This window comes from Chlorocebus sabaeus, chromosome 12, assembly GCF_047675955.1.
Source record: "Chlorocebus sabaeus isolate Y175 chromosome 12, mChlSab1.0.hap1, whole genome shotgun sequence".
NCBI classification, from domain to species: Eukaryota; Metazoa; Chordata; class Mammalia; order Primates; family Cercopithecidae; genus Chlorocebus; species Chlorocebus sabaeus.
In genome coordinates, this window is record NC_132915.1 from 27717593 (window position 1) to 27861771 (window position 144179).

The window sequence follows — 144179 nt, forward strand, 5'->3', positions numbered from 1 at the left end:
GTTTAGATTAATGTTTTCCCTAATGTTTTCCATGAAATGCTAATATCTTGGGATATATTTATAGATATCTCCTGCAAGAAGAAATGATTCTTTGATGAAATAAACCTGAGAAATGCTGGATTAAATAGAGTTTAACTGCTTTCTGTTCTACAGAATTTCTCAGGGTCTTTAGTATTTGAATATGCAGGGTTTGTTCTGATAGGTGCTCTGGTTGGCCAGCAATCATTATTTTAAGGAGGATTTTAGTCAGTTCCATGGATACTCTGACAAACTCAGGTTTTCCATACAGAACATAACACTTTCTTAGGCCAATTTTGCCAACTCCTCCAACTTCACAAGATTACCATTGAAGCCCTTAGTAGGACACACATGCTAAATATCAGAATATTTTTAAACAAGGTCATTCTGATCATACAGATTGAAATTTTGTCAATTACCCAAGCATTCACTCATATTAATATATGATTATGACAAACATATTGATACCAACTCTTCAGCATTTCTGAGTGCTCACTGTGTATTAGACATTGGTAACCCCCAGATGAGCAGATATAGTCTCCACTCTTCAAGAACTCATGTTTTGTGAAACTGCCATTTGACAAACTGGTTTCAATCGAAACAATGAAAAATAATAAATATTGGCAAGGATATGGAAAAATTGTAACCTTCATACATTGCTGGTAGAAATGTAAAATGGTGCAACTACTTTAGAAAATAGTTTGGTAGTTCCTCAAAAGGTTAAACATAGAGTTACCATATGACACAGCAATTCTACTCCTATGTCTGTATTAGTCAGGGTTCCCTGGACTGATGGAACTAATAGGACAGATGTACGATAGATGTATATATAAAAGGGAGTTTATTAAGGAGAATTGACTCACACAATCACAAGGTGACAAGGTGAAGTCCCATAATAGGCGGTCTGCAAGCTGAGGAGCAAGGAAGTCAGTCTGAATCCCAAGCCCTCAAAAGTAGGGAAGCCAACAGTGCAGCCTTCAGTCTGTGATCAAAGGTCCAAGAATCCCAAAGCTGAAGGACTTGGAGTCTGATGTTTGAGGACAGGAAACATCCAGTATGGGAGAAAGATGTAGACCAGAAGACTAAGCCAGCCAAGTCTTTCCACGTTCCTCTCCCTTCTGCCCTGGCTGCGATGATAGCTGATGAGATGGTGCCCACCCAGATTGAGGGTGAGTATGGCTCTCCCAGTCCACTGACTCGAATGTTAATCTCCTTTGGCAACACCTTCACAGACACACCCAGGAACAATACTTTGCATCCTTCAATCCAATCAAGTTGACACTCAGTATTAGCCATCACAACGTCCAAGAGAGATGCATGCAAAAACTCATACATGGATGTTCATAGGTGGAAAAAGCCCAAATGTCCATCAACTAATGAATGGATAAATTGTGGTATATCTAGACAATGGAATATTATTCATCCAAAAAGGAATGAAGTGCTGATACATGTTATAACATGGATGAACCTTGAAAACCCTATAGAAAGTGAAAGAAACCAGTCACAAAAGACCACATATTATAAGATTCTACTTACAGAAAAAATCTAAAATAGGTAAATCTGCAGAGGCAGAAAGTAGTTTCTTGGTTGCTTAGGACTGTGGGAATTGGGAGGGAATGCGGAATGACCGCCAATGGATATGGGTTTCTTTCAGGAGTGATAAAAATGTTCTAAAATTGATTGTGGTGATAATAGCAGAATTCTGTGAATATACTAAGAACCATTGAATTACATGCTTTAATGGAGTGAATTGTATAGTATGTGAATCATATCCCAATAAAGCTGTTAAACATTTTTTTAAAGTTATGATCTTAATATTTGGAACAATAATTTACTGTGTTAGATTTTGTTTGGATTTTCTGCTTTGGTTTACAATGGCTGCCTCATGCTTGTTCTCTGCTATTTGGAGTGAGCTTTCAGCTATCTGCAAACTTCCCTGCTGCTCTCTCTGAAATATAGTTAGCTTCTGATCCATACATCTTTAAGAAAGAATTTTCCTGCTGCTCTGTTCTTGGCAGTGGCTGTGCCAGGCACTTCCATGGCTTCTCCCAGCCTGCCACCTACATTCTATGTCCCACAAAAAGACTTCACCATTTTTTCTTGGCGTTTTCACAAATGTGGACTTTTTCTGTACCTCTGGAGCACTGGTGTCCATGGAGTGACTTTCCTTTATAAACAAACCACTGAGCTGGCTTGGCTCTACCTCTTGTCTTGATCTGCCAGTGTCATATCCTAGGGGTTGGGCCTGGTACCCTCACTTCTTACCTCATCTCAAATGCATTCTTAACATAAACCAGTCGAGCTGAGGTTTCTCTATTCTATATTTATAAAGCAAAGTCCTTGACCCAGTCCCCAGCTCTATGTTCATGGGGAAAACTCCTACAGTAACCTTTATTTCAGTGCATCATTTTCCTTGGCTAGTTTAAATACAATATCTCTTATTTCATTCTCCTTCTAACCCAAACCCAAACTGATTTCTAAGGTGATCCCTGATAGCAGACCTAGTCGTTTATACAAAATGTCATGTTAGTCATCATTGACAGTATAACATTTCTGCTAAAGTAAGTGAATCTTATTTTATGTTCTAGGTACTAGGCAGTGTTCAAAGGTAATGATGTGGCCATTAAAACTTTTTCTCCACAAAAAGAAATTATTAAATGATGAATGGCTTGACATCCAGATTTGCCTACTTCAAATAGCTCTTTACCCCAGATATGTTAGTGTTAGGAATGATTAAACTTGGATGTATAGTATGTGGAAGGAAAGGTAATCCTAGGTAGATATCTACTAGAATAAGTACTAGTAATGTGACCAATGTGAGGGTAAGTCAAAACAATGGCTAAGATTTCTTCCAAATCTAACACTAGATGACTAGATTTCCCATCAAACCCCTAGAGTTTCACAAAGATTCTATCTGCACCTCTGCTATCCATATATTCTAAAGGTTTTAACTTGAATAAGGAAAAATGTCATGCAAAATAAATAATCCACAATGAAACTAGCTACCACAGATAAATAAAAATTCATAGATACTGATTTCCCCCTCAAAAAATATCACATACATACTCAACATTATTATAGGGCCAGTGTTGCCTAAACTTTGACCATTTAAGTTTTATGTCAACCTATATATTTATTCACTTAAAATTTTGTCTTCAGTGGAATTTAAGTTGGGCTACTTTTTTATAATTAGCCATACCCTAAGCAATCATAAGCTTGATTGTGCTAGTTTTATGTGTTTTTTCTAATAATTATTAAAAGAAATCCATAATCCATAAAATAATGTTTCACTAAATACCGTCTAGAAATGTGCAGTATACTCTCAGCAAGAAACACACTGAAATTTGGAAAATACCAGAGTAGCTTATGAAAATAAGGATATAAACACTGGTCCAGAAAATAAGACTTTGTGCTTAAAGGAATCTACTATACTAATACTTCCACTGCATTTATTAAGATAGAAAATCATCAACTGCTACATCCATTTTTCATTAGAGATGCTGATTCTATACATTATTTTTAAATGGGTGTGATAGGACTGCCAGTCAAGGGATAGAGTTTCCGTTTTACATCTGAATTAGCATAAATCCCACTCTCATCATGCCAAGTGTTGATGCCAAATCTTTTAGAACCATTTAGATCCGTGAACTGAGAACGGCATTTTCTGTGGACTATGGAATAATCATCTCGACAGGGATAAGCCTATGGGGGGAAAAAAGAGAAATAGTATTTAATAACCGAAATATGTAAAAAGAAGTAATCTTCAAAAGTTTATCTTTTATATATTATTCTTATGATCGAAGGTTAATTTTTAACAATTGATTAATTTGTTCTCTTGAATAGCAGATATTTCAATTTTAAAAATGGCTATTGCATTCATAATTACTTCAAATCCCAAAAAAAGAACATAGTTCATGGTTGTTTATAAAACGAAAAAGTCACTACACATGTAAAATTTTTCTAAACCACAAATACACAGTATAAAGAACAATTTAAGTTTTATGATCATATATATAAGACCAAAACAATTATAATTTAATACAATTCAACACCTTTTAAAAAATATGTTATAACTATTGCAAAGAATATCATCTTGGGTTGTATCTTTAATAATTGTTACCAAGTCTTACTTCCCATGGCAATGATAAATGCCAAGCTCTGATACATTCCTGTAAGAATTTACCTCAACATAAGCCAGTGTAGTGTTTAAGATGTTTATACTTAGGCCACTTCAGAAAAGCTTCATTGCAATAAAACAAGATATTATCATTGACTATTTCCCAAAGGAAATACTGATCCTTTCCGATTACACCAAGGGTAATGGCAGACATGGAACATAAAGCCTTTTAACTGATTATCTAATTTCTGCTTTAAATTGGCTCTAATTTTAAAGCACTAGGACATTATTGAAATTAAATCACCAAAGCTATAAAACAACGAAAGAACACCAAAAGTTAAAATCTTAGATTGGTTTTGTCAAAAATAATTGAAAAATGTTATCATATGTTCAACCTTAATAGTGTCCATGTATTTATTGAGTGCCTTTTATGGGTTAGGCACAAGTATTTGAGTGTTTTTATTTTTTAATCCGTAACTGGGCTCTAAGGTATGAATTATTACACCCACTTTACACACAGAAATGATGATTTGCTTAAAATTTCAGGAGAGAATTTAAAGAAAGTCAGTAATAAGCAACTAAGCCAGGACTACAAATTAGATCTATCTGACTATAAAACTCATTATCCCTCCAGAACCCTAACAAAACCTTTATCAATTAAGAGATGAAAATATAAACTATAAAATTGTAGAGCTATATAATATCTGTGTCACTGTTCTATGTAGTTTGGGCTTTTGCTTTTGTCATTCGGGCTATTTCTTCAGGTGTTATGGTTGGTTGCTTGGTGGGTAGGTCAAATAGAGGTCCTTTAAATGAGATTTGAGCATCACTGGCCCAAAATGTCCCCTCGAAGGCAGGTGAGATCTCTCATCCCCATCCCTGTTGCAGTCAAACTGAAGAGAGCTTCAAATGCAGCGTCTATGTGCTCCTTTAGTATTTCATAGGCAGAGAGAAGGATTTTTATGAGGTGAGTGACAAGCTGAAATGTGCTGTTCTAGGAAAGTGATTCTGGTAGCAGAAGCACTAAAGACTAGAGGAGAAAAAAACTGGATTCTGGAACTGTGATTAGAATTGGATCTCAATCATTCAAATGTCATCAATTACATGAATAAACAAATGTAGTCTAGACATACAATGAAATATTATTTGTCAACAAAAGGAATAAAATACTGATACATGCTACAGAATTGAAAGACCCTGAAAACATTATGCTAAGAAGTGAAACCACATATTGTACAATCTCTTGTATTAAGTGTACAGAGCAGGCAAATTCACACAGACAGAAAAGTAGACTGGTGATTGCCAGGGAGTGGGATGATGGGAAGGAATGGGGAGTGACTGTTAATAGGTATTGAGTTTCCTGCAGTACAAAAATGTGAAATTGATTGTGGTGATTGTACAATCCCATAAATATACTAAAAAATCACTGAATTATACACTTTAAAAGGGTGAGTGTTATAGTATGTGAAATTATATCTCAGTGAAGCCGTTATTAAAAAAAGAATGGACCAGGCACAGTGGCTCACTCCTGTAATCCCAACACTTTGGAAGGCCAAGGTGTGAGGATCACTTGAGGCCAGGGGTTTGAGATCAGCCTGAGCAACACAGTGAGACCATGTCTCTATAAAATATAAAATTAGCTGGGCATAATGACATGTTCTTGTAGTCCCAGCTACTCGGAATGCTGAGGTGTGAGGATCACTTAAGCCTAGGAAGCTGAGACTGCAGTGAGCTATGATCGTGCCACTGTTCTCCAACCTGGGCAACAGAGCAAGACCCTGTCTCAAAAGAAAAAAAAAAAAAGAAGAATGCATCGGAAGTAGCAATTCTGACATTAGAAAAACTAGTTAAGAGACTCTTGCCTGTTAATCCATGTTAGTTATATTGGGTTCCTCTTATTCTCAGTGCTGTGTTGGTAAACCAGCTCTAAAAAATTAAAATTGTAATATTTGCCAATTTCTGTGGCATAAATACTCCCACTAAGGCTAACTTCAAGTCACCAGAGTGAGGTCAGTGAACACCGATGAAGAGGTGAGCATAGTTAGCTCATGCCAACTGTTAAGAGCTGGCTCCAGCTCGCCCCTGAGTCCACTTCTCCCATTTCCCAGGGTGTATCAGGGATGCGCTTTGAGTAGGATTGATCCCAGTCCCAGGTCTAGCAGCAGAATCTAATTGGCTAAAGACAATCAGAACAGTGGCATCTCATTCTCAATGACAGTGATAGGTTCAGTGTTAGGCATGTGACTTAAATTGGTCCAAACAGATTTAAGCCCAGGACTTCTGTTCAATGGTTTATGTGAAGGAAGTTCTTTTCCACAACTGGACATAAATGAAGAAGCATCTATCCCAGGGTGCTGTTTGCAGCTGTCCTAGAACCAATCTAGCATGAAACCAACACCATAAAACTTACATCTGAGAGTCAGTAAGAAACACAATAGCATTACTACATCAATCCTTTCCTGAAGTCTGACTTTTTAGAACATGGAAGCCACTAAGTTGCTTTTATAGTCTGACCCCAGTTTGAGCTGGATTTTGTACATCTTATTAAAAGCATCCTAACATACACCTGAATAATCTACAATATTGGAACACCAAGATATTTGGAATCAGAGCAAATAAATGGGTCAAAACCAAGGGAGCAGGGCATATATGAAAAGTAGGAGTGAAGGAAAACAGGAAATTTGTGACAAAACATACAACTAGGAATCAGAAACATGCAAACATGAAATAGGAAAACAAGGCAGGCATTCAAAAATTAGAACAACTTGCTAGAAACCTAGAGGGTATAATTATTCTAAGAAAGCAGAGCAAGTATGCTTTTCAAAGTTTAATACAAAAAGCATGGAACAGAATAGAAAAAAAAAAAGGTACACCAAGAACAACCTCAAAAAACTTTAATATTGATTGCAGCTCAGAACCAAGGCAAAACTGATATCATGGGAACCCTGGACAATAAAGTTGTTTGGTATACCACTCAAGCCAATAAAGGGGGTAATAAGTGGAAAATTATTCATGTGTTTTCCTCTTTCCATGTATATAACCACTCATTTGTACTTTGTTTCAGAAAAACACCAACCAAAGAGCAAAATCATACCAGCTTCTAACATACCTAGTAGGATTTTTCAGCAAGACAATATCCTTGTAATCCAACTCACAGTTTTGAGGACTTTAGAATGTCAATGATCAAACCTGGGAGATTATAGAGGTCTCCAAATGGGTAGAGAAAATATCCTTTGCTACGAAAGCTTAGAGAAGAGCTGAAATGAAGAGATGGAAGATAGCGAAGAACCTATCTAGTGAATTGTGAGAATTAAAAAACAAAGGGGAAAGGAGAGCAGAACGAGCCCACATTATGTCCCAATTTTCCCATCCCTGGGCTTTAATCAGGCAAAGTCCCTTTGACCTGAATAGTGAATGGTACACTAGACAAATGAGAATGATGGCAAAAAACACACAGGAGCTTCCTTGTCCCCATTTCTGTTGGAAACTCTTGAAATAGATCAACTCTCAGATGGCCCTTTCCTTTCACTAGCATGGTCAGGTAGAGGGAACCACTAAGATTCATCAATCCTGAGCCACTTTTGTTTTCCTGTGGCATGGATGAGATCCTAAGGTAGCTACAAGTCTGCAGAGGAGGATACTAACAGGGGCTACAGAGCCGACCACTGGAGCTGGGGCTGCGTAAGAGTCACAGAAGGTGTCTGTGGGGTGTACAGTGTCTATGGGAATGGAAATGAGGCTGAGTCATCCCAACCAAGCCCAGAGATAGAGAGAAAAAGACTGCCAGTTACAATGTCCATAAAGTTTGGTCACTAATGCCAGCAAAGAAAAGAGCAACCAGGTAGACTAGGGATATCACCTCAGAGAACAGAACAGGCAGAAAATACCACATGTAAAACCCTACTCCTCCCTTCTGGCATCAGGATGCTAAGTCACATCCTTCTCTCCATATATCTGGATGCCATTGTAGGGAAAGCTGCATTCTTGTTGCTGCAAACAACCCACTCTGTTCATACTAGTGTAAAACAATAGGCATTTCACTATGCCTCCAGATTCTTTGGGTCAGGAATTTGGACAGGATATGGCAAAGGCAGCCCTCTGCTCTGCAATGTTCAGGGTCTCAGCTGATTCATAGAAAGAAGACAGATTCATAGAAGACATGAAAGTTGGAAGTGAGTTGAGGGTAGGGGTTGTACACATCTCATTCCTTTTGGTCACCGATGCTGGCTGGCTGCTGGGACCTTGGCTGGGGCTATTGGTTGGAACAGCTGCATGGGTCCTCTGCCTGGCTTCCTCACAGCACAGTGACTGGCTCCTGAGAATGAGCATCCCACAAAGTGAAACAAGAGGAAGGTGTATTGCTCTTTATCACCTAGCCTTGAAAGTCACATAGCATCCATGCCACCATAGTCACAGTTCACCACAATTCTCTGAGGGGGTAATTTAGACTCTGCTTCTCAGTTGGAGGAATGTCAAAATCACATTGTAAGAGCATGTGGGAGAGGAGCACATGTTGTGACCAATTTTGGAAAATACATTTTTCTCCTCTTTTCAGGGAGAAAAGAGTATGGTGTATTGGGGTCTCCAAGACCACCTCAGGTATGATGATCTAGGAGTACTCAGAGTTGTGTGTGTATATGCACACACACCTATATACAGACACTCCTAAACTTGCAATGCAGTTACATCTTAATAAACCCATCTAAGTAAAAAAAATCATAAGGTGAAATGCATTTAATACCAATAAACGCATCATAAAGTCAAAAAAGTGTAAGTTGAACGATTGTAAGTCAGGGACCACCTGTATAGTTGTACTCATGGTTATGATTTATTACATAAAAATGATACAAAGCAAAATCAGCAAAGGCTATGGGCTGACATCCACAGGAAACCAGGTGCAAATTTCCAAGAGTCCTCTCCCAGTGGAATCACACAGGATGAGTGTAAATCCCCCAACAGTGAGTTGTGCCATGCTGTCTGCTGGGAAAGCTAATTGCAGACTCAGTGCCCAAAGTTTTTACTGGGAGCTGGGTCATGTAGGCAGCCTCTGCCTAGCATGTCCCAAAATTTCAGACTCCCAGAAGGAAACAGGTGTTCAGCATAAACCATATTTTTGCACAAACATTCTAGCCACAATGGGTCATTCTAATCAGGGAATTCTTTTCCTGAAAGCCAAGTTTCTAGATGCCAATCAAGGGCCAACATTCTAAGTAGGCTTTGAAAGGATAGTAGTCTCAGTTCTGCTGCGTTAGCTCTTCTCTGCACACACAGGATGGGAGAGAGAGGATCTCTGAGAAGGTGAGCATTTTCTTCAGGAGGGATTAAACACTTTCTATAGAAAGCAGAACTATTTAAATTATGGAATCAGACTAAGCATTAAATGGATTGAAGAGTTTATGTTTTCCCACTGGTGGTGGGCTCCAGAAGAAGGTCAATTATCAGTTAGATAAATTTCCTCTGCATATGTGAGTTACAGACAGTTATGTTTTCCACACCCTAACATAATTGGTAAATCTCTCTTCAACATTTATTTAGTGGGAATGGGAAGAAAGTGTGTATTGAAATAGATTTGTGAATTACTATATGTTGCTGTTGGCTAGGTCACTATTTGGTGCTACACACACAGAGTTGTGACAGAGTTTACTTAAGGAAGGACAAGCATTGCAAGCTTTTTCTGAGTTCTTCAGGTAGATGAGGGTAACTAGAAGAATTTGTCTAATGTGTGGAATGGGTGGGCATTAGTGCACAAAGGCTGATGCAGAATGAGAATGAAAGAGTCATTTCACAGGAAGAACATAAAGGATTTACACAACTAACTGGGGATAAAGAACCAAAGATGATTCATAGCTTCAAGCCTAGAAGGCTGGGAGAGTTGTAATAACACTGAAAAGAATTAGAAAGACATGGGGGTGGGGATGATTTGTTTTAGGGGGAAATGATGAGTCACATTTTAGACATTTTTAATTTAAGATGACATCAGTAAAAAATGTTTCTTTGGAAGGTAGTGCTGTGGGACAGACGGCCTGGAGAGAAGTCAGTGCCCTATGCACAGCAGTGATCACTGGCAGGGAAAAAATAGCTATAAAGAACATTATCGGGACCATGGATGGTATTTAACATGGACTGTGGGTTATATAATGGCACTGTATCAATTTTCCTGAAATTGAAAACTGTACCACAGCTACTCGTCCTTATTTTTAGGAGATGCACATTGAACTGTTTAGGAGCAAAAGGGCACGATGTCTCCAGCCTACCTTCATATGGTAAACAGCTATCAACTCTGCAAAGAATATATGGAAGCTCCTTGTGCAATTTTTGAAACTTTCCTGTAAGTTTGAAATTATACAACAATTAAAAGTTACCCCCCATCCCCCACCCAATGATGACTGGTACAGAGACATGGCAACGGATGAATTCGCTGAGATTGCGTAAAATGAGAGGTGCAGGGATCTGGGGCCCAAATGATTGGATGCCCATGATTGGGTCCGTAAAGAAGCCATGAAGGACAGACAAGGAGAGATAAGGAGAGAGTGTTGCAATATCATAGGCTCTGAAGAGGGAGGGAGGCTGAAGAATGTGGTGGTAACCAGCAATTGCTAAGCTCCAAAGAAGCCTAACCCAGAGTAGCACCTGACAAAACACAACAATATCAATTAACCTCTAGCCACCCTTGAGGGTGCATTTTCAGTGAAGGGTTGAGGGAGTCCCATAAAACATGCTGGTAGAAGGAGGAAAAGAAAGAGCATCAGCGAAAGGAATGCTGTAGGCAAAACAGGTCCTGCTAAAACAGGAAGCACTGGAGTTGCAGCAAAAGAATCACCATAGGGGAAAACTGGCCTTCAGAAAATTGGTTAAGAAAGCATTCTTCTTTCTTTTCTTCTTGTTCTCTTCCTTCTCTTTTTTCTTTCACAGATCATGGCAAGGCAGGTTAGGATGTTAAAGGAGGGTCCTCTTAGTGAGTGGTTCCCCCCACCCACCTTCCCTCATGGTTTTACCACTTACATCAGTAAAATGCATTAATGGATCATTTTTTTTTTCTTTGTTTTTGAGACAGAGTTCTTGTTGCCCAGGCTGGAGTGCAATGGCACCATCTTGGCTCATCGCAACCTCCGCCTCCCAGGTTCAAGCAATACTCCTGCCTCAGTCTCCCAAGTAGCTGGGATTACAGGCATGCACCACCACGCCCGGCTAATTTTGTATTTTTAGTAGAGATAGGGTTTCTCCCTGTTGAGGCTGGTCTTGAACTCCTGACTTAGGTGGTCCACCCGCCTCAGCCTCCCAAAGTGTTGGGATTACAGGCGTGAGCCACCACGCCCGGCCTAATTTATCTTAAACAATGGGCTGTCCGGGTATCTACTCCACCTCCACCCCCATTGCCTCTTGTGTGCTCTATCCTTACTCTAAGCACCATTATCTCCTGCACCTTTTTTCAGAATAAAATGATACTGCTACTTCTTGGTCAACTGTACAGCCAGTCCTTAGCCAATTTTTTCCAATCTTCTGGTAGGTTATTCCTTGGTTCTACTCATTCATATAGGATTTCATCCTTTTTCTTTAGGACCTTTCATTTCTGATAGTTTTATTTTTCAAGGTCATTTTCAGTTTTAGGACTGCCTTCTGGAACATAGTAACTCTGCCTAATATAATATTACAAGATAATTTGGAAGCATAGTCTCAACTCCTTCATCCAGATAGTTCATAAAAATGCATAATGAGTTATGTTTCCTGGCCAAATTAGTCAGTGCAAACTAACCTTGCGTCCGCCATTAAAGATAGCTATTAGCCACCTGGCACTGGTACAGCAAAGACCATTCTTCTCTAGTATGCCTATAAGGATGCTCATTTTGAGTATTCCATTTACCCTTAAAATGATATTTGAGTTAGTAAGCTTATTTATGTGAATGTCACATGGGATGGAATGAAAATAGATATAAAAGTAAATTGTTGTGATATTTTGTTTCATTATTTCCATCACACATCATGTATAAAAGTCTTTACCAATTACACGCACTTGACTGAAGACCTGCCTTTCTCTAATAAGGTTGTCTTGTAAGCACACGTGCAGAATGGTGGGAGGAAAAAAAGAATTACACTACAGTCAAACCTACCTCATCTACCCTGGGGACCAATGGGGGATGGGTATCTCAGGCGGATTCCCTCATTCATTTCCTTCACTAAATTTCAAACATTTTATTTCTCTTATTTTTTCAAAATTTTGTTTCAGAGACACAGTCTCGCTTTGTCACCCAACCTGGAGTGCAGTGGTGCGATGATAGCTCATTGCGGGTTTGAACTCTTGGCCTCAAACCATTTTCCCATCTCAAGCCTCCCAAAGCATTGGGATGACAGGTGTGAGTCACCACACCTGACCAAATTTTATTTCTATTGGATATTTTTTCCTCCAATGATTGTATCACGAACATAAGAATAATTGGTAAATGTAGCTAAATAAATATGTAACTAGTGGGATATATTCTTATGTATTTAAGAAATATTAGGCCGGGCGCGGTGGCTCAAGCCTGTAATCCCAGCACTTTGGGAGGCCGAGACGGGCGGATCACGAGGTCAGGAGATCCAGACCATCCTGGCTAACACAGTGAAACCCCGTCTCTACTAAAAAATACAAATAACTAGCCGGGCGTGGTGGTGGGCGCCTGTAGTCCCAGCTACTCGGGAGGCTGAGGCAGGAGAATGGCGGGAACCCGGGGGGCGGAGCTTGCAGTGAGCTGAGATCCGGCCACTGCACTCCAGCCTGGGCGACAGAGCGAGACTCCGTCTCAAAAAAAAAAAAAAAAGAAATATTTACTACCATTTATGTGATAAAGTTTTAGGAGGGAGAAGCATTTGTAACAAACACAAGTATTAATAGAGCATGAGACTCTTAGCTACAGGGAAATAGTCATGGAAAGTACAAAGAAATTTAGGCTGTGGATAGAAATACAAATTTCTTTACCACTAATGAATCCAGTCAACATAGTAAGGTTTCACTACAAAAAAAAAATGAAGATCTATGTAAACGAACACCTCACAAATAAATTGACTTTTAAAGATTAATATCACATAAATTTTAGTTATGGCCAGCATCAAAAACTAAGCAACACACAATTAAACATTAGTTATTGATATATTTGTTTCTTTCTAGTGTACAAAATTGATTGGTGCTATCACTTCAATCATATAAAACACAAATATGATTTTTCTTATTCTTCTGTCTATATTATGTGAGGACATTTACCTCTGCCACTGTTTTATAATGGAATGAATTAATGGGCTATATATCAATTTGAGGCCTAGGCTTCTCAACCTTTAAAACTTTATTTCTCCATACATATATGAACAAAAGTCATATATGTTCACTGTAGAAATTGAAGATAATCAAAAAGAAGAAAATAAAATATCTCATAATTCCAAGTTCTCTGAAGCAGAACTTAGCTTTATGGCCTAACTTAGAAATAAATGTTAGACCAGGCCAGGCACAGTAGCTCATGCCTGTAATCCCAGCACTTTCAGAGGCTGAGGCAAGAGGATCACTTGAGCCTGGGACGTAGAGGTTGCAGTGAGCTGAGATCATGCCACTGCACTCCAGCCTGCGTGACAGAGCAAGACTCTGTCTCAAAAAAATTAATAAATAACTTCAGAAGGCAATATAAGGCCAAAGTTAAGTTTCTGGAGAAATAGGGTATCTCTCTACTAAAAGAACTGAGAATTAAGACCCCACAATTTCTCTACTGTTGGTGATACACAAGATGAGCAGGAAGTAAAAATACTTAATTAATTTATAGTTAAGTATAATTAACACTTAATTTTCAACCAAGTTTGAAATAAATGTCTACCAAAAGGATACTTGGTCATAAATAAATGACTATTTCCATGGGATAAGATCATTGAAATAGAATCAAATCAAATCAAATAATAGAATGTGAGAGCCAGAGAGTTTGGAAAGATCATTGTGTCTGTATCAGTCAAGGATCTCCAGAGAAACAGAATCAATAGAATACTCACACACACACACACACACACACAGATAGAGAGAGAGAGAGAGAGAGAGAGAGAGAGAGAGATTGATTTTAAGGAATTGGCTCACATGATTGTGGGGGCAAGTAACTCAGGCAAGATTTCTGTGTTACAATCTTGAGACTGAATTCCTTTTTCTCAGAAAACCTTAGTGTTTTGCACTTAAGGCTATAAACTGATTCAGTGAGGCCCACTTACATTATTTGGAATAATCTTTACTAAAAGTTAACTGATTGTAAATGTTAATCACATTTACAAAAGACCTCCAGGATAAAATCTAGACAAGTATTTGACTAAACAACAGGGAAAATAACCTAGTTAACACAGAAAATTAACCATCATACTGTCTAACCCTAGTCTTTTTTTTTTTTTTTTTTTTTGAGGCAGAGTCTCACTCTGTCACCCAGGTTGGAATGCAGTGGTGCAATCTAGGCTCACTGCCACCATACCCGGCTAATCTTTTGTATATTTAGTAGAGATGGGGTTTCACCGTATTGGCCAGGCTGGCCTGGAACTCCTGAGCTCAAATGATCCACCCACCTCATCCTCCCAAAGTACTGGGAATACAGGTGTGATCCACCATTCCTGGTCATCTAACCCTAGTCTTAAAGTAAGGAGACCAAGGCCTACAAAGGTTGGCATATATAAATTTTGAGTCGTGTTTTGCAAAGCAGCTACAAATATGGCACTTGGAATCAGACCCGAGTTCACTTTGAACACTTATACGGTGTGTTATTACTCATACTTAACCTCTGTGGGGCACAGATTCCTCAATACATAATTCTAATAGGTTGATATTCTGGGGCAATTGTGAGGATTAAGTGAGCTAATACATGTAAGTTTGCTAATACTAAGCCAGTGCCTGGAACATGGTAGACAATAAGTGTTACTTCATTCCTTTCTTCCTCCCTTTATTTCTTTTGTCCTCCCTCCTTTCCTTGTTTCCTGGCTTCCTTGCTTCATTCCTTCCTTCCTTCTACTCATCTACCAGCAACTGTATATTTTATTCAATAAGGCAAATTCTATTGTATCCCAATCAACTCAGGAATCTATGGAAGTTCTATGGAGTTATACAAGCAACAACCAGCAGATCCTAAGGTTGAAGCTGGGGCCTAGGAAATGTGGTTCTTAGAGCTGGCAGAATGATATAAGGCTCAGGACCAGAACTGTTTGTTTATAAAACTATATAAAACCAATCCTTCAAGTATAAATATAAGGTCAACACACATATGTATGACATACATTGAGATCTTTCAGGCAAGATATTTAGGTTAGAAAGGCAACCATATCCTTCTGAACCCAAGTCAAAGAAGCCTGTTTCCATGGTTAACTAGAAGCAGCATTATGGAACACTCTGGCATGGATTATAAGACCCTTCCCTCTTCTCCAATTCTACCCCCTACCACTACCTCATTTGCAGAGGATTCTAAAACTCTCACTTATTTCATTTCAGTCAATAGCACATGATAAGATAAATAAGTAAATGGCAATTATTCATTTGTTAGTCAATATTGAGTCGGAAAATTAACAAGACAAAGAAAATTAAATCGTGGATATAGTCAGATGAAGTACAAATAACATAGCACTAAAATGAAAGTACTGAAGATATATTATAAGCCTGGAACTTAGTTAAATTTCAGCCTTAATTTTCCAGGTACAAATTTGGAAAAACCACACTTTAGAATACAAGGCTTTTATACTTGATTTTTCTATGTAGCCAGATTAACTTGAACAATTTTCCATGATACTATTTTTTAAAATAACAGAAGAAAAAGAGGAGAATGGAGAGGAGGAGGAGAAAGAAAAAGAAAGAGACTGTCTATGCTGAAATGAAAATGGGGAAGACAATAGGGACATGGAATGAAGCAAAGATACAGAGAGAGGGCCTTAAAATAACTGGGATTTGAAAGCTAATGTAATTTAGACAAGTGAGGCTTTCTATAGAATCTTCACCCTGTTCTGGATTCTCTTTCTGTCCCAGCTCTTTCTGTCTTTCAGCAAGCCGTTCTTTCTCTTGTCTTGTTTTTAAGGCACCTGGTGGGCAACCCTTCCTAGTAAAATGGGATAGCTCCCTTGACCCTTTCGTGGGACTCATGAGGGGGTGGCTTGCTTACTCAGCCCACAGCTCTCAACTCCTTGCAGGTAGGGGAGCACACAGGTAAGTGAGTGCAGAGGCTGGGATGAGTGCTTCTGGGAAACCAGGAGGAGCAGAAATCTGTGCGAGCCCATGGAAGCGCCTAGGGGTTGCCAACGACCCACAGTGCCCCTGAGGGTGTGTGTTAAAGTGTACTGTCTTACTTTTGCCATCTACGGATGGCTAAGTGTTTAACAGCTCTGTGTGACAGTCCTCTGTATCCTGAGCTCTTGTTCAGTGTCCAGGAAGAATCAGATCACACAAACGAATTGAAGATGGTGTCCAGGAAGAATCAGATCACACAAACAAATTGAAGATGGTGAATGTGGAGCATTTTACTGAGCAGTGGAAGTGGCTCTCAGTGGGATGGAGAGCTGGAAAGGGGATGGATTGGGAAGATAAGCTTCCCCTGGAGTTCGGCTGTCCCTGGTTGAACTCTTCTTTGAGGTCCTCCCAACAAAGTGTCCCTCTGAAATCAAGCTGCTTCTCTCCAATGTCCAACTGCTTCTTTTCTCTCCTCTGCTGCTCTGCTGGTGAGGCCTAGGATTTTTATACGTACAGGACGGGGAATGGGGCAGGCCAGAGTGGCTTTGGAAAAGGCAACATTCAGGCAGGAAAACAGAAATGCGTATTCTCACTTTGGGCCATAGGTCCAAGCTTGAGGATGTGACCCTCACTGAGGACCTCCCTCTTCTACCCAGTATTTCCCTACCTCCTGTTTGTATCATTAGGAAATAGAAAACTGAAGGTAATTCCTCTTTGGGGAGTATCTTTGAGGTAAAAAGTCCTAATTAAACAATAAAGGGCTCCTAATGGTAATTCTCCTCCATGCCAACTCTTGATTTTTAGTGAAGATGCATCTTTATCTGGGATGGTAAGTATTTCTCAGCCAAGCCAACTGAGTAAGTTCTAGAGGCCCCCAGTCAGCCAGGTACTGATCTGGCTTCTAGGAAGTCCAGGGTGAAACAACTTAGCCGTCAGACGCAGAAAGCACAGTGCCTAGGGCTCACAATACTTTTAGGGGCCCATGAACATATTTTAATTTATTCTAAAATCTGAATCTCTAAAAATGAATATAACAACAGGAACTACTTAATGCCATTGAATTATATGCTAAAAAGATTAAAATAGTAAATTTTATGTCATGTATATTTTATGTTGTGCATATTTTACCACAATAAAAAAATGCAGATGCCATTTTGGAAAAAAAAACTTTGTAGAAACTCAAAGCTAAGCCCGGAAATGATGCTGATAATATAATATCCATAAACACCTCAGAGCAAAGAAACTGATGACAGCTATTATATAGAAAATGTGTCTTAAAATAGGGCATAGAAGTCCAAGAGTAATTCCCAGTGGGGAAGAAAAAAAAGAACACTGTGTGATAACAATAGTCATTGGTATGTTAGAAATAATTTCAGGAGGGTTAAGAATAACGTGGTCACATCACATGGCCATAAAATACAGTAACGCAGTCAAAAATAGGCAAGGATTCAAACTGCATAAAAGAGGGGAGAAAAGATGGGTATTTTTTATGAAACAAAAATGAGAAATATAGCCTAAAAAGATATTTCTTTTTTAAAAACTTTTATTTTAGGTTCAGAGGCATATGTGCAGGTTTGTTTATTTAGGTAAATTTCATGTCATGGAGGTTTGGTGTACAGAATATTTTGTCACCCAGGTAATAAGCATAGTACCCAATAGGTAGTTTAGATATTTCTTTAATAAGCTTTAAATCCAAAAAAAAAAAAAAGGAGAATATAGTCTACTCGGATTACTTTTGTCTTTGTATCAACTCAGTTGTAAACTATGTTTGTTTGTTTGTTTGTTTATTTGTTTGTTTTAATGGAAGAAGGAGCCCATGAAGGCAAAAGTGCTTGGGACCCAGGAAAGTCGTAATGCAACCAGAAGTCCAGAGGCTAAGACATCAGGGTCCGGGGGACTCGAGGCCACAGTTCATTTCCAAGCAGCACAGAAATCTCAATATTTTAGCAATGCCACATCCATACCAGAGCATAGAGTCCCAGTAGTAGGACAGGCAATCCTGCCATTTCAGGGAATAACTGCTGTTAAAGGGATATAGTTTCTTCTTTACCACGAAAAAATACATAGACGCCTTGTCCACATATTGTTAAACAATTCTCTGTTAAAAACTTTCTCAGTTTCTAACAGCCAACTTTGAACCAGTTCTCTAATGTGCCTTCTTTCCAACGTTTCCTCTGTTCTGGTTCTTTGGGAGATGATGGAGGAGCTTTCAAGAGAACATATCTTTAATTGAAATTGAGATGAGCTGTAATAAACATCTAGTTTAAGAGGAGAAGTTCAAAAGAAACAACTTGCAATTTTCTTCCATTTCCCTCCTTGGAAATGACCTCATGGCTTCCTAATCCTCTGTATTTCCTTACCAATGCTTAGAGCTATGGAATGATAACCTTCATTCCCTTAACTTTCTATAGTGCTGTCCCACTTTATACAAATGTGGATTAAGCAAATGTAAGAGACCATAATATAAAAATTAATCAAGTCTCAATTTATGTACAACATTTGAGGTAATATAAATCCAAGTATTTTCAGATTTCTTCAAAACTTGCATAAAGCGGAAGTAGTAGACTGAGTGAATGGTGAACTGTGTTCATGGCAAGGCCACGTGGTGAAGTCTCTAGCAAGAAAATATTCCCTCCTTTTACAGTATGTGTGAATTATACACTTGTTTATGTGCATGACAACATCTGTTAGAGTTCAATAACCATTTTCTGTTATTTGACCATCCACTATTATTATAATTAAAAATTATTTGTATCCAACAACAATGTCATGCAAGCATTCATTAAATGTGGGTGTCAGAAGCAGTGCTAAAAACATGCCTCAAAATCAATTACTTTGGAAAACACATTAGAAGTAAATGAACAAAATTGCAAATAAAGGCAAACAACTGTCATGGTATGCTGTGCTGTTAATGTGGAAACAAATAACATGAGAAATGTTAAAAATAACGCTGAAAAAATTAAAAGCATAAATGTATAATGCAACGGTTAATGATTTATGTGCCCTGAGAATACATCCCACATTATTTATATTTATAATATTTAGTCCTTTGAAATTTGTGAATTTTTAATTAGATGTCTTTTATTTAAAGATATAGCCAGATCCCATGTAAATAAGAAAACGGACCTGAAATGCATTTTAAAATAATATGTTTCTTTCCTTGCGGTTTTTCTGATGATAAACAATCACACTTGTTACATTGGAAAATTCTAAAAACTGTAAAGATGAAGAAAGTCACCTAGAATCTCAACATTCATTGGCCAACTGTGCTAGCATTTTGGCAGTTTCCCCAGTTTTTAAAACGTTCTCCATATTTGTATGTAGTTTGGATAAAATATACATGCAACTTTGTACCTTAATTTTTTTACCCTTAAATGAAGATTTATCAAGACACTAAGAACTATCTATGGAGAATATAAAGGCTGCACAATATCTCATCATACGCTTATAACATACTTGATTAATAGTACTCCTAATGTTACAGCCCAGTGGATTCTTCTTGCCTACTGGCCCTCGAAAAACAATACATTAAGAACAGCAGGTGTTGCAGCAAAGGAATTTAATTATCAAGGACCAGCCAAGCAGAAGGACAGGAGAAATTTCTCAAATCTACCTTCCCAATAATTCAGAGGCTAGATATTTTAAGAATAATTTGGTGGACTGGGACCTGGGGAACTGAAAAGATTGGCTGAGAATGAAATCACAGGAGTGTCTAAACTGTCTTTGCATAGCTGAGTCAGTTCCCAGGAGAGGATCTCAGGACCAGGCAACATTTCTCTGTCTGCTGAAAAGCTAAATCTGAAAAATAGCTCAAAGACCTGTTCTTTAGGTTTCACAATAATGAAGTTATCTGAGTAGTTGGGGAAGTTATAAATCTTGTGACCCCTGTTACTTGGCTCTGGAGCAGTAAGCAATGTGTAAAAAAGCAAGTTAAGCAATGCCAGGTAATTATTTAACCATGCCTATTCTTTAGCAAAGTTCAAGCCCTCACCGTAAGTCTAACCTTGTGACCTTTTGTTAGTATTTACAAATATGGTTTCCATTTACGAACGAGGATATCAGTTCAGAAAAAGAACTATTATGGCCTCCACATAAGAAGGAGCAAAAGCAGCTCAGCCTGGTAGAAGCAAGACGGACTCAGTTATGTCACATTTCCCTTCTTACTGTAACTTTTGCAAAGGCAGTTTCGGTAATACTAAATATTTAGGTACTTTCCAAGTTTTGTCATCATAAATAATTCAGTGATGAATATATTTGCATATGAATTTCATTACTAGTTCAAATTACTTTTCTTTGGGGAAGTTTCCTAGAAAAAGAATTATTAGGTCAAACTGTTTTTTTGGTTCGTTTTTTCCTTTTTGAGACCGAGTCTCACTCCATCACCCAGGCTGGAGTGCAGTGGCACAATCTCTGCTCACTGCAACCTCCGCCTCCCGGGTTCAAGAGATTCTCTTGCCTCAGCCTCCCAAATAGCTGGAATCACAGACAACGTACCACCACGTGTGCCTAATGTTTGTATTTTTTTAGTAGAGACAAGGTTTCATCACATTGGCCAGGCTGGTTGCAAATGCCTGACCTCAAGTGATCCACCTGCCTTGGCCACCCAAAGTGCTGGGATTACAAGCCTGAGCCACCACGCCCAGCCTCAAACGGTATTTTTTTAAAATATTGCCAATTTTATTCTCAAAAAGAAAAATCTTTTTGTCTTAATTCATATTGTTTATTTTTTGTAAATGGAGCATATTCCCTATATTTACTAGTTAGTTGATTTTATTTCCTACTTTGTAAACAGCCCATATATTTCCTTTGCTCGTTTCTCTAGGGTCATTTACATTTCTCCTGCCAATAAGTATGAGTTATATATATAAAGCATATTAAACCATAAACTACCACATTTGTTGTTTCTATGTCTTAAATATTATTTTTTTAAATAAGAAAAAAAAATCAGAATGTAGCATATAATGAAGGTGGCGTCCTAAATCCCTTACTTCCCTAAATCGGTTATGCTATCTTTTCAAAACATTTTTGATTATTCTCATCTGTTTGTCCTTTCAAATAATTCCTGGAATCTTAAAATTCAGAAAGAAAACAAAATCCATTGGGATTTTATTAAACTTATAAATTTAGTTTATAATTACTTTAGTTTTCCAGTTCCCTAAAATGGTAGCTATTCCTTTTTATTTGAGATATCCGCCTCAGTCATGTTTTGGTTCATATTTTAAAACAAACAGATAATGGCTTCAGTTTCTTCTTGTGATTCCTCATGGGTTGCAGTCATATGGAAGCCAGAGCTGGAGTCCAGGCTCTGCTAAACTGATTATCCATGATGGCTTCCTCACTCGTAAGTCAAGCTTGCCAGTGTTCCTCCCACAGCCTCTCCCTCCAACAGAGTAGCCTGGATTTCTTCTCTGGTGGCTCAGGGCTTAAAAGGTGGAGGCAATCTTAAAGCTAAGCTCATAACTGGCACACAGTCACTTTTGCCATGTTCTACTGATCACCTCAACTCGAGATGGAGGAATCCTCACCCTAAATGGGGAGTGGCTTGTGCCAACAGGAACGTCTGCCATCTTTGGAGATAAACTGCCACGTTATCTTTTATTGATCTTGGTGAAACTTTCCTCATGAAAGAATTTTGAATTTGTATCGCTAATAATAATTTGTATGATTTTTCTTTTATGATTTATTAACTGGTTAGTGCTGATGTGAAGGAAAGCTATTGTCTTATTTATTCTAATTACTTCTCAGTTTAATATCTTGGTTCTCCTCAATAGATAATTACACTATTGGAAAATAAGATGTGCTTTTCTCTTCTTTATCAATAGCTAAATATCTTATTTCTATCTCATGTCTGCTGCCCTGGTTAAGACTTCCAGAACAAGGCTAATTGGAAGCAGCCTTGTTTTGTTTCTGTTGCATAATTTGTAAAGTACAAATACATTCAAGTTATAAACTGGACATTCTTAAATTAACATACATATTTCCCAGAGCTATATTAAGCCACTTACTTTTATGTGTTGATGCAATACAAATGAATAGAAAGTGGGTTCTTATTCCAGATAAATTGAATTCAGGGAGGGGACAAGTAAACAAGATGAGGAAGAAAGTGTCTAATATATTTTAGATACTGCAGTATTTTTCCCTGAAATCTATAAACACCCATAAATCATAACCATAAAACATTCTCATGACTCCAATAAACAGCTAACATCTCAAAATAAACGTAAAATATTCTCCTTCCTTCCCAAGTTTGACTATACTAGGTGCAAAGAATCACTTCAAGTACACAAATAGGTAGAAGACTATGGCTCTTGTACTCACATGTGGCTGATAATCATATGGTGGAACATAATCTTCTGAGTATGTTGTCAGTGCACACCTAAGAGGGATAAGTCAATGTTTGAGGAAAGAATCACTTCGAAAAGAAAAATATTTTAAATGGTTATTGATATACACTTTACATGAAATAAAAACATTTCAGGAAGGATTGGCCCTAATCAAAATTTAAAATCCCTCAACTGCCCCAGCCGCTGTATATAGTATTATCCACCACCAGCAGGGTACCCCCAACTTCAATTTCAGCAGTCTCCCTTATTCTTAGGGAATATGTTCCAAGACCCCTAAGTGGATGTCTGAAGCCTCGGATAGTACTGAATCCAATTGCTGTCAGTTAGAACACATTTCCGTTCATGTTTTCTACCCATAAATGTAGTGCCTTTTTTTATCTTAGCTAAGGACTTATCAAACATTATGGCCTTCGCTTTTGCAGTCTGAGGTACAACAGCAAAACTAACATGAATTTTTCTTTTCTTCTTTATAATTGCAAGGATAGAAGATTTGTTCTTACCATGGGTCTTAGATACTTCAGCATACGATTTTTTTTTTGCTCTCCTTAAGTTGAGAACTTTCATCTTGAAGCACCTAAAGTGCTTAAAGGAAGCACTTGACAGCTTCTCTTTAGCATATCTGAATGCCTGCACCACCACTCTTGCACTCTAGAGCCATCATCAAGTAAAATAAGGGTTACTTGAACACAAGCACTGCAATACCGTGACAATCTAATAATGAAGAAGGCTACTAAGTGACTAACAGCCAGGGACAGTAGACAGTGTGGAGACACTGGACAAAGGGAGGATTCATGTCCTGAACTGGATGAAGCCAGATGGCACAAGATTTTGTGGCACTGCTCAGAGCTACATGCAATTTAAAACTTACAAATTGTTCATTTCCAAAATTTTCTGTTTAATATTTTCAGACTGCAGTTGACCTCATGTAACTGAAACTGTGGAAAACAAAACTATGAATAAGGGGAGACTACTGTACCTCCAATTTAGCACCACCTACTACTCTCCTGTACTAATGATATTTGTGGCAACCCAGGCTCAAGTCCCTGAGCTCAGGAGTTCTGCATTCCAAGGATTCTCTTTATCACCAGCTTCCTGCCTCTATGAGTTTTTGGACCCACATTCTTTGCCAGGTGACTGCTGAAGAATAATGGAGGACAGCCAGATAGACTGAGATTACATAGCATCCCCAACCTCCGCCCCATTAAACACACAGAAATGCTGGATGAAATACATCCATGCTTATCCCCCAAGGTCTATAAGTATATATGTATACCCAAGCCCAAAAAGGAAACCCTGAGGTGCTAGAACTGAAGAGGATAGTCACTACAATGGGAAACCATAAACTGATGTGGAGTTTGAACTACACATCTAGAGTAAGAGACTTGGCCTTAGATTCACAGGAGGCAGAGAACTAAACTCCAATGATAACCAAGAATCTGTAAAGGCTATACCTCCATATAAAATAAACCAGAGAAACCTCAGCTACTAGTCCAGAGAAACTTGCAAGAAAGTTTCTCTCTGCTTGAGTTCACGGTGGGGGAAAAATTATTCTCCTATGAGAAATTAAAACCCCACCTCCATTCTTGGCAATATTATGGGACTGGATGGCCAAAGAAACTCCTCTGAGTATTGCATACTGAAAAACCAGGGTAAAAGGAAATTTTAAGACGTTTTAATGCATGGCTGAGCTGGTGAGAAAGTCACAGAACCCAACAAGAATCCCAAAATAACAAGTTCAACTTAGACAGGCTATTGGATACCCGGGTGGTAACCACCAATTCTTGCTGGGTTCTCAGGGTGTGATTTCCTGAGTAGTAGCAGCAGCACCTGGGAATAGAAATGTGAATACTTGGGTCCCACCACAAAACAACTAAATTAGAAACTCTAGGGGTGGGACCCAGCAATATATATCTTAGCAAACCCTTTAGGTGATTCTGATGTACGCTAGAGTTTGAATACTAATGATTAAAACAACACAAATTAGAAATGTAACTTTCAAACCATCAAATGGTTTTTTTTAAAAGATAAATCTAATAGGAGTCAGGAAAGGAGAATAAAAGGAACAGTGGACATTATTTCTGCTCATAAAACAAATTAAAATCATAAAAATAAAATTAAATATCTTAGCAATTATAATAAAAATAAAGGGGTTAAACCTATCAGTGAAAATATTTTCTCAGACTTAAATTGAACATCAAACTGTATTTTTTTTTTTAAAAAAAAACTCCTACTTGTCATGTTCGGTGGCGTGTGTCTATGGTCCCAGCTACTCAGGAGACTGAGGCAGGAGGGTCAATTGAGCCCAGGGGTTCTGAGCTATAGTGCTGTATGCCTATGGGGTGTCCACACTAAGTTCAACATCAGTATGGTGACCTCCCAGGAGCAGGACCACCAGATTGCCTAAGGAGGGGTGAACCAGCCCAGGTCAAAAAGGGAGCAGGTCAAAACTCCTATGCTGACTGGCTTAGTAGCTTGCACCTGTACTCCCAGCTACTCAGGAAGCTGAGGCAGGAGCATCCCTTAAGGCCAGGAGTTTGAGGCTGCCGTGAGCTATAGCAGTACCAGCCCAGGTGACAGAGAGAGACCCTGTCTCTAAAACAAAAATAATTTTTAATTACCAACTACCTGCTTTTATACATAAAATAAAATTACTTTCAAAGAAGCTTGAAAGTAAAAGTATATAAAAATACATACCAATGCATGGAAATTAAAAAATATACTTCTCAGTGACCAGTGGTTTAATGAAAAAATTAAGAAGGAAATTGAAAAATTTCTTAAAACAAATGACAATGAAAATACAACATACCAAAACTTAAGGAATACAGTGAAAGCAGTACTAGGAGGAAAATTTATAGCTAAGTGCCTACATCAAAAAAGAAGAAAAACCTCAAATAAATAACCTATTGATGCATCTTAAAGAACTAGAAAAGCAAGAGCAAACTGAATCCAAAACTAATAGAAGAAACGAAATAATAATCAGAGTAGAAATAAATGAATTTGAAATGAAGAAAGCAATACAAAAGAATGATTTTTTTAAAATTGTTTTTTAAAAGATAAACAAAATTGACAAACCTTTAGCCAGACTAAGAAAAAAAGAGAGAAGACCCAAATAAATAAAGTCAGAGATGAAAAAGGAGACATTACAACTGATAGGGCAGAAATTCAAAGGATCATTAGTGGCTACTACAGGAAACTATATGCCAATAAATTAGAAAATCTAGAAGAAATGGGTAAATTTCTAGACACATACAACCTACCAAGACTGAACCATGAAGAAATCCAAAACCTGAACAGACTAGTTGACAGAGCAGGAGCTTCGCCATCTGGGACAAACACCGCCATTTTAAAGTTCACTTTGATCAAAAACTGCCTAAAACCAAAGGGCATCAGCCTAATGGCTAAGGTCAGCATGATCATAAACCACAAATGACATCTCCAACCAGAAACTTTCCAACCTTAAGATAAACCCCTCCCCAACCAGAGAGATGTCAGCCCCAAGATAACCTCCCCTCCGACCAGAGAACATTCCAACCCCGCAATAAACTTCTCCCCAACACAGAAACATTCCAAGCCTATGATAAGTTTTCTAGCCCTGAACCTTCAAATACTCTTAGTCTGTAAGAGAGGAATGCTCCTAACTGAAATAGTCTAGAAGCCCCTCTCAGCTTTATTCTCCAAAATAAACCTGTCTTTGACTGTTGAGCCACTTTTTGTGTTTCTTTCCTCTTTAACTCTTACACCAATAACAAGTAATGAGATCAAAGATAAAAAATTCTCCCAGTAAGGAAAAGTCCAGGACATGAGGGCTTCACTGCTGAATTCTACCAAACATTTAAAGAACTAATACCAATCCTACTCAAACTATTCTGAAAAATAGAGGCAGAGGGAATACTTCCAAACTCATTCTAAGAGGCCAGTATTACCCTGATTCCAAAACAAGACAAAGACACATCAAAAAAAGAAAACTACAGGCCAGTATCTCTAATGAATATTGATGCAAAAATCCTTGATAAAATACTAGCAAACCAAATTCAACAACATGTTAAAAAAATCATTCATCATGATCAAGTGGGATTTATCCCAGAGACACAAGGATGGTTCAACATATGCAAATCTATCAGTGTGATACATCATATCAACAGAATGAAGGATACAAATTATACAGTCATTTCAATTGATACGGAAAAAGTATTTGATAAAAGTTCAACATCCCTTTATGATAAACATCCTCAAAAAATTGATTAAAGAAAGAATATACTTCAACATAATGAAAGCTATATATGACAGACCCACAGCTAGTGTCACACTGAATGGGGAAAAATTGAAAGCCTTTCCTCTAAAATCTGAAATACAACAAGGATGCCCACTTTCACCACTGTTATTCAACATAGTACTGGAAATCTTAGCTAGAGCAATTAGACAAGAAAAAGAAATAAAGGGCATCCAAATTGGAAAGGGAGAAGTCGAATTATCCTTGTTTGTACATGACATGATTTTATATTTAGAAAATCCTAAAGACCACCAAAAAAGTATACTGATAAACAAATTCAGTAAATTTAGAACTGATAAATTCAGTAAAGTTGCAGGATACAAAATTAACATACAAAAATCAGTGGCAGATCAAGCACAGTGGCTCAAGCCCCCCAGCATTTTAGGAGGCCAGGTGGGTAGATCACTTGAGGCCAGGAGTTCAAGACCAACCTGGGCAACATGGTGAAACCCAGCCTCTACAAAAATGTAAAAATTAGCCAGGTGTAATCCCAGCTATTCAGGTGGCTGAGGCAGGAGAATTGCTTGAACTTGGGAGGCAGAGGTTGCAGTGAGCCATTATCACACTGTTGCACTCCAGCCTGGGTGACAAAGAAAGACTGTCTCAAAAAAAAAAAAAAAAAAAAAAAATTCAGTGACATTTGTATTTGTTAACAGTGAACAATCTGAAAAAAAAATTCAAAAAACTTAATCCTATTTACAATAGTCACAAATAAAATTAGATACCTAGGAATTAACAAAAGAAGTGAAAGATCTATACAATGAAAACTATAAAACATAGATGAGAGAAATTGAAGAAAACACCACAAAATGGAAAAATATTTTATGTTCATGGCTTGGAAAACTCCATATTGTTAAAATGTCCATATTACCCAGAGCAATCTACAGATTAAATGCAACCCCTATCAAAATACCAATGACATCTTCTATGGAAATAGAAGAAACAATTCTAAAATTTATATGGAATAATGAAAGACACAGAACAGCTAAAGCTATCCTGAGCCAAAAAAAACAAAACTGGAAGAGTCACATTATTTGACTTCAAATTATGCTACAGAGCTATAGTAACCAAAACAGCACAGTACTGGCATAAAAACAGACACATAGACCAATGGAACAGAATACAGAACCCAGAAACAAATCCACACACCTACAGTGAATTCATTTTTGAGAAAGGTGCCAATAACATACACTGGAGAAAAGACAGTCTCTTTAACAAATGGTGCTGGGGAAACTGGATTTCCATATGTAGAAAATGAAACTAGACCCCTATCTCTCATCATATACAGAAATCAAATCAAAATGGATTAAAGACTTGAATTGATGACCTCAAACTATGAAACTACTACAAGAAAACTTTGGGAAAGATCTCTAGGACATTGATCTGGGCAAAGATTTCTTGAGCAATACTCCACAAGCACAGGCAATGAAAGCAAAAGCAGACAAATGGTATCACATCAAGTTAAAAAGCTTCTACATAGCAAAGGATACAATCAACAAAGTGAAGGGATCACCCACAGAATTGGAGAAAATATTTACAAACTACCCATCTGACGAGGGATTAGTAACAAGAATATATAAAGAGCTCAAACAACTCTACAGGAAAAAAATCTAATAATCCCATCAAAAAATGGACCAATGATTCAAATAGACATTTCTCAAAAGAAGACATACACGTGGCAAACAGGCATATGAAAAGGTACTCAACATCATTGATCATTAGAGAAATGCAAATCAAAACTATAATGAGATATTATTTCATGCCAGTTAAAATGGCTTATATCCACAAGACAGGCAATAACAAATGCTGGTGAGGATGTGGAGAAAAGGGAACCCTTATATATTGTTGTAAGAATGTAAATTAGTACAACCACTATGAAGAACAGTTTGGAGGTTACTCAAAAAGCTAACAATTGAGCTATCATATGATTCAGCAATCCCACTGCTGGGTATATATGCAAAAGAAAGGAAATCAGTATATCAAAGAAATATCTGCACTCCCAAGTTTGTTGCAGCACTGTTCACAATGACCAAGATTTGGAAGCAACCTAAGAATTCATCAACAGGTGAATCGATAGAGAAAACGTGGTACTTCTAGACAATGAAGTACTATTCAGCCATTAAAAAGAATGAGATTCTGTCTTTTGCAACAACATTGATAGAACAGGAGATCACTATGTTAAGTGAAATAGGCCAGGCACAAAAAGACAAATATCACATGTTCTCATGTATTTGTGGGATCTACAAACCAAAACAACTGAACTCATGGACATAGGGAGTAGAATGATGGTTACCAGAGGATGGGAAGGGTAGTTGGGGCAGGGAGGGGGTGGCACGTTGGGGAGGTGGGGATGGTGAATGGGTACAAAAAATAATAGAATGAGTAAGACTTAGTATTTAATAGCACAATGTGGGGACTATAGTCAATAATAATTTAATTGTACATTTTAAAATAACTAAAAGAGTATAATTGGATTGTTTGTAACACAAAGGATAAATGCTTGAGAGGATATCCAGTTTTTCATGATGTGATTATTATGCATTGCATGCCTATACCAAAATATCTCATGTATTCTATAAATACATACACCTACTATGTACCCAAAACAATTAAACATAAAATAATAAAAAACAAAACAAAAATATATAAAAGTATACACAGTGCGATCTGAGAGACCAAAATAGACACCCCTTTATCAACTAAGACAGAACCTAAGGTTAAAAAAAACCAAAAAGTTACCTATGGTTAGGGGATTCAGGGACGGTTTGGCATTGCAAATTTCTAAATTCTCACTAAATACCCTAACAATAGGAGATGTCAGGCCAGTTGTCCTAATTCTGATTTACAATCCAAACCACTGTGACTCTAATTGGATAGAGGACTGGCCTTACAAACTTTCTTCGCTGATAAGCGATTGCAGACCTTTAACCAGTTCCTGCCAACCGATTGAGGCTGTGCATAAACTGTCTTTGTGTCCTAAAGCTCACCTTTTGATAGGAAGAGCCAAATTCCACCTCATTTTAATGTTAAAACCCAGTCCCAAAGTGAACATAGGATGTATGTCATATACATATTTATCCATTACATACGCACACAGCTCCCTCATAAATATGTATAGCTTTTCCCCTCAAGTCTCCTGAATATGCATGATTCAGGCCCTGTGAAGCATAAAACCCAACCTGTGCTTCCCCTTGTCCATGCTGGAGACTTCCTCCTCCCAGCTTCCAAACCAATATCTCCAATAAAGCTCTCCTTTCTACTATTTAGCCATCCTGGTGGTCTTTTGGTCAACAACAGCAAATATTAACCAAAGGAAATTGAATTCTTAAATTAATACCCTATGTAAGAGACTTTGAACAAAAATTACTAGTTATAAAGATCATAATCTACTGATTAAAACAGCAAGTCATCAAGAAAGCATATAACAATCTTATGTCAACAAACCTAACAACATATAGAATATTGACACTGTTTGGATATTTGTCCCTGCCCAAATCTCATGTTGAATTGTAATTCCCAATACTGGAGGTGAGGCCTGGTGGGAGGTGGTTGGGTCATGGAGGAAGATCCCTTGTGGCCTGGTGCCATCTTCATAATAGTGAGTGAGTTCTCACACTATCTGGTCATATAAAAGTGTGTAGCTCCTGCCCCCCAACTCTCTTGTTTGCTCCTGCTTCTGCCATGTGATGTGCCTGCTCCCCTTCACCTTCTGCCATGAGTAAAAGCTCCCTGAGGACTCCCTAGAAGCTAAGCAGATGCCAGCACCATGTTTCCTGTAAAGCCTGTAGAACTGTGAGCCAGTTAAACCTCTTTTCTTTTTAAATTACCCAGTCTCAGGGATTTCTTTATTTCAATGCAAAAACAGCCTAATACAAATATGTAAGGCAAAAAAAGACCAGAATCACAGAAATAAAATGGCAAATCCACAGTTATGCAGGAAGGTTGCAACACACATTTCTCAACCCTTTGGTTCCTTAAATCCACATATCTACATACATCCTCCAAAACCATAAGGGTCAACAGTAAAGCAAATAAAACTACACAATTGCCCACAGGTAGAGCATAGTGAAGGATAGGGAATACCACAAACTTCAATTTACATGTAGGTAGAACACTCCAGAATCAGTAGAGTCAAATCAGAGCCCACGCTGAAACAGAATCAGGCAGGGATTACATGGAAGACAGGAGAGGTGACAAGTCTCTAGCAGAGGTGGAACACAGAGGACAGCACCCACAGAAAGAGAATGCCCTTTTCTGATGAGGAAATCATGAGAACAGGTCTGAGACCAGAAGATCTGAAGCATGACTTTTCAAGGAAGTATCCAGGACCACAGTTATAGTCTTGGGAAGACACTGCTTCTAGAAAGGAGGGGGGCAACTAGAAGGTAAAGAAAAATAAGAAATAAAACACAAGAAAATAAGGATCCTAGGGCTATAAGAGAGTATCACGATATCAGTAAACATCACTCCCTCCTACATTTTACCACCCTGGAAACGTGTCATTAATTAAACAAGTCTCACTTCACTGTTAGAACTGAAGAGGGCACTCTTGAACTAAGATATTGAGCAAACTGCCCAAAGTTTTCATTCCTCTGGGATAGAATGATCTATGATTGCTGCTAGTCCAGGAAAATCCATCATACTTTAAATGAACAGAACAAGGCAACATTACTAAGAGAAGAACACAATAAATAAGAATAAAAACTAAGCTCATGAAAATTCTCCCCTGAAATATTCCTAGTCACAGAAGTCCTCCATTAGCACTTCTATTCAATAATGCACTAGAGAGCCTAGAAAACACAGTAAAACAAGAAAAAACAGCAAAATCAACATCAGCAAATAGCATAATCGGAATAAAAAAAAAAATCATCATCCTCCATGGATGACAAAGTTGTTTACATTTTACAAAATGCTAGAGAATCTACAAATTATAACAATAGGCAAGTTTCAGCAAGGTTGTCGGATAAAAGATCAATATACAAAAATAGCATAGCCATATACCTGCAACAAGAAATTAGAAAGCATAATCAAAGTAGGAAAATCCCATTTATACTTGGCAACAAAATATCTAAGTTTCCTATAAGAATACATAAAACAGAAGATATATATGATTTACGGGGAAAATACAAAATGTTGTTGAAAAATGTAAAATAATTTATGTATGTGTGGAATGGTGGATATAATGATAGCAATTATTCCATCCAGAAAATTTAAAGCACTTCCAATCTAAACACCAATAAGGTGTTTTGTAGAACTTGACAAACAAATCCTAATAGTCATATGACTCCATAAAGTGCCAAAGAGAGTCAATATAAAAATAGACCAATTGAGAAAATGTAAAGAAAGCCTGGAAGCAGATCTGCTTAAATGTAGGAATTTGGTGTATGACAGAAATGACCTTACAAATCAGTAGGGAAAGTGTGAGTTACATAATAATCTTTAGTCTTATAAAAATATTATATATATGCATCTATATTACATGTATGTTACATATACATTTCTGTATGGGAATACATATGTAATTTCTAAAATTTTAGAGTTTGACATTTCATATATAGGTCTTGACTAAACTGTAATTTAAAACTTCTGTTGATCAAAAGATACTATAAACAAAGTTTTCAGAAAAGTCAAAGACTAGAAGAACATATTTATTATGAATCTAACCAAAAGGCCAGGTGCAGTAGCTCACGCCTGTAATCCCAACACTTTGGGAGGCCGAGGCAGGTGGATCACTTGAGGTCAGGAGTTTGAGACCAGCCTGGCCAACATGGTGAAACCCCGTCTTTACTAAAAATACAAAAATTAGCCAGGCGTGGTGGCGGGTGCCTGTAGTCTCAGCTACTCAGGAGGCTGAGGTGGGGGAATCACTTGAACCCAGGAGGTGGAGGTTGCAGTGAGCCGAGACCGTGCCATTACACTCCAGCCTGGGAGACAGTGCAAGACTCCATCTCAAAAAAATAGTAAAATAAAATGAAATAAATCTAACCAAAAGAGGATTAATAACATAAATCTAATCAAAAGAGGATTAATAACACAATTAATTTTTTAAAACCCTTTTTTTTCTTTTTAGACAAAATCTCACTGTGTCATCCCCAGACTGGAGTGCAGTGGCACAATCATAGCTCATTGCAACCTCCTCCTCCCAGGTTTAAGCAATTCTCCTGCCTTAACCTCCCAAGTAGCTGGAACTACAGGCATGCACCACCAAGCCCGGGTAATTTTTGTATGTTTAGTAGAGATGGGGCTTTGTCATGTTGGCCAGGCTGGTCTTGAACTCCTGGCCTCAAGAGATCCACTTGCCTTGGTCTCCCAAAGTGCTGGGATTACAGGCGTAAGCCACTGTGCCCAGCCTTTAAAACTCTTGCAAATCAAATTTAGTAATTAGTGAAATGCAAAGTAAAACAACAATGAAATGCCATGTAATATCTATTAGATTGATAAAAATTAAAAATCCCTATTTATGAGAATATGAAACAATAAATATGTACAAACAAAACTAGTGGCAATATCTTGCAAAATTGAAGGTGCATATGTCTTATTACCCAGCAATTCTGAATATAAAGAAAACTCTTTTATAAAAAATGTTATTGTGAATTGATGATTTATAATTGTAATATTTATGGGGTATAAAGAAACTTTTACATATATATTCAAGGAAGTGTGTATAATGATAGTTACTGTGGCCTTATTTGTAATAGTGAAAATTTGGAAGCTAATGTCGTACAAGAAAATAGATATATTGAATGGCTATATAAATCATGATAAACCATTTCTTTAAAAACATTGAAACATGTATAGTAAAAATATTAACTTACATTATAACTGGGTAATGAGTAGATGGGTGTTTGAAAAATATTTTAGTTAATGAAAATATTCCATAATCTTAAAATATGTTTGTGTTAATAGATAACAGTGAACTTGCTTCCCTACGCTCTTCTCACTCAAAGTTGTGACTCAAATGATATGCTTATCAGGAACCCCAGTAGAACACTGGAGAGTTGCTTTGGGCTGAACTATCCTGCAGGTCAGTATTTGGGTATCTCTCTACTCATGTAAAGCAGACAGAAACCTATCCCTCCTAATTGAGCCCTTCTCCCTCTCCTTATTATCACCTCTCAGCACAGAGTCTGATACAAAGTAGGCAATGAGAAACATTCATTGAATAACTAAATCATTAAAAATAAAATCAGAATATAAAGAGATATAGATTAACTACAACGAGTATGCAAAGTAAATACAGGTGAAAGATTAAAATATTCAGTTATCTTTCTAAAAAGGGATTGCGGAACAAAATAGAAACTTTTATAATATTGAACGATGACTTTCAGCCAATTACTCATCAACTCTTTGTGATTGCCTCCTCCCTCCCTTGCCCCCTTAAAAAAAAATCCGAAGAACAGGACAACAATCAATCTTCAAGTGATAGAGAGTACATTACGTGCTCCCCAAATTTGAAATAAGGAGGTCTTTTGAGAATAAAAATATGAGAAATCAACATGGATCTTCCTCTAGATATTAGCTGTAGCAGAAAGAACAGGTCCATTAAAAAGAGAAATGCCTTTCAGAGAAACTCCGGGAAGCAAGAGGTCAGAAAGACAAGTGAGGCATTATTTCTAGGCATTGTCTTGGGGAAGAGGTATCCTGGTTCACAAACAGATCCCCCTGGTTCTGGAAGCAGAGCTGGACTACATCAATGTCAATCCACCAAACTGGACTTACTGACAGCCAACAGTGACTTTAAGTCATTATCTGGACCCAGCAGAAACAAGCATGTGCCAGGTGGCTCTGCTTTACCGCTCCCATCCCTACTCGTGGCTGTTAGGTCAGCGCCCTTTTTGGGATTTCCTTTTCTTAATAGTAACCAATGGAAAAGGGCCACTCACACTCCCATGACAGTAACTGAGGGATGTAACATCCTCCAGTCAGTGGAAGAAGTTGATCCTCAGAGGGAGGGAATGAAGCCAACAGGAAGAGAATCCCAAGTTTCTTCTAGTCCCGATTCCAGTAATCTCTGAAGCCAGGTTCTTCAAAGGACTTTCCCAAAGTTCCATGAGGCATTCCAGTATTCTTTTAATAAACTGTCCTTTTTGCCCAAGAAAATTTTAATTGTGTTTTTGTTCCTTACCACCAAAAGAATCCTATTACAATCAGGTCACCGAAGTCTAAGGCCATTAATCATTGTAATCATGTAACCAACTCCCCTTGCTCTGATTTTAAAGAGTGAACAACATTCTGATTATTGTTTGGCTTCCCCTATGGTTTTTCACAGAGAGAGAATGCCTTTTATTAGGCTGACATGACCTTCTGGTGTGCTTGAAATTTTTATTTCTCATAAATTAACTAATTAGAATTCTGATGTTTCTCGTGAATTTAATGAGCACAAGTTGATCTCCATGTGTCAGATAAATTCTGAAGTACTGATAAAAACAGGCTTTCCGGAAATGTAAAACTGAAGACCAGAAACCAGTATATTCACTAGGATATGCCACACTGTAAGGATGCCGGGAAGTTAGGTGGCCGGCTTTCACCCTGCACCACCCACAATTTGCTATGCTTGCCCTCTTTTGTGTTTAACGGTTGTAGTTATTATATACTTTGTAAGGTAGAGTACAACGAAAGATGTTTTGTAAGATAGGAAAGGAAACGGTGTCTGATACTGGAGTTATCATAAAATTCATGGTATGAGTTAAAACATCGACAGCTGCCCTAACACCAGTCGTAACATGTGCAACTCGATGACAAGATGATGTACCCAAGCCCACAGAATCACAGCTTCTTAAGCTCAAAGGAACCTTAAAGATCAACTGTTTCTGTTTCTTTTCTGTTTTGTCTAGATGGGTGGCAGATATTTTATCACCCAGCTTCCTGGCAGCCAGAACAAGGGCATGTGACATGTATTCACCAAATCAGACAGGTCCCATCTAGGAGTCTGAATGTGAGTATGTGACTTAAAGAAGCAGGGAATTAATTTGGAGTTAATCTCATCACTGGCAGCAGTAGAAGCAGTATTAATTACTTAAGACAAACGTAGCCACAGCCGGTCATGGAGTCTACCTGACCCTGTGTTAAGGTGAGGGGTGCATTGTGCAAGTGAGACTGCAACTTACAACCACTCTGGAAATCTCTGTCTCATTCTTAACAGCAACCATCATTCAAAAAAAAAAAAAAAAAACTTACATTGAGCTGATACAGACATCCCTGTCATTTCCTCCTACTTCTACCTGCTGAATTAGCCACAGAACAAATCCACAGCTGCTGAATTCCAGGCCTATTTTAAAAATTTTATTTCTTTATTTTTGAGACAAGGTCTCACTCCATCACCCTAGCTGGAGTGCAGTGGCCACAAGGAGAGAAGAGTGACTTTATTTTAAATGCCAATCCACCATGTAACTTCTAACTAACCCCAAGTTCAAGAATGCCTCCCAAATGTCCGACTGATGTATTACTCTTTATGTAGGAAGACCTACTCATTGTAAGTTTCCTCCAAAACGACCCTTGTTCTGGAATCATAGGCTTTGACATCCATAGCCACCTACACATTCCTTCCAGAGCAGTGATATTTTCCCTAAGATTTAAGCCCTGGATCTGGGGATTTGCGATGTGGAGATCTACCTGTATTGTGGCCTCCCAAGACCATTCTTCTGTAAGTCTCCCTGCTTTTAAGTTCCCTTAAACTACCCGAAACCTATGACCTGGATTTGTCTGCCTCTTTCTTATTCCTTCAGCATTTGGGGGTCGCTTTGTATATACAGTCCTTTCACAGAACAGGTGATTCAAACTCACTGCAGACTTGAACTTCTAGGCTCAACTGATCCTCTCACCTCAACCTCTCAACATGTTGGGACCACAGGTATGAGCCATGTGCCCAGGCCCCAGGCCTACTTTTTAGAGATCAACCTCTAAGAAGCTAGTGGGTAAGAGGTGGAGAGGAAAGATGAAATGGAGGACAATTTGAATCTGATTTTAATCCTGATCCAAGCCCAGCATTTGCTAAGATCCCTAGAAGCTTTGTAAGATGTTCTCCCCTCCCATCAAGAGCGTAGAACTGTGACCCAAAGCTTCCAGTTTCTGCTATGCCATTAAGCAGTCATGGAGCCTTAAGAAAGTCACGTAACCACTCTGCATTTAAACTCTTCCCATTAGTATCGGCCTCATAAATATCTATAGAATAGATGGATTAATTACTTAATGAGGAATTGAATTCTTTGGTTATTTTTGTGCTTTGATTTTCTCCTCTATACAATTAAAATACTCACCCAAATGACCTTGTGTGATTGTTAAGCAGAATGGAATAATGGATAATGGGTGTGAAAATACTCTGAAAGATATGGAGCACTATACACATGTAAGCAGCAAAGATGATGCAATGTAGTATTTAGGTTGGTGCAAAAGTAATTGCAGTTTTTCCCATTAAAAGTTAATGACACAGGCTCTGCAGTCAGTCAGACCAGATAGCAGTTTAAAGCCCAGCTCTGGTGCTTACTGGATAAAAAACTTTTGGAAAGTTACTTTACCCCTCTGAGTCCTTTCTAATGGGGATTGTTGCAGGATCTATCTTAAAGAATGAGCATTAAACAAAATATGGCATGTAAAGCCCTTATCTCAGTGCCAGACACATAGTAAATGCTCATTAAGGTAGAAGAGAAAACTATACTGTAATGATATTAAACGGTGGGAGGGTTACGTTTTAAACGGATTATTCAAGCTGCAGGTTGGAGAATAGATTGAAAGGAAAAGATGAGGCAAAGGAATCAGCTAGGATACCTATATTAGCAGTTGGGACTGGATCAGTAATCTCTCTTGTGCCCCAGTCTCAAATATCCACATGCTATCTGATACTTGCTCTTCCTCCTGACTTCACTGCCTCAGTGAATGGCCCCACCACCCTCCAGTTGCCTAAGCCAGAAGCCTAGGAATCAATCTCAAGTCTGCTTTACCCCCATAATTAATCAATCTTCAAGTAGATGTCAATGCCTCTTTTTTCTCTTTTCTTTTTTTTTTTTTTTTTAAGCTGGATCTAAAATCTGCACCCTTCTCCGCCTCCACACCACCATCGCTTAAGGTCAGGCTTTTTTTACGTCTTGCCTTGGTACATTCGAAACTGCAATCTCAGTTGCCTACCAATCTGTTCTCTGTTTTCTAAATACAAATCTGATTATTCCCACTCTATGCTCAAAAACCTTTAATACCACCTACATGATAAAGTCCGAGCTCAGCATGGCTTTCAGGTCCTGCTTTCTTAGCCCCAGCATTTCTCTCCAACTTTACCTGTCATCACTGCAAATTCTTGCTCTACGAGCCAAGCATGCCTCCCATAGGTCCTGCTCCTCCCTGCTTTTTATTATTATTATTATTTTATTTTTATTTGAGACGGAGTCTCACTCTGTCTCCCAGGCTAGAATGCAGTGTTGGCAATCTCAGCTCACTGCAACCTCTACCTCCCTGGTTCAAGCGATTCTCATGCCTCAGCCTCCCGAGTAGCTGGGATTACAGGTGCATGCCACCTTGCTGGCTAACTTTTGTATTTTTAGTAGAGACGGGGTTTTCACCATGTTGGCCAGGCTGGTCTTGAACTCCTGGCCTCAGGTGATCCTCCTGCCTCAGCCTCCCAAAGTGCTGGGATTACAAGTGCGAGCCACCACGCCCGGCCTCCCTGCCTTTTTTGTACATCCTTCATCTTCTGCCTAGGGTGCCCTTCTCTCCTGTTGATCTGGCTGACTCCAACTCAGACTTTGTGACTCAGCTCAGGTGTTGCTTCTACCTAGAAGCCTTTCCTGACCTCCCAAATCTGCTCCCTTGCATCATGTTCACCCCCAGTGTGTTGTGGCAAGTAGTCTGGCCCAATCAACACTTATTCCAAATTCCCTTCTCCCTTGTCTTTCTCTACTTAGAAGCTGAAAACAATCATGTAGCCATGGGTGGCCAAGCCACAGTTCGTGAAATAGATGTAGGATGAAGATCCTGGGGAGGGTTTCCCTTTACCTCTTTACTTTTTCACTTCTTTCTTTCTGGAACAGAATGGGGATTGGAGGCATAGCAACCATCTTGAGATTGCAAGGACAAAAGCTACTTAATAAGACTTATAAAGAAGAAAGACAAAAAGATCCAAATTCTTGATGACATTGTTTAAGTGCCATACCAGTTTTGGACTCCTTGCCTTTATATTTCATGCCAGGTGATGAAATAAATGTCTTAATTATTCAAGCTGCTATTAGTTAGGTTTCCTGTTACTTTCAGCCAAGCATATTCCTTGGCTGATACATAAGTATTAATTGGTTGTTTTTCCGTCTCATACATTGGACAAATGAGTTGATGTCTTTTTCTATATTCCCAGCGCCTAACTCTTCTTAGTAAATAGTATGCACTCATTAAATGGTTATATTGAAAGAAATAACTCAGATATGTGGGACAAATGTAATTTCCTCAGGTCTAATACTTTTTAAATGCCATTTGAAAGAACAGTATAAGATTTAAATGTTTGGGTAATAATTTAACTCTGTAACTGTCAAATACAGAATCAAATTAAATACAGATAGCAGCAAAGATTTCTGAAATTCTGGAAAACTCTCATTCCTGTGAAACCACCTCTGTAGCTCAAAGATGCATAGTACACTACTATTCACTGACATCAACTGAAGTCTTCATTTTAAGTAATTATAACTAATGATTTTCTATGACAGCTACATAAACTTTAAATATTATGAAGAGTAATACTAGTTATACTGGCTCTTGATTAATACACACGGGATTAAAGGAAATGTGAGGTTTAAATATAAATTCCACAGCCCTGATGTTTAAAAAATCTTTGCCACTCACTTTGGGCTTTTTAAATTATTTTAAATCAAAACTGTACGTGTATAAAGTGCATCATATGATGTTTTGATACATATTTACATATCAAACTGTTTTTACTACAGTCAAGTTAATTAACATATCCATCTCCTCACATAGTTACCTTTCTTTGCGATGAGAACACTTCAGATCTACTTTCTTAGCAAATTTCAAGTATATGACACATGATTGTCAACTATAATCCTCCTGCTGTACATTGGATCTCTAGCACTTATTCATCTTGCGTGACGGAAGCTTTGCACCCTTGGACCAACATCTCTCTATTTCTCCCACCCCTCAGGTCCTGGCAACCACCATTCTACTCTCAGCTTCTATACATTCAACATTTTAGATTCCATGTAAAAGTGAGATTATGCAGCATTTTTCTTTCTGGGTCTGTATTCACTTAGCATCATATCCTCTAGGTTCATCCATGTTGTCACAAATTGCAGGGTTTCCTTCTTTTTTAAGGTGAAATAATATCCATCAACGGATACTTTGGTTGAGTCTGTATCTTGGCAATTATGAATAATGCTGCAATGAAGATGGGGGTACAGATATCTTTACAAGATACTGGTTTCATTTCCTCTGGATGTGTACCTGGAAGCGTGACTGATAAATCATATTGTAGTTCTACTTTTTATTTTTAAGGAACTTCTATACTTTCTTCCATAACGGCTGTACCGTTTTACACACCCACTAACAGTTTTCAAAGTTTCCAATTTCTCCTCATGCTTGCCCACACTTATCTTTTGTCTTTTTGATAATAGTCATCCCGACAGGCATGAGGTGATATCTCATTGTGGTTATGATTTATATTTGCCTGGTAATTAGTGATGTTGAACACCTTTTAAAATACCTATTGGCCATGTATGTCTTCTTTGGAAAAATGCCTATTTAAGTCCTTTGCTCATTTTATCAGGCTATTTTTTTTTTTTTTTTTAACTAATAAGTTGTATGAGCTCCTTGTAAATTTTGGATATGAAGCTCTTTTCAGATATATGCTTACAAATATTTTCTCCTCATCCATAGGTTGCCTTTTCATTGTTTGTTTCTTTTTCTTTTTTTCTTTTTTTTTGACGGAGTCTCACTCACTCTGTCGCTAAGGCTGGAGTGCAATGGCATGATCTCGGCTCACTCCAACCTCCGCCTCCCAGGTTCAAGTTATTCTCCTGCCTTAGCCTCCCGAGCAGCTGGGATTACAGGCATGTGCCACCATGCCCAGCTAATTTTTGTATTTTTAGTGGAGATGGGGTTTCACCGTGTTTGCCAGGCTGATCTCAAACTCTTGGCCTCAAGTGATCCACTGCCCTTGGCCTCCCAAAGTGCTGGGGACGCCACGCCCAGCCTCATTTTTGTTTCTTTTGCAGTGAAGAAGCTTTTTGTTTGTTTGTTTGATGTAGTCTCATTTTTGTTTTTGTTTGTTTGCTTTGCTTTTGCTGCCTGTACCTTTGATGTCTGTCCAAAAATCATTTCATTTCCAAGACCAATGTCAAGAAGGTTTCTCTCTATGTTTTATTCTAGGAGATTTATGGTTTCAGGTCTTACACTGAAATCTTTAGTCCATTTTGAGTTGATTATTGTGCACATTGTTTTATTAGCTCATCAGTCCCCACAATTTGAACTTCTTGCATCTCTGATAGATTAAAAATGGCAAAAACTATACCTATAGGCTTAATATCAGAAGAAATGACCATATAAGATGGTATTAAGAGATATGAAGGTTGTTTCAATTACCTATTGTTATGACTTAAAAGTAACTTAAAATAACAACTATTTTATTATCTCTGATTATTCTGTGGAATGATTAGCTCAGCTGGGTGGTTTATCTGTTCCATGTGATGTTAGTTAGAGCTACAGTTGTCCAGAGGTTTGATTGGGCTGGATGATCCAAGACAGTTCATTCACATGGCTCCAGTTTGTTTTGTCTATTGTCTGGGAACTTCACTGGAGCTGTCAAACACAAGCCTTGATTCTCCTCCATGTGGCTTCTCCATGTGTCTTGGGCTTCTCACAGCATTTCAGCTAGGATCTGAGAATCAGAAAGTAGAAACTACTATTTTTTTTTAATGTCTGTACTCAGAAATTCAGGATATCATTTCTGCCACATTCTATTAATCAAAACCAGTCACCAGGCCAGCCCGGGTGCAGAGGGCAGGCAAATAACCTCAGCCTCTTCCTGGGAGCAGCAGCATGCATGTTCAGGGAGGGAACAAAGTGCTGTGGCCATCTCTGCAAACTAGTGGCCACAAGATAAATCATATAAGCCTATCTTCATAATGCTAGTTTTAGGGCCTCACTGAGCACACTCAAAACTACAAAGAAACTTGACTTTCCACTTGGCAGATATAACTTGAATGGCTACTGTAATAAAGTTAGACTCAATAAAGACTTACAGGAAACAAAGGATGGTCTGAGTCAGCCATCAGCCCATCGGGATGCCAAAACTTCAGATCTAACAGGTACTATAGGATGTGCTTTCACATATATTTTCTTATCAAATTATTTGAATTATAATGCAAGGATAGCGATAGAATAGTTTATTGTTACCTGCCATTAAAATATCCTTTGCCAAGGCACACAATCCAAATTCCAAACCAAACTCATCAGGACCTGAGTCACAACCCCAAATACTAACACCAATATCCCACACCTCCTCAGTCATTTGACTTCAACATACATCAGCTAAGGAGAGATATCCTCTATGCAAGGATAACGCAAAGAAAAATTGCATTTAGGTTGACTCTGAAATTAATTCAGCAAACTTGCCAACTAGTAAACCGTCACCACTCAGTACCAGTCAAGTCATCCATTCCAGGAAATTCAAGTTGGTGATATGCATTCAGGTAGCATTGCTGCCTCACAGGGCAAAAATGTCAAACCGGGACCTAGGCATGTCTAAGGAACCAAGAGCCCAGGTAGTTTAAGAAATGGAACATTTGATTTGAGAAATTTCGAAATGGATAAATAACTTTTCACCAATATTTCCTTTATAAGTTTAGCGCTTGTCATGGCTAATTTTATGTGTCAACATGACTGGGCCAAAGAATGCCCAGATAGCAGGTAAGACATTATTTCTGTCTGTCTCTGTCTATCTATTTTGCTAATCCAAAATAGAGTAGCTTTTGAATCAGTGGACTGAATAAAGATTTGCCCTCACCAATGTAGGTAAACGTCATCTAATTCATGAAGGGCCTAAACAGAACAAAAAGAGGAAGGGTACATTTTCTCTCTTCTTGAGCTAGGATATCCACTTTCTCTTGACCTTGGACATCTGAGCTCCTAGTTATCTAGCATTTGAACTCTGGGATTTACATCAGCAGTCCCTCTAGTTCTCAGGCTTTCAGAGTTGAACCAGGAGTTACACCATCATCTCCCCTGGCTCTCCAGCCTTCAGACTCTAAGTGAATTGAGCCACTGGCTTTCTCAGCCCTGCAGCTTACAGAAGACAGATGGTAGGACTTCTTGGCTTCCATAACCACGTAAGCACATAATAAATCTCCTCATATATATCATATTGGTTTTGTTTCTCGGAGAATACTGACTAATCCAATGCTCAAGGCCTGGCCTGCCTAAATATAGCAATTATTCTCTCCATGTTTACAGAGGTAAGTCATATTCAGGAAACTTAAGTGTGTGCCAGAGGTCTCTTAGTTGGCCTGTTAATCAGAGAAGCAGCACAGAAGAGGCTGTGAGCTTTGGCATTAAACTATCCCAGCTCAAATACTGGCCGTTATCCCTGGCCAGCTGTGAGAGTTTGGACATGTTATTTTCTTCTCTGTGCTTCTGTATTTCCCATCACAGAATGCGGATAATGATGAAACCAATTCACGGAGTTTTTGTAGGGAGTACTGAGTTAACATATATAAAACACTTAGAATACTGCCTGGTACATAATAAGCATCATGTAAGTGTTTGCTTTTATCAGTATTAGTATAAGTTATAGAAACCCAACTCAAACTTAATAGGTAAAAATTAAAGGAAAATATCAGCTCATATAAGAAGAATATCATCAGAACTGTCTTTTCCCATACCTCTGCTTAACTTTATTTTTACACAGATACTCCCACAGAAGCGGGATGTCCTCTGTAACTTGCAACTGGAGAAGAAGAGGGCATCTTCTTTAGAACTCCAATAATTATCCTCTGAACAGCCTGGTCTGGATCTTGTGCCCAATACTTAGGCTTGTGGGGAGGTAGAGGGAACAGAGTCAGCCATCCATAATATGGCCTAGTCAAATTACACTGAATAGGTGAGAAGATGTTGTCCAAAAGAAGAAAGCTGGCCAGACAAAAATGAAAGGTCCTACAATGAATAAGTTGGAGAATTAATAACTGAATTCAAGCCTATCTCACCCTCATGGCCTTTCATCACCCAACTCTCCTCTTTGCTTATTTTTGTTGTTACCCTCCTCCTCATCTGTATTAGTTCATTCTCTCAGTGCTATAAAGAACTGTCCAAGACTGGGTAATTTATAAAGAAAAGAGGTTTAATTGACTCACAGTTCAACATGGCTGGGGAGGCCTCAGGAAACTTACAATGATGGTGGAAGGCACCTCTTTACAGGGCAGCAGGAGAGAGAAGAGTCAGCGAAGGGGGAAAAGGCCCTTATAAAACCATCGGATCTGGTGAGAACTCACTCACTATCAAGAGAACAGCATGGAGGAAACTGCCCCCATGATCCAGTTGTCTCCACCCAGTCTCTGCCTGGACATGTGGGGATTATGGGGATGAGATTTGGGTGGGGACACAAATCATACCATATCATCATCACCATACGGTAACTTTTTAAACTTTTTTCATCTGGCAAAATGTTCAACAACTCGGTAATATTTTACCAGGAGACAAGCCACAGCACAAATGCATAAGTAGAAAAGAAAATAAATTTCCTGTACTATACTTTGAGAAAAGAAAAAATCCTTCTTACTATTTATATGTAGTCCCTTTCCTCTGAAGAGTGCCAAAGATTTTATGGATGCTAATGTCTCAGAGAGAGGAATAAAAGGGAAGAATTTAAACTGTGGCCCAGGCTTGCTACTGCTACTGTGAAGTGACCACTCCACACACATATGGATAAGTGCTCTATCCCAACAATGAACACTTAACTGCCTGAACTACTTTTGGGCCTCATTTAACTTGCCCATTTATGCAACTATAGAAACTATAGATGCCTTTCTCCTAGAGTCATAAAATTTTAGAGTGGGAAAGGACTTTACAGATCATTTGGTTCAATCCCCTCATTTTGCAAATGGAAACAACTGGAGTCCAGGGAGGGCTATTAGGCAGCACACGGTCACGTAGCAGGTTTATTGCAGGCCCAGAAGTAGAACCCAAGTTTTCTATCCTATTTTTCTATACCATGTTCTTTCTGAAAAAAGCAAACACCCTCCCCGCCCGGCCCCAACCACACACAATTTCCAAAAGCTACTCAGTGATCCCAAACACTATTAATTTCTTTCTTCTCCCATTATGTAGATTACATAAATGTTTGGATGAATTATGGAATCATTTATTATGAAATTTCAACAATATGCACTAATTACTACCACCAGGAGGCAATCAGATTTGGTGAAAACGACAAGGTACAGTAGTTAGGGCTGACTTTGTGTGAGTTCTACCTCGGGTGCTTCTCCAGCCTCCAGTAGGAACTCAGTACTCCTGAGGAGCCCTCAAACTCAGGACCCCACGGACCTACTTCTCACACAGCAAATACGCTACCTGAACTGATTTTTCCCTATCAAAAAAAAAAAAAAAAAAAAACCAAAAAATCTGACTTCTTCTGTGGACCATTATCCTGGGACCACACATGTTTATATGTGTATATATATTTTTTCCTTTCTTTTTTTTAAAGAGAAAAAAAAAAGTGAAGTCAAGTGAAACAGTGGGAATAGAGAAGGAACTCTATGTGTATATTTAAATGAGGACTTCTGAGAAATAAGATCGTAACACAAAATTATATCTATTACTACATCTCCCTTTCAAAATTGGATCTGCTTGATACAGTTCTGTTTGTTGTTTGTTTTGCTGGTTTGGTGTCTGACTGCTTGTTTAATGGTCGTAGACGCAGCCCAGATATTTGTACATGGAAAACCTTACTTCCTAGAATGAATTAGCTACAATCATCTGGTTCTGTGAACAAATCATAAAATGATTTTATATTAAATAATCAGATATACGGGGCCTTTTGATAATTAGTGAATTTGTTTTCCATGCCTCGTAAAGCGTACTTTCTTTTTTTTTTCTTTTTTTTTTATTATTATACTTTAAGATCTAGGGTACATGTGCATAACGTGCAGGTTTGTTACATATGTATACTTGTGCCATGTTGGCGTGCTGCATCCATCAACTTGTCAGTTATACCTGATGTAAAGTGTACTTTCTTTTTTTTTTTTTTTTTTTTTTTTTTTTGAGACGGAGTCTCGCTCTGTCGCCCAGGCTGGAGTGCAGTGGCCAGATCTCAGCTCACTGCAAGCTCCGCCTCCCAGGTTTACGCCATTCTCCTGCCTCAGCCTCCCGAGTAGCTGGGATTACAGGCGCCCGCCACCTCTCCCGGCTAGTTTTTTGTATTTTTTAGTAGAGACGGGGTTTCACCGTGTTAGCCAGGATGATCTCGATCTCCTGACCTCGTGATCCGCCTGTCTCGGCCTCCCAAAGTGCTAGGATTACAGGCTTGAGCCACCGCGCCCGGCCAAAGTGTACTTTCAAATTAAGTAAAAGTTACTTGAGAATGCCCAAGAATCAGGTAGGAAGGCAAATAAAAACTCTTAAATTGACTTGCTTACTATATTCACGTTCCCATCCACTTTTCCTATATGCCATAAAGGAAACGTGCCTCTTGTTACGTTTCTATTCCTCTACTGTCTCTATCCATGTCGCGTAAGTTATCCATGTTAGAGACTCCCTACACATGCATTTGTATTATTAATAGTTTGAGACCAAACAGGCATTGTTGATGTCTGAGAGGTCTTTGAACCTCCTTGACTCTCACTCTGCCCATCACAGGCCACTGTCAGTTCCTTGGAGACTCACTGATGGGACTGAGACCATCTCTCAAGGAAACCAATAGCTTTAGTTCTAGGTAAGCTCTATCCAGACTCAAAGTCTATAAATTTCATTTTTAAAGTTTAAGTCTCTGATAATCACTTTAGTATCATTCTAACTGTTCCCTATATTGAAATTTATTTTTCATCCATCTCCTCCATCTGTGATGCACGTGGAAGGAATTATTCACCGAGCCCTTTTCTTTAGTTAAGGTCAGGAGTGACAAGTTCTGGTGGTGTCAAACATTCTAGCTGTTCTGATTTTCAATTAGTGTCATTGAGATGTTTGCTACCCACTGATGGGGGAAAGGTGTTATGTCTTCTTCACACTGGTCCAAAATAAAGTAGGTGGGACATAGGTTGAGTTATGAGAAAGAGAGTCAGTCAAATGCCATTTCAGCATAATGGACATTATCTAAAAATTAAGATAAGTCCATTAATCTAATGTCCCCTTAATAACAAAGCTATACCTTATTCTAATTTTTCTCCCTTAAGAGGTAACCTAAACCTTAAATTTACCTTATGATTACAGTCTTTCTTTTATAAGTTGAAGCATATTTTGGTCCATTGAGCAAACTCATTCTTATTCATTGCCTTTTAAAGTTGACATTTAACTTGCAGAGCTGTAGAGTTGGCAAGAAGCAAAAGATTATTTAATATTCAAGAGAGCAGATTCTAAAACACCACAGCATTCTACTGTATGTAACATTCTATAATTAGTGTATATTAACTGAAAGAAAGAATTACATATGGAATTAGTAGGGGCTGTTTGAAGGTGTCCATGTATTTATCTCCTTGTTAATACTCATGAATCACATAAAACAAATGAGTAATTCTAGCAATTCAAACTAATAAGGGCTGATTTTCTAAAAGAAACTATGTCTTCAAATGCATTTACCAAAAAGAATTGAGAACAACTTTTGGCTCTAAAGGCCTTGAACCCCTAAATCAAATAAAATAGGAATTAGTCAAACCCCCTTCTATTATAATTTGCTGTTCAACGTCAGAAATAATTAATCTATTAACTCAGGAGATAATGGTGGTGTATTTGCCGCAGGTTAGGCTCTCTTTAGGCACTGGGGACAGAGTCGTGATAGTCTTTCCCTTCAGAGCATTGAATTGAGCAAGAACGAGAAGAATGCAAACAATTGCAACAAATATTAATAGTGTTTGCTTAAAAGAAGCATACAGTGCTATGGGCACCCACAGTGAGGGACCTAACCAAGTTATTGGGGTTGGGGCAGCATTAGGTATGGGAAGGTCCTCTGGAGGAGGTGGCAAATCAGGTGAGACTTGATAACATCAGAGTTAAGATGAGCATCGAATCTTGCTTCCTCAAAAAGCTCCACTAAAACCACAGTAAAGAGACTTAAGAAATTGTTTTTTTTTTAAAACCCGTAATATGGAGAATAGGAAAAAGGACAAGAGAAACAAATTTTGGAAACTCAAGAGAAGATGGACAAGTGGTTCCTGACTTAGCAGAAAGCTGAATGAATCCTAAGTCAGCAAAGGCCTGTGGGGAGAGCTATCTGAAAAGCAGGTGATGCTCCCAAGCTCTTCCCCCACTGCCAGGTAACTGCCCCTCCCCTTCCTTAGCAGAAAGCTAGAAATTTATTCATCTGTAGGGTAAGAAAGTCCTTAATCAAAAACACAATTCAATTCAGTGACCATACATTATGCAGTATTCATATTGATGTCCCTGTCCAATTGTCTTGCTCACTCTAAGAACACAGGCACCAGCCCACTCTTCACCCTTCAGAAGGGAGATTGAAGTGGCTTATCTGGGAATATGACCAGCCCAAAAGGAGAGGCTAAAATAGAGTCATGCCAAATAATGCTATTTCAGTCAACAACAGGCTGGACAGCAGGTACTATGAAGACTCCATAAGATTATAATGGATCTGAAAAATTTCTATTGACGTTGTTACCTTTGTAATATCCTAGCACAATGCATTACTCTCATATTTGTGGAGATGCTAGTGTAAACAAGCCTACGTGCTGTTAGCTATATAAAAGTGGAGCACAAACAATTATGTACAGTATATAATGATACTTGATAACAATAATAAACAACTGTTACTGGTTTATGCACTTACTATACTATGGTTTTTATCACTATTTTAGAGTATATTTCTTCTACTTATTAAAAAAAAATGTGAACTGTAAAACAGCCTCAGGCAGGTCCTTCAGGAGGTATTCCAGAAGAAGGCATTGTTATCACAAGAGATGACAATTCCACGCATGGTATTGCCCCTGAAGGCTTATCAGTAGCTCAAGATGTGGAGGTGGACACAGTGATATTGATGATCTGGACCCTGTGTAGGCCTAGGCTAAGGTGTGTGTTTGTGTCTTCATTTTTAAGAAAAAAGTTGTAAAAGTTAAAAAAAAATTGTTTAATAATAAAAAGCTTACAGAATAGGGATATAAAGAAAGAAAATATTTTATACAGTTATACAATGTGTTTGCATTTTAAGCTAAGTGTTGCTAAAAGAGTCCAAAAGTTAAAAAAAAAAAAGTTATAAAGTAAAAAAGGTGCAATAAGCTAAAGTAAACGTCTTTTTGAAGAAAGGCAAATATTGTTGATGTATTTTTGATGTTTGACCTATCCAAATCTCATACTGAAATGTGATCCCCAGTGTTGGAGGTGAGGGTCTGATGAGAGGTGTCTGGGTCATGAGGGTAGATACCTCATGAGTGGGTTGGTGCCCTCCTTGCAGTAAGGAGAGTTCACATGAGATCTGGTAGTTAAAAAGACCCTGGCATCCTCTCCCCTCTCTCTTGCTCCCTCTGTTGCCATGTGACATTCCTGCCTCCCCTTCACCTTCTGCCATGAGTAAAAGCTTCCTGAGGCCTCACTAGAAGCCAAGCAGATGATGGTGCCATGCTTATACAGCCTGTGGAACTGTGAGCCAAATAAACCTCTTTTCTTTATAAACTACCCAGTCTCAGGTATTCCTTTATAACAATGCAAAATAGACAAACAAAATTGTTTTATACATTTAGTGTAGCCTAAGTATACAGTGTTTATAAAGTCTACAGTAGTATTTAGTAATGTCCTAGGCCTTCACATTCATAGACTCACTGCTCACTCATGGACTCACCCAGAGCAACTTCCAGTCTTGCAGGGTACATGCATGGCATGTGCCCTATACAGTTGTACCATTTTTTATCTTTCATTCTATATTTTTACTGTACCTTTTTTATGTTTAGATATGTTTAGATACATAAATACTTAATGCTGTGTTATAATTGCCTACACTGTTCAGTACAGTAACATGCTATACAGGTTGATAGTCTAGGAGCAATGGATTTTACCATCTAGCCTCAGTGTGTAGTAGGCTAGACCATCTGGTTTGTGTAAGTACACTCTATGATGTTCACACAACGATGAAATCACCTAACAACACATTTCTTGGAACATATCCCTGACATTACACAATGCATGACTGTACTGGTACTAGCGTTTCTTTGAAATAATGACCCACCTAGATTCCTCCAGGGAATCTCCAAGGCAGTAAGCCTCACTCACAGGCTCGGAGCCCCATGTCTTAATCATGAGCAGAGGACTGATTAGCAGGTGCCTAAGGAAAATGCCTCTAGCGTGAAAGATGGATACCATACCAACAAATAAAAAACAGAAAAAACAACATCTTGGAGAAAACAGAGAGTATGCATGGGGAAGAAAAAAATTTTTTAAGCTATCATTAAAACTTTCATTAACATCTTCAGATAGAAAAGAGAAGATACTGAAGTCACGAAACCAAAAAAAAAAAAAAAAAAAAAAAGATTCTACAAAAACAAAAGGATTCAGAAACAAAAAGATAATTCAAGGGTAAAGTTGAAGAAACAGAGAGGAAAGTAGATCGTAAAGACCAAAAAGAAAGGGTGAAAAAAGACTGGAAAAGTTTTAGGATCAGGAAAAGAAATCCAACATTCAAATAAAGGATTTCCAAAAGAGAGAACAGAGAAAACACAGTAGGTCAAGAATAAAATAAATCAAGAAAATTTCTCTGAACTGATACGAGTTTATAAACTGAAAGGTTCACCATGTCCAGCAAAGAATTACTGCTCTAATTGTTTGATGTATATTAACTTGCTTAATCTTCACAACAACCCCATAATGCACAATGCAATCCTTAGAATTTTGTCATACTTATAAATGTATTTCCACATCACTTACTGTACATAATGAAAGTTTATGTTTAGAAAGATGAGTGGATAAGATTTTTTTTCTTTTGTAGTAAGAATTCATGCTTCCCTGCCGAAACAGACTTATCTCTTATATCAGTAAAAATAGTCTCTTGCTGTAAAGTCAGTTCTCTTTGTTCATAGTAATGTTCTACAAAGTTGCTGAAACACTGCATTAGCAAATATTGAACCATTGATCTCAGGGGAAATGTAGGGTTAGGTTCCTGCAAGCCTCTGGTCACATTTTCACCACTCGATCAATATAAAACTTTGTTTAATGTCTGTTTCTGCTTAAAGACATTTTATTTTTTTATTTATCACCTTTGAACTTATGACCAACAACACTGCAGCTCATGCCTGAATCAAGCTTGTCTAACACATGTGTTTTCTCTGAAAGGCACATCACAGCCTTCTTGCTCTAAGGAACATGGCAGCACTTCAGCACCATGCTTGAGGGATGTCTTAAACGAGATCACCAACAAAAAGCATAAGAGTTTGAAAAATGTGTCACTGAATAGACTCTGAAAAGAACACGTTTATAGAATGAGAGCTGAAACAAGAAGGCAGGGCATCACCCTGTTCGACCTCAGCTGGGATTGTACATATCTGGTGCCTTCCCTTTTTTACCACTCTGCATATGTCCACAAATGACCATGACAGAACCACGAGTATTGACTTGGGGGATGCAAATAGGTAAATTTTACAGAGAAAAAATATTTACAAATACAGAATCTGCAAATAGTGAGGATTTACTGTTGCATTATTATTATTATTAATGCTAGGCATGTGAATGGAGAAAATATTTGGTTAAAGGCAAGTCGAAGATACCATGTAAAGGGCATTTTGTTGACCTTGGCTCACCCTCTCACACCTTCTTCACCCCTGCAAACAAACCTTCTGAATCAGGAAACATTGTGTACAATTGTAGCAGTTTAGGGACTACTAACATTTTGCTCCGATCTGCTGGATGTCTAGGAAAGACAGCTCCAAAACCTGTGGCAGGCAATCCGGTGACCCTAAAACAAGATAACATTTTTTAGAAAACTTATTAGAGTGTAATGTGTAAACTTTCAAAGTCATGTAAAACTAATTTAGGGGCTGGGCGCAGTGGCTCATGCCTGTAATCTCAGCACTTTGGGAGGCCAAGACAGGCAGATTGCCTGAGCTCAGGAGTTCAAGACCAGCCTGGGCAATATGGTGAAGCCCCGTCTCTACTAAAAATAAAAAAAAAAATTAGCTGGACGTGGCGGCATGCGCCTATAGTCCTAGCTACTCAGGAGGCTGAGGCAGGAGAATTGCTCGAACCCAGGAGGCGGAGGTTGCAGTGAGCCGAGATCATGCCACTGCACTCCAGCCTGGGTGGCAGAGCAAGGCTCCATGTCAAAAAAAAAAAAAACAAAACAAAAACTAATTTAGGGTTGGATTTTAATGGTGATTACTTTTTAAAGAGTTTTCATGTTTGCAACTTTCATGAACTTTATAAAACAAAATGTCTCAACAAGTCAATGGAAATTTTGGCATTTTTGTCATGATTTTGACTGCCTTTTTCAACAATTACCGTATAAGACAAAGGCTATGTGTCATACCCTTCCATGGGGAGGCACTGTGCCAGGATGCAGGATGACAGCTATGATGAAGAAAGAGCTTCTATCCTCAAAGAACTCTCTATTCCTAAGGAAATGCCTCCATATAAATAACTAGCATGCAAGTCCAACTGTCATGTAGGACATAAAATACTCAGAGGACAAAAATAGAAAAGCAATTAATTCTGATTAATGACAGCTTACCTAATTCTTACTGCATGTCAGGCAACACTTCTATGCACACTTCATATTTTATTTCATCTAAATTTCATAACAACCCTATGAAGTAGATGCTTTTGTAATTCTCATTTTACAGGTGAACAAGCTGGGTTATAAACACCAAAAAACTTTTACAGTAAATTGTAGAGCGGGGGTTCAAACCTGGATAGTCAGAACCCTGGGCCAAAAAAAAAAAAAAAAAAAAAAAAAAAAAACCACGTATAAAGAGGAAACGGCATTTTAGCTGGACCCAGAATAAGTAGAGAGTTGATTGGTAAACAATTGAGGAAAAGAAACTCCCAGACAGAGAGATTGGCATGAGCAGAAAGCATGGAAGCTTGAGAAAAATGTGCTTGATGTGTTCCTTTAGTGTGGAACCGGGGTCACTATACCTTTTTGCTACTTATACAAGTGCTTTCTGTATGTCCATATTCTATAAGTAAAGAAAAGTATTAAGAATACCTTTCAATAATCCCAGAGCTCACTGTTTCCTCATTCAATAAGGCCTTGCTTTTCATTTCAGCCCATTCTGTGTTTAAACACACTTGTGACAACTTTTCATGTGTTTCTGATACCCACATCTGGAAACATAGAAGCCACATATAAGAAAAATGAATTCTCACTAAAATGGTCAGTTACTAAAACATGTGTTCATTGAAGTACATTCTGATTTTAATTGTTGACTCTAGTTGACATTAAAAATAAGTGATAGCTCATAGCTGTCAACTGTTTCATCATAAATATGTAAAAATAGCAATTACTGTATGCTATTGGGAAATAAAAAGCCAATTGGTATTTCTATGAAACAGAAAGAACTGCATTCAATTAAATATACTAACTCTACCTACTTTCTATTTCCTTCTTTATCCTTCTCAGGGTTGGTATATTTTAAAAACCTTAAGAGGGAAAATGTTTGTAGCAATCCCTTTGTAAATTACAAGGACTTCAGATATCATCATCATCATCATCATTATTATTCATTCTCTATCATAGAGCATAATTCAATTAATTACTAAGCAATTATTGCTATGTGGAAAATCTGCCACCTGTAAGATGTACTCAAACCAATTGCAGAAACATCAAGGGTAGCATCTCAGGGATCTTAGGAACAAAATTGGATGTCAGGGATTCAATATTTTCTCCATACAAAACTCTAGAAGATCATGAAGCTGGAGGTTCAGAGCCAAGAACCAGAACTCATCACCAAGAAAATCCATTACTTTATCTGAAAGACTAGATTCCCCAAGATATTCATGAAGTCTCAGAACACATTGCTACTACTAGATTTTCTGTTTCTTGTTTGTTTGTTTGCTTGCTTGCTTGTTTGTTTTTAAAGAGAGACCACTCTTTAGAAAACCAGAGCCTTCAACTGCAAGAGTATCATGGCTATAGTCTGACGCTTTGGGTCCATTTTGCTTTAGTAAAAAGGCTTTGCTGTAACTGGGAGTCCAGCCTAGTCAAAATCATTTTGATTAAGTCTCTGGTGCTGGTTCCCTGGTCTACTCCATGGCTCTCTAGATCCTTGGCTTCTCAGAGCACTGCTCTCTAAGACCTCAACCTCCTGAATTACTATCCTCCCAGCCAAATTTCCCAGCTTTGATCCATATACCCTTAGCTCAACTACTCTTTTTCTTAGATGTTCAGGCTCCAAAGTCAATGGTAGATTACACTACATTGGGTCTTATTTATTTTAGCAGCAAAAAAAAATCTTTTGAGAAAAAATTAGTAGCCACCACTTTGTTTGAAGGTATAAGATAAACCAAAAAATTAAGCTTAGATTGCTTCTCAGCCTTTTGGCTAAGATCAAGTGTAAAAATTAAGCTTAGATATGCTCTGATGATTTTTAACAGTAAAATATTTCAGTAAATCAACCAACTCTTTGAAAATCATATGAAACAAAGATATTACCAAACATAAAATAGAGGAGTAAAAGGAAACAGATAATCATAGCATTAGTGGAGCAGAATAAGTGCTTATTCTGTGCCAGACAATGTACTAAGCACTTTAAAAGCATTATTTTAATACCTTCTCAAAGCAACCCTCTGAGTGTTATGTATTAATATCAGTCATGGTCTCAGAAGGGAAAAACAATCAAATTGGGAACTGAGGAGAACTCTTTATAAACGTGTGGGAACCATTAAGCAAATCAACACTATTGAAGCACCCCGAGGATAGCAATAGTGGAGAACCTTGGGGGTGGAACAGTTACTGTAACTCAGAACAACCTACAGCTATAATGTGAGGGTCACCTGATAGTTGTATCTTTCAGAACAGAAACCCAGCCACTGCCAAACCATGGTCCTACAGGGAGGATTTCACAGAAATAAGTGTCCAAGCTCCCTCTCCTCCCACCTCTGGTCACCTGCCAGTGCCTCCCATGGACCCATCCCAGTGAAAAGCCAGAAGGCAAGGAGCTCATTGCAACCAACCCTAGAGGTCAGTCTCCTTGGCACAAAGCAAGGTGAGAAGAGTGGAGAGTGGATCTGGAGGTGCAAATGAAGAACAGTTGGTATAATTTATTTCTGTTTTAAAAAAGGGAAAACTAAGGCTGGAAGGGATTAAGTAATGCCCAGGCAAATCAGCCAAAAAGTAGAAGCTCCACAATTTAAGACTCATGCAGTCTGCCTCATTCATTCATCCATCTATCCACATCTCTTAAGTGCCAGGCATCATACTAGGTTCTACGACTAGATTTGCAAACAAACACCAGAGGCTATACTAGCTATAGCATAGTAGGTTATAGTAAATCATGGGATAATGCTAATAACAGCACATGGCCGGAAACCATTCTAAATGTCTTCACATTAAATGCTGTGACAACTCTAAATTCTCACTTTACACATAAGGAAATAAAGACATGAAAAGTTTGAGACTCTGGACTTAAGTTACAATCCTGTAAGTGGTAGAACCAAGAATTAAAGAGAAGCCATCCGACTCCAAAGACAACTCTTAACTTCTGTCTCCTGTATCAGTGGCAAATGTTATCTCCCAATATTAGACATTCCTTCTTCATCATCAATAGAATCCCCAAACTTTAGCTGGGTGCCTGGTGTTGCAGACCACATTTTTTAGATTATTTTACTCTTAGATATGATCAGTGACTAGTTCTGGACAATTGAGCATAAGTGGAAATAGTTGTTTCCTAGAAAGAACTTCCAGGAAAAGTCCTTCTTTTCTTTTCCTTCTTGCTGCCTGGAATGCGGACACAATGACTGGTTTCCAGCAGCCATCTTGAGTCCTACCCAAGGATGACAGAGCAGAAAACTGGAAGGAATTGGTCTCTGACAATACATAGAACTTTCATACCAGTCCTGCTATCCTCCAGACCCTTTACATGAAATAATACAACCCTATATGAACAGCCTCTGTTGATTTTCAGTGTCTGTTGCATGTAGGCAAACCTAATCCTACACCATCTCAATGTGAAAAAATCACTTTGGTGCAGAAATGTTCATAACCTGACATAAGGATGGTACTTCATAAAAGCACTTCCATATGTTTAAAAGTCTTTTGGGCTTTGTATATATGTATATCACAGACTGGAGATTGGCAATTTGGTATGTGAGATAGCTAAATTAGCACAGCACAAACTCGTAGGATAATCACTAAAATTTCCATTTAATTTACATAATAAAATCTAGCTTGAGACAAATGATAATATAGAAAATATCTAATGTATAGAGGAAGCTCATTTCATAATGTCATTCATATTCCCTGTTTTCCTGAGTATGAGTTATTTTTAAATCCCAATTTCTATTCTTCTAGAATGAACTCTTCCCATATGTGCTGCACTTACGGGAAGAAAATTCAGTAGACACATAACCTGGGTGACTGGTACAGGGAATGAGGAGAACACTTATGACTTCTCCTCAGGTTGTATATTTCAGGTTGACCAGACTGTTCTGCTGGCAAGATTCATTTTAGATAATCCCCAACTGACAATTCTTTCCTGGGTTCTTTACAGGTACCCAGAAAGTATATTCCTCTGACCCACAGTGAAGGAAGCTGTGTTGGTCCGTTTTCATGCTGCTGATAAAGACATACCCAAGACTGGGCAATTTACAAAAGAAAGAGATTTAATGGATTTACAGTTCCACTAGGCTGGGGAGGCCTCATAATCATGGCAGAAGGCAATGAGGAGCAAGTCACATCTTACACGGATGGCAGCAGGCAAAGAGAGAGAGCGCGCGCACTTGTGCAGGGGAACTCCAGTTTTTAAAACCATTAGATCTCATGAGACTTATGCACTATCACGAGAACAGCATGGGAAAGACCTGCCACCATGATTCAATTATCTCCCACTGGGTCCTTCCCACAACACGTGGGAATTATAGGAGCTACAATATGAGATTTGGGTGGGGACACAGAGCCAAACCATATGAGAAGTTCAGGTACTTCTCACACCAAGCTTTTCCCTCTGATGCCACAGGCTGCTTCTGGAACCCTCCAGTCTGTAGCCTTTTGTCAAGCATGAGTGAGACCCCAGTGCATCAAGTTCCATGGGTGGTATCATTGAGGCCCCACTCTCAGGGTAGAAATTAAGGGGATACACTTCCCACCCCTACCCCTTAGAAGATTAGAGGGGTTGGATTCACAGCATGTACTCTTTCTCCAGACAACTCCTCCAACTTCTAAATTCTTTTGACCAGATCTCTTCGATTTCAACCTTTTTTGTTTGTTTTTAAATCATCAAGGTGAATGAGACACCAAGAAGCTCAAAACTCAGTTACTGCCCAAATAATTTGCATGTTTGGCATGAGTGGGTTGGCATCTCACTTACTTAGAATAAAGGAGGAGTTGGCATCTATTATCTTAGATCTTCAGTCATAACTAAGGAACAGTCTTATTTTAGCCTGTTAAGCAGCATTCCCCCTACCAACTGTAGCTTTTCTGCACCATTGCCAAAAAAAAAAAAAAAAGTTTGATTATCTTTTAAAATAATCACAAAGACCATACTTATTTCTCAGAAGTTTTGTCCTTGGAAACCCTCACTGTTTCACACCTAGGTTAACTCAGCAGTGTCATGTAAAGATCCTAAAGGATCCAAGAGAGGCCTCTGAAAATGTAACCGCTATTATTTTGAACAACTGAGACTCATAGGGTGCAATCAGAAAAATAATTGTATTGTTTTCCACAACTACCTCTTCAAGAAAGCTTTTGTGAACTTATTCCTTCTTCTTCTTTTTATTTTTATTTTTATTTTTTAGAAATAGGGTCTCACTGTTATCCATGCTGAAGTGTAGTGGCACATTCATAGCTTACTGCAGCCTCAAACTCATGAGCTCAAGCAATCCTGCCTCAGCCTCCCAAGTAGCTAGGACTACAAGTGTGCACCACCACACCTGGCTTAGGGGATGCTCCTTTTCCTGTCTCTAGCAGAAATAAATTTATAACAAGTCTCATTTTTTCCTGATCACTCTGAGATAACAAAACCACTTCTTGTCACAAAATAGTCTTAATTAAATATTTAATATTAGTAAATTAAGCACAAAAGACTCTTCTAATTGTCTGGGGGAAAGGAAAAGCAGAGCAGGTGGAGAAATAATAAATTATCCAACCCAGCCTACCCCTCACACCCACTTCCCTCTGCCTACTTACCAGCCTAGAGCAGGCTATAGCTGGAGGAAGAGAAAAGCTTTAACTCTAAATGAAATCCATCATTTTGATGAGACATTTTAATTATTGAAATGTGACCAATAGGGTTTTCATTATCTGAGATTGACCGTAAGACCTGAGGAAGCTGCACAGGATTTTGTCCAGGCATAAAGGAAGAACTGACTCCATAAAGCAGGGTAAATAGGCAGTGGAGGCAAAAAATATGGATGTGTGTGTCTCTGCATGCTTGTGTGTGTGGGTGTGTGTGTATGTATGTGCACGTGATTGCCCAATTTAAGTCTCATTTGTTCAACATAACGGCTACACCTGCTTAAGCAAACTAATATACATGAAAAATTAAAGTCTAATTTCTGTAAGAGTTAAATTAGGGCATGATTACTGATGTAGAAAAGGAGCAGCAAATGTGAGTGATAGGATCAAAATGCTGGGTGACCTGCTTTCATTCCCATCCCAAATGTCTGGAAATGACAGAGAAGATACTTGCTAGAATAAATAGACTCAGAGATGCAGCAGAAAACTGGGGAAGTACACTCAGTGAGCCAAAATTGATACAGAATTCCTAACACAGGAAAGCCAGATGTGATTGTGGTGATATTGGAAAAGCTGATCCAAAGTTGTTCCAGGAGAGAATGCTGAAACCTGTGACATCAACCACAAGCTCCAAGATTATGGAGACAGGAAGCAAGACGAGACCCTAGCTCAACAGCCTACTATCCCCAAACATCTTCCTTTCCTCTGCAATGGCATTTAAAATTATTCCATTTACAAACATTTGATCTGTATACCCCTTTCAGGTGCTTAGATATGAATGCAAGAAGCATCTATAAGATTATAAGATTATACTGGTCAAAATACTATCCTACAATGTCAAAGAAAAAAATACTTGAACCAATTAAGTAAATAATTGAATTTCCCATATCTGGTATAATTATATCCTTTGTATCCCTTTTAGGAACATTAGTTTCCAAATGTGAAATTTTTATTCACTAAAACAGCTCATATTTAGGCTTATTTGTCTAGTCTTAATCTATTCATAAAACGAATGCTAATGTACTTTTATACTATTCATTTATTTGCCATTTTTAAATCCACACTGTCTGTGATGCTGTTAATATTAGCCTAATTTGCTCAACAATGTTGTCCTGTTAGTTCCAAAAATGCCTTGGCATTGAGCCACTAGCTGTATAAGAAAAATCTGTTTAATGAATTGTTTATGTATTTCTTTGTTCATTTGTCTGACAAGTTCTCAGCTTCTATGACACAGCATCATATGTGCTCTGTACTTAATCCTTCTAAATTTATGGGATTCAACATGCACCCCTTTCTCAGAAGTGGTCTTTGTCCTCCCAGTGGCTCTCACTTTAGTATCAGCCTCACATGCTAGGAAGGTAACATAAGTGATTGTGATAGGGCCTTTGGTAGTGTTGTGAGGATCCTTGGGTGAGAGGCTTTACAAGTTGAAGCAACGATAGTAGACATACTCTTGATGATTTTAGTTTGCGTGGAAATCGTCCTGGTAGAGATATGTAGCACCTGAATAAAGTCCAGGTAAAAGACCATAGTTTAGAACGCTATTACCCACTAAGCTTAGAATAAGACAATCAGGGCAAGCCCAGTGGCTTGAATTACTGTTCTCTTGTGAATCTATTCCCCCAATGGCCTTACTTGGCCCCCTGAAACCTGAGGGACGATTGAAGTAGGAAATAAATTACCCCACCATTGAAACCTGAATGGTATGTTTCCAGATTCTGCCAAGAGATGGTTCCTTTAGGATTCAGCTCCAGAGCTTCAAAGGAAACCATACGCAAACCTCCTCCAACCCATTTCAGTTCAGGTGCACCTCACAGCATCCTGATGTTCTTAGCATCCATCATACCCTTTGCCACCATGGTTATGTGTTCCCATTTCCCCTAGGAACCTATGAGTTCCTTATATACAAAGACCAATTTTTGAATTATGTTTCCTACCCTAGCACTTAGCATTATGCATGGCAAAGTAATGGGGCCTCAAAAAATGTTTGTTGAATGTAGAACTTCTTCCTTTTATCCTCTTCCCTTTCTCCCTCCTCCCCTTCCTTCCTACCTTCTTTCTTTGTTTCCTTCCTTCATCCCTTCCTCTCTCCCTTACTTCCTTTCTTGCTTCTTCCCTTTCTTCCATAAATACTTACTGAGCATCCACTATGTTCTAGGCACTGTTCTCGGAACTGGAGATAAAACAGGGAACAAAACAGATCAAAGTCCCCACTTTCATAGAGCTTGTATTCTAACAGGAGGTGACAAATGATTAACAACTAAATAAGTCTGAAATATGTCCAGCGATGTAAGTATCATGAAGAAAACTAAAGTAAGGAAAGGGGATAGGGAGATATGATAAGAATGGACTGCTCTTTTACATACAAAAGGGTAACTGGCTCATTGAACAAGTGGGACTTATAAGTAGGTACAATCAGAAAACAAATCTACTTTTCCTCCATCACTGCCCATCCGCAGTCATTTGGAGGGACTAGTTCTTTCTCACGCTCCTTGATTAAATATAAGACAGGTCCCAGGGTGTTTCTGGTTACTCTCAGATAATACAAAACTTCTCTGGCTACTTTTGTCCCAAGAGGATTTTCACTGAGGTAAGTAAAATGCCAGTCCCATATAATAGTCAAAACTTCACACGTCATGGAAAGATTCTCATTCCTCCACCCTGGGGCTGCTTCGGCCTGGCCCACTATATTGGGAACAGGGGGCACAGTTGGTTTCTTCTCAATTATCCCACTTGGACTTCTTCCCTATTCCCCACCTCCCTCTATCTCCTTGGGGACTGATGCCAAGGATGTGTGGAGATGAGGAAGAGAGAGAGGTAAATGCAGGAATGGCAGAATGTAATCTTGCTTTGGTTTCCCCTGGGCATGTTTATCTTTGACCCTCTCTGGCAGTGGTGAATGTTCAAAGATGACTTTCTTGGGATGTTCTGGTAGACTTTGGGATCACCTCTGGGAACACTGAATGGCATGTCCCATGATAGAAGATGCCTCTGGCTAGACTTAAATGTCTTGCCTCGGCTCCTGGAAATGCAGCTAGGTCCCCTCCCATCTCTCCCGTTTTTCCTTCTACAAATATTTATTGGGCACCCACTATGAGGTGCTCTTTCACAGGCTCTGAAACACACCATGTCATTTTCTTCTTCCCTGTGGTCCACACTGGAACCACAAGAGGCACATCTGGGCCCGAGGATTCACACATCCTTGCTCCACCTCTAGGGGAGCTGGCTCCCTCTTTTCTGCTCTGCTTCCTCTGACCAGTCACCAGAGCCTTATGTCTAACTTCGTGAGGCACACAAGGGTCCTTGAGATGAGACTTAGAGCACACTCCTTCCAAAACCCTCTCTGTACTATCAAACTTCTCTTTAGGCTTCTTGCATTTCAATTACCTTATATCCCTCATGTGAGTGGGAGCCAATTAGCACCATCTTCTTTGAGGATCTTGCTTAAGTGACCTATTTACTTTGGCACATGAGGCTATTGTTCTGTTCTTAGACTTTTAGAGCCTTAGCCAAAATGTAGACAAAAGTAAGTCCCATTTTAAACTCTGCTACAAATAAATGATGCTCACATTAGTTCCTGCAGCAGCATTTAAGGACAAGGACACCTTCAATCAGCTAAATGAAAATGTGGTGGATGGACAAAGCAGCCATTCAGCAGCAATCTTGAAAAAAAAACAAAAATGTTAAGAAGGGATTCAGAAGGGGAAACAGATGGGAATAGGGCTAGCCAGCATGTGTGTGGACATAATTCAGGAAATAGGACAGAAGTTATGGCTAAGATGTAAGAAATCAAAGCCCCAACACATATGCAGTGAGATATACAATATCCAAGCCAGAGCAAAAATAATCAGGTCTATTTTCTACAAGGAAGGTGCAGTATAGTGGGGTAAAAAGGCCAGCACACTAGACGTGGAAAAGTTTGGTACTCCAAGAGGCAGTTTGGAAAAGTCTCTAAGATCTTAGCGTTTAAAGCCAGAGAAGAACAATGGATTTTAATTTGTAATACACTTTCTAGTTGTTTGACTTTTCACCAGTGATTAAGCTTCACTTGTTCTCAGTCCCCTCATCTGTCCAATGTGGATCACGTATGAGACCTGCCTGAAGAGCTGTCCAGAGGATGAAATGAAACGTTTTTAATGGAGCCATCTTGTTGAATTGATCCTATTGCATCAATAGGATGCAATCATAAAGGAATTTCATTTTAATCAGACTGCCCCTTCCCTCCCACAGCAAGTTATTTCCTTTTGTTTAATAAAAGTCTTAGGCAAGTCTCTTCTTGGCCACTGCTGTCCCTGCCCCAAGGGCAGTGTACTCCCTCTTTCTGCTGTGCCATATCAGGCATGACTTCTAACATTTAAGTTTTTAAACATGTGCCTGGACCCCATGTCCTCTAAATTCCAGGACATACATATTAATCTCTCTGAGTGGTTCCCTTGAAACTCCTCTCAACTGGAGAAAGAGAGGCACAGGACCCACAACTACATGAATCCTTTTTTAATTCTTCAGTCTCTTGTCTTCAAGGACATAACTACTTATACTGTTTTAATCTAATTTAGTCTCTTAGCAGGTCCTGCCTAGATGGTCTGGATTCTTGCTTTAAGGCATATGGTTCCTGCCAACTATCAAGAGTGTCTTTAGGCCCTTATCAAAACTCTGTGACAACAGGAAGACGGACTTGCCCATCCTCTTGCTACATCCAGCCTCATACCTGGCATGTGAAGGTGTGGGGGCTCAGTGCCAGTATCCCCTCCTTCTCTTTACACTTGGGACCTTGGGTGAGTCATTTAAGATCTGCAAGTCTAGGTTTAGAACTAGAATAATAATATATTTCTTGACAGCTTTATAGCTTTGTTGTGAAGAATGGAAAACAAGATTGATGAGCCAATGCTTTATACACAGGAAGTCTATAGGGAAATATGTAAATTGCTATTAAGATAGAGAATAGCAGTTCCATCAGAATTAGTGATTCCTCAGTCTATTTTCTTTTCTATTGAATACACATTCCAAATCTGGCAGGTGAAGGACAGGATTTCAATGGCCATCAACAAAAAGACATACAGACAGTAAATACTACTATTTATTTACACATTCTCATTAAACCTGAGGCTCGACCACTGTAATGCATGTAATATTGGGGAAGGAATGTTTGTGGTTCCTATACCTCATACCCCACTTCATCTTACGTCCTTTGTGATATGAGGTATAGGAATACCCAGAGACCAAAAGCATTTTTATATAGGAATCAAATATATGAGGTATAGGAATACCCAGAGACCAAGAGCATTTTTACATAGGAATCAAAAATGAATGTTTTTAAGGACCAAAAGTTCTTTAAAAACATTTTTTATATAGGAATCAAAAATAAATGTTTTTTAAGGACCAAAGTCTCTAAGTGCATGCCAAGCAATGCCTGTCTTGCCCAACTTACTCTTGTCCTGACCACAGCCCCATGCTGAAGACAGCAAGGTGAAGCTGGGTTTGTGGGGGAATGGAGCAAGGTGGATGCTGACTGAGTTGGGCATCACACTGCAGAGCCCCATCCACATGCTGGCTGATGACCCATGAGGCAGCCTGATGCAAAGGGAAGAGGGTTGGGTGGAAACTGAGGAAATCATCAGATTCCCCTGAGATCTGGGCTATGGAGCAACAGGTAAACCTGAGCAGAGAGAAATGGAGATGCCAGAGACTCTGTGTGTGCATGTGACACAGAGTGGTTGGGGTGGCGATGGGGATGCCTTGCTTTAGAGCTGTGTTAGTTCCTGAAAGTTTACTCATTCCATATCCAGGCAGCTGTCACTTTACAATAAATCCCCATTCTCCAGGTGATCCTTATTACTCTCTGTCCACTGCAACTATAAGAGGAAAGGAGGAAATGGCGCTGCCATGCTAAGCTAATTTGTCCTCATTACCTTGTAGAATGGAGAATCTTCTAGAACAATTTCCAATGCGAAATTATGCATCTTTTTATACTTGCCTCATTTCAAATGCTGGTCTAAAACTAGCCCAGCTTTGGGGGGCAGAATGTGACACAAACCCAATCTTTTCATCACTTGTACAACCACCCTCATCAAATCACCAGCTCTTCATGCCCAAGGCCATCCTCTAAGGCTAAATTGTCTTCAGCTAGTCCCAAAGTTCCTGACATTGTAGGACCCAATTTGCGGGTCTCCTAGGAGTTGAGCTCTTGCCTTATGCTGACTGGACAGACGCCTATGTAGCCAAGCAGTAACCTGCTCACCTCAATTCAAACAGGAATTACTTATGCCATAAATATTCTGCTTGTAACTGGATTGTACAAACATTATGAGACTGTTAATAGCATGTTTTAGTTACTCACAACTCCACCAGCTTAAGGTAAGTACAAAAGACTTGAAACCAAAGACCTAGGTATAAACTCTGTCTTCCACTCCCTAGCTGTGTGACTTTGAGTAAGTCGCTTAGTCTTTTGGAGTCTCTTTCCTCTCCTCTGTGAATTAGAGATGGTAATACCCACTTCGCAGGGTTATTATGGAGGTGAAAGGAGACATCTAACAGGATATTGTCACTGTAGTGACAACAGCATTATAGCAACAGGAACAATTTCATAGGCACTTTTATGTGCCAGGCACCGTGCCATGTACTCAACTTGCTTCATCTCATTTAATTCACCCAATCACTTTATGAGAGAGGCACATTTTACAGGTAATGTAGCTTCAGCACACAGTGACTAAGTCATCTAAGTAACTAACACAGTTAACGAGGGATGGTGCTGCACAAAACACTCCTCCTTTTACTTTTTCATGTTTCACTATGACAAAGATTTCCGACTTAAAACGAAGTAATAGCAATTACTTACTGGGGATTCATCGGTTCCAAGTCGCCGATATGTTGAATTACACAGCTTTTTAATTTTCTCAGGACCCTCTATATCATAATCTTTGGGAAAAGCTTCTCTGTCACGGTGCCTTAAGAAAAAATTAGGAGTACATTAAGGGATGAAGTTTATTTATTCTATATTGCATTCAGATTTTTAAAAACTATCCAGTGAAAAATTTCTATATTTGCAGCATTATTTTAACTATAAATTTATTAGATCTGTGACATATAAAGTATTTTCCATCTCTTTTCAAGTAATGCTGAGGCTAATTCCTAAAAGCAACCTAGCATAAGCGATAAAACTAATAATATCACCCAAACAATACTTCTCGAACATAGTAATAGTAATTACTCAGTGATTCCAATGAACTGAATCTTATTTAATAATGTAGATTAGTTTACCAACAGTAAATTCTAAAATAAGACATGGTAATATCTTGGAAAGGCAACTTTCCACTTTAGAAATTCTTTCTACCATGAATTTTAATTACAATTTTTTTCAAAACAAGACAGCAAAGTATTTACCCATATTGATTTATAACCTGTGCTTCCTGCTTCTAAAGAGGCAATAAAGGAAGCTGATAAACATGAGGTAGAAGAAAACAGTTCTTAAAAATGTAAATGGAAGAAGGAAAAAATATACCAAACATCTTGATTAAAAGAGTGATTAATAATAATAAGAGACAGGGCACAGTAACACATGCCTGTAATCTCAGCACTTTGGGAGGCAGGCAGATCTCTTGAGCCTAGAAGTTCAAGACCAGTCTGGGAAACATGGCAAGACGCCATCTCTACAAAAAAATACAACAATCAGCTGGGCTTGGTGGCATGTGCCTGTAGTCCCAGCTACTTGGGAGGCTGGGCTAGGAGGATCACCTCAGGGAGGTCAAAGCTGCACTGAGCCACGATTGGGCCACTGCACTCCAGCCTGGGCAAAGAATAAGACCCTGTGAAGAAGAAGAAGAAGAAAGAAGAAAGAAGAAGAGAAGAGGAAGAAGAGGAAGAAGGAGAAGAAGAAAGAAGAAGAAGAAGGAAGAAGAAGAAGAAGAGGAAGAAGAAGAGGAGGAGGAGGAGGCGGCGGTGGCGGCGGAGGAGGAGGAGGAAAGAAAGAGAAAGAAAGAAAGAAAGAAAGAAAGAAAGAAAGAAAGAAAGAAAGAAAGAAAGAAAGAAAGAAAGAAAGAAAGAAAGAAAGAAGAAGAAAGAAGGAGGAGAAGGAAGAAGAAGGTGGAGGAGTATGGGAAGAAGGAGGGGGGGAGAGGGAGGGGAGGGGAGGAGGAGGGAAGAAGGAGGGAGAGGGGAGGGGAAGTAGTGGGGAAGAAGGAAGAAGGGGATTTGGGGGTAGAGAAGGAAAAAGCAGAAGTGGCTGGCAACTGAATAAGCTATTTTTAATAGAACTTTCTTGAGTGAAATAGAGGAAGCTAAGACTAAGCACCCCTCAGAAGGTACATTGCTTTAAGGGATACAGGGCTAGAATTGTTTAGGGGACACTCAAGTACCCAAGAATTCAATCATTCAGCCATTCGTTTATTCTGCAAATGTTTTAAAATTCCTACTATATGCCAGGCACTTTGGTAGGTGTGGGGGATGCAGTGGGGAGTGAGTCTGATGGAGTCCCTGCCTTCAGTTGCTTGCAGTCTAGATAGAGAGACGCAAAAATAAGAAAAATCTACAACATGGTAAGTGTGGGTAAAAACCTAGGGAAACAGAATCACTTCCCTTAACCTAGATTGGGCACCCAATCCAAAGGGCATCCAAGTCATGAGGCCCTTTAGGACCTGACCCCCTTCCCCATCCCCACTGGACTGGGACTCAGCCCCTGCACTACCTTCCCATTAACACCCCTGCCTCCCCACCTCTGAGCATGATAGCAGAGCTCTGTAGTAGAACCCAGCAGCGAGGGAGCCCAGGGTGGGGTGGCAGGCATAACACCACACCTGAACCCTCTTCTCTCCTCACATCTGAGCATCAAAGTGCAAAACACTAAATGCTTTTTGGTAACCTACCAGCATTTTATGAGAGCCTAACAGGAAGCTTTCACTTAAGTCGTCAGGGGGGATATTGGACAACACAAGCTCAACCAGGTCCTAGCTGTTTGGCCTTGGGCAAGTCACTTAACCTTTCTGTGCTTCCATTTTCACATGTATAACATGAGGACAGAAATAATAACAATACCTCTTAAGATCTTAATATGAATTAAAATTTTTTTAAAAAGCAGAAAACCCTTCATATGCTGTTAAAGCATCACAAACATCTATGTATAGTGAATACTAATTGGGCTTCAAAATCTGGTATACATTGGAACTTAGTTTTGCCATAATTTAACTTAATTTTTCTTTCAAGCTCTCATTTTACCAAGTGGAAAAACCCGCATATTGGTCAATCCTGGATTTCTTCCAGTTCTGAGGGGTTTGTGTGGTGCCACAATGTCAAGAATCCATCTTTGCTGCCATCCTTTCTCCTTGCTTACATCTGCAGAAACACTCTCCTTCCCCCGTGGTCTTCCCTTACAGATCCATGCAGGTCTCCATTCTTCTGGCCTTGCCACACAGACTTGTAGGTAGACTGGTGCTCTGCTGCAAGGGTGCCACTCTCTAGCCCACCAGACATCTTCCAAGTCTCTCTCCACCTGGGTTCCTGGAAACCCAGGCACCATCCCTGGGTTACGTGCCTGACCCACCAAACAGATAGTGTTTCATCTCTCTAGCACTCTGGGCTTGGGGACACATGGGAGCCCCAATCTTCAACAGTTCTGAAAACATTACCCTGGGAATAGGGGATGATGGGGAGAGGCAATGACAGGTCCTGATATGGTTTGGCTGTGTCCCCACACAAATCTCATCTTGAATTGTAGCACCCATAATTCCCACGTGTCATGGGAGACACCCTGTGGGAGGTAATTGAATCATGAGGGCGGGTCTTTCCTGTGCTGTTCTCATGATAGTGAACAAGTCTGACAAAATCTGATGGTTTTATAAAGGAGAGTTTCCCTACACAAGCTCTCTCTTGCCTGCCACCATGTAAGACATGACTTTGCTCATCATTTGCCTTCCACCATGATTGTGAGGCCTCCCCAGCCATGTTGAACTATGAGTCAATTAAACCTCTTTCCTTTCTAAATTACCCAGTCTAGTGTATGTCTTTATTAGCATCATGAGAACAGACTAATACAGGTCCCATCTAGCTCCAGGATTTCCAAAATCTTAACTCAAATTCAGGATCCCAGACAAATTCAAACAGTCTCAGCTTTTTCTCTGGCCTTCTCCTTTGTGTGTCCATGAATTCTTCATTTGCTGTGGAACAGGGTGGCTTGGCTCTTCATGCTCCCAAATCTATCAGGCTTATGCTGAGACCCAAGTTTTTGAAATCCAAATCCAATAATTTGGCTCTTTCGTTACCTGCTGGGTCATTCTTCCCTGAGGCAATAAAACCGGAGTACATCCCTACAGCAGCACACAAATGAAGGGGAAATATACCAGTAATATTTCAGCGTATTTGCCCCAGGGCCCACCTCTTTATTAGACACTGAAGAAGGCATAGGGCCCGTACTACTAGAGGCCTACAAAATAACTACTTTTAAATCAGAAATATATATATATAATCCAGCTTGGATTATACCTGTCTTCACACCATCAGTCAAACCATCATTTTAAACTTTTTTTTTAATGGAAGAATGGGCCTAAGAAAGCAAAGATATTTATGGTCTGTGAAAGTCAGTATGTGGCCCTAATGATCCCACTATATACTTTAGGTTTCATGATAACTAAATTCTTACAAAAGATGCAGATATGTTCTTTTTTCATATAGCAACCTTAGATAGCAGCCAAAAGCCTAACATTAAAACCATGAATCTATAATGAAGGTGTTTCTTTGGGGGACTGAGCTAATGTAACTGGCATTTCCTCGTGCCTGCTGGCTGCCCACGGATGCTGTGCCCACAGCCTGTGGGGCTCTGAGAGATTCACAGCCCAAAATCTGCCCCTACTCCCAAGAGGCTGCCAGCCTAGCGGAGAGAAATATACATGTTTAGAAATTATAAAATGTATAAAATACACTGTATGAAACACAGTAAAATATATAGACCCAAATAAAATATAAGATATGCCTTTACTATATACCCTCTCTATAATACATATTTACCATATATAAAATGATTAAGGCTTTCTAAAGGAAACAGGAGACTGAATTAATTCTCTGACTTTATTACGTTAGGGGAACAGTGGCCTGTGCCTCAGATTTCCTGAGATGAACTGAGAATCATAAACTGAGGAACTAAATAAATCAACAGATTGAGAGTCTCAAATGAAAGGGGACATATAAGTGCAAAATATTATTAAGTGTAATGATAATATCTCCAACAGGCTTTAGTTGGGTATTTTTAAGCACTTCATCAAAACCAAGCCTTATAACCTTTCTGTGATTAAAATATAATATATACATATATAAAAATAATCAAGGTGCAATAATATATATTTCTTCTAGCTTCATTCTCCTTGCTACCTGCATTTATTTAGTCATCAAATGACTGGCCATGATTTTTTATTTGTTGCAATGAAAAATTCTTCATGAGAAAAATAAATAAATGTACTAAAATAGAATTTAGAATGCCTCTAGAGCAGTAACTTTCAAACTCTTCAACTACAGTCCCCAGTAAGAAAAATGATGCATCTTTTTTTTTTTTTTTTTTTTTTTTTTTACATGAAGTTTTGCTATTGCCCAGGCTGGAGTGCAATGGTATGATGTCAGCTCACTACAACCTCTGTCTCCCAGGTTCAAGTGATTCTCCTGCCTCAGCCCTCCAAGTAGCTGGGATTATAGGCAAGTATTACCGTGCCCAGCTAATTTTTTGTATTTTTAGTAGACACAGGGTTTCACCATGTTGGCCAGGCTGGTCTCGAACTCCAGGCCTCATGTGATTCACCCACCTTGGCCTCCCAAAGTGCTGGGATTACAGGAGTGAGCCACTGCATATGGCCAAAAAAATGATATATCTTAATCCAGAATACATACATGCATTTCTATGCATAAAATTGAAATCAAAATTTGTCCAGACACGGTGGCTCATGCCTGTAATTCGAGAGGCCAAGGCAGGTGGATCACTTGAGGTCAGGAGTTCAGACCAGCCTGGCCAACACAGTGAAACCCCATCTCTAGTAAAAATACAGAAAATTAGCTGGGCACGATGGTGCTTGCCTGTAATCCCAGCTACTCGGAGGGCTGAGGCATGAGAATCACTTGAACCCAGGAAGCAGAGGTTGCAGTGAGCTAAGATCGCGCCACTACACTGTAGCCTGGGTCCAAAAAAAAAAAAAAAGAGAGAAAAAAAATTGAAGCCAAAATTTGACAAACAGTCTTTACCATCATAGGAATTTGGATACTTTTTATTCCTTATATTTTATTTTTCAAAATGTCATTATTAATCCACTGAATTGAGTTCACAATGCATTAACGGGTCGTGAAAAATATTGCTCTAGACCAGTGGTTTTCAATCTGGTTGGAGAAGGGGATCAATCTGTGGCCTCCACTCCCACCCCAGAGACAATGCAGACATTTGGCAATGCCTGGAGACACTGATGGGTATTACTTCTAAGGAGGAGAGCACTACCAGCGTCTAGCGGGTAAAGGACAGCAATGCTGCTAAACATGCCACAATGCACAGGACAGCCCCCATCCACAGAGAAGTATCTTGCCCAAAATGTCCATAGTACCAAGCCGCACCCCAGACTCTCAGTGGTTCCCAAACCTAAGTGCTTCATGGAGCAGCCAAACTTTCCCCCAAAAAGGATGGGGCCAACATAAGGCTGCCAACTTTTTGTTTTGACAAGAACATTCAAAATAAAATAATCATCTATCACCTTTCATAAGAAGGCCTGTAACACCAACAATCAGTAAAAACAACCTCACAGTCCTTCAAACCGAATAGATTTAGCTATCTGAAAATCTTGCTACACTGAGTTGCAGGACTGAACAAACTGGAGTCCAGAGCTGCAGGTCAGGAAGGTCCCGCAGCTCCCAGAGGCTGCCCCAGGCCAGAGGGCCCAGCTCCCCATCAGCAGAGGAGAGGGTAGGGTTAGGTCATAGGATTATTCTTACAGGAAAGGAAACAGGTTACACTCTAGGTATGTTTATGTGGGGCAAGGGAAGTGGGAGGTTGCAAAGAAACCGGCATCTTTGTCACTGCCGCACCTTTCACATTGTTTTATAATTATCCATTCACGTATCAGCCTTCTCATTTGACAGAAAGCTTCTTAGACACAGGAATTATTTTTTATTCATCTTTGTGATCTTGGTGTGGCACATTGTAAAAGCTCATTAAATCTTAAATGATTGACTGATTGATTGATTAAATGAATGTTCTTACATTTTGTTACTGTCACCTTAATATAAATGCGGAAAGCAAAGACTTTCAAACGTGTCCATAAAAATGAAGAGTATCCTGGCTCAGTCTGCAAAAGCACATGTAAAGAGGGAGTAATTATGCATATAGAGATGCTAGTCCTTTGCAATGCTAACTTGTCTCCAGAGGAATTATAAATCTACTTGCCGAATGAGAAAACTTTCAACATACATATGCATAACACTGATTGCAAAGGGGTTTGAATCTGAGCAATAACTGACATGAGAACAATGAAAATCTGAGCTGAATTCTAGCTTCTGGTAACTTGACAAGAGACGCACTTTTCTTTGCAGATTTCAAAGATGTTTAAAATGTTTAGTTAAGACTCCAGATGGCAGAATATATTAATTTTAAATTTTAGAATTATTAATGTAGTTCACAACCATGCCGTCAGCTATTGTATTTTCTGATGTAAATCTAGCCCAAATGAGAAGCGAAAGATACCTTTTCTATTAGATTTTTATAATCATCTGCTATCTAGAACTTTAAAAGAAAATTACCCTTGAGAGTCAGCTATATTCCCTAACACATTAGAAACATAAAACTGATAGAATCAAAGACTGCAATGAGACATTTGACAATCCTCTTTGAAGATTTCATGGGCAAATGATTTACATGCCAAGGCAGTGTTATTCGGTGGCATAGCCCTCAAACTGACAAATGAAGACTTTCAGGTGTATTTGCAGAATCATAAAGAAAATCTTATGTTCTTGGGAAAAATTGTGACATTTCAGACTTATAAAGAAAGATTTTGTTTTTCTTTGTGTCTCGTGCTGTATGTGATCTGTGCATCTATAACCATGAAACCACAGAATTTGAAACTTAACTGCACTCAAAAGGAAACCATCTGATGGAGGCAGATAAGCGAAGTCATCTCCTTCACTCAGCATATATTGAGTGGCATGTAAATAAGACCTATCATTATTATAAATTTTCTTCATAGAAAATCTTCAAAACAGGAGGCCCTATGAAGAATATTGGAAGGAAACAAAAGGAATACAACAGTTGAAGGCTTTGTCTAGCATAGCAGTTTAAATGTTAAATAAATGTGGTCAGTCTGATTAACTGCCAAACACATGACTCTGAAAACAGCTGAAGGGACATGTATAAAATAGGGCAACACTACAATTGATAATCCCACCTGGGACACTTTTAGAGGGAAATAAGATGCTAAGTACACCAGGAGTGGTGAAAAAACGGACTGTCATGGTCAAACCAGGGCAAGTACGTTCTGCCACCCTATGTTTAGACAACTGGATCTCAATTATTTTCAAATCCTAGGATACTTCTGAGTTTCCTTGATCCTCTCCTCCAGAAACAACTTGCAATAACTGGCTGAAGACACTGGGTGGTGGAAAAGTAGGGCTAAAGGGGGAGTTTTTAAGGGACACTGTACATTAGTAATTACTGTAGTCTGAAAACACCTTGCAGATTTCCGGCATGGAGTGACGTGGAGAGATCAGCCTGCCTCCCTCCAAAACAAAAAGCAAAGAAACACTCAATTACCTGTGTAAGCTCCTATTCCAATAGTCTTAATCTACTGGCTTAAATAATCTGAATTAATTATTCCAGAATAACATCAAAAGATTACATTATGTCACCTTAAGATCTATTTTAAATCACACTTAGTGATTCCATGAGCTGTGCATATTGAGTAGATAATACAAAGTCTTCTGGTTTCAGGACAATTTGTTTCATTTACTTTAGAAAACAAATAAGTTTTTCTTCAGGAATAAAATCTAGAATTCAAACAGACTTCCATAATGAACATAACTACGCAAATACACATTTTTCCCTTTCCTCCTAGAATTCATTCAAAAACAGCAAAGGAAATGAAACAATTAAAAGCAAATAAATGTTTGGCAAAATCACAAGTTATGATCCCCAGATTATAATATGTACAAGGGCCATTAAAAGCAGCCAGAGTCCAGCTGAGGCCAAGGAGAAGAAGTGCTGAGAAGACATCAACAAGATTGCACAGAGGTGGGCCTAATGGAGTGCAAACCCAGTTACATTTCCCATGGCTGCACAGATAAACCCTTTCTCCGGAAACCATGGAAAATGTTAGATTAAATATTATTATATTTTGACCAGGTGCAGTAGCTCACACCTGTAATCCCAGCACTTTGGGAGACAGAGGCAGGTAGATTGCTTGAGGCCAGGAGTTTGAGACCAGCCTGGCCAACATGGCAAAAACCTGTCTCTACTAAAATACAAAAAGTTAGCCAGGCTAGTGGTGCACGCCTGTAAATCCCGGCTACTAGGGAGGCTTGAATCCAGAAAGCAGAGGTTGCAGTGAACTGAGATTGCACCACTGCACTCCAGCCTGGGCAATGAAGTGAGACTCACTCTCACAAATATATATGTGTGTGTGTGTGTGTGTGTGTGTGTGTGTGTGTGTAGAGAGAGAGAAAGAGCGGCATATAAATAAGAGTATTATATACTTTTAATGTATTGAACATTAATGAAGAATTTTCAGACCAATTTTTTGGGTGAAAGCTAGAACCAGAGGAGTAATTACAACTTCAAAACACCAAACCCACTCCCTTAGGGTGTTTACCAATGTTATACAAGGGTAATGGCTTTAGGTCCAGAGGTTCAATAATGTTAGGGCTACAGGGAGCTCCAGAGCCCATCCTAGGAAGGAAGTTTTACAAGAAAGCCTTCTAGATGTGATAGACATTGTATTCACCAATATATTTTATCCTTCTTTCCTGGGAATGCAGGAGGTGAAAATTCCCAGCACTTGCAGTTAGTACGGCCGTTTGACTAGTTCTGGCCAATAAAATGAATATACACAGAAATGATATGTGTCATTTCTGGGCTAAGACAGTGGAAGCTCTTCTACAGTATTCAACTCTTTCTTTCCCTGAAATGACTTTCTGAAATGTCATTTCTTTCTGAAATGACTTTTCAGATGATGGAGCTTCAATCAAGCTGATTCTCGGAGTGTCTATGTGGAAGAGTGCCCACCTTCCACCAAAAACCTACAGCAGACATTGTATGAACAGAAAATCAACCTTCATGTAATACTCACCGGAATCTGGGCTGGGGGGTGGGGGGATGCTGTTTGTTATCACAGATTAAGCTTAGCCTAATCTCACATAGAAATTAGTATCAAAAGTGAGCTATGGGTGCTGCTATCACAAAAATAAAAATATATATATGGCATTGGCTAAAAGCCAGGCAGAAGAAAATAGGAAACTGGAAAGGCCAAACGCTTTATAGCTAGAGAAAGTGAGAAGTCAAATCATGTACCTCCTGAGATTGAAAAAAAAATTGGGAAACTGTTGGTTTTGTGTGTGAATTGCTATTGGTTGTGTTTTCCAGGTATTTACAAAAGAGAATGAGATGAATTCAGGAAATAATTGACTGGACTTCAAGAAGAAATTAAACAAAAATGAGAGATTCCAAAAATCTGGGGCCTTGAGATATTAAAAGAGCCAACAACTTTTAGATCTCAAACAGTAAGAGAGAAAACTGACAAAGACTCTTTTGAGACAATGGTCCACTAAGGCTCTGCTTTGCAGCAAAGTTCACCCTATTGTTAGGCCCTCCCAGTAAATTCAGATACATTAGAGCTGTCAAAAGATAAAATTACAACAAGTTTAAAGATTGACTTGGCTTTTATTAATGATTCTAGCATCTGGCAACACCTCATTCTGGAAAACAGAATGAGTTGAGCAGAGGAGGTTGGCTTTATAGATAGAAAACGGCTGAAAAAAGCAGAAACAGAGAACAAAAAATGGATTGGCTGCTTCAAAAGTTCCTTTCCTGATAAGGTTAAAACACAGGGGACTTCCTTACTAGGCTGACTAAGGTAGACTGCAGTCTCCTGGTTTTTTCGAAAACTGGTCTGTTTCAAAATTCACTTTGATTATGTGGCACTTATCACAAGTGACTCCATTCTGGCTTGGTCTGGTCTACTGGGGCCTAGCGCAGGAAGCTGGTTCAAAACAATGGCCTCCTATAAACTTTGTTTAACAGAGCAAATATCTAATTAAGGAAATGGCCAAACAGAAAATTCCAAGGTTTCTGATTTCTGTGACTACATCAGTTTCAAAGTGAAATTCAAGGTGTTCTAAAGAGAAAAGGTAAAGAAATACAGCAAGTCTGAGAACTCTATCTAGTTTATATAGAAAGAGTTGAGGGTGAGATTACTAGCATTTGGAACAAACTGAATTCAAATAAATAAAAAAGTACTGTTTTTGAGAATTGTACTTCCAAATAAGCCAGGAGTCTACATTTGTAAATCCTTTGACTGTTCAATATTTAAAATATCCTTTGGTTCCCCAACATCTGGAAACAGAAAATGAACCAATTGAGTTGAACACAGGAGATGCATGTAGTCCAATATCCACTGCAGGCATGGAATAATGGAAAAGCTAAGATCACACCAGGGCGGAGCCAAGACCACAGAGAACAGTGGGAAAGAGAAGCTGCTCCCTGAGAGCCAAATCAGGGTCTCATCAAAGAGTATTCCTGACACCAGCGTAGAGCTTTCTAACAATGTCTGCTTGCTGCAGACAAATGACAACTCTGTCACTGCCATCCTTCTCCTTTCTGAGTAGGTGTCCCTATTATACTCATCCTGTCTCTGTCCCAGCACTGCACAGTTGACCCTTGAACAACATAGTTTGAACTATGCAGGTCCTCTTACACATGGGTTTTTTCAATGAAAGTTACACTGGGTGTGACTGCTTCTCCTGCCTCTCCTTCCACTTCCTCCACCTCTTCCTTGCTGCCTCACTGCCACCTGAGACAAGAGACCAACTCCTCCTCTTTCTCCTCCTCCTCAGCCTACACAACCTAGTCAATGTGATGACTTTATAATCATCCATTTCCACTTAATGCATAAATATGTTTTCTCTTCCTTATGACTTTTTAGCAATGTTTTATTTTCTCTAGCTTCTTTTATTGTGAGAATACAGTATATAATACCTATAACATACAAAATATGTGTTAATTGACTGTTTATGCTGCCAGTAAGGATTCCGGTCAACGTAGGCTATTAGTAGTTAAGTTTTGTGGGAGTCGAAAGTTATATGCAGATTTTCAACTGCACATCTGCCAGCACTCCGACTCCCGTGTTGTTCAAGAGCTAACTGTATATTGGGTATATCAAGTGGGGAGGACAAAAATCTGGATTTTTTTTTTCCCACAGGTTTTTGAACCAAGAAGAACCACAGTTAGTCTTGGTAGAGAAACTATGGCATAACATAAGCAGATCCTGGATTTTGACCTATGACTAGATGGAATTTGGGTCATTTTCCTTCGGTAAACATTTGGGTAAAGGGGTGAACATAGACTGTGTGTGGAAAGAAGAGTGAAAGCAATACTTATGACTTGCCTAAAGAATACAACTTCTGGTGCACATGGGACTTTTATAAAAATTAAGATAAAATATTTCAATATATTCAAAAAGTATAAATCATAGCTCCTGACCACCACGCAATAAAACTAGAAATTAACAACATTTTAAACAAATATCCTTCTTTGATCTGGAAATTTTTAAACACTTAATCAAACAACTCTTGAGTCAAAAGATCAATGCAAATTAAATTCCTTAATTTCTCAAAAGTGCAGACAAATTAAAACACCACTTATAAGAATCCATAAGATATAGCTAAAGCAGTACCCAGGGAAAAATCCAAAGCTTTAAGTATTTAGATCACTAAACATGAAAGAAGGAAAGCAAATAAATGAAACATCTAATGAAAAAGCATAATAAAAGAACAAGAAAACATAAGAAATAAGAAGAGCAGAGTAATTCAAGATAAAAGTACAATTAAGTAAGTTAGAAAACAGAAAAGAGGCCAAGAAAAAAATCAGTAAGTAAACAAAATAGACAAATAGATAAACTCCTAATAAACCAAGAAAACAAAATAGAGGGATATAATATCCATACAATGACATATTATTAAGAAATGAAAAGAAATGAAGTATTGATAAAAACTACAACACAGATGAACCTTGAAAACATTATGTAGGTCACCAAGGACCATATGTTGTATAATTCCATTTATGTGAAATGCCCAGAATAGGCAAATCCATAGAGGCAGAAAATCAATTATTGGTTGCTTGTAGCTCGAGGGCTGAGGGCTAGAAGAGGTTTGGGGTGAGGGATAAAGGGAGTAGGATTTATTTTGGTGGGGGGTAACAAAATGTTCTAAAATTGATTGTGGTGATGGATACACAACTTGGTGAATACTAAAAGCCATTGAATTAAATATACTTTAAAAGGGTGATTTGTATGGCATGTGAATTCCATCTTAATAAAATTGTTAAAATTGGATATAACCATCAAAATAGAAGAAAAACACCTTAATCATTAAAGATTACTTTCCATAACTCTATGCAAATATACATGGAAAGCTAGATGACTTACATGACTTTCTAAGAAAAACTATTTCCTAACACTGCTCCCAGTAGAAACAAGAAGTCAAAATAGACTATTTCCAAAGAAGAAATAGAGACAATTATCACAGAGCTGAGAGTTATTCCCCAAAACAGTACTAGTAGGGAAAAAAATTGGTATTTGTGCCTGAAAGTCCAGCAGGACATTGGGTATGCCTTGACCTGCTCATTTGTCAGAGTTATATGGGCAAGGACTGAGACAAGGAGCAAGACTTAACACATTACATTTGCCACACTGACTTTGACATGCATGGAAACCAACCAGTAGTGATTCCAAATTACTTAGGTTTATTATAAAATTGTTTTACATGAAAAGAAAAATTCAAATTAAAAAACCATGCAGTCTTTCCAGGCTAAATTTTTCTAATAGTGGACATAACAACTAATCATTTGTTAGAGGTCTGGGTGGGAGGTCACAGTATCTTAACCTCTGAGAGACTGTCTGCAGTGGCCCATTGTTGCCTATTGACACGCATCCCTACAAGGAGAGCAGGTGCCACTGATCTCTGAAAGCTCGGGGTTCTTATACAATCCTGAGTGGGGAATTCCCTTTCTGTGACTGGATCTATTATGAGTGTTGCTGTTCACACCCTTGCTATAAATGGCCATATGCAAACTAGCTAACCTTAATGTGTTGATGCTAGATACATGTTAGCTCTGCTGTTCTCATCCATCTGGCTGTTGTTATAGTTTATGGATATGTAAATTAGGCTTCATATAGATAGATGGATAAATGCTGTTAAGATGCTATGGCCACCTCCAGGACTAAGAGTCACAATTCTTACAATCACACATTCTGCATCACAAGATACCAGTCATTACACAACAAAAAATGCCCACACATTTCCAAAGACTCTCGGGGAAAGGGTAGTACTGCCCTTGGTTGGAAACTAATGCACTATACCTTAGTTCTCCTTGGGGATCCTAGGGACTAGGTGAACCCCCTCTGGAAATCTTCCCTCATCCAACAGGCCTACGTTAAATGCTCCTCTTGGATGCTCCCTGAGCAACCTGCTTACCGCTAATCATAACACATATCGCAGTACATTGTAATTGCTAGGGTAGCCCTCCCCACTCCTGTCCCACAATAACCTCTAACATCCTAAAGGCAGGTGGGATGTCTTAGTCACAGTCAAATTCTTAACCCAGCAAAGTGCCTGCAACAGAGCAATGGATTCATAAATACACTTTTAATAAATGCCTTTCAAAAAAGAGTCCTTCATCTAGGAAGAAGATAGTGAATAAAAGCTTAGTGCTTTTTTTAAAAAAGCTTATTTAATGCTTCTGGATCCTTACTGAGCAATTCAGTTTTTCCAAATGTTTAAAAAATTGTGACAAGTTATTTATTCCTATATTTTAATTTCAAAATAGTTTTTCCTATCACTATCTATAAAAGGAGGCTAAATTATTTGCAATGAAATTTACTTTGCAATAGATAAATGGTATTATGTTAATTATTCCATTTAATTGAACCCCGAACAATCTGATTGGAGATCTAGTAGCTTACCAAAGAAACATATTATAATATTTCTGCCAATTAATTCTCTTTGTTAATGCATCACAACTTAGTTAAATATAAAAAGAAAATACATGGTGTGACTAATAACAATTAAAACATAATTGCATTTCAAGTGAAATAAAGGAAACAGTAATAAAGATTAATATCTATCAAAACCAGTAAGAAGGCTGGGTGCAATGGCACACATCTGTAATCCCAGCACTTTGGGAGACCAAGCTGGGAGGATTGCTTGAGGCCAGGAGTTCAAGACCAGCCTTGGTATTAAAGGAAGACCATCATCTCTACCAAAGAAACAAAAATATCTTTTAAAATTAGTCAGGTATGGTGATGCGTGCCTGTAGTCCCAGCGGCTTGGAAGGCTAGGGCAGGAGAATCACTTGAGCCCAGATGTTTGAAGTTACCACAAGCTATAACTGAGCCACTGCACTCCACCCTGGGTGACAAAGCGAGACCCTGCCTTTAAAAAAATAAAATAAAATAAGAATATTTAAATGTATTCATAACTTTTGCAAAGCACTGCAAAGATATATTTCATCTAATCTCTATACAGGATTTCTGTTTTCAGCCCATTACATCTAAGATAAATTTTTAAAAATTGCATCGAGTAAGTACAAGTTGGCTGGGGAGGGAGAGTTTAAAGTCAAAATAGCATCAATTGTAGGAAGTCTCCCAATATATTAATGGGTTATGTTCTAGACTTTTGCTGTGAAACTGAGGGTTTGGAATTTGCTATTCCTTCTCCACCACAGTAACTTTCTCTAGGACTGCCAGCCCAGCACTCTTTCCTTCTCCTGGGTGCGTCCTCCTTGTTCGTGGCTCTTGGAGAGCTACCATATTTCCATTTGCTCTTGCCCAGCCAGATGACTTCAAACAGGTACTCGGCCCAGGGAAAGACATATGGCCTGAAATTTGTTGAGCCAGAACTGAAAATACCTTAAAGCCAACCTTTCTTTGTGGGATGAAGATGTAAGTTATACATTCCAGAACTGCAGCAGCCATGTTTCCCATACTCTTCCACAACAGGATGAAGCAAACTCACAAACAGAGAAGGGAAACACAGACCTGGTGGCATTTTCATCCTTCGTTTCAGTTGTTCCTGAGGCCCAGCTTACCCCTGCCCTTCTCACCTGGTAATCAGTCATCCAGGAATATCCTGAGTTAATTCATTCTGTTTTCTTAGGCTAGAGCAAGCTGACCATCTGTCACTTGCAACGAAAAGAGTTCTGACCAGTACCCACAGAAAATGGTGCCAATGGGGATGAGCTCCCAGGGAAACTCAGAGAAGTGTATCTAACAGTACTAGTTATAGTGCCACAAAACCCCCTGAGCCCCGAGTTTGGGCTTCTCAGTGTGAACCTCTCCTTATCAAAATGTCACTAAGCCGCACATTCTTCTAACTTCCTCCCCCAACCACAACACTCTTACCTAGAAAGAGATAGTCAGTAAGGTAAATGAAAGCAACCTTGGTGAAAAAGTACTTCGGACTATCTGTGAGAGGAAAGACTACAGCAGCACTACAATAAGGAGAGGACTCTAAAGGCTCCCACAGCCCAGTTATGAGTTGGGTATAAGGGTAGGGGTTTGGCTTGAGGCAGAGGTACTTCTGTACAGCAAGGATCTTTCCTAATCCAAGTTTGCCTGTGTGGTGAAATGCCTCTTCTGTATACTTTGCCTTACCAGGGCTCATCTTGCATGTAAAACAATTTTATTTTTGTAAATGCCAGTTAAGTTGAGCAAACTTTCACACAAAGGTCATGGCACAATCATTCTATAACTATCGGTTTTCAGAAAAAGAATTTGACTGGAATTTCATAAAAGAAAATAGCATTGAAAGAAAAATGTAGTCAGGGCAAAAGGAGGCAGAGTCTCCTGGATTTCGTCTTGAAAAATAAAAAAATATAGTGCTTTCCCCAAAAACTACTATATCCAAAAGCATTTGTAGGTAATGTGCGTATGTTGAGGAATGAGAATGTAGGACTAGATTAAAAATAACGATGGCGTAGGATCCACCGTTGTAGAACACAGACGAGAATGAAAGGGTGGGTAAACCAAATGAATGTGAATAACATCATGCTTTTTACCCAACAGAAACTAGCAATTAAAAAGATATTTTTAAAAGGCTCATAATAAACCATGGAGGGTGACTCAGATGCTGAAAGAAATGAAGTATTGTGTCTAAATTCTGATCCTTTAGAAAATGTTTACATCCAGGTAAAAGCTGTAGAAAGTGATATCACAAATTTTAAGTAATTTTACTTTATTCTTGTTATGAAAATACATGTTTGTTATGGAAAATGTAGAAGTAGCAAAGAGAAAAAAGAAAAGGAAAAATAACCCGTAAATCCACCATCCAGTAATAAATATCATGTTACATGGTGAATATTTTTTCACTCTCTTTTCAGTGAATATAGACTCATTTATTTTATTTTATTTTATTTTATTTTATTTTATTTTATTTTATTTTATTTTTTGGAAACAGGGTCTGTCACCCAGCTCTGTCACCCAGGCTGGAGTGCAGTAGCTCAATCTCAGCTCACTACAACCTCTGCCTCCCAGGCTCCAGTGATCCTCCCGCCTCAGCCTCCCAAGTAGCTTAAACCACAGGGGTGTATCACCACACCTGGCTAATTCTTGGTGTTTTTTTGGTAGAGATTGGGTTTTGCCATGTTGCCCAGGCTGGTCTCGAGCTCCTGGCTCAAGCGATCCTCTCACCTTGGCTTCCCAAAGTGTTGGGATTACAAGCGTGAGCTACTGTGCCCGGCCTAGACACATATTTTTAACCAAAGAGAGAATTCTAGTACATATTGCTTTTTTATACTTAAAGAGATTAATTTTTCAAATATTAATCTTTGTACTTTTCTTTACTGAGCCACCCTTTAAAATAACTTTTGCTCTAATAAATCAGAGATACCCACATTTGCTTTGGGAAGAATTAGGACTGTTTCACCAGAAATCTGAAGAAAAATGGAGTATTATTGATTAACTTCTGACTGACAAAATGAAATTTTTGAGTTCTGAGTGAGATGTTTTCTTGAAAGTCAGGATTGAGAAACAAAAGGACTTCTAAATTTCTTAAGCTTCTATTAACAACAAGAACCAGAAGTTCCCAAATGTACCACAGGGATGATGACTTTGTAATTAATCTTCTGAAGAACACTTTAGAAACTAAAAGAGGAGCTTTGGTAAGTCTCAAGCCAATGGGAGTAAACCATCCTGGGCAAACCATGGCATCCTCTCGCCCTCTCTCCAGGGCATTGAGAGGGAAGCTGAGTTGAGTGTCACTGGGCCAGCTGCAGGCCACCATGTTGAGGGCAGAGGTGCCCCACCTCTACCTGTGGTTGCAGGGTGACCAGCCTAAGTCAGGGGCTGTGCGAGGACGAGCCTGATAGGTATCTGCAGTCCTCTGCAAGAGACCAAGTGGGACTGAATCTGGAGGCAGAGACACCAAGTTCTCAACAAACCAACAGGATCAGCCACAAATTCGGCAGCAGCATGCACAGCAGTTGGACCACGATGAGGCGAGCAAGGACAAGGACCTACAATAGATCCGGAGGCCTCACTCCTCCACCCCCACCCAAACATCACATAACCTCAGCCCCTTGTACACATACAGATGGTGTTGGGGGAAGGAGAAGGTGGAGGAGGAAGGACTCAAGGAGTGGGCACTGTTCTGAACGAGACTATTTTAACCTAAAACAAGCTGTTAAACTAAAAGAGACACAGATAAGCTTTAATTGGCATGCTTGAATTTTTCTCTAGTAACCAACAGTTGAAAAGTTTGAGGATTGGTTTTAGAAAATAAATTTTATATATGCATCTGAGTTGTGTGCATATTTCTAATTCTGCTACCCGCTAGAGTGAATATATTTCCATGTTCTTAGCCTACTGTTACATCATCTTAAATGCCTGCATGATATTATAATTTGGAATTTTTTAAAGTATAAGTTGAGAAATAAAAGTATCTCTTTAAAGTGTAAATATCATTCGTCCCCACATTAACTCAAAACCTCATTAGTACCTATCAGTTCTTGATGGTATGACACACACTGCAACAAGGAACAGCACAAACTTAGCTCCCATTTTAAAATTCTTCACTATTTTAACAGAAGTGTATGTTATACCCTTCTAAGGTCATTTCCACAGAGGTGTCCAAACGTACTTCCATGTTATGTTATTGCATCAAGAGCATGGCTGTGAAAATCAGCCCTGGTTTGAGGGAGGATTTTGTACTACACTGTGGTCTTTTACCTCAAAGCCTCGTTAAAATATAAATATAGGGCCTCAGCCTGCAGTACATTTTGGGTTTCTGTCTTTATTCTTTCTGCCTGCTCATTTGCTCATTTATTTGAGAAACATTAATTGAGCACCTACTGCATTCTTATCCCTTGTCCTGAGGTTTGCCCTTCTTTCCGCCTTCTAACTATAGATCCAAAAAAGCCCCTTTAAAGCCTCTTCTCTCCCCCGTCAAATTTTGTGTTGTTTGCATGGAAACCACATAACCAAACTTAAACATGTGTACAAATTAAGAGTAATAAGCTTCTGATTGAGGGCCTGAGTCTATGTCAAAGGCAGAAAGATGAAGGCTTGATAGAAAAGAAGACCTTGTGGATTTCAGCAAAAGGACAGGCTGCAGCATGTGGTTACCAAGGGGCCTTATCATTTTTTTTTCTTTGCTTTTTATCATAGTTGTCGAATGTGTGTTGGAAATGTAGAAAGATGGGACTGCTGGCTAGCAAAGCTCTGTGTAGCACAAGCTTGGTCTCCAGTGACAGGAGGAACTCTAAATGCTTCCAGGTTAGTACCTGAGAAAATCATTCATTAAATACAAGAAGAATGACACAGCAAATTAGAAAATTCAGACACTCTTTTCTATTTAAGTGCACTCATGATATCCAGGTGTCTTGGAATTGGGTGCTCCTGTGAACATGAAGTACCTTAAATACATATAAACTTCCTGTTCAAACAGTGCAGTAGGGTAGGGGGAAGTCTGAAGAGCTTCATGGAAAGATTCCCTCCCTTTAATTCTAATTTATTGCCCCAGCCCAAATGATTTTGTGTAAAAGTATTTAAAACTACAAAATTCTCTACCCCACAGTTATCACTATATTTCTCTTCCCTTTTTTTCTGTTTATCTTTCTGTTTTCTTCCTATAGGGGACAGGAAGTGAAACTCCAAGGCTCTTTAATTTGGGGCTTAGGCAGGGAAGAAAAGTAATTAAAATCACAAATACATAAAATTAACCTGAGTCCTTAAAACTACATGTCACCATGGAGACCAGAGCAAGAACTGTCTCCATGGAGATCCCAATGCCTTTGTTTTGCTTTAAATTATTATCACTTGTTCCCAGATGTCAATTTGGCCAAGGAAAAGATAAATATGAATGAATGAATATACGAATTAGCCTCACACGAGATAATTTGTTAAGGGTAAGTCTAAATTGTTGTGATTCTTAGTATTTCATCATTCCAATGAGTGGGAAGATATCCTAACAGAAAGTATTTCCCCTTAGTTCAGTTCTAATGGAATCACCTGATGATATGGCTTCATAAATGCTACAGGAATTAGTGGGGTAAAATAATTCCTAGAAAAGGCATCTCTCACTCGGAAGCATTAAGGTGTGATGAGGGTGATATGACTCTATCAACCACTTCAGTTGCAAGGCAGAGGTGGCTCTTTGGTAATGTTTTATCCCAGTAACAGATGAAAGGTATCCCCTAACAAGGATTCTGAATATAGTACTTTATCACGTCTATTATACACAACTGTTTTTAATATGAGTAATGAGGTCAAATAGCTCTGTATCACATGCCAGATAAAGAGAAACACAGGGAAAAAATCTAAATGTTTGAACTGTTTAATCAGAGGAAAGTCAGAATTTCTCCCAGATATAGATTTTATTTTGTGCATATGTGTACAGTCACTTAACTGATTGAATACTCTGTTGAGAAGCCATGCAAATGGTGTGTTTATAGATATTAAGTGTTCATCAGTTAAATAAGAAATCACTAATAAAAGCTATTAAAATTTAATAAAAATTTAATCTATCATAAAACAAATCAATAGAAAGCTAACAATTATGACCAAATTGCATAAAAATAAGTCAATGACATCATTCAATTTAGAATTTTACACAACCTGAATTTTATTCAGCTTTGTAGGACAGATCTTGGTGACTGGCTGGATATGGAAGAACAAGTATGCCAGCAATACAGTCAGCACAGAAAATGCTAGTGCTTCTCACATTTCACAGTCAATTCTTGCTATCTTTATATTCTATAAAGTTGCCTCGAACACTCAATTAGCAAATACAGAAATACAAGGTTAGGTTCCTGTGAGCCTCTGGTCACAATATTTTTGTCAGTCAATCAAGACATAACCTTGTATTATGTGTTTCAGTTTAAAGACACCTTACGTAACGTGTATGTTGATTCATTCACATTGAAATCACTGCCAACTGCACTATAATGTTTTTTTGGAGATATTCGACTATAAAATGTATTGTCACAACTCAGAGTTAAATAAAACATGTTTTCATTAAAAATCTAATGTAACAGTTATAAAACTTAAAATCTTAATAGGGATAATTATAAAAGCTATCACAGACACTCAACAGGAAACTTCATAAATTATTTTGCCATTTATGTTTTACTATTAAGTATAATTATTGTGTTTCTTTTTTTATTATACTTTAAGTTCTAGGGTACATGTGCCCAACGTGCAGGTTTGTTACATATGTATACACGAACTGCACTATAATTTAAATCTGAATAAAGCTTTCTAACACATGCATTTCCTCTGTAAGGCGTGTTACAGTCTTCTTGTACTTAGCATGATGCTTGGGGCTATTTTACCATATAGCTAACAAAAAGCACAAAATGCAAAAAAAAAAAAAAAGTCACATTAAATAGAACATGAAAAGGATACTTGTTTACAGTATGAGAGCTGAAACAAAAAGGCAGAGCATTGCTTTGACCTCAGGTGGGAACATGCACGTTGGGCAACTCAAATTTTTTTTTGTCTTTTTTGCTGCTCTGAGAATGTCTACAAATGAGCACAAAAGTGCATCAAGTATTAATTTTGACTTACAAATAAACTGTATCACGTAGGTGAATTTACAAACACAGAATTCAGAAATAATAAGGATCAACTGTATTTGTCCACTATTGAAAAAGAATTCTGTTTCCTGGGGGACTGTTCTTTACTATTCCACTGCACTTGCCTATTCTTTTTTGTCCCTATCCTTAGTTCAAAACCTTGCTCAGGAACCACTCTCCCCACTGCACCATTACCATTGTTTCTTATAATCATCTTTTTTGCAAAAATCAGATGATAATGAATTTATTGATGTTATTCTCCTTTACTGCTCTCTAGAGCTCCTTGAGGTCAATGGCCACGTCCTAATACACATAATTAACTTCTTCTGTGCTTAATATGTGGCAGGCCACGTGTTAAAAGGTGTTTCACATATCATACCTCATTTAATCTTACAATAACCCTGTCATCCCCATTTTACATTTGCAGAAACAGGCCCAGAGCAGTCAAGTCACTTGCCACAACACACAGCAAGAGAGTTAGTTTTCAAACCTAGAGCCCAAGTTTTAACCATTATGCTATGCTAAATCAATAGTGTTAGCTACTGATACGGTTTGACTCTGTGTCCCCACTCAAATCTCATCTTGATTTGTAATCCCCACATTGGGAGGGACCTGTAGTCCCAATGTGTCAAGAGAGGGAGGTGATTGGATCATGAGAGAATTTTCCCCATGCTGTTCTCATGATAGCGAGTGAGTTCTCACAAGATTTGATGGTTTTATCAGTGTTTGGAAGTTCCTCCTTCACCCTTCTCTCTTCTGCTGCCTTGTGAAGAAGGTGCTTGCTTTCCCTTTGCCTTCCACCATGGCTGTAAGTTTCCTGAGGCTTCCCAAGACCTGATGAACTGTAAGTCAATTAAACCTCTTTCCTTTATAAATCACCCAGTCTCAGGTTTTTCTTTATAGCAGTGTGAAAACAGACTCATACAGCCACCCTATATTATTGACAACTTATGATTTTCCGGGAATGATGCTAAATGTTTTACAACAATTATCTAATCGAATCCATTTCTCTATCTCTATGTCCCCAACATGTAGCAAAGTGCATGACACAAATGTTATGTTGGGTTGAATTTAAGTCTTCCTGTTCCCCAGCCTTCCTTCCAAAACCAACGCATGATATCCCTCTACATTTTCAGCAGCGGCTGGAATGACTTACAGTGTTCCACTACCCTTTTCTCCTCACCAGGTTCCTCACCTTCTTCTCATTTATGTTCTTCTGTGGTTTTGCTATTGATATCTGTAACTTTCAAAATGGAATTTTCAAAGTAATAGTGGTGCAGCAGAGAGCAGAAGCACTGTCCCTTTGCAAAAGGTCTTTCTCTTTAACAGTAACTTCTAGTGGTGATTTATATTATGACTCAAATCTGTGGGGTAACAGAATCACAGAAGAGCTAAGTGTTTTGCTTGAGAGCTATGAGGTAAGCCCTATATGAGGCTAAAAGCGGATTTTCTGTTTCCCAGTGTAGCTTTGGATTCCAAATCTGTATAACCTCTCACACTAAGTTCAAAGGAGGAAGAGAGACAGTTTCAGGGTTGAGAAGTAAAAGCAGAGAAGTAAACTTGTTGGAAAGCAGGGAATGGGCTTTAGAAAGTTTGCAAGACAGAAACTGCAGGGGTCACATATATTACATGAATGAATGGGATGAAGTAGGGCTTAGCCTTAGGGCTAGAGTCAAAATCATTCATTTCTTTCAAAAGCAAAAACATAAAGTAGACAAGATTTGTGATTTCTTTTTTTTCTTCACACTTCTCCCAAATATTCCAACTACTCCAAATGTGATTACTATCAACAGTAGAGCCAGGAAAGTTAATTTGAGGGAAAGAATTTGAAAAGTCCTAAAAGTTTCCACTTTTCTTCCAGTTTCTCTTTAAGAGAAAGTGAATTTCCAGGTCAAGGTCTAAAGCACAAGAAGTAAACCAAATGCTTCTTGGGGCCAAGCAAGAACTTACATGAGGGAAGTTCCTAAAGACAGAACAACACCCATCTTAAGGCATAGCCAGTGCTCAGCTCTGGTGCATTCAGTTTCCCAGAGAAATAAAATCCTCCCTGGCCAGGACTTTCAAATTTTCAAAGATACAACCCTGGATTTATTGTGAATCTCCTAGTTTTAAATGTGGCCAACTAATTAAAATGAAAAAAAAAAAAAAAAGTAAACAGAGCTCATGCGAAGCAATGTCTTTTGATCTTAACCAGTGTGAGACGCCAGTTTGCAGTCTCTGGACAGAAAAGTCCTCGTATGTAGCCTAGAAAATATGAGGGGCCTCGTTCAAATCACTCAATGTATGCCCTACCCCCAGAAAATGGCAGCCCTGGAGGCTGGTCCTCTAAACAGGCATCTCCCTCCTGCTGTGCCCCTGGCCTCCAATTCCTTTTATGAGTAAGTGCCTGTTTCAGAAATGTGATTTCCAGGCCTCGGATAGCACCCGCTTTTCACCCCCTATTTATACACACCTGCTCTGTGCGAATGAGCTAAAACCTCAGGTGGCCGGGGATTTGGCTGCTGCATGGCCCAGTGTGTGTGTGGCTGGGAGCTGCCCCTGGAAGGCTCTTCTATTTCCTCCTGCCTGCTCCAACCCTCTCTCCCACTCTCCCCATCTCTCCTTTGAAAATACTTCTTTCACTTTTTTTTTTCTCTCTTTTCCTCCTTCCCACTCCTCTCTCGTCTCACCTTTTCCTCACCTTTCTTCTCATTTCCTTCTTTCTCTACCTTTCTCCCCCATTTGTCTCATTCTTTTTTCTGTTTCCTCTCTCTTCTCCACTCCTGTCCCCTCTCTCTGACTCTCCTTTACTTTCCTGTTCTATCCTTTCCCCTCTCTTTCCTCCCCCTAATACCCGGGAACTTGGGAGGGGAACCTCGCTCACCAGGAATACACCAACACCGGCTTCGAATATTTCTTGTGATGGGAGCGAAGGGTCAGGGAGCCCTTGCGCTCCACCAAGTCCGGGGGTCCGATCTCCAACCAGTGTTGCTTGCTGTCGCACCAGTCCTGACAGAATCTGTCAAGGCTTTCCATGGCAGCCCTCGAGGTACAGACCTCTGAGGAGTTCTCTATGCACCTGTCCTGCCCTACAAGACCGGAAGTACCAAGATTTGGCGTCTCTTATCTCCTAAGCAACCTGGGGCGGGGCCAATCGAGGGGCGGATCCCTCCAACCTGACGGCCAACGTTTCCTAGACGTTGTTGTTACGGTTAAGAAACTACGTTTCCCAGAATGCAGCGAGGGTAGCGACCGGGCTACAGGTGATGAAAGGCGGAACTGCGTCCTGGGATCTGCCGTTTCGCCTGTCCTCCCGCCAAATCCTAAGAGTGGCTGGGCGCAGTTATGGGGGAGTAGTGGGTCAGTTAAGTACCAAGGGAAGAGCAAATTCCCTGAGCCCCGAGTGGGTCTGTTTGGGCTGTTTTTAGAGAAGTTCTTTTTTTTTTTTTTTTTTTTTTTTTTTTTTTTTTTTTTTTTTTTTTTTGAGACAGAGTCTCACTCTATCACCCAGGCAGGCTGGAGTGCAGTGGCGCGATCTCGGCTCACTGCAACCTCCGCCTCCCAGGTTCAAGCGATTCTCCTGCCTCAGCCTCCCAAGTAGCTGGGATTACAGGGGCCCGCCACCAGCCCGGCTAATTTTTTTGTATTTTTAGTAGAGACAGGTTTTCACCATGTTGGCCATGCTGGTCTCGAATTCTGACCTCAAGTGATCCCCCTGCCTCGGTCTTTCAAACTGCTGGGATTACAGGCGTGAGTCACCGCGCCCAGCCTTTACAGAAGTTCTTTCTACCGTCCATCATCCATTGCCACCACACCTTCTGCTTACAAGTTATTTATAATAAGTTTGACTAAAAGAGAACAAGAGAACATCCCCCGAAACCCAAAGTATGTCATTCTATACAGCTTTCTCACCTGCGAAAGAGGAGGAGCAGACTCATGCAGCAAATCACCTAAAAAGTTTGAGGATCAAAAAGGCTAGCTCCAGTTTCAGATCCTCCCTCGACCTTTCTGAACACTAGTTTCTTCCTCTGAAAAACGAAAGAGGGAATGGGACGGTAGAGTGGAGTGGGCACAAGAATCGCAAGTTCCTTCAGGCTATGATGCTGCAAGTTTAGGACTCTGGGCATTCAGATCCCCAGGACTTGTCAAATTCTCCTCATCGAAATTTTTGATATTTTGTGACAACAGAAATTCATCACATTTTTGTGCTGTGTGTTATATGTGGGAAGGAGATTTCAAAAAGATTGCCTTTTGAAGTTGTTGGATAGCTGTGTTACAGAAGAAAAGACGTTTATTTCATTTTTGACTTTCCAAGAAAAGAATATGTAACACATCAGAATTCTTCTCTCCTCCCTGGCCTTAGTCGAGTACCTGAGGGGCATTAAAGGGCTTCGTCCTTGCAATCACTTACCCAGCATAGTCCTTAATACAGATATCTTCAGTGTTGAATGAATGAATAAATGTTCATTATGTTTGATTACCTTAGATTTACTTTCCAAAAGTGTCTTACTTGAAGAAGACCACATGTACACAAAGAATCAAACTTTAAAACAGAGTAAGAGACCATTCACACTACAAATAGAGTCTTTGGTTTATAAAAGATGTGTTATAGTGCTCCCATAAATAGTGAGGCACTCTTCTGTATCAGATGGCACAAATTTGATTGCATATAGCTACTAAGTGTTTTTCCGTGGTCTGTGGTGCATAGTGTGGGTGCCTGTGGTATGCTATGGTCTCTATTTTACTGACAGCTACAGTTAAAACATATTTCTTAAAACCAAATAAACAGTCCACCATCACCAGCCAAGTGCTAGGAGAGGGCTGACTGTTATTTTAGCCCATTTCTTCTAGGCAGAATAAAAAGAAAAATATAAGTTAACTTTAAAAGGGGAAATATGATCCCTGTCAAGCTCAATTCTGTCCAATCAAAGCACAGCATATTGAACTTGCTCCAAAAATATTATCATCATTGCTGTCATCTGTTCATGTGTTCATTTTACTTACATTTAGAGTGGCGGTAACATAATATATGTGCAAACAATATGTCAGATCTCTGCAGACAATTTCACTCAAAGATGGCAGCTGCCCAAGGCCAAGCTCTTTCCACAGTGCATGAGTGCTGCAGAGATTTAAAAGCTTTTCAGCACACCAAGAAGCAATAAGTTAAGAAAACATGCAAAACAAACATAGCTTGTTATTTCAGAGTTCCTTAAGCCAAGCCGACCACCTATTTGAGTGTGTGACTATGTTTTTTGTTATACTCACTTTCCTGTTTGTATCAAATTTATAAACTTCATTGTCTTCTGTGTCTACTGAATACTTTTCAACATCCTTGTCCTAGGATTTAGGATATTAATTATGTGATATCCTCGAGTTTATGGGCATTTCATTTTCTTTGTATACACCAATACATACTGTAGAATTTTGGTTTCTTGATTCTTCAGCAATAAAACAGGAATAGAACAGCACTTATCGCAGAGGTTTCTTATTAGAACTATACAATATAATAAATACATTAAAAGCAGGTAGCACAGTGCCTAATAGATGCTCAGTCCTCACTTAAATTTAAACTTCTGCTGCTAGTATTACTACATCCTGACTTCGTCTTTATCATTTGTAAACATATCCTAAAATGTGGTGGGGCTTTTTGTGTGGAGTTTCCTATACTCACTGTTTTCAACCTTTGTTTACTAGCTCTTTTTAATGAATATCTTTTTTATTCTAGTTTAATATGAAATTTAATAGCCAGGATCAGAAAAATGTAGGCTAGAAATCTGGATATGGTACCAGTGATAACGATAACTTTGCATTTCCTATATTATTTCTCTTCAAGACTATAAATAAGTTTTATACTTTATAAATGTTAAATCACTGATCCTCAACATACTTGAGTTATCCCTGTTTTCTTCAAACTTTAGCAAACCACTGAAGTACAGAGCTTAAAGCAATGCCTTCTATTTGTATTAATGCCTTTGTGCTGTAATATCCTTATGGTGAAAAAATTAGAGCTCAGGTGGGGGAGGAACTGGGACTTTTCTGTAAGATAAGTGTAGGCAGGTCAACTCAGGAAGTGAGCTTATGCTAATAAATTTCCTTATTAGCTTTATCAGATTCCTGAAGAGATTGCCAAGGACTGAACAGGACAGCAAACCTAAAACAGATGTAAACCAACCAGATGTAAACATCTATGGGGGCAAACCTCTTTGCCATCTCCTTTCCCTTCTTGTCTTGATCTGTGCTCAATTCCTGGAAAAGCCCCTACTCAGGATCTCCTAAAGTCTCCAGTAGCTCCAGTAGCATGTTTCCCTCCCGCCCCCATTAAATTTACTTCCCTCTATCAAATGTCTTTCAATTATGCTGAGAGACAAGAATTTAACATTGCTTAAGAAAACTGATTTGTACCATCTCTAGGTCAAATCCAGTTTAAATATGTTAAAAACTCCTGTTTAAATTGTATAGCACTCAGAAACTAAAAACTCAGCAGTGATGTCCTAATCAAGGATTGTATAGTATTTTTTTTTTTTTAACTACTCCAGGAATAGGGAATTCCTGTTACTCACCCACATATACATCTATGGTTTCCCTTTTGAGTATTGTTTACAAAAAGTTGGAGTCCACCTACTATGTCAAAATGAGTAAGAGGTTCTTGCTCAGAAAAGGGGGATTGGGAGAAACTGGAGATGGTGAGGAACCAGACCTCCCCATCTCCAGCTCCCCACATCCCTATTTTCTTTCCCCTCTTCCTCTCCCTTCTTCTTTTGCTTTTTCACACTTTCCCCTTTATCCCTTACTTTTCCATGTCTTACTCTTTTTCTTCTTTCTTCCCTTATTTCTCTCTCTCTCCTCCTCCTCTCTGTCTCTCTTCCTTCCTCTCTGTTTCCTTCCTCTCTTCTTACAACTTTGAGAAGTAGTATGCATTTTGGAGTCAGAATCTATCACTGAGAACCCAGGTACAAATCAAATGAAAGAAAAATAATCAGACCTAGAAACCAGAGCCAAAATTTATATGAATAAGTTTATGTCTCACAACTCTCAAAGGAATCAACTTGAGCAAAACTTCAATCTTCTTTCCTTTCCTGTAACTGTAACTACCAAAAGTCTTTTTTAGAATGATTTTAACCTTGAGTATGATTCCTCTGTGCTTCTAATTTGGACTGTGAATCAATTCGGTATCTACTTGTCCTTAAGCCATTATCACTAACTAGCATTGATTAAGTGCTGACATGCAACAGGCATTATTTCTGGAACTCCTACTGCCAGCATGGCGGATTAATTTATTAAATATTCAGTGTATACTATAATTCAGCATTTCCTTCATTTTAATATCTAATCCAGCCAATAAGTGAAATACCTTGACAGAGTTATTCATAATTATTATGATAAATTTTAATGCCCAAGATTAGTAATGACATACTCTAGCATAAAGGTAGCTGAGGGACTTTGAAAATATCCTGTAAGTTGGATATCCTTAATTATTCAAAGACTGAATATCCATTTTCATAAAATATTCTCATCATTTTCTCCCCAGTGCTGCTTTGCTTTTTGAAACCTTCATTGTTGTTATGGTTGTTGTTGTTGTTGCTGTTGTTGTTGAGACGGAGTTTGGCTCTTGTTGCCCAGGCTGGAGTGCAATGGTGCGATCTTGACTCACTGCAACCTCCACCTCTCAGGTTTCAGCGATTCTTCTGCCTCAGCCTCCCTAGTAGCTGGGATTACAGGTGCACGCCACCACGCCTGGCTAATTTTTTTGTGTTTTCAGTACAGATGAGGTTTCACCATATTGGCCAACCTTCATTGTTTATTAGCAGCAAGAATGAGACAATTTAGCTACCAGTTAAGAGTTCTTATGAAAGGAGTGGTACTTGAAATTAAACTCAGTATCGTTGTGGCTTTCTTTGTTCTTTGTGGTCTTTAGTCTGGTTGAAGGAACCTCATCTCTCAGGGAAAAAGCTCAGAGAAAATCAGGGGGTGGGGCAGGGGGTCTTTTCTACTCTGAGAGTGATGGACATTTGCCCATATCCCTGACAAGCCCTGCCACCAGCCATGTGGTGAGCAAGCTGGTAAGGAACTGACTGAGAGGCTTTCCCCAGAGGGTCAGGTGTGAGCAGACAGTTCCGGTTTGCTGCATACAGCAGAGGCTATTCTAGGATGAGGACACCTAGTCACCAATGTGGGGGTAATGGAAGGTTCAGGGAAGAAGCTGGAAAATTTATTGACCTTGTCTGAAAAAGAAAAAAGAACAAAAGGAAGTGAAATTTTACTTGCTTTTAGGGTTGAATTTTAAGTAGTCATCTAATTGCTTTAATATAAATGAGGTCCAGAGAATTTCCAAGTAAAAAGATAATTTCCAGTTAAAGTTTTTATAATAGTAGTGACTCAGCTTTGTTTTTTTAAGAGATGGAGTCTTGTTATGTTGCTGAGGCTACACTTGAACTCCTGGGCTCAAGTGATCCTCCTGCCTCAGCCTTTCCAGTAGCCGGCACTGCAGGCTCAAACCACTATGCCCAGAATTGAGCTAGTATACTCTTGATGACAAATAAGAGAAAGTTAAACTAATTAGGTCAAAAAGAGGAATTTTTGGACTTACATAACTGGGAATTCCAGGGGTGTGTCTGGTTTAGGCATATCTGAATCCCAGGGCTTAATAATGTCTTTGGAATGCTGTTTCTCTATTTCCTGGTTCTGCTTTACTTTTTGGGTTAGCTTATTCTCAGTCAAGCCCTCTCCAAGATGGCCATTGACTTACATTATTCCCTAACTCCCCACAACATAAAGCACTCCTCTTCCTTCAAGCTCCAGCAAAAGTCTTGGTCACTTGTTGACCTGACTTGGCTCATGCAATCTACTCTGAAAATGTCACTAGAGTCAGGCCCAGAGGTAATGTGGTACTTTCCCCAGCTGGGTCTGTGTCATGAGGTTCTCTTCAAAGGATGATGCCCACCCTTTCTAAACAATCTGGACTGAAAGTATGGAATTGGACTACAGGGAAAAATAGGTTGCTACTTCCAAAGTAAGGGAAAGTGTGCCTGACAGGCAAAAATAATAGATACCTGCTGCAGATAGTAACAATAAGACATCCCATCCACATATCACCTGATAGAATACTTTCACATACACAGCAGGTCCTTGAGTAACATCATTTTCATTTCATTCAATGCCATCTCATCATAATGTTGATGAGAAAAACAATTGCTTGCCAGCCAGGGCCATATCTGTGTGGAGTCTGCATGTTCTTCCCATGTCAGCGTGGGTTTTCTCCAGGTACTCTGGTTTCCTCCCACATCTGAAAGCTGTGCAGATTAGGTTCATCGGCATATCAACACAGCCTCATTGTAGGTGAGTTCAGGTGGGTTCCAACCTTGACCTTGAGCTGCCGAGACAGGCTCTGGCCTTCTATAGCTATGAACTGGAATAATCTGGTAAATAATTATTGTACTTACTTGCTTGTTTGTATTAATCTTTCTTAAATGTATACCTAGCTCACTTTTATATTAATGTTTAATATTACAGTGTTTATGGTCTTTATTAAGAAGTTCGGTGATGTTTTTGTGACCCGAAATATTCCATAAGAATGTAACTCATTTGTATCGATTCACCTTTGGTGAAGTTGGTTTCATCACAGCTCCTTTTCACTTAAAGTCACAGTTTTCAAGAACCTGGTGACAATGTTGAGTGAAGGCTTACTGTATTCTCTTACTTGACCCTCACAAAAACTATGTATTGTATTAGGTTCTCCAGAACCAATAGGACATATATAGATATATAAAGGGAGATTAAAACGGGAGTTGACTTACACGATTATGGAGGCCGAGAAGTCCCACCATCTGCTGTTGACAGCTGGAGTTCCCGGAAAGCCAGTGGGAAAATTCACTTCAAGTCTGAAGGCCTGAAAACCAGTGGAGCCAATGGTGCAACTCCCAGCATGAGTCCAAAGGCCAGAGAATCCGGGGAGTTGCCAGTGTAAGTCTTGGAATTCACAGGCCTGAAAACCAGGAGCTCAGATATCTGAGGGCACAGGAAGACAGAGAGAGAGAGAATTTGCTTTTCCTCTGCCTCTTGGTTCTATTTGGGTGTTCATTGGATTGGGAGATGCTGGTATGCAATGGCGAGGGCAGATATTTACTCAGTTTACTGAGTAAATGCTAATTTCTTCCAGAAACACCCTCACAAACACACTCAGAAACAATGTTTTACCGAGAATCTGAGTACCCCTTAGCCCAGTTAGGATGACATATAAAATTACCCAACACAGATACACAGTTGACCCTTGAACAACATGGGTTTGAATTGCACAGATCCACTTATATGTGGATTTCTTTTCAGTAAGTTACACTGAGTGTGCCAGACTCTCCCCTTCCACCTCCTCCACCTCTTCTACCTCTGCTGACCCTGAGATAGCAAGATCAACCCCTCCTCTTCCTCCTCTTCCTCAGCCTACACAAGTGAAGACAAGGAAAATGAAGACTTGTGGCGATGCATTTCCACTCAATAAATAGTAAATGTATTTTCTCTTCCTTATAATTTTCTTGATAACATTTTCTTTTCTCTAGCTTACTTCGTTGTGAGACTAATACATATGACATACAATATATGGGTTAAGTGACTGTTTATGTTATTGGCAAGGCTTCCAGTCAACAGTAGGCTATTAGCAGTTAAATTTTGGGGGAATCAAAAGCTATACATGGATTTTTGACTGCACAGAGGGCTGGCACCCCTAACCCCACATTGTTCAAGGGTCCACTGTACATTGTCATTTCTATTTCTAAGGTGAGTAAACTGAACTGCATCTAGCAAGCCAGTCCTGCATTCTTATCTTTGGACTTCAAGGAATTTCTCATTCTACACAGAAACCACACTTAAATACACAAACACACACACACATACACACACACTCTCACACACACACACGTACACACACACACACAATATATATGATCTGTGTAGAAGTCTGCACATAAGATTATTTCCTCATAGCCATTACCTCTATGACTTTTGTCTCCTGTGCGTATGTGATTACTTACCACCTAAGGCATTGGTCGCTGGACAATTAGCAGAATGTTTCTAAAGTTCTTACCTTGTTAATTGCCTCTAAAATGATAGAATTCAACTTTCCCAAGGCTTTCAAAAAATATGGTCGAATAGCTTGAGTCTTGTCCTTTGGCCTTGTTACTTGGTATCAGATTTCCTTTTTGTCCTGAAGAACACCTGACCTACAATCTGCCTTTCTTTGCTCTAATCCTGTTTGTGTCTAGATTGATTTTTCTTCTCTGGGTAATTTCACCCCCCTGTGGTGTGTCCATTGTCCCTCACAGGACTAGAGGACTCAATTCTTTCTTCCTCAGGATTCTATTGTCTCTCTAGAATTTAAAGATGGTAAAGGGTAGCTGAATTTCTAAAACATTTCAATCTGACATTTTTATACCACAGTGGAAGATTGTATGCTTTGTTTTCTCCAAAGCTATGATTTTAAAACAAGTATGATTTTATTTTCATACAAAATTCTAAGGAAAAATATTACTGAGATCTCAATGTCCTCTGCAAGACTATTCAAATGCCTTATCCAATTGTATCAAGAATTTGTTTTAATATTAAAGGAAATGACCCTGAAATATATTTTAAGTTTTATTATGTAGCTCATGCCATGCCATCTCATCTCATTTACCAGTGTCTGTTCTATTTAGTTTAAAATGAACTAAATTCTTACTCCTGACTGAACCTTATTATTATTAAAAAATGCATCATATTTTCTCCCAGTGTGGATATACATGAGGACAGTATTTTGCATAAAATTAATTGCCTTTTTTCTTGACATATTACAAGGATGACTATTTTGGAAGTAAAATATATTAACGATTACTCTGATTCACAAATTTGAAAGGTTTCTTCAATACTGACACAAAGTTTTCTTTTACTATAGTCAGAATGTGGGATAAATACTTTTTCTAGATGGCTTCAATGTCTTATTTTTTTCATCTAAATATAGAGAGAGTCATGGGAAACTAGCCTAGAATCTGAGCACTGGGAGAGTAAAGGTTATTTGATACAGCATCTTAGCCAAAGTATAATGGCTGAGGATACGTATTCCGCATCCATATGAGTGTAGGGAGGACACATTTCACTCACAAAGGCAGCCTATGTCAATTTATACAAGTTCCATCTTTTATTGAGCTAAAATGAAGCTTCTTGGTAGATCCACCTGTTTATTCTACTTTTGGAAGGCTAAAGATAAGTCTTATTTCTCTCTCGTGAGGTCCTTTTAGATATGTGAAGAAGAGTTCACATGCTTTCCCTTTTTTTCCAGATCAAGTAAGCAAACCTACCTGCTCTTTGTCTTTATGATGACAGGCACCTCTGGATGTGCATCACTTTGGCTAAGATCCCCTTCAAAAGTGTTTATCAGAAACACTTTTGTGTTTCTGAAAAGTATGGGGCTACTGCCTTCCATGCACTTGATTCTGTACTTTTACTAGCATTGACTAAGCAAGAAAGAAGGAAGAAAAGATGGAGGAAAGGAATAAAGAGAGGAATGGGGCAATGGAAGGTAAGTGAAGACAGACAAACTAAAATCAGAGCAGAGAAAAATAAATAAATTCAAAATAAATAAGACTTATTTAAAATAAATGTGTTCTTCAAGGCTAATACTGGGATCAGACCTACCACCTGGAGACTAAGCTCTGGACTGCTGGCAAGCTTGGAAAGCTTATACAAAGTCCTCCAGCTTGAAGCCAGGGACATTTTGATATGGGACGGGGGCAAGGGAGGGCTGAGAGGAGAAGGGCACCGTCCTTGGTGAGGGCTCCACCCCTGGGCCTATGCCTACGGACCTAGGTGAGGACAGGCATTTCTATTTTCATGCCCAAATGCTGCATTTTCCAAGACCGCCCTGGCCCGCCATGCCACATCCTGTGCATATAAAAACCACAAGACCCTAGCGGGCAGAGACACAAGTGACTGGACGTTGAGAGGAACACACTGGCAGAAGAACACAGAAGTGGCTGGACGTCAAGAGGAGCAGAGGAGCAGAGGAGCACACTAACAGGCACCGACAGATGGCAGGTCATTGACTTCTGAGCAGCCCAACTCCAGGGGAAAACCATCTTCCCACTCCACTTGCCTTCTGGCTCCCCATCTATCGGCTGAAAACTTCCACTCAATAAAACCTTGCACTCATTCTCCAAACCCATGTGTGATCTGATTCTTCCGGTACACCAAGGCAAGAATCCTGGGATGCAGAAAGCCCTCTGTCCTTGCAATAAGGCAGAGGGTCTAATCGAGCTGATAAACAGAAGCCACCTACGGAGGGCTAAACTGAAAGAGCACCCTGTAACACACGCCCACTGGGGCTTCTGCTGTAAACATTCACCCTTAGACACTGCCATGGGGTCGAAGCCCCACAGCCTGCCCCTCTGCATGCTCCCCTAGAGGTCTGAGCAGCAGGGAACCAAAGAGGCGAGCCACGCCCCCATCGTGCGCCCTGCATGGGGGACAAGGGAAATTTTCCTGGTTTATTTTGAAGGGGTCTGTGAAGATACAAATCCTCTCTGAAGCCATGTACCCCCAATTTAGGCCCTCAGGAGTCCCCTAGATTAAATTCGACAAACGTGAGCTCACAAGAAAACGTTGCTAAACTTAGAGGGAAATAAACTAGGATGAGCAAAACAATAACAACAGAGGTACGTTCCCCTCCTTCCCCCAGTTCAGATGTATGAATTATTAGATGCAGAACGTGAGATAAATCTGAATGGAAACTCTAAAGAAACAAATCTTGGAATAATAAAATAATTTTATCAAGCAATAAGACACTATCAAAAATGGTCAGAATTTTCAATATCTTGGTAGTTTCTTTCTCTCATCATGGAAATCCTCTGAAGCCGTAGAAAATTGAGAAAACAAAAATTCAGATTTTGGTAAAATTACAAGAGATTCGAAAAGACTTGTAAAGGCTACTGAGTAATTGTTTTCCTTTGGGAGTCATATGGCAATAAATAGAGAGAAGCCTAAGAATGATGTAAAAGCCACACCACTCCCCCTAAGATTTCCTGCCCTAAACCAAGGGATAGGAATATGTTGCATACTACATCACCGCTGTGATTATGTCACAGTACATGACAAAGAGGGTTTTGCAAACGTAATTAAGAGTACTACCCAGATGATTTTGAGCTAACTAAAAGAGAAATTATCCTACTGATTCTAATCTAATCATAGGAGCTCTTTGAAAGCAGAGTTTTCTCTGTCTGGTGGCAGAAGGGAAAGTTAGAGAGGTTTGAAACACAGAAGGGTTCAAAGTGCCATTTCTAGCTTTGAAGATGGGAGGGTCATGTGAAGGACAGGAGAGAGGCCTCTAGAACCAAAGAGTAAACTTCAGCTTAAGGCTGGCAGGAAAACGGAGACCTCAGGTCCACAGCTGTAAGGAACTAAATTCTGTCAGCAACTGAAATGAGTGTGGAAGTGGATTCCTCCCCAGAGCTTCCAGATAAAAGCCCAGTCCAACTAAAAGCTGGATTTCGGCCTTGTGAGACCCTAAGCAGAGAACCCAATGAAGCCTTTCCAGACTTCTGTCCTATAGAATTGTGAGCTAATAAATGCGTGTTGTTTTAAGCCATTTCATTTGTGGTTATTTTTAATGCAGCAATAGAAAACCAAAATGATATTTCAGAAAGTAGGGTTGGTTTAAAAATTGTTTTTGAAGATGATGAGTAATATCTTGAGGTACAGAAACTATCCCTAATGAGCAGAAAATGGATTAGGAAAAGAGGTAAATATTATCAGATGGCCCCCTTGTGATTGACATAGCAGAAGAGGAGGGCTGTCAAGAATTGACTAGTGCTGGCCGGGTGCAGTGGCTCATGCCTGTAATCCCAGCACTTTGGGAGGCCAAGGCGGGCGGATCACGAGGTCAGGAGATCGAGACTATCCTGGCTAACATGGTGAAACCCCGTCACTACTAAAAATACAAAAAAAATTAGCCTGGCGTGGTGGCGGGCGCCTGTGGTCCCAGCTACTTCGGAGGCTGAGGCAGGAGAATGGCGTGAACCCGGGAGGCGGAGCTTGCAGTGAGACGAGATCATGGCACTGCACTCCAGCCTGGGAGACAGAGCGAGACTCCGTCTCAAAAAAAAAAAAAAAAAAAAAGAATTGACTAGTGTATATACTCTAGCAGCACGAGTGAGCCTATGTCTTGTACTCTTTGCCAAAAGATAATATTTGTATTATTTTCATCAAGATAAAATTATATCCTTTGTGCTATTTTAATTATTTTGACCTTGAATTATCCTTGTTTGATATTAATGTTACGACATCAACATTTTGATTATTGGTGATTTTTCCTAGTGCATCTTGGCTTATCTTTTTATACTAAGCCATCTAGGATTATTAGGATGGGTTTCATTTATAGAGAGAGTATAATTAATCTTTGCTTATAGAAAAATGTTCAAACCATTTCTTTTGGTTGTGATAATTTACTTTTTGTCTAATGACATCTTTTCCTTGTTTTTCAATGTTTTCTTACTTTTATTTCTCTGTAGTTTATAGACAAGCCTTTAATTGCTATTATATTTTCATTACTCTTAAAAGCACACATTCTATTTTTATTTTTCTAGTAGTTCCTCTGAAGCTTTTCACTTTCTTTGATCCGTACTTCTCTATATTAAGATCAGGAATGAAATGTTACCTTTTGACATTATGTAAGATGGCAGTGCTGAGAACAAGGTATGACATCAACAAATGCTCATTCTATTAGACTGAGTTGAAATTAGTTTTTCTCAATCTCATTGGAAATTATTTGAAACATGGGATTTGTACAACATCTCAGACAGCTCAGAGAAAAAAATGAGCAATATAGTCTCTGATAATGCCAAGGGAAATATTTCTAAATTAATAGTAAGAAAACACTGCCAAAGTTTCATTATTTTTACTTACTATTCTTTGTTGAGAGCCATCAAAGTACTACATTTTTTAATGTATGAACAAAAATAAGTTTGGTAGTTGACAATCAATCTCTCTTCCTGTTCAAACAAAACCCAAAGCAGAACTATTAGTTCATTTACCTTCAAGTGCCTTTTGCTTTTTTCTAATCTAAACTCGCACACATTGAATGTAGCAGTACCTCCACAATTCCCAGAAAGTTTCTAAGCACCTACATGTGGCATCCTGTCCAAGGTCAATTTGACTGTCAGAATATATTATCAAGCCGTTCAGCAAGTTGTGCACCTCATCACTATGGCTCCACAAATAGTTTTATTTGAGTGATACAGTCCTAAATCACCTAAATCTGAGAGTAATAAAAAACAGTTTCAGAGATTCACACAGTAGTTTCATTAAGGTTTCTAGATTAAACATGATGGCCATGAAGGTGGTTTGGGAGAAAAAACAGTTGTCACTTCTGTTTGCCTTTCATTTCCTGCCCATGTTCCTTTTTGAACTGCAGGATAAGCTGTATAGCTGACCTAAGGCTTTCTTACCATGAGTCTCAGAGGCTACAGGGAAACTGACCCTATTCTGGCTCTGTAGTGTTAAATTTAAGAGTATGTGTACTTGGACCAGAATCCAGTAGTCTGGAGAGACCAAAGGTGATAAATGAGGACTGTTCATGCCTAGGTTTACTGTACTGTATTGTATTGTCTCTCATAATCATTTTTTTGTGTTGTATTGAGAGATTGAATATACAAATGAAAGATGACCAGACCACACATAAAAACAGACCCACAACCTGTAACAACCTGCCCAGGAACTCAACCAGCCCAGGAAGCCAGCCTGCTGTAAGTCAGACCTGTAGAAAGTCAGACTACTATCTCCACTGACAGTCTTGAAAGTCAGACAATGCTTCCTAGAACAGTCAACCCCAAAAGGCCAGGACTTTGATGTAGGAGATCAGCAAGACTTGTCCTCTAAGCACAGTCATGACCCTGCTAATAAAACAAGATGTAGCAAAGAAACTGACCCAAACCAACCAGGACTAGGAACTATAATACATTTACATAAGGCACTCCCGCCAGTGCCTTGACAGTTTACAAATGATGTCATGGTAATGACCCACAAGTTGCCTTATATGGTTCTTGGAACTTGTCGCCCCTTTTCCAGAAAGTTTGTAAATAACATGCAATTAAGAGTGGTTATAAATGTAGTTAGCCAGGAATTCACAAGTGTTAGTCTGGTCCACTGTACCTATAGGGTAGCCCTTCTCTGTCTATGGAGCAGCCATTGAGGTGTACACTGTTTCTCTAATAAATTTGCTTTCTTTCCCTGTTGGCTCACTCTTGAATTCCTTCCTGAGAAAAGCCAAGAACCTTCCCAGGCTAAGCCTCAATTTGGGGCTACACCGGCATCAGCCTAGTGACCATGAAGGGATGAAGGAACAAACAACACAAACAAGACAAATGAGACAAAGGGACTCAGTACAGGTGGGAGCTGTAAGTCTATAGGGCTTTAATGCTATAGAGCTGTGCAGCAGTAGCCAAAGGGTCTTTTCAGAGCCATTATCTTTCCTGGTGACTAACAGGCTGAGGGAACCTGAGGGAAATCTTCACCCATAACCCAAATTAAAACTGATAGGCACCAACTGGCTTCCACGGATGGCTGAGTCTCTCTTTTGTTCCCTGTTGATATCGACCTTTCTGGGTGAATGAGGAAGTGGAAACAGGACCTCTGCCTTGATAATTTGTTGTCCCCTGTCATTTAGGTGGCCCAGAAGGGAGCATGACTGGCATGCTTTTTTTTTTTTTTTTTTTTTTTGCTCTTTCTCTCAGATCTTTTTTTTTTTTTTTTGCATCTCTAACAGCCAGCCATTTTACTTTTACACCATTTTCATTGTGGTATTTGTGGTCTTTGCTTTGGCTATGGGGGCAATTGTTTGAGAGGTTCTCCTGTTGTACTGATTGTGGAACACCACAGTCACACTGTTCTGTGACCCCAGTTATGTTAGGTCTTGGGCCTTTGTGGTTCACTGTTGGCCAACCCTTGCATGCCCCAGGGTTTTGGCATTTGGGGAAAGGACCCTCGTTGGCCATTGCTCCTGGTTTTTTGGCAGTAGGCACACTTTTAGCATTGTTCTCCTTTGTCATACTGCCCATTTCAGTCAACACTTTCTTTGCTTTTTGTGGAATTCAGACTATGAGAATTCCATTACCCTCTCCTTCTATATCTTCCTTGTTAAAACACCTCTTTTGTTATATTCCACTTACTGGTAGAAGCAGTCACCACTCCACTGCCCAGTCATATCTTAAATTCACTTTTGTCAAGTCTTGCTAACTGTATTTATGCCCCCTTTGCAAGAATTGGTGGCAATTCCCCTACTGACCTTTCTTGAGGAAAAGGGAGGTGGGAATCTGAAAGGGAAAATAAGTGACCTCTCGCTAGACTTAGAAAAACTTCTGCATCTAGTACAGATCCTTGCTAAACATGGGGACGATGCCAAGCATCCCAAGGGACTCGCTGCTAGGATGCCTTTTAGGCAATTGGAATAAATTCCAATTAGACAGCACAAAGTGAAAGAAACTCTTTCTATTGCAACACCATTTGGGTTCAATACAAATTGGGAGATCAAGAAATTTGACCTAAAATGATACTATTTTATAACTGGACTTATTCTGTAAAAAGGAAGGAAAGTAGGGAGAGGTTCTTTATGTACCAGCTTTTATGGCGCCTTACCAGGACCCTGATTTAAGGGACAACTGTAGGATTTGTGTGGCTCATCTCACTTCCAGTCACAAAGAAGCCACACCGGATATCCCAGATAATCTCCTCCCAGTGACTCCTCTCCGAAGGCCCATGCCTCCTCCCCAATGCCAAGCCTCCTCAGTTCCCCAATTCTGAGGTGGCTCCCATCCAAGGTTACCAAATACCTCTTTTCCTTATCCAACTAAGCCCAGCCTGTAACCACTGTTGCTCAAGGAAGTAAGTCCAAGCAATACCACCAAGAGTAGGTCCCCATATCAGCCCCTAAAACCAAGCCTGTGTCCATTTCGAGAGGTGGAGATGTGGGGACAAGTATATGTGCCTTTTTCTAAGTCTGATTTGGCTTTATGCAAAGAGAAATTTGGTGAGTTTTCAGAGAATCCAGGGAAGTTTGTAGAAGAGTTTATTAAGTTGACCATGTCTTTTGACTTAACTTGACGTGAGCTGCAAATATTATTGTCCACCTGCAGTACTGTAGAGGAGAAACAAAGGGTTCTGCGTACTCTCTGTGAATATGTAGATGGAGTGGCTGCTCATAACTAAGGCCATGCCATTTACTGTGTGAGGGGAGATCCAGTTCCAGATCTGGACCCTCAGTGGTATTACCAGAGGAGTTCCCAAGACCTCAAATGCTAAATCACATGGTAACATGTTTAATTGAAGGTATAAAAAAGTATGTGGTTAAGCCAATCAATCATGACAAGGTTAGATAAGTAACTCAGGCGAAGGGCAAAAATCCCACTCTGTTTTAGCGCTGTTTGATTGAGGCCCTAGGAAGTATACAAATGCAGACCCAGACTCCCGAGAAGGGCACAGTCTCCTGGGTATGTATTTTATTATTCCACTTGCTCCTGACATTAGGAGGAAGCTGCAAAAGGCAAAAATGGGACCTCAAACCCCTATGAGCCAACTCTTAAAGATGGTCTTTGGAGTTTACAATAGAGACAGGGCCAAAGAGGCAGAGAAAACCAAAAGAAATAGCCAAAAAGCACAATTGTCTGTGGCTGCCTCAAGCCCCTTGCCACCTGAAGGTTACCCATCCTGAGTAAGCGTAATGAGATCAGCATCTGGAATGCCCGGATGAGAGCCCTCAACTTGCCGGCCCTTGGGCCAGAATCAGCGTGCCTTCTGTAATCAAGAGGAACACTGGAAAAGAGACTATCCCGGGCTCCAAAGGGAGCCTGGGCCACCCAAACCCATAATGGCCGAGATAATGGAGGCTGACAGGGCCCGAGGTTCCCCTCAGCTCCCACAGGATACCTTACCATCTCCACAGAGGAGCCTTGGGTAACCGGTAACCCTTGATGTGGCAGGTAAGAATACTGAGTTCTTATTGGATACAGAAGCAGCCTTCTCAACTCTAACCCATTTCTCAGTGACACTGTCTTACTGCTCATGTACCACAGTGAAAATTGGTGGTCAGCCAAAAGTTAAGAGATTCACATACCTCTTTGGTTGCACCGTGGGGGACCTTGCATTTCCCCACAGGAAAAAGTGCCTTAGTTCAGAAATAAGAAGACATCCTGGCACTCCAGTCCCCTCAGTTCTTACTTATGCCTGAGTGCCCTATTTCTTTACTGTGAAGAGATTCACTTTCCCAATTATAGGCCAACTTCAGTTTGGAAAGCCTCATAAAAATGTAACAGGCTGGAAACGGGCACTAGTTCTAGCTCTAAGTGCTTGACTTAATAGAGATAAAGAAAAGACCTCCCTTCCTTTGCAAATTACTTCTCAAGTAGACCCCTCTGTTTGGGACATAGAGCTATTAATATGGCATTAGCTCTGGCAGAACTATTAATATGCCCCCAGTCAAGATTACTTTAAAACCCAATGTTGATTATCCACAAAAAACAATATCCTTTGAGACCCGAAGCACAACAGGGTATACAGTCCTTCATAGCAAAGTTTCTGAAGTATGGACAATTAGAACCCTGTAATTCCCCATGTAACACCCCATTCTGCCTGTAAATAAACCAAATGGGGAATACAGATTTGTTTAGGAACTGAGGGCAGTTAATGAGGCTATAGTCCCACTCCATCCACTAGTTCCTAATACTTACACAATATTGGCCCAAGTCCCTGAAGGTGCTGATTGATTCACAGTATTAGACTTAAAGGATACTTTCTTTTGTACGCCTTTACACTCAGACTCCTAGCGTATTTTTGCTTTTGAATGGACTGATCCAGATACTCATGCTACATCTCAGTTTACCTTGACTATCTTTCTCTAAGATTTTAGAGACAGTCGCCTTCTCTTTGGAAATGGATTGGCAAAAGAATTAAGGAAACTACAGTTATAATGGATCCCTCCTACAATATGTGGATGACCTATTAATTTCCAGCCCTACTACAGAAAACTCTGATTAAAATACACTTCAAGTCCTTAATTTCTTGGGAAAATAAGAGTATCAGGTAGCCCCCAAACAAAGCCCAAATTTCTTTCCAAAGGGTCAGACACTTAGGGTATGGGTTTCCTCCTAGGACAAGGACCCTAGTTCAGGAATAAAAAGACATCCTGGCACTCCATCCCTGCAGCCTAAGAAAGAGTTAAAAACCTTTTTGGGAATGGCTGGATTCTGCCAGGTTTATATTGCTGGCTTTGAACTCATAGTAAAAAACTGCTCTATGACGCTCTGAAAGAAATGACCATGAGTTTTGAAATTGGGATGGAACCTGCCAACAGGCATTTCTAAACCTAAAAAAAACTAAGAATAGCCCCTACTTTGGGACTCCCAAACTTAGAAAAAAACTTTCACTCTCTATGTGACTGAAAAACAAGGGACAGCTTTTGGTGTTCTAACTCAAAAGCTCAGGAGTGATCCTGGACTAGTGGCTTACTTCTCTAATCAGCTAGACCAGGTGGTGGCTGGGTGGCCAGGATGCTGGTGAGCTGTGGCCACTACCACTCTATTGGTAGAAGAAGCCAGTAAGTTTACATTGGGACAGTTAGATGTCATGAACCCCATCAAGTACAGGGGGTCTTAGAGGCAAAAGGACATCAATGGCTAACAGGGGGTCAGTTACTTAAATATCAGGCCCTCTGCTTGACACCCCAGATGTTACCCTTAATGTATGTCAAGTTTTAAACCCTGCTACCCTGTTGCCAGACCTCACGTCTCAAGAAACAGATCCCCAACTCATTCACTCCTGTGTAGAAACTGTAGCACAGACCTACTCTAGCAGGCTTGACCTCACAGATGAACCCCTGCCTAACCCCCACATTGCATGGTTTACAGATGAGAGTAGCTTTATTCACGAAGGAATGAGAAACTCAGGATGTGCTGTAGTCAGCCAACAAGAAGTTGCTGAGGCCAAAGCTTAACCTCCCTAGACTTCTGCTAAAAAAGTGGAATTAATCTAATTTAGGGCTCTCTGGCTGAGAAAAGACTTAAGAGTCAATATATTTACTGATTCTAAATATGGGTTCCTGGTATTCCATGCTCACACTGTCATATGGAAAGAAAGAGATAACTAACAGCTAAGCAGTCCTCCATTAAACATCATTCTGAGATCTCGGAACTTTTAGATGCTGTCCAGATCCCAAAACTAATGGCAGTTATTCCTCGCAGAAGACACCAAAGGGAGACACCTCTATTGTTAAGGGAAATGTCCTGGCAGACAGAGCATCCAAGGCCACCGCTAAAGGAAAATTGGTGCTACTGGCCACTGTACTAATACCTGATACTCCACCCATGTCAGTGGTATCATATTATGCACCTGAGGGAATTAAATGGGCAGAACAGCAAGGCTTATAAGAGCATTCCTCTGGGTGGTTGCTATGAGGCAACAAAGTCTCCCTGAGGCTGAGCAACGGAAAATAATTAAGCTTTTCCACAACTCCTCACATTTGGGATGGGATTCTCTATTCAAATTGGTTTCCCAAATATTCCTGGGGAAGGGACTATTCCAGGCTGCAAAAAGGATCACCAGGGCCTGTGAACTCTGTGCTCATAACAGCCCAGAAAGCCACCCCATGCCCCAACCCCTGCTCAAACCTATGTTAGCACCAAGAAGTATAACCTGGGGAAGACTTGCAAATAGATTTCACCCAGATGCCATTTGCTAGCACTTGTAGACACATTCATCAGGGAGATAGAAATGTTCCCTACAAGGACAGAAAAAGCACTGGAAGTGTGCAATTCCTTACTTCAGTCATTCCAAGGTTTGGATTACCAAAAAGTTTGCAAAGTAATAACAAACCTTCATTCACAGCAAGGGTGACCCAGCCTTAGGCTTCCTCAGTCTTAGGCATTACCTATCATCTTCACTCCTCATGGAGGCCTCAATCCTCAGATAAAGTAGAAAAAGCCAACCCTGTTTCAAAAAGGACATTAACAAAGCTCCATCAGGAGACCTTGGAGGCCTGGGTTTCTCTCCTACCTATAGTTCTCTTGCACATAAGAATGGTTCCAAAGGGAACATTAAAGCTTAGCTCATTTGAAACGATGTATGGGAGGCCCTTTTTAACTTCAGACCTGCTGTTTGATGAGGAGACACATAGAATACTCACCCATATTATCAACTTAGGTCAGTTTCAAAAGGCCCTTCAAGGTTATGGAAAAAACTATTGTTATTTTCCACAAAGGAAAAGAATAGCATCCCTCTTCCACCAGAGGACTTAGTCTTACTAAAAACTTGGAAAGAAGGATCCCCTGAGGATCAATTACCACTGAAATGGAAGGGCCCCACTGTTGTGAAACTTAAGGTAGTCACTAGCTGGGTACACCTGTCCGGGACTAAACCTATTTCTTACGAGTCTCTGGAGACACAAGAGGAGGACACCATGACCTATACTTATGAACCCATAGAAGACTTAAAGCTGTTGTTTCACAAACACGTAGATAAATAGCATGGCAAGGAGGAGTATGTGCAGTAATAAACCACACCTGTTCTTATGTTAACAATTCAGGGTTAGTTGAATTGCAAATTCAAAAGATATACCAACAGGCTACCTAGTTACATAATTTTAATAACTTTAATAACCCCACCACTCAAAATATCTGGGACTCTGTCAAAGGATACTTACCAAGTATGATGTGGATTTTTTTTAAACCTTTCCTAGGCCTTTTACTAGCTATCTTATTACTAATCTTTGGCCCTGGCTTATTTAACCTCTTTGTAAAGTTTGTGTCTTCTAGATTACAACAATTCCATGTGAGTGTGATGTTGGCACAAGACTTCCAACCCATCCCATCTTCTAACTGAAAAAATAAGAAATCCTGCCTTTGGGTCCCTTAATTCAGGCATCTAGAGATTTTTTGAGTGGTTTTTTTTTTTGAGATGGAGTCTCGCTCTATCGCCCAGGCAATACCAGGAGTGCAATGGTGCAATGTTGGCTCACTGCAACCTCTGCTTCCCAGGTTCAAGAGATTTTCCTGCCTCAGCCTCCTGAGTAGCTGGGATTACAGGCACATGCCACCATGCCCAGCTAATTTTTGTTCTTGTAGTAGAGACAGGGTTTCGCCATGTTGACCAGGCTGGTCTCAAACTCCTGGCATTAAGTGATCTGCCCACCTTGGCCTCCCAAAGTGCTGGGATTACAGGCATGAGCCACTGCACTCAGCCTCTAGAGATTTTTTTACTTTTCCAATGCTAGGCCAGGCCTACACTCGTAAAATTAGCAGGAAGCAGTCTTAGAAGATGGACTCCACCCTTCAACAACCCCTAAAGATTAAGGAGGAGTATATCATCTCTGAGGGGGAAATGAGGTGGGAGATTAGCAGATCAACTTGTTTTCTGAGCACCGGTCACCACCCTGCTGATTAAAACAGGATGCAGCAAAGAAACTGGCCAAAACCAGCTAGAGTACACTCACTGTTGCTCTAATAAATTTGCCTTCTTTCACTATCAGCTCACTCTTGAATTCTTTCCTCAGTGAAACCAAGAACCCTCCTGGGCTGAGTCCCAATTTGGGGTTTCACCTGCATTAACTTGATTAACTGAGTTTCCCTAATTTTTGTCCCCAGCATGCCTACAGCTGTCCCATACCCGGAATTATAATGTGTTTGCATAAGACACTCCCATGGTGTCATAAGACACCATGACAGTTTATAAATGAGGTCGTGGCAATGACCTAGAAGTTACCTTATATGGTTCTGGGAACTCCTTACCTCTTTTCCAGACAGTTTGTGAATAACCCATCCCTTTTTAGCATATAATTAAGAGTGGGTATAACTAGCCACCAATCCATGAGTGCTACTCTGAGCCACTCTGCCTATAGGGTAGCCCTGCTCTGTCTATGGAGTAGTCATTTTCCTGTTCACTGTGGCTCTAATATATTTACTTTATTTCACTGTCAGCTTACTTTTCAATTCCTTGCTGAGTGAAACCAAGAACCCTCCTGGGCTGAGCCCCAATTTTGGGGTTTGCCATCATCAACTTGATAATTAGCTGACAGTTTCGTAATTTTTGTCCCCAGCGTGTCTACAGCTTCCCCATGCCAAAACCCTCCAATCCAAGCATGCTTGAAGTCTTCCGTTTTTTGCAGTCCTATGCCTGCCTTTGAGTTCTCTGCCAAAATGCAACTGATGGTGGCTGACTCCTTTGCTACAGCAAGCTTGTTCTAAATAACTTTTGCTTGTTCTCATTTGGTTGGTCTTCAGTTACTTCCATGGTATAAAGGTAAGTTTAATGGGTGCTCCTGGCTCCAATGAGGTGGTCCCTAGCACAAACTCAGACTAGCCTACTTAGAGAACTAATCCAGGGTTGGGTGTAAGTATAGATGTAAAGAGAAAGACCGTTTAGTCCCCAGAACGACTGATTATGGCTTTTACTCAGATTTATCACCTGTAACTATGCACCCTGCAGTGAGAATTTTAGAAGAATAAACTTCCATCTGTCCTGAATGATGTTGTTGATCTTTATAATGTACATCACAATTGTGTTGATTTCCTTTTATATCCTTTAGATAAATAAAACCTGTTTGATCTACCCAATGAGTATGTGTCCAGTGTTTCCACCATTTTGAGCTTACAACTGACATTGGTCAATACTGTAGTCATACACTTTCCACTTTTCAGTTCGGGTAGGTAGGGATTATATATTTTAGGGATGAATATAAAGACTTTTGTCTTCTGTCCATGGGTAGAATTTATAAGTAGATGGCTGCTTATGGTAGTATTTCTTAACCTGGGGCCAGGTATCATTTAGGAGAGAAAGGGCATTCTAGGCAGAGACAGCAGCATTAGAAAAGGCAAGGAGGCAGGAAGGCACAGAGCAAGGTGATGCCTCTCACAGGCCTCTGAAACATGCCATATGGCTCACATCTAATTTCAAACGCAAGCTTTCGTCTTCTACAGGCAGAGGAATTAATGCAAGAAAAGACTCTGAAACAATCAACTGTGCCCTAAGGGGAGCCTTCTTAAGACCACTTATTTCTAGGTTCTCTTGCACTAAGGAGGGCAAGCGACATCATAGGCTTAGCTTAGCCCCAAGACATCACCTTCTGGATGTTGTTCTCCTTCATTTGCACTGCACAAGGACCACAGTCACATTTGACTCTTAAGTGGGACTTTAACACAGTCAAGATGTTCATTTTCAAAAATATGAGACCTAAATAAACAAATATTTTCAGAGGGAACATTAGCTAAAACAACTATTTGCTAACTATGAATGTCTACTCTCTCTCTCTGCATTGACAATTTCTTATTTGATATTAATCACAGTTGCTAATATTCATCCCATCATCCATAATAGAGCTCCCAATTCCAATTCCATAAATTTGCATATATCATTCCATAACACAATTTCCTTTTTTTCTCAAGATTTTTTCATCTTATCTTTGTATCATGTACAAAATAGAAAATAGGGAAGGAAGGAAAGAAGGTAAGAAGGAAGGAAGGTCACAAAGAATACTAACATCACCGTTAATATTTGTATTAATAATCTTTTTATTGTTATGTAATGACAATATATACACCATTTTGTAACTTTTTTGCTCAACAATCTATTTTGCTCAACAATCAGTTTACATTTTCCCTGTCATTAAATATTCCGAATATAACACTTCACGACAGGAGAACATTTCATTGTTTGAGTAGTCCAAAAATATCCCCTATTGTTAGATATCTATTATTTCCTATTCTTCATTATTATAACAAATGCTCCATTAACATCCTTCTAACTAAATATTTTCATGCATGCATAATTATCTCTATATGAAAATAGGTAGAAACTGAATTTATGGATCAAAAACTCAGCACATCTTTATGACTTTTGATCTCTATACCACATAGCCTTCCAGAAAGGCTGAAAGAATTTATACTCCCTCCAGTAGTGCCTGAGTATACTAATTTCCCCAAATTCTCTTTGTTGTGAGATATATATATATATATATATATATTTTTTTTTTTTTTTTTTTTTTTTTTTTTAAATTAAAGACAGGGCCTCACTATGTTGCCTAGGCTGGTCTCGAATTCCTGGGCTCAAGTGATCCTCCCACCTCAGCCTCCCAAAGTGCTGGAATTACAAGCATGAGCCACCCGTGTCCAGCTGTTATGAACACTATATTTAAGAAGGTCTTTTTCCCCCTTCTTTGGCCTTTCTTCCCTTTCTACTTCTTGCCAACTATGAACACAATAATATGCCAAAGTTGTACTAAAAGAAAGGTTTGTTTGTCTTATAAACATTTCATCAAAAGCTCCCAAGGACTAGTGATACACAGAATCCGGAGGATGTGACTTCTCCAGGATAGATCAGGGGCTTTGTAGGGAAAAGCAGAGTAATAAAAAAGATTTGAATAGGGACAATGAGGAAAAATAAAAATTGGCCCTTTGTTATTCATCTGAGAAAGACTCTCTGAAGAGCAATAGGTGACTCGGTTGGAGAAGTCAGTCGATGTTTGCACCATCTTCTGGATATTATATTCAGTGTAAACTTTATCCCTGAACTCCAGACTTACGTATGTAACTACCTCTTTTCAGGTTTTCACTTGTTTAGATATTTATCTCATCACCACATTACCAACATAGAGGGCATTAGAGAAACCTATTCATTCTACTTCTAAAATAATTTGGTCCACTTTTCTCCAAATTACTCTCATTTCCCATCTGGCTATTGACTCTAAATTGTTCTCCTTGCTTCTACAATCATTCTCACAGCAGCCAAAGGGTGATAGTCACCTCGTCATCTCCCAACTTAAAATAATCCAACAGCTTCCTATAACTCTTGCAATAAAACCACGACTCCTTATGAGGCTTATAAGCCATTACACATGAAGGGGATCTTGCCCACTTTCCCAACACCATTTAGCAGTACTCTTTCCCTCTGTCACTCTACACCAACCATACTGGCATCATTTTTGCTCCTATAGCATGTTGAGTTCTTTTTCACATTAGAATTTTTGTTTCTGCTGTTTCACCTCCTTGACCAGTCTTCTCCTCACTCTTTATGTGGGTAGCTCTTCTCATTTATCATGTCCAATCCCAGAAAGTACCTCCCTGACTACCCAATTTAAAGCTGCCCCCACCCACCAACCCATTTACTTTCCATCACACAAAGCTATTTTTTTTTCCTTTATTAGAAAACTGAAACTACCTTTTTATTTATTTGCATGCTTGGTTACTGTCTTTCTCTCTAAAATGTAACCTCTGTGAGTCCAGCGACTTACTTTTCACTGACCCATTGTATCTCCAACACCTAGTAGAATGCCTGGCACATTGCTGATGCTCAAAGAATGTTTGATAAATAGGTAAACCGAAGGTATATACCACATTTTCATTCTGGTAATAGGTTTTCTTACATGCACATACAATCGTTATGAGTGTAATCAGGGGGGTACTTAATTTTGAGCAATTTTTTATTTGTTGGTAAAAGGGAGTGTGTCATTCTTTGAATATCCAAAAATCTATTTAATCATTGTCCCTTATTATTAGAAATTTATATTTCACCATTTTCACTATTATAAGCAATATTACATATGTAAATTTGAAGCTAATATATAATTATTAAAATTACTAAAGTGGCTTTGTTAGATTAAAATTTTTTTATATATTTCATTAAATTTCCCCCCAGAAATATTAAAATAATTTCTTTTCCATCAGCAGTGAACAAAGTTCTCATATCTGAAACATCAGATTGCATTCAGCTAAAAGGAACAGAAAACTCTAATAGAAATCAGTTAATAAGGGAAAAAACATCGCATTTGACAAAGGACCAATGGAACAGTTTTCAGAACTGCTTGATTCCATGGCTTGATGGTGTCATTTTTCTTTTTGTACTTTGCCCTGAAGCTGACTCCCCTCAGATTTACAGGATAGCTGAACAGCTCTGGGCTGTACATCCCAGGAAGGCCATAACCAGATGTAAAAATGGATCGTCTTTTCTGGTGTTTCCTTCCTAGGATGAAGAAATCTTTTCCAGAAGCTTGACAGCAGACTTCCCTCAGGTCTCATTGGCTGGAAATGGGTGACATTCCCTCTCCTAAACCAACCACTGACAAGGGGCCTGGGACCAACAGGAATTCATTCTATCTAGGCCTAAACCAATCTGTATTTTACCATAGAGCAGAGTCGCATGGGTATTCCACCAGTAAGGAAGAAGTTAGGGTGAGGTGGATCTGCAGTAGACAAAAAAATTGAGTCTTAACATTAAAAAAAAAAGAAGAAGAAGAAAAAGAAAAAAAAAAAAACAAAAAGCAAAAAACCTTGACAATTTGGTGAAGAACTACTACTTAAAATTACACTTTTTTTTTTTTTTCTCTCACAGAGGAGTGCCATGGTGCGATCTCCGCTCGTTGCAACTTCCACCTCTTGGATTCAAGCCATCCTCCTGCCTCAGCCTCCCAACTAGCTGAGATTACAGGCATGCGCCACCACGCCTGGCTAGTTTTTCTATTTTTAGTAGAGACAGGATTTCACCATATTGGCCAGGCTGGTCTCGAATTCCTGACCTCAGGTGATCCGCCCACCTTGGAGTCCCCAAGTGCTGGGATTACAGGCGTGAGCCACCATGAGTGGCCTTAAAATTGCACTTTTTTGGTTAATAGTTTGCATTAACATTCTCTTATACATTCTGCTAACTTTCTATGCTCTTTTGTTTTGTTTTGTTTTGAGACGGAGTCTTGCTCTGTCGCCCAGGCTGGAGCGCAGTGGTGCGATCTCGGCTCACTGCAACCTCCGCCTCCTGAGTTCAAGCGATTCTCCTGCCTCAGCCTTCCGTGTAGCTAGGATTACAGACATGTACAACCACCCCCAGCTAATTTTTGTACTTTTAGTAGAGATGAGGTTTTACCATGTTGGCCAGGCTGGTCTCAAATTCCTGACCTCAAGCGATCCGCCCACCTCGGCCTCCCAAAGTGCTGGGATTACAGGCGTGTGCCACCACACCTGGCCACTTTCTGTCCTTTTTTAATTCCTTTGGGAGAGCTCAACTCTTCTTGGTGGCAGCAAAAAAGCAAAGAAAAATAATAGAAAAATAATCCAAGTAGCAGGCTGATATCATTACTAAAAACTCCAGCTAGTTTATAAGAGCCATTATTTTGAGCAAATTCCCTCTACATTTCCAAGTCCACAACTTTCCTCCTAAGCACACTGACTACTAGTAGAACAGGTGCAGCAATATGAATTCAAAAAACATTTATTATTTGTATTAACCATATCTTTATCAGCAGGAGAATCAAGAGGACTGCAGCTCCCAAGAAGCTCCTGAAGTTTCACAACAACCCAAGAGCATTCTCTTGTGATTTCATATTGTAATCTATGTCCCAGGCCTCTTATAACCTCCTCCCCACGCTTCCCTTAAGGTAGAAAAAGGTACGACACATGGCTCTGGCTCCAATTACACTTGTTTGCTTAGGTATTTTCTATTCTAATATCATTAACTCGATAAATCATTGATGTCACTGAGAATGGATATAAATAGATTAATCTAATTGTACCATCAGCTTCATTAATGTGAACTGCACTAATCACTGCAATCTCTCCTTGTCTTTATCGGTTTTCTTCCAATATTTCTATTTCAGTTACTAATTAAACATACTTTAATTATAATAACTAGATAATAATACATTTCCCTCCTCTAAAGAAGATTTCCTTTTTGAACAATAATACTTGACTATTTATTGCATTCTTTACCATTTGCTTATTGGTATGTGGGCTATTTATATATTAGAATTTTCTATTATATGTTATATGGGTTACTAGATCTTTTTCACATTATTTTTCTGTCTTTCAGACTTCATTAGAAATATCTATCCATCCATCTATGGACAGATGTAATTATTTTTCTATGTATGTATCTTCTATTAATCTACATAGTTTTATTAATCTAAGATTTTTTATTAATTAGAAAATATATACCTTCTACATATTCTCTCTATATCTCTATTAGTAGAAGATACATAGATTAATGGAAGATATATATCTTCTATTAATAGCTATAGAGATATAGATGATATACCTTCTGTTAATCTTTTTTCTTAAGATTTTCTGCCTTGGGGTGATGTTTAAGGTTTCTCATCCAGAGATTAGGTATGTATATCCACTCATTCTTTTCAAGGATCTTAAGCCTTTTAGTTTTACCTTAAATGTCAGCTTTATTTATGTATTTATATATTTAGCTAATGAAAACTTTTCAAATACCAACAAAAAAATTATTGAGGCAATACATTAAAGCTGACATGAGAAATGAGGGCTTTCAGGCAGGCCTTTGTCCTATTGATGGCATTCTTTTCTTTCACATTTATTTACTCTACCTGGATGACATCATCATCACTCATAGCTACTACATTCACACTGATGACCACCAAATCCAAATTTCCAGTCCAATATGTAAAGGAATTCCCCCAGTCATGAGAAGTAGAAGAGAGTCAAAGAGTCAGGGGAAATGAATTGAGACCCTGGGACAAAATAACTGAAGGGAAAAGATGAATGTTCTGAATGTTGGGCTGGCACTGCCATTCAGCTTCATTTCGTTAATCTTCTGTTTGCTCTGACCAAGGTCAAAGTGAATCCAGCTTTAAACTCCTGCTGCAAGAAACAAGAATGCTATCTGGAACCACAAAATTAAAACCTGCAGGAAGGACTGAGAAAAGGAAATATTCATGGCTTCTTCTCGAAATATGCACTGGATGGGAAATCAGCAATCAGGATTTTTGTAATGATTAAAGAATATACATCTACTTACCTGTCTTAACTGAAAAAGAGGGAAAATGTGTTCAAGAGTCATTTCCCTCTGAGTATGTCTTATATATCTACTTTTTTCATAAAGAGATTGCTATGTTTGCCACTATTTAAAGAAAAATTATATTCTATTAGAAAATTAAAATCAGTAAATTTAAAAAAGAGAGACAGAAATGAGTTGGGCTCAATTTCCAGAGATAAACCAATGAAATTTTAAAAAGCTTCTCGCACAGTACTCTGAGAGTTTTCTTAGAAGTTGATTTAAAAGTGAGAGAATTCAGGATACAGGTGTTTTGGGTTGTTTTGTTTTTAATAAATTACTAATCAGTTTAGGATCTTCTATGTGTTCCATGTGTCAGGGGAAATTGACAATTTAAAGTGAGGAAAATAGACACCTCAAAAAAGTTAAAAAGGGTCAGAACTGACATTGGAAATCATGTTTTCAATTTATAATTTTGGTATTCCTTCTACTCCTTTTGCCATACATTTCTCATTTTCTCAGATTTTGTAATAAGGCCAAATGATAAGCTGGTTACAAACAGTTGCAATGGCTTGGTAATATTAGAGCATTAAGAAGATAAGGTCAAGGCGACAAGAAAATCATAGCAGGAACAAGTTGTCATCATAACCATTCATCTGTTTAATCAGGGTGGCTTTGAGCCAGAGAGAGAGAGAAGAGAACTGTAAAAAGCTAATGTATGACACCCAAAATTCTAGAAACAGCTTTTCTAGATTTAAAAAATAATAATAAAAAAAATACTTCTAACCACTCTCTTAAAGGAAGGCATGCAGTGGGTTGTGGAGCTCAAGGGAAGAACATGGGCTCTGTTATGGTGCAAGTCCCAAGTCTGCCACTTACTGTGGACTTTGGGCTAAGCCACTTCTCTAAGCCTTGCTTTCCTCATCTAGACAACGGAGAAAAAGAAAGTAGCTACCTCACAGAGTTTCTCAGAATTAAAATCAAAAATATATTCAATAGTATATGTAAAGCACTTAGCAGAGTGCAGGGCACAAGGTAAGCAGAATAATGATCTCTTGCTGTGGTTTTTGTCACAATAAGGAGCACAGATAGCTCTAAGACATTTCTTTATGGTGGCTTTAGTTACAGAAACTAATAGCCCGCTTCTTTCCAATTCTTTGCTCTTAAATCAAAGAGTAAACCCTGATGTTTTCTCCATGATGATAACAGAATTTGAGGACAGAAGGAAGTCTGATTTAATTTGGTGTGTAATCTTGAGTCAGCAACTTGATCTCTTTGAATTTGATTCCTTATCTGTGAATCGAGGATACCAATAAGATCACATGAAGTTGTTTTGAGGGCTAAATAAAGTAGATAGGTAAGAGATGGTTATTTTGGCATTAAAGCCTCTGTAGACTCACAAAGTCCATACAATATGGGTTATAATTACTCGTCACTCCACATGCATGTGTAAAAGTGGCATTACTATTAGCAAAGCCTCATTGTCTTCCCACTATTTTTCAAGGTTTATTTTCCTCATAGCCATTTCTCTTTTCGATTCTGGACTCCTTTATTTGGACCAAAGCAGATAACAGGTGAGTAGCCTTTATCTGTTCATTGGACATAATAGCCCAGGATTCTGATATGCCATGATGATTCCTGTTCTATGTGCTAACCAGACAATTTCAGCTACTAAGAAGCAGAACCAGTTCACAATCTGTGAACTCTCCAAGGGTATAATATCAATTTCTCATTTTTCTTTGCAACCCTAGCACAGAGTTTAACACTAAGAACTAACTCTAAAAAAAGTAGGTTAGGTTGGGCTATGAGAGCCTTCTGTGTCATGAGCAAGAATCCAGATATGTCTTCAAGGGGTGATAACGAGTAAGTCAAAGCTTTTAAGCAGAGGATTAACACAATCATGTTTGTGTATTAGAAAAATCACCCTGAAAGTTGTGTAGAAGTTAGGAGGAAGTTTGGCCTGCAGGTATGACCTGCATCATCAACATAATCAAGGAAAGGGAAAATAGTCTAAGAACTCTGCCTAATTAGGAAGGCAAGTATTTAAAATATTTTTAAAAATATTTTCATCAATATCTTTAACATTTGATTTAGTTATGTTTAATAATATAATTAATACCTAATAGTTACTGAAAATTAGAAAATACAGAGAGGTGAAAAATTAATTATCCATATCCTACCTCTCAGAGATAAACTATGTTTTGGAATACAACTATCTGCAGATTTTTTCCTGGATGTGTGTTGTATGTATGCGGAGAGAGAAGAGGAGAGAGAGGGAGGATCAGATATGAAAACAAATAAAAACATTTAAAAAATCAGGAAAAGGAGGATCCACAGATAGAGGTAGACATATGAGGAAGAATTCTTACAGGAGGTTAACACATACAATCCACAGTTGGTAAGCTGAGAACGCCCAGAAGAACTAAAAGTAGATACTATGGGCAGTGGGCCTAGGAGTGGGAATAAGAGTGACAGACTTTACTTTAAAAAAAAAAGCTTGAGATATAATTCACATGCCATACAATTTACCCTTTTAAAGTGTATAAATGAATGACTTTTAGTATAGTCACAAAGTTGTGCATCCATCACCATAACAAATTTTAAAGTTTTTCATCACCCCCAAAAGAAACCCCACCCAATTTAGCCACCACCCTCCAACTACTCTCATCTCCCACTCAACATTAGGCAACTTCTAATTACTTTCTGTCTAAATAGAGTTATGTATTCAGGATATTTCATATAAATAGACAGCATAATATGTGGTCTTTTGCAACTGGCCTGTTCCACTTAGCAAAATGTTTTCAATGTTCATACATGTAGTAGTATAAGACTTTACTTTAAATTTAAACCTTTCTGTACTAGTTTACTTGATTTTGTTTATACTATTGGCATTTCTTGCTTTTATAATCTAAAAAAATGGAAAAAATATATTTTATGCATATTGTTAAATACCAATATGATAATTGCTTTCTGCAATCTGTAGTCTTCCCTTCAAACCATGTGACAAATGAGAGTGATTAAGATCTAGTAAGCCAGGTATTGTGCTAAGGACTTCCATGCATCGTTTTAGTTAATATGCACAAAAAAACTTTGAAATATTATACTTATTTTATAGAAAACTGAGGCATTTTATAGATGAGGTCACAGAGTTAGTGAGTTGTAGATCCTAGATTTTGAAACCAATGAGTCCACCTCTAGAGCCTGCATTTTTCAGAACAGTAAATATAGACGCTTTGACTTTTTTTTTTTTTTTTTTTTGAGACAGAGTCTTGCTCTGTTTCCCAGGCTAGAGTGCAGTGGCATGATCTCAGCTCACTGCAACCTCTGCCTCCCCGGGTTTGAGCAATTCTCCTGCCTCAGTCTCCCAAGTAGCTGGGACTACAGGCGCCCGCCACCATGCCTGGCTAATTTTTTGTGTTTTTAGTAGAAATGGGGTTTCACTGTGTTAGGCAGGGTGGTCTTGATCTCCTGACCTCGTGATCTGCCCAGCTCGACTTCCCAAAGTGCTGGGATTACAGGCGTGAGCCACCGTGCCCGGTCACCTTGACATTTTTAAAAAGTGTTAGAAGTTAGAAATGTAGACCTCAATCACATAAAATAACTGTAGTTATACAGAGCACTTTGTCTTTGAATAAAACATGATGTTTTTCACATAGTATCAATAATTTTAAAGATCAAAGCCAACAAGAGAAAAACATTATCAGTGATTTCTATAGACTGTGAGAGGACTTTACAGGCTGTTTTTAGCTTTCCCATAGTACATTTAAGATATCTTTTGAATGTAATAGCTGAGTTACATGTAACCAGGCTTTTCAGAGATATTCTATTACATAAAGCAAGATACCCCTGAATATGTACAGTTGCTCTTTTGCGAAGTACAACACTAGAAAATTATGCTATCTTTGCCTAGTTACAGAGAGAAAGTTTTTCATCACCCCCAAAAGAAACCCCACCCAATTTAGCCACCACCCTCCAACTACTCTCATCTACATCTACATCTCATCGATGTACATCTACATCTACATCTACCTCCAACTACATCTCATCGATCCATAACCATCGTATTTCTTATCCTCTTAGAATGAAGGGATATTCATAGATATTAAAAACACTCCCAAGGCAACAATTTTGAAGCAAAAATATAAATCAAAATATTTAGCAATTCTGTGTTTGTGTTTGTTATTAATCCATATTGTTCTGTTAAGGCTTCCCTTTTGGTAGGACTATTATAGACTGAAGAATGAGCTGCTGTTCATGCATGACTCCATATGGCAAAAAGAACCATGTTCAACGAATAAAATTAAGCCATCTGTGGTGGTGTTCATTTTCTTCTTTTAAACTGGTACTTTTAATGGTAAGTCATTAAGATATATAAATATATTTCCCCTTTATTATATGTCCTCTTCATTTTAAAAAACTGTATTTAACTGGCAAAGCTTGCACAGTCATTTGTATTTTTTATTTTTGATGAATTTTCATGACCATACAGCTGCTTCTCCTTCAAAAGCAAAATGCCGTAATAGTAAAACTACCAATTCTATACCTATTTCTTTCCATAGAAAAGGTGAAAATGTCATTACAGGCTTTTACATGGTTTTTCTTCCAACTTGTTTCTGTTACATTCTAGAAATGAACAACAAAAGATAGAATTATTAATACCTGGTTCATTACCAAAGTGATGAAGTTGTCACTGCCGAGCAATGCTCAAGGGACATAATGCATGCAAGGCTATGTTTTTAAATAAAGGTTCTCAGAACTGACACAAAGTAGGTATGCAATAAAATACAAGTTGAATGAATAAATGAAGGAGCAAATGAATTAGAATCATGGTTCCTACATCCAACTTTTGGTTTTCCCTTATTCTTGAGAAAATATATTTCCTGGACATTGCAAGATGTTGGAATTGTATGTTTATCTGTGGGACAATTATAAAAGGCATAACATACATTGAGAAAGAAACAGAAGGAAAGTTTGATATAATAATGGTTGAGAATTTTCAAAATTGATGTTGGCACAAAACCATAGATCCGCGAAGCTCAAAGAACAACAAGCAGGATGAATTCCAAAAAAGTCTGTACTTAGATATTTCTTATTCAAACTGTAGAAAATTAAAGACAGAGATAAAATCTTGAAAGAAGCCAGTGGGGGTGGGGTAACATGTTACCTATAGAGGAGCAAGAATAAGAATTACATCAGATTTCTCTGTTCAGAAACCATGCAAGCAAGAATAGAATGGAACACAATATTTAAAGTGTTCACACACACACACAAAAACCCACCAACCTAGATTTTGTATCCAGTGAAATTATCCTCCAAAACTGGAGGAGAAATAGAGACTTTTTAGACAAATAGAATTTGAAGGAATTTGACGTGTTAATAGAAACTCTTCAAAGAGCAGTAAAGTAATATAAGTTAGAAACTTGGATCTACACAAAGGAGAAGGCTTAGAGAAGGAATAAAATAAAAGTAAAATAAAATATTTTATTTTTCTTATTCTTAACCTAAAAGCTAAGTTTGTTCAAAATAGTAATAATAGCAACATTGCATTCAGTGATTATCACTTATGTATAAGTAAAATAAAAAACAGCAATGTTATAAGGGATGGGGAAAAATTGGGAATATACTGTTATGAGGTACTTGCACCATACTGTTTTATCTTTCTCTTTTTTTTTTTTTTTTTTTTTTTTTGAGATGGCATTTCACTCTTGTCACCCAGGCTGAAGTGCAATAGCACAATCTCAGCTCACTGAAACCTCTGCCTCCCAGGTTGAAGCAATTCTCCTGCCTCAGCCTCCCAAGCAGCTGGGATTACAGGTGCGCACCCCCATGCCCAGCTAATTTTGTGTTTTTAGTAGAAATGGGATTTCACTGTGTTAGTCAGGCTGGTCTCAAGCTCCTGACCTCAAATGATTCACCTGCCTCAACCTCCCAAAGTGCTGGGATTACAGGTGTGAGCTACCACACCTGGCCACTTGAACCATTCTTTAAGCAGTAGAGTAGACTTTGAATAGCTGTAAATAGATATTTTACACTCTAGGACAACCATTAAAATTTTTTTAAAGAAGTATAATTGATATGTGGTATATTCTCAATGGTATCCCCCCAAAATTCATAAGTTGAGTTTTGCACCTAACCCTCAGTACCTCAGAATTTGGCTGAATTGGCAGATAGGGCATTTAAAAAGGCAATTATGTTAAATTGAGAGCTTTAGGGTGACTGCCAATCTCATATGACTGGCGTCCTTAGAAGAAATTTGGGCACACGAACAGACACTGGGATGTGTGCACACTGAGGAGAAACCATGTGGGGACACAGCAAGATGGCAGCCATCTGCAAACAAGGAGAAAGGCCTCAGAAGAAACCAACCCTGCCAATGCCTTGACTTTGGACTTCTAGCCTCCAGGTGTGTGAGAAAATAAATTTCACTTGTTTTTAAACCACCCAGTCTATGGTATTTTGTTATGATAGCCTTAGCAAACTAATACTAAAGAGGGGAGAGAAAATGAAATCATATAAAATGTTTCACTAAAACCACAGAAAGCAGAAAAAGAGAGAAAGACAAAAAATAATACTAAAAGCAAAGAACAAGGGTAACAAATAGAAAACAGTAACAAATATGGTAGATAAAAATCCACCCACATCAATCACATTAAACGTTAGCACTCTACTTTTAAGCTTCAGTGGTCTAAATACAGAAATTAAAAGACAGTAGTCTCTGTCTTTTACTCTGTAATCCACTCTGTCGGAGTGGAGTAAAAAAAAAAAAAAGACTCAACTATGTGTTTACATAATTATGTTGGATTCTAACATGAGAAAATGTATGCAAATGAACTGAAACAATGGAAAAAGGTGCATAATTACTAATAGAGTAATGAAAAAACTCTTAGGTGGAAGAAAACTTACAAGATTATATATTCCATAAAAACTGTCCTTAGTGCCTAGTATGGTGGCTGGAACGCAGTTAGTGCTCAACAAATATTTGTTGAATAAATATATGAATTTAAAAATTCAAAATAGTCAGCAACCTAATATGATTATCCAGCCACCACCACCACCATGAAATCAGTCGTCTACTAGAAAAAACAAGTTATTCTTCAAAACAGCTCATTAAGTGTTTCTGTGCCCTCTCCTTGTGTGTCCTTCAGAGCTTAGTGTCTGCATAGCCTGCTATGTAAGGAACGTTTAAAAACAAAAAGAAATTTAAAAAATAGGACACAGAAGAAACACTTTCAACTATAATCTCCCTTCCCATCCTTTCTCCATGTTGAGGTGTGAAAGAGGGAAGGTCAATAGCATCAGACAGACTTTTCTCCTATATAAGTGATGTTAAAATACGTCCATATACACACACACACACGCAAATGATGCCTCAAAGTACTTCATGGAGCTTGTTAGTTCCCTTATTTTTCTTGCAGCACAGTCCATCTAAATGCTGGTAAGAAAGGGAAGAATCTAGGAATTTAAAAAAAAAAAACAGTTTTCCCTATCTAGGCAATTCATAGGTTTCCAACGTCATATCTACCAGCAAATATCTATCTAGAATAATGTACACTATTTTTAAAACCTTCTCCTCTATTAGTTCTTTAAAGTTTGAAATATCATAGGCTAGAAAATTACTTATTCTAAAGGTTTAAGTTCTTGTCTGTTTTAAAGACAGTACAGTAGTTTCCCCTTATCCACGGGGAATACATTCCAAGACCCCCAGTGAATGCCCGAAACTACAGAGAGGACCAAACCCTATATGTCAATGTTTATTCCTAGATATACATACCTATGACCAAGTTTAATTTATAAACTAGGCACAGTAAGAGATTAATAATAATTAATAATAAAATAGAACAATTATAACAATATACTGTAATAAAAGTTATGTTCTCTCAAAATATTGCAATATCTTTGACTACAGTTGACCACAAGTAACTGAAACCTCAGAAAGTGGAATAGCAGATTAGAGGGGGCTGCCATAGGAATGAATTGAGAGCTTGCTTGTAAAACTCTGTGCTTGCATTTAGAAGGACAAATCTAGATTTTTGAAAAGGCATTTTAGTCCTAAAATCTACATTTGGCTGCTCATATTAACAACTCTTTTTTTGTTTTGGTTTGTTTTGTTGTTTTTTTGAGACGGAGTCTCACTCTGTCAACCAGGCTGGAGTGCAGTGGCACGATCTCGGCTCACCGCAACTTCTGACTTCCAGGTTTAAGTGATTCTCCTGCCTCAGCCTCCCGAGTAGCTGGGATTACAGGTGCACGCCACTACGCCTGGCTACTTTTTGTATTTTTAGTAGAAACAGTTTTCACCATGTTGGCCAGATTGGTCTCAAACTCCTGACCTAAGGTGATCCACCCACTTCCTCCTCCCAAAGTGCTGGGATTACAGGCATCAATTAACTACTCTTATAATAAAAACAAAGGAATTGAATTGCATGACATTAAGTACTAGTTCAGGTTTATAATTTAAAATGAAAGAGTCTTAGTTTACATAGTCAAAAAAGGTCAGAGCAGTTTGTATTTATCCAAATATGATTTCTGAAATAAGTCTGAAATATATTTTGTTTAAACAAGTTATGTCTCCTTTATTAGAATAGTACTAATTTAGAGCTTTTAATCTTTCAATCAGTGGATAAGCAAAAGTTTCCATTTGCTCTATTTCAAAAGAAATTATTGCTATGCAAATTAGATTTACATCTTAATAAAACTGTAGGTGGATAAGGTTAGTCTGCTTTAAAAACAAGTTTTGGGGATCAGGGTCTAGGTTTTGGTCATCTTTGTCACCCCCATGGACTGCCATGCCTACAGCAGATACCCAACAAATATTGTTCAATTGAAATACATCATCAAATAGATTGTTTATGTGAAGATAGATGATGTTAACCATAAATGAACCTCAACTTTTTATTGCATCAAGCTAAAAATGCTTATTTAATAGTTCCAGCTACCAAATATAGAGTACATGAAAGACATAATATCATACTGAAATTACTTCTACAATTTAGGTTTATCGCTAGTCAGACTGACTCTCCTTAATGAAATAATTTTTCTGTAAGTTTTAAAGAAGGGTGTCAAATTAATATTTAAAATAATTTTACTCATTCTTTTTGAAAAAAAGTTTGTGAAATAACACTTTTCTTGTTGAAAAAGAAGAGAGCTGTCAGCTCTGTTAGAGCCAGTAAGAAGGAAAAATCTTTTCTTGGTATTGGTATTGATGTTTCTAATGAGTTGTCACTGCCTTACAGACTTACCCAAGGATTGTAATAATAAAAAAAGGATTATAAGAAAACTACATTACTTGGTTATATTATTGGTATATGGTCTGGTGGCTCAAATATATGTCAGTCATTAATGACAACCAAAAACCTATGGCTCAAGTATATGTCAGTCATTAATGACAACCAAAAACCTAACTCACTCTGACACAGATATAAATGGATATGGACTTTTGGGGGCTGTGAGTACAATGTGGTTGGAACTACTCTCGGTCAAAATTAAATCTCATTAAAAATGTGAGAAAAATTATTAAACCATTTTAACTGAATTTTAAATATTTCATTTAAACTTTCTTGAAAAGAACATATTCATTAGTAGAAGATTAAATTTGCTCAAGTAACACATAAAGTCATTTTAACTAGAGTTTATGAAATACAGGAATTTTAAAGCAAATAATTATCATGGGACTGTATGATTTTGTAGCATTCATTAAGATTATTTCTTGTGCATGAAAAAGTTCTGTAAGCTAGCTTTCCACCTTACATTAAAAATGTAAGATACATCTGTCTCTTATATTTTTGATCAAGATACATCTGTAGCTTTTATGTTTAGTTCAATATACATTTCTTTGCTAAGCAGCAGTAAAAAAAATTGAAGCAAGATTTTTTTGAAGTCATGCTATATTCAATATTCATGATTCCTATTCATTATAACTAAACTGTAGAAACTGAATGTTTTTTCAGAATCTTTTCCCCAAAAGTATTCTATACTCCCATGAGAGGTTTTCTGTCTGCTCTTTTTCTCTTTCATTAGAGAACAATGTTGACCCAATTTTCATGATGCCATTTTCACCAGTTCACCATATGATAAGCTAAGCTTCACTACATACATTCTTTGTAGCATGAAGAAACCACACAGGCAGAATGCAATTTATCATGGTGAAAATATAGCCTGTTATAAAATTTAAAAATATAATGCTCAGTAAGTCTTTGTAAGTCTATCATGCAGGAAATTTTATATGCATTAGCTTCCAATAAAATAAGAAAAGTTGGATAAATTAACGAGACAAAATGTAATTTAAAAATCTGAGGAACATTGCATGTATTGATGGTAATTTTGTCACTCAGTCTAAAATGGAATCAGGGAATAAGAACTTCAGAATTCTATATTACAGTTTTCTTTATAGTAATTCACTATATCATTAATAAATATTTCACTGTAGCTTAAGCATATAAGTAAATTAACATTCCTCATTATAATACCTCACCAATAGCTGATAGTTACTTAAGCTAAGAACTCTATAGTTCCTAAATCATTGCTTATATTTAAATTATTCAGTAAAGAAACACCACTATTATTTTATTGCCCAAGATTTTGTCAGAATCTCATATGTTGTTAAGAATGAAACATCTTTTCTGAAAATAAAATACACTCTTATAATGCATACACAAAAATCAACTTGTGTTTAATTAGGAATTAGTGAATGACATGAAACAAATAAAAAACACCTCAGAAAGGTCATTGTATAAATTCTGGATAGAAATCTCTGCTGTCTTAATGTGGTATATGGTAAGGTTTCTTAAATGCCTCACTTTTTTAAGCTAAAAATCCATCAACTAGTGATTTGTGGCTTTGTGACAAATTTCCTTTTTATGTGTACTTCAAATGATCCATTGTACCCAATGACAATATGACTTCACAAACTTGGCAAACATAAGAGAACAAAGACCACAATTTAAAAAAAACCTAAAACTAAAAAATCAATCCTGTCTACAAAACATAGGACCCCTTAAAAACATGTAAGATGTTAATATTTTCTTTACATATAACACAAACTTACATTCCCCATCCCTACTTCTAGCATGTTGTAGAGTATGAGAGGCTAAAATGGTAAAAGAAAAATATCCCAGAGAACTTAAGGTCCTAACACAAATTTTTTGTTAGAGGTTTATATCCAGTGTTATGGTTTGAATGTCACCTTCCAAAAGTATGTTTTGAAAATTTAATCCCCAAAGAAACAGTATTGAGAAGTGGGGCCTAAGGGAAGGTATTTAGGTCATGAGGGTGCTACCCTCATGAATGGATTAATGTCAATTATAAAAGGGCTTGAGGTTGCAAGTTCAATCTCTTGATCTCTCTCACCCTCTTTTTGCCCTTCTACCATGAGATGACACAGCCATAAGGCCCTTGTCAGGTGCTGGCCCCTTGGTCTTGGACTTCCCAGCCTTCAGAACCATAAGCCAATAAATTTATTTTCATTTAAAATTACCCAGTTTGTGGTATTCTGTTTTACCAGCATAAACGGACTAAGACATCCAGGGAACCCAAACTGTGAACTTGGTTAAAGGTGGTTTCAGACTGGTGGTGCACCAGGTACCTGGAAGAAGCAAAAGCAAATCCTTTCATTAAAAAGGCATTTTCCTCCAGGGCTTTCAAGAATCCCCCAAGATATTTATTCAGGGATAATAAGCACAGAAGGCAGAAATATCATGAGCAATAAACAACCAAAACAAGAATTTAGGGAAATACATAAGCAAAGAATTTGGATATTGGAATTATTATATACAGCTTGTAAAATAACTATGCTTAGTCTACTTGAACAAATAAAAAGATAACCCTGAAAGTATTTTCAAAAAACAGAGAGTTCTAAAACAAAATCTAGTATATTTATAGAAAAACAAAAAAGAACTTGTATAATTAAAAAACAATAAAATTTAAAACTCTAAGTACATTAAGCATTGCAAAGGAGTAATTTAGTAAAACGAAAGACAGGACATATAAAATGATTCAAAATGCAGCAAAAAGAAACAAAAATATGGAATATATGAAAAGAATGCTAAGAGACATGGAAAAAAGGTGAAAAATTCCAACATTCTTTTAATGTGAAGGAAAGGAAAAAGAGGAGGGTACAGAGACAATATTTTAAAATATATAGGCTGAGAGTTTTACAGAACTGATTAAATGCAAAAGTTCTTTAGCTTAAAAAGCCTAGTGATTTCCAAGCAGGACAAATAAAAATAAAGCCATAACTAGGAATATCATACTGATATTAAGTATTACCAAAGACAAAAGGGAAAATGTTAAAAGCAGTCAGAAAAAAAAACAAACAAACAAACAACAACAAAAAAAACTAGCAGATAACTTTCAAGGGAGTTATATGCTGATAACTGACTTCTCAGCAGAGAAAATATGAGTCAAAAAGACAGTGAGATATTCTTCAATATGCAAGGGGAAAAAGACAGCCAAATGAGAATTCTAAACTCAGTGAAAATACCTTTCAAGAATAAGGATGAAGCTAGGTGACATCAGTAAAAATGGCAGAGTAAAGACCTCCAAAAATTCTTTCTCTACATAAAAGCAATGAGCAACAGTGCAAAAATTGACAGAAATTTCTGAATTTTTCAGAATTCTAGAGATTAACCAACTGCAAAAATATAGGAAATATTTACTCAAGAAAAACAACTGAAACTTGATAAGAACAGTGAGCTTTGTGTTGTTGTAACTTACCCTGTTCTTATCCTTTCTTCTCAGCTATTCAGCACCTTGAAAATGAACGGCTCACAATCATGGTGAAAACCAGCAGCCGGTCAGGCACTGGAGAGGGAAGAATAGGGTTAAGCTTCCTTCAAAGCCCTGTTTCCAGAGGGTTGTTGTTTTATCTGTTGGTGGTTCCCTGGAAGACCACATCCACAAATTCGTCTTTATTTAATCTGACTCAGAGCTCATTTAGTGTAAACAGCTGTATCCTTAGGGACTGCATTAGTCTGTCTTGCATTACTACAAATGAATACCTGAGACTGGGTAATTTATAAAGAAAAGAGGTTTTGCAGGCTGTACAAGCAAGGCACCAGCATGTCATCAGCTTCTGGTGAGGCCTCAGGGATCTTACGATCATGGCAGAAGGCAAAGGGCGAGGCAGTGTGTCACACGGCAAGTGAGGAAAGAAGAGAGGGAGGAGGAGGTGCAAGAATCCTTTAAACAATCAGTTCTCACATGAACTACCAGAGTGAGAACTCATCATTACCATGGGGAGGTCACCAAGCCATTCAGGAGGGATCTATTCTCATGACCCAAACACCTCCCACTGGGCCACACCTCCAAGATCAGAAATTATATTTCATTATGAGATTTGAAGAGGACACACATTCAAACCATATATGTTGTTTGTCAAAAACAATTAAGGGCAATTGCCTAAAATTGTATACAATTGTTGGGGCTACAACAGGCTAGCCAAAAAGGTTAAAAGGAAAGTCTGGGGAATTAGATGTCCATAAGAGATTCTGAAAAGCTTCAACATTTTCTTACAATCTAGAAGGAAGAGCATATATTTAGGACTGTGTGAATACTCAGGAAAATCCTGAGAAGTTTCAACCCCTCTCACTTCTGGCTAAAATGGAGGCTCTTTGCAAGGAGAACATAAAGTTTAACTTTTTGTTAACTGCCTGGATGACTATTGAATGCATGCCACCACAGATATAAAAAATCTCTTGGAAAAGACCTGGAGTCTTACTGGTTGCAGGCATTTAAGAAAATCCCTATCCAATCATTACTTGATTACTAACTTAGTTAAGCAGAAATTTCACTTCACTGGCAACACATAACAAAGAACACAGACTTTACCATATCGATTTGGAAAAAATGCTAAATAAACAACTATCTACTACAATTAGCAGCAGCCAACAACAGATCCTGAGGAGGAGGAAGAATTTGATTTCCAGAGTTTTCATATTACATTATTTTAAACGTCCAAGTTTTGACAAACAAATAATTACAATATATACAAAGAAATAAGAAAGTATGGCTCATACACAGGGGAGAAACATAGTAATATACTACCCTTGAAGAAGACCAAATGTTGGACTTACCAGACAAGTAATTTATTTATTTATTTATTTCAGACAGAGTCACACACTGTCTCCCAGGATGGAGTGCAGTGGTGTACTCTTGGCTCACTACAATCTCTGCATCCCAGGTTCAATTGATTCTCATACCTCAGCCTCCAGAGTAGCTGGGATTACAGATGTGAGCCACCACGCCTGGCTAATTTTTGTATTTTTAGTACAGATGGGGTTTCATCACATTGGCCAGGCTGGTCTCAAATTCCTGACCTCAGGTGATCCTGAGGTCTGCCTGCCTCTGCCTCCCAGCGTGCTGGAATTATAGGTATGAGCCACTGCACCTGGCCTGACAAATAATTTAAATTAGCTAATTGAGGCCAGACACAATGGCTTGTGCCTGTAATCCCAGTACTTTGGGAGGCTGAAGTAGAAGGATTACTTGAGGCCAGAAGTTTAAGACCAACTTGACTAATACAGTGATAGCCTATCTCCACAAAATCTAAAAAATTAGCCGGGCATAGTGGCACATGCGCTAGTCCCAGCTACTCAGGAGGCTGAAGCAGGAGGATCATTTTTGCCCAGAGCTTCAAAGCTGCAGTGAGCTATGATTGAGCCATCAGACTCCAGCCTGAGCAACAAGGCAAGCCAAATAAATAAATAAACAAATAAATAAATAACTTAAGAAAATTATGAAAACAATGTCTCACTAAATAGAATTTTTTTAAAAAAATAGGAATTATAGAAAAGGAACAAAAATCTCTGGACTTGAAAAGTACAATAACAGAAATGAAAATTTCACTTGATGGGGTCAAGTAAAGACTTAAGCAGGTAGAAGAAAGCATCATGAACCACGAAGATAGATAAATTGAGATGATCAAATTCAACGGATGGAAAAATAATGAAGAAGAATAAATGAAACCTGAGACCTGTGGGACATCACCAAACATAACAACATAAGCAAAATGGCAATCTTTGAAGGAGAGAAGAGAAAGGTGTAGAAAGAATAGTTGAAGAAATAATGACTGGAAATTTCCAAAATTCGATGCAACTATTAATCAGCACATACAATAAGCTTAGTAAAATTCAAGAAGGATAAACTCAAAGAGAGTCACAACCAGAAACATTATAATCTAATTGGTGAAAGACAATAACAAAGAGTAAATTTGAAGGCAGCAAAAAAGAAGCAACTCATCATGCACAAGGAATCCTTAATAAAATTTACAGCCAATTTCTCATCAAAAACATGCAAGTCAGAAGGCAGTGGGCAGACATATTCAAAATACTGAAAGAAAGACTATCAACGAAGAATCACATTATCCAGCAAAACTATCCTTCAAAAATGAAGAAAAAATTAGGAACTTTCCAGATAAACAAAACAGAGAGAATTTGTCAGAAGCCCACCTGCCATACAAAAAATACTAAAGGGAATCCTGTGGGAGAAAATGAAAGAACACTAGATAGCAGCACAATCCACATGAAAAAATAAAGAGCACAAGTCAAGGTAACTAAATAAATATAAAAGGCTACATGCATGTATTTTTTGGTTTGTAACTATTTTTTATAAAATCTATCTAATTTTCAAAACAGCTCTATAAAAGAATGATTATAATTAGTGTTGTTGGACAGTTAATGTATAAAGATGTAATTTGTATGACAATAACAACACAAAGGAGGGAGGAGGAGATGAGGATCTATAGGAGCAAAGTTTTTTTTAAATATGATTGTAATTATGTTGTTACTATTTTGAATAGATTGTTATAAAATTAAATTTCAATTGTAATCTCTAGGACAATCACCAAGGATATAACTCAAAAAATAAATACAGTAAAAGAAATGTCAAGGTAATTTAAATGGTACGCTATAAATTATCTTGTAGACAATTGGATCATTTTTTAAGTCTTTTCTTTCAATCTCTGTCCTTTAATTGGAGAGTTTCTTCTATGTACATTTAATGTAATTACTGATAAGGAATGATTTATGTTTGCCACATTTTGCTATTCGTTTTCTATGCCTTATGTCTTTTTGTTCCTCTAGTCCCCCATTACTGCCTTTGTTTGTGTTAAATAGATATTTTATAGTGTACCATTTAAATTACCTTGTCATTTCTTTTACTGTATTTATTTATTAAGATGGAGTCTCACTCTGTCGCCCAGGCTGGAGTGCAGTGGTGCGATCTCAGCTCACTGCAACCTCCACCTCCCAGGTTCATGTGATTCTCCTGCCTCAGCCTCCTGAGTATCTGGGATTATAGGCATGTGCCACCACGCCTGGCTAACTTTTTTTTTTTTTTGTATTTTTAGTAGAGACAGGATTTTGCCATGTTGACCAGGCTGATCTCGAACTCCTAACCTCATGTGATCCACCCACCTTGGCCTCCAAAGTGCTGAGATTACAGGTGTGAGCCACCACACCCAGCCCTACTGTATTTATTGTTTGAGTTATCTTCTTGATGGCTATCCTAGGGATTACACACACTGCAGTTTGGCTCGCAGGAAGCCCCATCCTTAGGAGAAGGGGAGTGTACCATATCAAGGGACCACCCCATGGAACATAAAAAGAACCTGAACAGCAGCCCTTGGAGTCCAGATTTTTCACTGAAATAGTCTACCCAAATGAGAAGAAATCAGAAAAGTAATTCTGGTAATATGACAAAACAGGGTTCTATAACACCCTCAAAAGACTACAGTAGCTCCCCAGCAATGGATCTAATCCAAAAAGCTATCTCTGAATTATCAGATAAAGAATTCAGATGGTTGATTATTAAACTACTCAAGGAGATACCCAGGAAAGGTGAAAACCAACTTAAAGAAATTTTTTAAAAATACAAGATATGAATGAAAAATGCTCCAGATAAAGAGGTATCATAAAGGAAAAACAATCAAAACTTCAGGAAATGAAGAACACACTTAGAGAAATATAGTCAAACAAGTAGAAGAAAGAACTCCGGAGATCAAACACAGGGATTTTGAATTAAGCCAATCAGATGAAGGAAAAAAACGAATTTTTAAAAGTGAACAAAGCCTCCAAGAAATCTGGGATTATGTTAAACAACCAAACCTAAGAATAATTGGCATTTCTGATAAAGAAGAGAAATCTAAAAGTTTGGAAGACATATTTGAGGGAATAATCAAGGAAAACTTCCCTGGCCTTGCTAGAAATCTAGACATCCAAATACAAGAAGCTCAAAGAACACCTGGGAAATTCATCTCAAAACGATCATCACCCAGGCACATAGTCATTAGGTTATCTAAAGTCAAGACAAAGGAAAGAATCTTAAAAGCAAAAGCATCAGGTAACCTATAAAGGAAAACCTATCAGATTAACAGCAGATTTTTCAGCAGAAACCCTACAAGTCAGAAGGGACTGGGGTCCTATCTTTAGTCTCCTCAAACAAAATAATTGCCAGCTAAGAACTAAGCTTCATAAATGAAGGAGAGATAAACTCTTTTTCAGACAAACAAATATTTAGAGAGAATTCACCACTACCAAGCCAGCACTATAAGAAATGCTAAAAGGAGTTCTAAATCTTGAAACAAAACCTCAAAAACCAAATAGAATCTCCTTAGAGCGTAAATCTCACAGGGCCTATAAAACAATAACACACACATACACACAAACAAGGTATTCAGGCAACAACTAGCACAGTGAATATAACAGTACCTCGCATCTCAATACTAACATTGAATGTAAATGGCCTAAATGCTCCACTTAAAAGATATGGAATGGTAGAATGTACAAAAATCCACCAACCAAGTATCTGCTGTCTGCAAGAGACTTACCTAACACATAAGGACTCACATAAACTTAAGGTAAAGGGGTGATAAAGGTAGTCCATGCAAATGGAAACCCAAAGCAAGCAGGAGTAGCTATTCTTATATATATCAGACAAAACATGCTTTAAAGCAACAACAGTTAAAAAACCCAAAGAGGGACATTATATAATGATAAAAAGGATCAGTCCAATGGAAAATATCACAATCCTGAATATATATGCATCTAACACAGGAGCTCCTACATTTATAAGACAATTATTGCTAGACATAAGAAATGAGATAGATGGCAACACAATAATAGTACAGGACTTCAATATTCCATTGATGGCACTGGACAGGTAATCAAGACAGAAAGTAAACAAAGAAACAATGTACTTAAACTGTACCCCAGAACAAATGGACTTAACAGATACTTGCAGAACATTCTACCCAACAACTGCAGAATATACATTCTATTCACCAGTGCATGGAACATTCTCCAAGGTAGACCATATGATAGGCCACAAAATAAGTCTCAATAAATTTAAGAAAATTGAAATTATATCAAGTACACTCTCAAACCACAGTGGAATAATATTCATGCAAATGGAATAACACATCTGGACATAGAAGTGTTTGTTGCATATATATTAAGGATTATGATATATTCTGTTAGACTGTTTGTTTTATCATTATGTAATGTCCCTCATTGTGTTTTTTAACTGTTGTTGCTTTAAAGTCTGTTTTGTCTAATATAAGAATAGTTAATCCTGCTTGGTTTGGGTTTCCATTTGCATGGAATATTCTTTGGAGTTCCAAACTCCAAGAGGAACCCTCAAAACTATACAAATACATGGAAATTAAACAATATGCTCCTGAATGATATTTGGATCAATAATAAAATCAAGAGTTCTGAGACATGGGAAAAGCTGTGCTAAGGGAAAAGTTCATAGCATTAAATGCCTACATCAAAAAGTCTGAAAGAGCATAATTAGACGATCTAATGTCATACCTCCAGGAACTAGAGAAACAAGAATGAACCAAACCCAAACTCAGCAGAAGAAAAGAAATAACAAAGATCAAAGCAGAACTAAAGAAAATTGAAACAAAAAAATACAAAAGATAAATGAAACAAAAGCTGGTTCTTTGAAAATATAAACAAAATTGATAGACCATTCACAAGATTAACCAAGAAAATAGGACCAAATAAGCTCAATTAGAAACAAGACAGAAGATATTACAACCGATACCACAGAAATACAAAAGATCACTCGAGTCTACTATGAACACCTTTATGTGTACAAATTAGAAAATCTAGAGGAGATTAATACATTCTTGAAAATATAAAACCTTCCTAGATTAAATCAGGAAGAAATAGAAACTCTGAACAAACAAATAATAAGTAGTGACATTAGGACAGTAATTTAAAAACTGCCAACAAAAAAAAGTCCAGGACCAGATGGATTCACAGCTGAATTCTGTCAGTCAAAGAAGAATTAGTACCAATCTTAAAGAAACTATTCCAAAAGATAGAGAAAGAAGGAATCTTCCCTAAATCATTCTATGAAGTCAGCATCACCCTAATACCAAAACTAGGAAAGGATATAAAAAAAGAAAACTAGAGAGACCAGCCTGAACAACATGGAGAAACCCCGTCTCTCCTAAAAATACAAAATTAGCCAGGCGTGGTGGCGCATGCCTGTAATCCCAGCTACTCCAGAGGCTGAGGCAGAGAATGGCTTGAACCTGGGAGGTGGAGGTTTCCATGAGCCGAGATCGCGCCATTGCATTCCAGAGTGGGCAACAAGAGTGAAGCTCCATCTCAAAAAAAAAAAAAAAGAAAGAAAAGAAAAGAAAAAGAAAACTACAGACTAATATCCCTGATGAACATAGATGCAAAAATCCTCAACAAAATACTAGCTAACCAAATCCAACAGCATGTCAAAAAAATAATACACCATTTTCAAGTGGGTTTCATACCAGGGATACAGGGATGGTTTAACACACGAAAGTCAATAAATGTAATATATCACATAAACAGAATTAAACACAAAAATCATATGATCATCTTAATAGATTCAGAAAAAGCATTTGATATAATCTAGCATCCCTTTTTGATTAAAACCCTCAGCAAAGTTGGCATAGAAGGGACATATAAAAGCCATCTGTGAAAAACCCGCAGCCAACATTATACTGAACGGGGAAAATTTGACAGCATTCCCCTTGAGAAATGGAACAAGGATGCCCACTTTCACCACTTCTATTCAACACAGTACTGGAAGTCCTAGCCAGAGCAATCAGACAAGAGAAAGAAACAAAGAGCATCCAAATTGGTAAAGGGGAAGTCACACTGTTGCTGTTCACTGATGATATGATTGTATACCTAGAAAACCCTAAAGACTCGTCCAAAAAGTTTCTAGATCTAATAGATAAATTCAGTAAAGGTTTGGGATACAAAGTTGATATACATAAATCAGTAGCTGTATGCCAACAATGACCAAGCTGAGAATCAAATCAAGAACTCAACTCCTTTTACAATAGTTGAAAAAAAATGCTTAGGAATATACCGAACCAAGGAGGTGCAAGATCTCTACAAGAAAAATTGCAAAACACTGCTGAAAGAAATCAGAGATGACACAAACAATTGTAAACACATTCCATGCTCATGGATGGGATGGATGAATATTGTGAGAATCAACATTGTGAAAATAACCAACTGCCAAAAGCAATCTACAGATACAATGTAATTCCCATCAGAATACCATCATTCTTCACAGAACTAGAAAAAGCAATCCTAAAATTCATATGAAACCAAAAAAGAATCTGCATAGCCAAAGCAAGACTAAGCCAAAGGAACAAATCTGGAGGCATCACATTACCCAACTTCAAACTATACTACAAGCCTATGGTTACCAAAGCAGCATGGTACTGGTAAAAACAAGGCATGTAGACCGATGGAACAGAACAGATAACTCAGAAATAAAGCCAAATACTTACAGCCAACAGTAAAGAAAAACATAAAGTGGGAAAAGGATACCCTATTCAACAAATAGTGCTGGAATAATTGGCAAGCCACATGCAGAGAATGAAGCTGGATCCTCATCTCTTATCTTATACAAAAATCCACTCAAGATATATCAGAAAGTTAAATCTAAGACCTGAAACCATAAAAATTCTGGAAGATAATATCAGGAAAATTATTCTAGACATTGGTTTGGAGAAAGAGTTCATGACCAAGAATCCAAAAGCAAATGCAACAAAAACAAAGATAAATAAATGGGACCTAATTAACCTAAAAAGCTTCTGCACAGCAAAATAATAATATTAATGATAATAATAATAAGCACAGTAAACAGACAACCCACAGAGTGGGAGAAAATCTTTGCAAACTATGCATTCAATAAAAGACTAATTCCAGAATCTACAAGGAACGCAAACAAAACAGCAAGAAAAAAAAATCCCATCAAAAAAGTAGGCAAAGGACATGAATAGACAACTCTCAAAGGAAGTTAGACAAATGGCTAACAAACATGAAAAAATGCTCAACACACTAATTATCAGGGACATACAAGTCAAAAACACAGTGAGATACTACCTTACTCCTGCAAGAATGCCCATCATTAAAAAATTTTTTTAAAAAGCAGATATTGCGTGAATGTGGTAAAAAGGGAACACTTCCACACTGCTGGTGGGAATATAAATTGTACAACCACTATGAAAAACAGTACGGAGATTCCTTAAGTAACCAAAAGTAGAACTATCACTTGATCAAGCAATCCTACTACTGGGTATCTACCCAGAGGAAAATAAGTCATTATATGAAAAAGACTCTTGCACATGCATGTTTACAGCAGTACAATTAACAATTGCAAAAATATGGAACCAGCCTAAATGCCCATCAACCAATGAGTAAATAAAGAAAATACCACATATATTTTTATATATGTATTATATATATCTGTGTGTATATATGTGTGTATGTATAAAGAAAATACCACATATATTTATATATATGTATTATATATATATACACACACACACACCATGGAATACTACTCAACCATAAAAAGGAATGAAGTAATGACATTTGCAGCAAACTGGATGGAGTTGGAGGCCATTATTCTAAGTGAAGTAATTCAGCAATGGAAAATTAAACATTGTGTGTTCTCACTTATAAGTGGGAGCTAAGCTATGAGGATGCAAAGGCATAAGAATGATACAATGAACTTTGGGGTCTTGGGGGGAAGGGTTGAAGAGGGGTGATGGATAAAAGATAACACATTGGGTACAGTGTACACTGCTCCAGTGATGGGTGCACCAAAATCTCAGAAATCACCACTAAAGAACCTTTCCATGCAACCACCTGTCCCCCCAAAACTATTGAAATAAAAATTTTTGAAATGAAAAGTAGCCTAAAAGAAGAAACTAGAAAAAGTAGTGGAAACTAAATCCAAAGTAAATGAAAGGAAGGGAATAGTAAAGATTGAACAGAAATAAATGAAATAGCAGCAAAATAGAGAGCCTGTTATTCATTCTGCATTGCTAGGGCCGCATTCATGCTATTACAGTAGATGTGAGTAATTGGAACAGAGCATATGACTCACAAAGTCTAAAATATGTCCTATCTAGCCCTTTAATAAAAGGTTTGGAAGAATTCTGGTTTCTGCTCCAACATGTAAAAGCTTCAAAGTCTTCACTCTCATCCTTACAATAAGACAAAAGGTGAAACTGAAAATAAATTACTTTTCTGAGACCTGTTAAAAAATTAAAGTGACAGAACAAACTGCCACCCAGAAATCTAGAGAGAAGAAAATACAGCTGATATCAGCTTGCCTGGAACAGAAGACATTGAATCCATAAACTGGTATGAACATTTAGTGGTAATCTTGACCAGCTGCTGGAGTCTGAGTGTGGACTTGCTCTAAACTGAGAAAATCCTTGGGGGCCCAGTCTTAGGGGTCTCCCATACTTTTATGTATTTCACTTCCAGGAACCACACCAGGCTTTCATGGAGATGACCCCAGAACAACACCCTCACATTTTAGTCAAGGGGAGGGGTATGTTGAAATATACCCAAAGCAATCTTCATAATAAGAACCAATGCTCCAAGTGAAATGATGCTACCAGGACTTTTGACAAAAGAAAGGGCAATTACCCAATCCCAGCCCCCTTAGCTTCCTTATCTTACCTAACAGGAGAAATGTAAAAGGCTAAGAAGCACTACTGAAGGTCAAAGTCCAAGGACTCAGACCCACTAAATGACTTAGAGTTAATCATAAAATTATAGATTCCTCTTCCACAGGACCTTACCACCACACCTGCAAGGCTCCAGTTTATACCAATAGATTTCAACTAAAAAAGTGACAGGACACAGATTCCGTCTAAGAAGTTCTTAGGAAAACCTAAAGATAACAAGGAAGAAAAATACAAGTACACCTGAGGAAACTGAATCCACTGGCACTTACGGTTTCAGCAAACATTAAACACAGCCCAGCTCCTGGCCACATTATAACTTTTCTATTATCCCACACATTATACCTAGTTTTTAGCAAAAGATTACAAGGCAAGCTAAAGGTCAAGAAAAAGCAGTCTGAAGAGACAAAGCAAGAACCTCCATCAAAACCACATCCTGTGGGAGGGGGAGTGGAGGAGAAGAATAATGAAAATATTCTGGCTGGGTGCAGAGGCTTAAGCCTGTAATTCCAGCACTTTGGGAGGCCGAGGTGGGTGGATCACCTGATGTCAGGAGTCTGAGACCAGCCTGGCCAACATGGCGAAACCCCGTCTCTACTAAAAATACAAAAATTAGCCAGGTGTGTTTTCAGGTGCCTGTAGTCCCAGCTACTTGGGAGGCTGAGGCAAGGACAATTGCTCGAACCCAGGAGGCAGAGGTTGCAGTGAACCAAAATCGAGCTGCTGCGTTCTAGCCTGGGTGACAGACGGTGAGTCTGTCTCAAAACAAAAAAAAAAAAAAAGGAAAGAAAATATTCTGGAATTAGGGTAATGGTTGTGTAACCTTGTTAATACACTAAAAATCACTAAGTTATATATTTCAAAGGGTGAATTTTATGTTTTGTGACTATCTTAATTTAAAAAATAATTTTAAAAAGACTTACATAATTATTTATAACTTTTTCCAAAATGAAGGTTTTCCTATATTCTCCATGCTCACACAATTGGTGAAAAATAACATCGAATTATAGAATAAAATGTATCTATGGTAATTGTGAAAACTGATAAATTTTAAGAATTATGATTTTTTTTTTTTTTTTGAGATGGAGTCTCGCTCTGTCTCCCAGGCTGGAGTGCAGTGGCCGGATCTCAGCTCACTGCAAGCTCCGCCTCCCAGGTTCACGCCATTCTCCTGCCTCAGCCTCCCCAGTAGCTGGGACTACAGGTGCCCGCCACCTCGCCCGGCTAGTTTTTTGTATTTTTTAGTAGAGACGGGGTTTCACCGTGTTAGCCAGGATGGTCTCAATCTCCTGACCTCGTGATCCGCCCGTCTCGGCCTCCCAAAGTGCTGGGATTACAGGCTTGAGCCACCGCACCAGGCCGAATTACGATTCTTATTACATTCTTCGCTACTCATAACATGAACAATAAAAAAGTAATACATTGTCTCATTTTTTTCATTCAATACATATATACTTAATATCTGCCTCATATAAGGAACTGTACCATGTTGTTGAGTTACAAAAATGAATTTGACAACCGCTTCAACTTACAAAAAGATATTAGAGATTTACAAAAATAACTGTAAAACAAGGTCATATATAAAAAGTGCCAAACAAAGGCTATACCAAGTATAGTGGAATCCAAGATTATAGGAGAGCATTTCTTTTTTCTTTTTTTAAAATTATTATACTTTAAGTTATGGGATACATGTGCAGAATGTGCAGGTTTGTTACATAGGTATACATGTGCCATGGTGGTTTGCTGCACCCATGAACCCATCATCTGCATTAGGTATTTCTCCTAATGCTAACCTTCCCCTTGCCGTCCACCCCGCTACAGGCCCCGGTGTGTGATGTTCCCCGCCCTGTGCCCATATGTTCTCATTGTTCAACTCTCACTTATGAGTGAGAACATGAGGTGTTTGGTTTTCTGTTCCTGTGTTAGTTTGCTTGGAATGGTGGCTTCCAGCTTCATCCATGTCCCTGCCAAGGACATGAACTCTTTCTTTTCATGGCTGCATAATAGTCCATGGTGTGTATGTGCCATATTTTCTTTATCTATGGTGTATATGTGCTAATTTTTCTTCATCCAATCTATTGTTGATGGGCATTTGGGTTGGTTCCAAGTCTTTGCTATTGTGAATAGTGCTGAAATAAACATATGTGTGCATGTGTCTTTAGAGTAGAATGATTTATAAACCTTTGGGTACATACCAGTAATGGGATTGCTGGGTCTATTTCTGATTGTAGATCCTTGAGGAATCACCACACTGTCTTCCATAACGGTTGAACTAATTTACACTCCCACCAACTGTGCAAAAGCGTTCCTATTTCTAGGAGAGCTTTTCAAACTGAGGTGATTAATGAAGGCTTCATGGGAAAGGTGGCAGTGGAATTGGGTCTTTGTTCAGCTGACTCAGCACTACATTTGCAGTGCTTACTGTATTCAGTAACTGTACCAGGTGCCAGGGAAACAACAATAAAGATAAAATGGATTATCTCATTTTGTTATGTGATAAAACCCAGAAGTGTAGAAGCATATATATGTGTGTGTGTGCATTTATGTATTTTTGTATAACTAAAACAATGTGTAAGTTAATAAGAACACTCTTGAAGAATGAGTAGATTTCAACAAAGAAGCATAAATGCTTTCAGTGGCTCCAACTCTTCAGAATTTTTTTTTTTTTTTTTTTTTTTTTTTTTTTTTGAGACAGTCTTGCTCTGTCACCCAGGC

General features: G+C 38.5%; 1 protein-coding gene across 3 annotated transcripts; it reads right to left on the reverse strand.

Annotated features, from left to right (window-relative positions):
- Window positions 1-842: 842 nt before the first annotated feature.
- Window positions 843-89819, reverse strand: CFAP95 (cilia and flagella associated protein 95). Of its 3 annotated transcripts, XM_007969451.3 has the most exons (6): window positions 89592-89819; window positions 65285-65393; window positions 53266-53384; window positions 51949-52017; window positions 22647-22704; window positions 843-3720 (listed from the first exon to the last, which is right to left on the reverse strand). In XM_007969451.3, exons 1-6 carry the CDS (start codon window positions 89741-89743, stop codon window positions 3538-3540), a joined length of 690 nt encoding a protein of 229 aa, XP_007967642.1. In that variant the 5' UTR covers window positions 89744-89819; the 3' UTR covers window positions 843-3537. The 3 variants fall into 3 exon arrangements, with proteins under 3 accessions (XP_007967642.1, XP_072877631.1, XP_037854405.1); XM_073021530.1 differs by lacking the exon at window positions 65285-65393; XM_037998477.2 differs by lacking the exon at window positions 22647-22704.
- Window positions 89820-144179: the final 54360 nt, after the last annotated feature.

Bases quoted from the DNA above. Each gene is read 5' to 3' on its own strand.
- CFAP95 (XM_007969451.3), bottom strand. From the start codon at position 89,743: ATGGAAAGCCTTGACAGATTCTGTCAGGACTGGTGCGACAGCAAGCAA. The intron at 65,394-89,591 runs GTGAGCGAGGTT...TTTTTTCTTAAG, and splicing joins CCGGTGTTGGTGTATTCCTG to GCACCGTGACAGAGAAGCTT. The intron at 22,705-51,948 runs GTTAGTAGTCCC...TATCCCTCTTAG, and splicing joins CCAGCAGATCGGAGCAAAAT to GTGTGCACTGACAACATACT.